Source organism: Coenobita brevimanus, chromosome 28 (genome assembly GCF_032717465.1).
Source record: "Coenobita brevimanus isolate Jiangsu-jjx chromosome 28, ASM3271746v2, whole genome shotgun sequence".
In the NCBI taxonomy this organism is placed as follows: domain Eukaryota; kingdom Metazoa; phylum Arthropoda; class Malacostraca; order Decapoda; family Coenobitidae; genus Coenobita; species Coenobita brevimanus.
In genome coordinates this window covers 7,765,024-7,909,202 of record NC_136981.1, presented here as the reverse complement: position 1 = coordinate 7,909,202, position 144,179 = coordinate 7,765,024, and the positions used below count along the sequence as shown (strand labels likewise).

Here is a 144,179-nt window from a genome sequence, read left to right as displayed (position 1 = left end):
TTTAGGTAGATACTTAGGTTAACTAAAATAAAAGCCTTAAAGGTCCTTAAATACAGCTTAAACTCAATCCTGGCTTTTAATGGAGGCCAATGCAAATCAACAAAGAATGGAGTGTTAGTGGTCCTTGGAGGAAAATAAAAAGATATCTAGCAGCCCTTTTCAATACTGACTGAAGCTTTTCCCACAAAGAATTACAATATCAATGTGAAACATAACAAGTTAGTCAAAAGACAGTGAGTATTAAAGAACTGTTTTACAGAATACAGATTCTGAGTAGCTATGAAGTATATTATTACTGTGTCAGTTTCACACAATTAAAAGACAGCTAAGAAATTATAATATGAAAAAAAGTAAGGAGTAATGGGTTAAATAATCTGGACCTACAGCAAACTACTAAAAGGGAAGTAAAGAAAAGCAGTATCACCTTTAACCCTTGAACCTTGGCTACTAAAACCCATCTTCCTCTGCCTAATGCCACTAGGAAATTATGAAGTCTAACCACATCAATGATATCAAGTAAGAAAAAAAAAGTACAAATTAGTGTACAGCTTCAGGGTAGTGACATGTACAATCTATCTATCTATAGCCCGACGCCCTAATCCCGCAAAGGGTGGCTGCAGACAAAACGCCTCCAAGTCGCTCTTTCACCCACCATCTGACTGCCCTCCCCCCAACTCACTCCCCCCTCCCTCATATCTCTCTCAATTCCATCCCTCCACCTCATCCTCAGTCTTCCCCTCTCTCTTTCCCTCCACTTCACCCACATACACCCTCTTGGTCAGTCTCTCATTCTCCATTCTCTCCACATGTCCAAACCACCTGAATGTACATGTATTTCTCCTAATTATCTCAACCACAGCCACATCACCCCACAACGTTCTTTCATTTCTTTATTCGTCAACCTGTCTCTCCACATGCTCCTCTCAAGTAACTGATTTCCACTGCCCTCACTCTTGATTTGTTCCCATCTAGCAAGGTCCATGCCTCACTTCCATACGTCGGGGTAGGGATCACAATACTATTGTGCAGTGACTTCTTAACTTCCATACTCACCTCCGTATTTCTCATCGCTGCTTTCAGTGAACCAACAACCTTCCTTTCCTTGCTGTACCCATTTAAGCACTTCATCCCCAAAAGTTCCATCCTTACTCATCACACTACGTCGGGGTAGGGATCACAATACTATCATGCAGTGACTTCTTAACTTCCATACTCACCTCCATATTTCTCATCACTGCTTTCAGTGAACCAACAGCCTTCCTTCCCTGCTGTACACTTTCAAGCACTTCATCCCCAAAAGTTCCATCCTTACTCATCACACTATCCAAGTACTTGAATGCACCCACATTCTCCATATCCTCACCATCCATGTACAAACAAGATAAAAAAACAAGGTGGATGGAAGGAGCTGAAGAACATAGGGGAAGAAGGCCGGGGAGATAGTAAGGAGTAGTTGGTTAGGTTTGAGGTACTTTTTGTCATAGCTAGCCATGATGCACTCTATGAATATGCATTAGTCTACAAGCAGACTGATTAATATATGTATAAACAAATTAATATGGAAAATAGACAGTCATATACTGAAACATATTTTACTAAACACCTATAATGAAACAGATACATAATGAAGAAAGGATGTAGATAGTCATATACCGCTAATAAAACAGACAATACCTACAGGCACAGATACAAATAGGAGACAGGAAGTACTGTACATACCTGTACACTGTAACAGTCATGTGCAACCAAAGAAATAAAAAATAATAAAGACACAGATACACCAGAAAGATACAAATAATGACAAATACACATCTACTAACATCCTAGACAAAAGGGCAAATATACAAACAAATATTTTAGCTACCTGTATAAGTTCATTTATACTATCCACACTGTCCTTGTCTTCTCGTTCAATGTCCTGCAGTAAATCATCAAAAGCAGTCTTGAAGAAGGGGAAAGCAGCATGGAGGAGAGAGAATGCCTTCTGTTCAACCTGAAGATGGGGCAGGAAGGATCCAAATATAAATCTGGCCACCTGGACCCCTTCAACCGCTGGAGGTGTGCCTTGCAGGAAGTTGTAATGTTGGTTAAGGAGTCTTTCACTAATGTTAAGTGTCCTAGTAACTGATGTTGATGAAGGGTCACTTGCAATGGTGGCACTGATAGAAGCGCTTCAGCCTGCAGTCCACTGGGTTCACATTTCAGATGAGCCTGGGGCTGCAGCTACTACTACTCTTAACAATTATTATTATATAGTCACAATACAATGGGATGTTTTTTTACCGGTGTAAGCCCAGAGGACCTGTACAGCTACTACACATCTTTTTCCAGAATATTTAAAGGACAACCTTAAAATGTTTCACCACCATCCAACAACAACTATTACTCCGTTTTCTTAATCGAGACAAAGATGCACTTGACAGGTTGATGATGACTGGCTGAATGCAACATGTCCGAATGTATCTGAGTTAGTAAGTTTCAGTTCACATTATCGGCAATTATTTGAAATGCAACAATGTTATTCGGACATGTTGCATTCAGCCAGTCATCACCAGCCTGTCAAGTGCATCTTTGCCTCGATTAAAAAAAAAATGAGTAGCCTATAGACATCTGAATGGAGTTTCACTTCTTTGAAGAGTATAACACAGCTATTTACAATGCACCAATCAAACCTTTAATATATATCTTCATCATTATCATCATCATCTTATTTCTCACTAATAAATACTGAGGACAGGAACCAGAAATAAAAATATGAAAGTAGTACCAAAATAATTTACAACTAACTCTGCATCCACTTAATGCTGCAAACCAACGCCACCTTGAACACTTCGCTCACACAATAAAGGTCATCCTTCAACAAAACCTCAAGAAAAGAAGTTTGGATAAAGTGACTGACTATCTTCTTATAACTCACTGTATTATGAAGCCACTTTGAAAAGTTACAAAAATATACCGGTACATATTTGCAATAACCGAACTGAAACTTTAAAAATTACTCACAGTGTCCTGGCCAGGATTCAATCTCAGGCCCTTGCGGTCAACAGGCACGCACATTACCACTGAGCCCAACGGAGGATCCCTGCTTTGTCTCTGGGCAATGCGGGCTTTTACAGACCCCATTATGTCACTCTTCTTCTCCCCTTGGATTATTTTGTACACACAAAATAACTATTCAACCATACATTTCTGTTACACACAAGAATATTTCACTGAAAGCGGTACTGTCCTGCACACATCCTAGACATTATGTAAAACTGTGTAGTGCGGTGAAACATTGTTTCATATTTAGTATTTGAATAACAGTCTGTGATCTCCCATCCATCGATCATCCCGGGTTCACACAAGAGAAAGCATTAGACTCAGAAGGGCTGGGAATAATTACATTAATCTCATGTATGCAAAATGGGAAACAGGACTGGAAAGCTGACAGGATGCTGAAGACAATACCTGAAACCCTGACTAACGAAGAGAGTGTATGTGAGTGAGGTGGAGAGGCAGAGAGGAAGGGGGAGGCCAAGGATGAGATGGAGGGATGGAGTGGAGAGGAATATGCGACAGAGGGTGTGTGAGCTGGGGGAAAGGCAGTGAAATGGTGGAGGACAGGGTGACGTTCGTTTTCGTTTTTGAAGGCTCCAACATGCTTGCATGCATCGGCCTTGGTCACCTAATGGCGGCTCTCTATGCTTCACAATCTATTGCAGCCTCCCTGTTCAGTCCCTTAACCTTGAGGTCACACTTAATGACCTCGTCCCACGTCTTTCTCGATCTACCCCTCACAACCCCACCCCCAATATTAACACCTCTCACCCTCTGCACCCAATTATCATCCCCCATCCTCTCCACATGCCCAAACCATCTCAATCTACCTCTCCTCATCACAATATCAATACACTCCAGTCCCATCCAACCTCTCAACTCTTCCTTGTAAACCCAGCCCCCCCCAGACCTTGTACACAAGGACGCACTGCACATCCACCTAATCATTGTCATTTCTGTACGTCTGAGCCTGCGAATATCCTCCTCCTTTACTGCCCAGGTCTCACTACCATACAGCATTACACTCCTAACACATGCTGCATACAAAGACCCCTTAGCATGTAGCGAGAGTCCTCTCAATGTCAGGAGAGGCAACACCTCCCTGAACTTCTTCCAACCACTTCTCACCCTAGCCACAGAGCTAGCTCCAGCCCCACCTCCAGCACACAACATGTCTCCCAAATAACAAAACTCTTCCACACACTCAAGAGACTCACCAGCAAGTTCAATCCTTTCAAGCCTGACAATCTCCACTTGCTCTCCCCAACATGCCGCACACATAAAATCAGCATTATCTTGCAGTCTACCTCTGATACCACTACATCTCTCGTGCACCTATTTATCACAAAAACCTACACAAGATGGAATTACTTCCTACGCCCTTGTGGCAAACTGCACATGGCCATGCTCCCTCGTCTTTAACAGTACCGCCACCAACCCTGGATATCATCACTTTTGTTTTATCTGAATTTACCTTTAAGCCCTTGTGCCCCATATCATCTCTCCACTTCCTAAATCTTTCCTCCGCCTCCTTTTCACTCTCTGCAATTAACACCAAATCATCAGCATACAACATCTCCCATGGGAGTCCATTTCTAAGTCACATGAAAGGCTTCAAGTACCATGATAAACAACATGGGACTCAAAACTGACCCCTGATGCACACCAACATTCACGGAAAACTTATCACTCAAATCTCCATTCACTCTTACCTGGGTGCGAGCACCCACAAACATAAACCACCCTAACCAGCCACTCCTCCAAGCCAAGCTTTCTCATTGCCCACTTCACCACCTCTCTAAGGACTCTGTCAAAGGCCTTTTCCAAATCAACAAAAACAAAAAACAGATCCTTTTTCTTCCCAATACCGGTATATTTTTCCTGAAGCTGTCGAACAACGTATGGCATCAGTGGTCCCCCTGCCTGGCATAAACCCAAACTGCATCTCATCAATAGTCACTCTTTCTCTAATCATAACTTCTAAAACTCTCTCCATTACCTTCATTATCTGATCTAAAAGCTTATACCTCTATAATTTCCTCTTTCCAGGGCATCACCCTTCCCTTCATACACATTTACAATTACACTCTTCAACCAATCATCTGGGACAACACACTCATATATACAATAATCATACATGTCAAGTGGGGTTGGTGGAGGATTAGTGCCCCTCCCTGTAAAACAATTAACTCTAAGCCCTTGACCACCCCGTTTGGGATACATGGCATCTGGCAATGGATGGATGGATGGATATTTATCAGGTCAGTGACTAACCTCACCCCTATATCTCCTGAGGCCTTCAACATTTCTGCAGTCAACCCAGAAATACCTGCTGCCTTCCCCACCAGCATCCTGCCTATTGCCTCACTCAAAGTAGCAGCGTCAACCAAAGGCCAAGGGCCAAACACTGGATCTGCTGGCTCCAAACCTTCCCTGTTCCAGACAAACTCCTCATTCAACAACCGGTTATATTGCTCTCTCCATGCATCTTTAATATCCCCATTGTTCACCACTACCCTTCATCATTCTTCACACACTGCTCACCTATTATACGCTGATTTTTTTTTTTTTTTTTTTTTTTTTTTAAATGTGTCCGACTCTGGGCATAGGCTTCACAGCCTGCTATCAAGGCCCAACAGTCCTCCTACAAACCATACACCACTACATGTCACCACTTCGGCACTAACACCCACCGTCCATATTGAATACATGCTAGGGCTGTCTCATACAGGACTGGTCTATTGGTACTAGCGGGGGTATTTTTACGACATGTCGGCGGTCTTCTGGTAGATCAGTAAAGCCTGATTTAATGAAATTCAAATCCTTAAACAGTTCCCTGCCCCAGCCGGGATTCGAACCTGGGTCCGTTAGGACTGCAGGCCACCTCTCTACCGATTGAGCCACCGCCTCCCTCTTCATCTGATTTGCCACCTTAAATATCATATTTTTCCTAACTCCATGATTTAAGTTATCAAGTAAAAGTCTCTGTGACTCAGACTTAGCCCTGTATACCTCTCTTCTAGCCCTACTCTTGGCAGCCAAGTATTCCTCCTTGTTACCACCCTTCTTCCATTTCCAGAAGAGCCTTCTTTTCTCCTAACTGCAGCTTCTACACCCTCATCCCACCACCAAGTTACTTTATGTCTTGGTAGGCCTCTTGTCCAACCACATATTACATCAGTAATTCTCAAGGGGTTGTTCTTGCGGGCTCTGTACTGTTCATTAATGCCTCTGTCTACAGCACCCTGTTCAGCCACCACTCTCCTCATCTCGCTATAGAAGGCATCCCTTACTACTTGGTTTTCCAGCTTCCATATTTTCCCTCCATGGAGGCAATTTGTTTGTGGCCACCCCTTACAGGACTGAGGCATCTGGCAATAGGTAGATAGAAGTCCCATGTACTGTTGGTAGTATTAAAGGATATAGTGACGAGTGCCAGTGTGTTGGGCAGCTTTTGTATCGTCTCCTCCTCCGTCCATTCCGCTGCATCACTCAACAGTCTTATTATACTTAGTTTCTCCTGCTGTGACTCCTGGGAAGCCATGGGGTTTTATCTGTAATACAGGATTAATTTCATCAATAGGATACTGGTACGTTTGTGTGCAGCTGCAGAATGTGGTGAATGTTGTTGGCGTATCCGGCACAGCCAGGATTCCGGGGGCTTGAATGATGAGTGAATGGAAGTGTGGCCTATTTGGATTGGGCAAGTTTGTGCTGTCTGGACAATGCTACTCCTCACCCTGACCTTGGGTGGGAAAGGAGGTCCGGATGATGATGATGAATGATGTTGATGAATACAGTATAGCACTTTAAAAAGGACACAGCAGGACAGTATTAATACTAAGCTTTGCCATGTTAAAGTTGATATATCACTACAGTACTGGTATCAGAAGAGAAAGGGGAAAGTTAACTAACACAGTTCTTGACTTCACTGAATATCAATAGAAATTAATCTTCACTGGCAAGCATCCTTCACAGATAATAAAGTAAGTACTGTAGAATGTGAAATACTCTGACTGACATACGGAAATCCCTAAATATTGCGACTGTTAACAATGGAAAAGTTTGCAATATCGTACATTTTATCATAGCTAAAATTAAATGAAAAAAATTAACTCAAAGTTAAGTGAACAAATAATGAGGTCCTACCACCAGCTATCCTAGACCATATGACACTAATTCAAAGCAAAGATACTGTATATGAATAGCAATGGAGCAGAAACAGTGGTCTTGGAGCAGAATTGGTCTTCAACTTGGACTGTCTTGGTGGAGAAGTGGCCTATCAATTATATGGCTTGTCAGTTATGTGACTTGGTAATAAAGTGGCTTGGCAGTGATGTGGCTTGGTGATGAAGTAGTTTGATTGGTTTGCTGGCTGAAAGGCTTGATCCAGGAAGGGTCAATGTCAATGAGAGGCCCTTACACTAATCATTCTGAATAAAGATCAAAGGAAACACAGAAATATCAAATGGAGAGGTAGGAGGAGAAGAGGGTAGTAATGAGCAAAAGGCTGGAGACAAAAAGGACCCTTTTAGCTGCCTCTTACCACAAGCAGGAATACTGGGATAGTGTTCTCCCCCCCCTCCTACCCAGGGGGATCACAAGGTTGATATCAGAACAATGATGCCTTTTGCATTTCATTCATGCAATCATTTAGCAATTTCTTAATCTTAAAAAAGAGCTCTAGCAGGCCAAGTGGCATGGCTCATAATGGAAAATGGCCCAACCATCCGGCCTGAGTCTGATGTCTTCCTCAAGTTGAAAATCTATGGACGGCATACATCAAACAAAAGATGTATCATACCGAAAGGATTCCCAGTAGCCGAAGAATTATACACTCTAATAATTATGGCGCATATCGATACAACACTTCACAGGTGCTAGGCTATCAAAAACAGAAATAAAATACAATCTTCCACCCTCCAATTTTGGCCCTCGTATTTTATGTTACTGACTTCTCTCTTTTATTACACTAGCCCGTGTGATTCCCAGTAAGTTGAGGCAATACTTACCTCCCGAATATGCTTTCGTATGAATAATATGATGAGCTCAATCAATAACAACAATGGCAAAACAATAACAAATCAAATCAGCCACCCCGATCCCGCCATAACTGATCGAGTTGACAACTTGACGTTTGGGGATTCGGCTGACTTGCGGATTTGTCGAGGTCTTGACTTGGGTTTTAAATTTACTGATCACAAAACAAATAAATTTTTTGGTTACCGATAATAATATAGCCTGCAACGGATAAATATGATCTTACTGCTTCTTCCGGAAGTCACAAACCATGCGTATTCATCACATCTGCTAACAAATAGTAAATCGTTAGTTCTGAGGGGTGCTTTTTTTTTTTTTTAGGTGAGAGGGGTCAGTTGCGTGAAATTCGAAGTGTTATAACCCGAAAACAAAAGTCAACAGTTCCTCAAACCGAAGGTAATCTGCTGCCGTAATCACCAAAATACCTTAAGGAAGATGGCTGCCACAGCCGGGATTCGATTTGCACCTCATCTTCGTGAGCTCCGGCTGCATTTGTGCCAAAAATCTGCAGCCAGCCAGGGTGTCAGGTATATAGGAATGACGTTTAAACAAATGTAGTGTAAACCAAGGGAACATAAATTGGGAAGGATGCAGTATGAAGGTGCCCATAGAGCAAGGAATTTTTCATTCCCCTCATGGTTTTCGTCATTTACTGAACTGTAAAACATTAATAAATTCAGACCCTGAGAATTTAATTAACTGTTAACATAGTTATTCAGTTAAAAGTTAGGATTAATTTAACAATCGCTTTTTTACAGGAAAATAGTTTGAGGTTGGGTTGATGTCCAATACATTCCCTGTACAGCATAATTTGTATTGGCATGAGTGTAATTATATTGGGTGCATTTGCTACAAATACAGTTCAGATACACTTGTAGTGATGGAGCAGATTGTGCAAGCATAAGCCTACAGCCACTGGATGTGGGAACTTCCATTTGCCAGCAGATACAGCTCGCATTATTAATACTCTACCCTATCAGGCACAGATCTTCCATATTTCCGGTTCAGATGGGTCATCCACAGGTCGATTTGGATAGGTTAGGCTAGAAATTTTTGGTCTAACATGCATCAGGGGTTTCCAACATTAGGTGCAGTGACAATCCTATATGGTTAAAGTCATAGGGGGTCTGTGGGGGGGGAGGGAAAGCCCCCAAGTACATTAGGTTGATGGGAGCATCAGGAAACAAGATGCCACAGGCATCCACACAGCTTCTTTAAATACTCAGAAATAAGTAAAATATGTTTGTTGTACATAAGTTTTGTCGTCCAAACGCGACGAGCAGTTGTGTTGCATGTTGTACTAAAGACTTTCCTTCAGAACATGAGAATGTAAAAAGACTGGTGGAACTGCCATGCCTGTGTGGTAAAGTTTTAACCTAAAATTTAGTCTTAATGAATTCCTTTGCTTGCAGATGCATATATACTGAAATTGGTGTTGAAAGTAGTGCAGTATTTGAGAATGCTTTAGTTTCACTTTTCAGAATGGTAGGATGCAGTGATCTTCCACTGCCAAGTCGTCCAGTCAGTGGAGAAAATCAGGCCGTGGAGGGGTTGGCATCTTGTAAACTATAGTTGTAAGTCTCTTGCCATAGCAGGGAGTGGCAACAGCAAAGGTTTGCAGTATCTTTGTACAGGTTGTTATACGGTCATATTAGTCACAAGGGCACCGCATCAAGCATTGTCTGGCCATGAAATGTTTGCATTATGACGTATTGTACTTTGGTCCACAGACACATGAGTGGGAAGAAGTGGTTTAAATAGGACTTTATTGTGCCCATATTCTCCAAACATCACCCAAGTCACCTTGATCCATGCTGACTGCCATCAAGCTATCACAGGGTACAACAATATGCCTGTTGCTTGACCTCCCCCCCCCCTTCATTTTATTCTAGTACAGTTAATCAACTTGGCAAATCCACTCATTTGATGTAGTGCTATCTGCAGTACATCTTTCTTCATGGCAATCACTTTTTTTCCCTCTTCCCCCTCTCTTCCTATTTCTCCCATCCTTCCTGTCACTATTTATTACTCTTCTTTCCACATCAGGTGGCTCTAGTGATTGACAAGCCAAATGGTTCCTGTCACTCATGAAACCATTTATAATGCTGGTTGGTAACCATATAGCCAAATAATGGGGTGACATGGAACCTGCTGTGGTGCCCGTTAACCTGGTGGAAACACAAATGTGGCATCCACCCATGAACCAAACCTCCACACTAATCCTTGCACCTCGCTGTGGTGAGGCACTGTCAGTCACATGGGAATATCAGTTTACTGGACAGGATGACCCTTCAGGGGTGATTGCTTGTCAAGACAGATTTGAGCAGTACAACAGTACATTATACAAGTGATTTGTCATTCCTTAAGTTTACAGCACCAAAAATATGGAAAACTTAATGATATTTTGGAACACATCCCTGGCATGTAACACGAACTGCCTGTTTTTGGTGGGCATTGCCAAGAGATACGGTATGCCAAGGGAATCCCTGACCTTCTTTTGGGAATCAGAAATTTTGGAAGATATGTGGACTACCAAATTTTAAACAACGGGAATACAATCCTTTCAGATGGACATCAGTGCTCTGACAAGTGGCACAGTACTTCTCTGCTTTCATACCTGATATTCTTGCACATTCCTGTGTTGCATCTTGTTATAAGCTTAGCCTTCCAGGTGTCCTTACTTTAACTTTTCTTCATGGTATTTGAACTGGTATACTTTCTTTGTATGGTAACTTTTTCCCTCCTGCAGAGACTTCATTGAGCAGCATTATGTGGAGCTGAAGAAGGCCAACCCCAAGTTCCCCATCCTTATCAGAGAGTGTTCTGGCATCAGCCCCAAGGTCTGGGCAAGATATGGTAAGTATTACAAGATTAATACAAGCTGGCAATGTTCCAGTGTTGTTGAATCATAGCAAGAGGACCAACACCTTACTTGCCGTGTTGGTCATATAAAATATACGTTGGTCACAGGAACTGGCTTTAGGAGTTAAGCTGATTCCACACTACTGTTTAAACTTTGGGTGTGTAGGATATCAGTATATATTCTAACCAAAATTGATAGTAGCTGATATAATAGTACTGTAATAATAATAATAATGTAACTATAAAGTGAGTGTGGGAAAGAGGGAAAGTTAACCTTGAAAATGTTAAAAGCAGAGAAATACATGAAATACAGTAACATGTAACTATACTGCCTTCCAGAGATGGGTCGAGAATCCAGTGCATCTCTAGAGGGCTTGTCAGCAAAACAAGTTGCAGATACCATCACTAAGTTGAATGTTGCTAAATGAAAAATAATTTATTAGTGTACATTTTTTTGTATGTATATATATGTATCTCTTAATATTAAAATGAGACTCCCATTACTGATGCGCTCTGAGTAACCCAGTTCTGTATGCTATATTGATACTGCCTGTGGAAGGGAAGTGAGAATGTCTGAGATTTGAAATATCAGTGAATGGATCTAGGGTTAGATAAATTGGTTATCACAACAATTATACCAGTACTACTGTACCTCAACACTAGATGCACTATGTTAGTTCATTGTATATTTCCACCTTGTATGAGTTCATCCTACATCCAAAACACAGTCAGATAGTTTCATTTATAAATGCTCCAACATATTTGCTTGCTTCAGCCTTGGTCATCTAAACACAGCTCTCCATGCTGCTAAATATCTAGCAGCCTCTGTTCAGTCCTTTATCCCTGAGGTAAAACTGTATGACCTCATCCCAGGTCTCTTGATCTGGCTTTCACAAACCCACCCTCAATATTTACTCCCACTGCAACCAATAACGATGAGGAAGGTCCATAAGGGTGTAATGATAGTCAGGGATGCATGGCCGTAATATTTTGTACATAACAGTTAACAGTAAATTGTTTCAGCAAGAGGCCTCCAACTATAACTTACAAAGTCTCATTGTATGATAACAGGGTATAACACAATATACAATATATCAGTATTACAATATGTTCCAAGTGCATGTTTACATATTGTAAAATCATGTTATAATAATCAATGTAATGATAAATGTACAATATGACTTATGGCAATCAGACATGATGAAACCTACCTTAACGATTATCGATATCACAATGAAGCATCAAGTGAAGGAATTGATCCAGGATTATACACACAATGCTAGTCTTTACTGGAATTTCCCAGGTCCCACATAAATACAGCCATAATAGTACCGTATAATCTTCGTTTATTACAACATGCAAATGTGTGAACTCTGCCAATATAGTCAAGAATCACAGTATTGAGATTTACGATTTCACTTACAGTATTTGTAAAATGTCATTCTCTTTTTACTTTAAAGTGGCCACAGTTTTTGTCCATTTGCAGGTTATTTCACACAGGTCAGTAACCAAGCTAATCCTGTGACTCTTATAATTTCTGTAGCACTTTCTCATGACTGGCACCAGATTCTAAAGTTAATCTACTGTTAAAACTCGGTGCTGAAGATGGAGATGATTTTAGGCCAAGTTAGAGTAAAAAGAGTTTGGCTACTCTAAAGTATATCCTATTTGTTCATAATCTTTGAAATGATTGAGTTTGGTTACAATCCTGGGTCTGGTGTAGGTGATGGTGGTGGTAGTGGCAATGGTAGTGGTAATGGTGGTGGTGGTGGTGTGACTGGGCTGGGGATGTAGGGATGACTTACAGTTTTTACCTTAACTTGGCCCAGAGTTTTGTCCCTTTGCTGCTTATTTCACACAGCTCAGTGGGGGGGGGGGAATCTAAGGCTTTACTTTTTCATGACTAGCATCATATTCTAGATTTAATTCATTGTTACAATCAGCAATGAAGATGGAGAGATAGCAATTTTAGGCCAAGTTAGTGTAAAAAGGGCACAGACTAAGAGCTCTAAACCTTCATACAATTTTACCTTCATTCACTATGCTTTCCTTTATCAGATACTAAATACACAGCAGACATGTTCTTCAGAGTCTAATGAACAAAATAAGCACTACAGACTCTCTGTACTCTACCTTGGCCCAGATTTTCATCCTTTTGCAGCTTGTTTCACACAGTTCAGTAATAGGAAAAGACAATAATGCAACTCCACATCCTTTCCATAGAACTTCTTTGTGACTAGGATCATGCTCTAGTGCTAATCTACTGTTAGAGGACTGATGATGAAGAGATGGCAATTTTAAGACAAGTTAGAGTAAAATGGTTAATAAAGTATATGCAGTAGAAGTCCACTTACCCATACAAGTGCTGTAAAACTATCTCTTAGGCTTTCAAGACAGCTGGATATTGGACCAACTAACACTGCCTTCAGTTCTTGTACATCTAATCTGGCCAACTGACACTGCCTTTGTTCATGGAAGTCTTCCCTATTAGATTCTGATTATAAACATCTCTACAGCCTGGAATAAATGAAACTGAACATACGATAAAACAAAAGCTAGGCCGAAATAAATGAAAACTGAACATGTAACAAAATCTAACCTGGAATAAACTACATTGAACACACAATAAAACAAAAACTAGCCTAGAATAAATGAAACTAAACATGTGACAAAAACTAGCATGAAATAAATGAAACAATGTATGATGCAAAATATTAGCCTGGAATAGATGGAACTGAACATATAAATACTAGCATGGGAAAAATGGAACTATATGATAAATACTAGCCTGAAAAAAAAAAAAAAAAAAGCCAGGAATAAATGAAACTGAACAGGTTACAATGTACTAGCATGGAAGATATGTAGTGCTGCCTACTTCTTCCTTAACCTTTATCATTACTTTTTTCTGTGCCCGTCCTTCTCTCCTTATTTCTCCCATCTTTTCTGTCACTTTTTATTACCCTTCTTTCCTTTTCAGGTGTCACATTGAGTGACAAGCTTAATGGTTTCCTGTATGCCAGGAAACCATTTACAACACTGGGTGATAACCATATAACCAACCCACGTGTTCCCTACGTGTCAACAAGTGGGTTGGCGGAGGGTTAGTGCCCCTTGCAGAATTGTGGCGTCTGGCTGCAGATATGCAGATAGATAGATATTTATACGAAAACTGGCCTGGAACAAATGAAACACACAAAAACTAGCCAGGAATAAATGAAACTGGATATAGTGATAAAAACTAACTTGGAACTAGAAAGCACTCAGAGTGCATACCACTGCCAATGCCATTAAAAAGGATCCGTATCCATGGAGATAGGAACCAATTCTATCTTGGCCCATGTCCCACCCTTACACAAAATTTCACTAAAGTTCACAGCGAACTTTTGGAGATATTGTGCAGGATACTCCAGATCTGGATCTGCCCCCAAATTTAATCACTCCTTCCTTGGCCCATGGCCCACCCTTCCACAAAATTTCATTGAAATACATTGAGAACTTTTGGTGATATTGTCTGGCCAAACAGACAGACAGGGAAACAGTGAATACATAACTTCCTCCAAATTCGCGGGTGGAAGTACAGTAATAAATGAAACCAATCACAATGATAAAACAGAAGCAAGTAAGAATTTCTGATGAGCTTTCCAGACAAGTAAAAATTTTGAAGAACATAGATAAGTAACAATTTCTGACAAGCTTTCTGGATGAGTAAAAAATTCTGATAAGCTTTGTGGGTAATTTTGGCATCTGGTTCACTGGCCTTCTACTGAATATATTTAAAAACCTCATGAGGGTCTGGAGGGTGCTGAATCAACATGGTGGAGGTGGAGTCTTGTACTGCATAATCTCTGGGAATGAATAAAAGCAACAGCTGCAAACACGGACATATAATCACGCCTTGGAACTTACCAAACAGCAGTCATACCTTCCCTGCTGAATTCCTCAGGAGTACACAAACTACTGGATTCTTGGGGACTACATTCCTAGCAAACAATCTCTTAAGGGTACATTCACAGAGGAATACATTTATAAAAGGGAAATGAGTCACTGAAATGAGGTAACAAGAGATAAAAAATGCATACACTATACATACAAACATATATATATATATATATATATATATATATATATATATATATATATACTGTTACTGATAATTAGTTCAGTTAGTAAATAATGAGTACAAATCCTGTAAATATATATATATACAGTATATCTTATACAGAATAACAAAGCTTACATGGTAGAACAAATAAATAAAATATTGAAAAAAGGAAAAACATGATACTGAGCACAGAACTCAAAAACATATCTACACTGTAGGTATACTGTACACATAAGCTGTATCAAGGCAAATTCAATAATACAGCTTGGCAGTGTCTCCATGAACCAATAACCTTAGTACTGCACAATCTACCAAAATATTATCTGTCCTCTTACCACACATATCATTCTGAAACATGGATGAAGCTTTGCAACCTGTAATGATGCAAATGTTGTCCTTGGTAATTATTAGGACTTGAACTTGCATGAAACGTCACATTTGCTATATTTTTTCCGAAGCACCAGATTAATAGATTCACATTTTGCAGAACTTGCTCACTTTCACAATCATATTATTCCAGGGGTGCAATACCTTTTTTTGGTTGACTATACCTGTCAAAGTACACATATTACACTTTCTGATTTGGGACAACCATTTTTCATTGCAGAAGATTTTGATTACAACTGTTGTCCTTAAATGTACTTTACACCTGTCTTTCCTGGAATCACCTAACAATTATCCAACACATCGAGGGCAGGTTTATCGCAGTATAGACAAATGGCGGTCATTTTTTTTTATACTAGACAGTGGTAACAGTCTTAGGTGCAGAGGATTAAGTGGCAATAGTTCTTCACAATAACTCAAACAAAACTCAAGTCACAGGATTAAGTGGCAATAATTACAGTAGTCTTCACTATGACACAAACAATGCTCCAATCACAATCACTGTAAATATCCTAAACTCCTTCAGTTCGATGATCTATATACAGTAATCCCTGTACTATCCAGACGCAAACTTTCCGGACTCCCCACTTACCGGACATTGTGGGCCTGGACCTTCGGAACCCCAAAATGGCCAAAAAAAAAAAAAAAAAAAAAAAAAATACCCCCCAAATCCAATTTTTTTCCCACCCGTAATTTGAAATTCCCACGCGGTGCCAAACAGCTGGGGGCAATTTAGTAATGAAGAGTTCGTTTGGTAGTGAATCAGCATGATCCATTACCAAACAGATTTTTCACATGTATGAAGATACAGAGAATGGAGACGGTGGACTGTCTGCTCTCTTTGATTAATCTGCTAGCATCCATAGTGCAAAAATAAACATGCTGCTGATTATAAGGAGAGTGATTATTTCCATTTGTACCATACATATAATTAGTGAAGAATAAATGCATCCTTTAAGAATTTGGTAATGAAAAGTTAAATTTGGTAATGAAAATTGAGGAGTTTGGTAATATGGCCAAGCTCAGATCTGGCAACCCTGTCCCCAGTTACTGCTGAACCTTTGTTCAGGGAAGACGTTCATCGCAATGGACGCCGCACGTGCTCATTTTTGTGAATAAATAGTGAATGAACTGCAATACCTCGCCACTAGACCACATGGGAATTTACAGTGTTGTGCAGTGTCAAGAAATTAGAATTTAGAGTGCAAAGGATTAAGTGTGGGGTGCAAAGTGGCGGCTGAAACTGACGTGGTGCAATTAAGAACAATGTGCAGTGTTAAACAATTATAACTCACAGTGCAAAGAATTAAGTGTAGTACAACACTGCATTACTGTATGTGCTTCAAGAGCATTTTTACAACTACCAGAGCCTTAGAGGAGGCGGCCACAGACGTGCTGTAAGTACCCTGTACACTGCTAAGTATTTTCCATACTCACTTCTAATTCCTCATTCTCTGGTTCCTTTTCATTTATTTCATGCTTTATGTCCAATATTGGTGTGAATAGGGTCTTAAATAGGTTTAAATAAGTGCTATGCATGTCCGGTAGGGAGTTATTTAGGTGGCTTTCAAAGTTAGACTGGGTTAGGGTCATAAGTACCAGTCCTGCAGGCAGAGGCCCACTTTCCGGACAGGACCACTTTCCAGACATGCCTTTGACCCTATTACATCAGATAGTGGAGGGATTACTGTATATATATATACAGTATATATACAGTATATCTATCTATCTATCTATAGCCCGATGCCCTAATCCCGCAAAGGGTGGCCGCAGACAAAACGCCTCCAAGTCGCTCTGTCACCCACCATTTGACTACCCTCCCCCCAACTCACCCCCCCCCTCCCTCATATACCTCTCAACTCCATCCCTCCACCTCATCCTCGGTCTACCTCTCCCTCTCCCTCCCTCCACCTCACCTACATACACCCTCTTAGTCAGTCTTTCATTCTCCATTCTCTTCACAAGTCCAAACCACCTCAGTGTATTTCTCCTAATCTTCTCAACCACATCCACATCCACCCCACAGCGTTCCTTCACTTCTTCATTCGTCAACCTGTCCCTCCACGTCACTCCACATGCTCCTCCAAGGATGAGATGGAGGGATGGGGTGGAGAGGTATATGAGAGAGGGGGGTGTGAGTTGGGAGCAGGGCAGTGAAATGGCGGGGGACAGGGCGACTTGGAGGCGATTTGTTTGTGGCCACCCCAAACGGGATTGAGGCGTCTGGCAATAGATAGATAGATAGATAGATATATATATTATATATATATATATATATATATATATATATATATACCGGGGTATATATCTATATCTATCTATATATCTATATCTATCTATCTATCTATCTATCTATATATATATATATATATTTTTTGTATATACGTGCTGCCATCTGTGATCGTCAGTTTAAAACAGACCTCTGCTAGTAAAGGTGTTGATGAAGTTTATATCTAACCTTTCCAGCTTCAAAAGTTGGTCAAATGCTGCACAAAAGTAGTCTAGAGACCGCAAAAATTAAAATACAAAATACACTACACCATGGGAGTGAAGGATTCAAGATACTGCAGAACCATGTACCTTCGTACATACAGTATATGACATGAAAATCCAAAATTAATAACAGCAGTTCAAATACACACTCCAAGAATGATCTATTAATTATTGCACTTAATGTTATACGTTTGTAATGACCTATTAATTATTCCAATTAATGTTATACGTTTGTAATGAGCTCATATTGTCAACAATTTAGTTAGATATACATTATTCTGAAAGCCTGAAAAAATGCAACATCATTAAATAATAGGTACAGTATTTAGCAAACACCTGTTACCAATGCCACCTCCTCCTACCTTTGTTACCTCTCAAGTAACAGTTACTTTCAATGCAAAGTCTATTCATGCTTTTTGTATTATTCCAAAATTACAATCTTGAAGTTCTACTGTTAGTATGTAGAGAAACATTGTCTGAGACTGTGTACATGACTGCATTTATAAAAGTGGAAGGTCCATGAACCTTTCAGTAATTCAGCAACAATTAACCTCCTGCAGTTGAAGTTTCTAAACCACTGGAAATAAACAGATGCTGTAAGTCAAACCAGTCAAGTCTAGTAAAGTACGCCTTTGGTAATTAGCGCTGTGCTAGGAATACAATCAATTCAGTGTACTTATAAATATTATATATATATATATATATATATATATATATATATATATATATAATACTGATCTGCCTATACTGCCGCTAAATATTTCCTCAATTTCTGAGCAAAGTGTGATGGCTGAAGTACATAATGGTGTCAGCAAGTAATGACGGTGTAAAATACAAATAGGGTTTTGTGAGACAATGGCTCAAGTTTGCATCTTGATTCACCAAGACAGAAACAGACACTACTACATGTACTGTACCTGTCCTCTGCTACTAGCAAAAGCACTGAGGGGTTAAGTATGTTAGTTATAAGTATTTACTGCAACAAGCATTAGTTAAGTTTCATAAGTGTGTAGCACTGTGAAATTTTAACAAAATGCATCATGCTTAGCAGGCTTATATAGCAAAATACTGTTCATGTCAATACAGCACTACACTTCAAGTACATCTGTAAAAAAAAAGAAAAAAAATTATTTTACTTTTTTTCCCGATCCCAGGCTTGCAGATGTGACGGCCATAATCAATTTTTCTCTTATCATATTCTAGGCATGTCTAACCAGACAATCTAATTCTCTTATCAATTATCAGCATACATTTGCAACTGGTTTCAATATTAGTTAAGTGTTAGTTAAAACTGGTTCTTGGCTTCCAGAGTTGTGTAAACTGACCCAAGTCTAATTAACTGTCTTATGATGTGCCTATATTAATTAAATAAAACCATGGATACTAGTACACTCAAATTAGCATTCTGAAATACAGTCGTTATCTGTCATTAATTATGGTTCACTGCAGGGTGAAAATATTCGTACTACTGTATGCGTAATGCAAACAGCATTACAGAATAGGAATCTTGCAATATTCAGTAGTAATGTAGAGTATTGTCTTCAAACTTGAGTTTGCTATTAGGTAAACTAGAGGACTAGTTAATGACAAGAAACCACACATATACCAGGCAAACTGACAATGGAATGCAGTGAAAGTACAGGGATGCTAGTTGATCACTGGTGATGACATGTAAAGATCTGCAGGTTTTAATGGAAAGTGTGTAAAAAAAGGAATCATCATCAAAAGTGCTCAAAGCTACACACACACACACAAAAAAAAAAATCATCAACTGTACTACACTGACTTCTATCTTTATACAACCATGGCAACTTCACAAAGTTAAGCTGGATACACAACACCACACTTCCTTTCTCCACATACACTGTAAGGGCTTTAATAAGTCAGAGTCAGTGCAGTTTAATCTTCCTGGTCAAACAAATCCTTGTAGCAGAACCAACGTGCTTGAAATTTCTTTTTTTTCCTGACTAGAATATTGATGTAGAAGCAACAGAGTATTTACAAGAGTTTTGATATATCAGAGTACTATTACAGTTCACTGATGATGGAAGTCACAAATCTAGCATATAAAAAATCGTACTATGTTAAATTAGCACTATATGAGTTTATATACAAGCATCAAGCTCAGTAATGGGGAGTATACTAACAGCTACTGAATATTAACTCCCCAGCCTTTTTCTTGTATCAAGTGCAATGCAGGTCAATTTGTTTTTCTTTTCTTTTTTCCTATATTGTATAGCTTTATAAATTTTACTTTTTTTTTCTATATTTAATTTGTTTTTCTTTCCTCTGTTCATTTTCTGTTAAAAAAATATAATAACCAGATCACAAAGCTCCTAATAAGAGGGCTTGCATACAGGTGGCCTGAGGGTTTTGTTCATGAAGGTACAGTATTATGAAAGTGGCAACATCATTAATATGGAAAAATGACCTAAAAATAATCTGAATATTAAGGCCATCTCACACAGAAGATGCTGGCAAACCACATATAAACAAAGTATTTCTATACTCATGATGTGTTACTTTATTTTTCTCTATTTGTTAACCATGTCCTGATAAAAAATTTAGAAAAATATTTAGTGCTGCATCCCTTACATGACAATGGCCATCAATACCTATTACGGAATTGGATACACCTATGTGGTACTGAAAGACGGGTCAGCATATGAAGCAGGTTAATGGACGCTGATCAAAATGCAAGAGGACACTGCAACTGACAGTAATACAGTATACAAATTTCTTCTCCAGTACTAGTTTTGATTAGTGTGGCAATACCATGGCCAAAATAAATCACATAACAAAATAAAAATGCAATAAGTAAAGTACCAAACATCAATATAATGTGTACAGTGGACTTCCAAAGAAATTACATTACATATACATGGCAATCTGTAGCAGTGTACAGGACAGTACTGTATTCCACTTATTGTTGACCTTAAAGGAGTGATTACACATATACAAGCTTGGTACCATTTATAACCGAATTCTGTATCACCTCTTTGAATAAGAATAGATCACATGGAGTTACGGTAAAGTATGAAAGAAATGTGTATAAAAATAAAAATAAAAATGTACAATATAACTCCTAGTAACTCTGTTCATGAAAGCCACTACTGCTCTTCCTTTTCCATACACATCTTTCATTCTTTATGGTCCACAGTCTGATATATATTGGTTATGGGAGCAGACCTGCAGATGCACAAATTCACAACTGATAATCCAATGCCTTTCTTGTAGAGTGTACCATTACACTGAGAGATTTAAACATCAACAATACATTTTTTTTTTTTTTTTTTTTCAGCCAATGTAGTGTGTATTGTGACTAAGAACAAGTGTAAAGACATTAGAGGACATTCCTTTCTGGGACAACCCCCTTACTGAAAGGCTTTGCTAGGAAAAAATAATGATATGTGCATCATGAAAGCTACACTCCTCAGAAGAGTAAACATAATGTTGGTATCTTTTTTACGTCTCCCTCTTACGTAATAAAATAAAAAATTCCTGTGGACCATAAACTATTATTTACAACTCGACTAGTCAGACAAAAGGGACAGTATAAGCTCCATGCCAGAATAACACACAAACTGGAAGCAACATTGCTGAGGGATGCACTCCAACCCTACATGCTGGTCATTAAATGTCATGGGGAACCAAGTATTAACATTAAATGCTCATTAACATATGTGATTAATATTGCAAAACATGTTAACAAATCTACATACAGGATATCAAATTATATACAATATAAAATCTTGTTAATATGCAAGTAACTCATAAATGTATACATATATATATATATATATATATATATATATATATATATTCTACAACTACATAATAAAATTACAAGATCTCAACTATACCTCTAAGTAAGAATATGATATGGAAAAATCAGCTGGGCCACAACATATATCCAGGTGCCTGATTACAGATAACTTTACTTGTGTGCAATACATGAAGAACCATTCAATATAAATGAGTAGAAGCATGTATAGTACTGAACAGTGTTAAGTTACTCTGAGTTTACCACCATCCACTACTGTACAGAACTGGCCACTTGCAAGGTTTTGGCTACCAAAGTTGAAGATAGCAACATCGTTAATTTTCACACTGACATAAACCGTGCTAAAAACAGACAAATATCACATCAAAATAACTTTGATATAATATGAAGTACTTCCGGAATAATGCTATGCTTTGACTCAGCCCTAAAAAAGGAAAGTACAATACTGAAGACTGTCCATATCAAAGTGCCTGAGAAACTGCTTACTATTTTCTTAACCCTTATGTGCTGGTTGAAGTGTACAGCCACAAGCGTCTTCCCGCCACCCTTTGAACTTTAACTTATCCTCACTCATCAACGGGGCCACCAGGAGATATGGGAATACTTTCATTAGAACAAGGTGGAGTTGGTGAGTCTTATGTATCTTTAATTTTTTCTCTCGCTGTTATAGTCTGGCAGATATTAGGATTTGAAGTAAGGGTATTTTTTCCAAAATCACAAAATCCCCCATAGGGAGGAGTGTGCGACATCGGAAAACCCCCAGCGTGTAGGGGTTAATTAATTGCAGCAAAACTGAAGCATCAAATTGTTCACTAAATACAGTATTCGACATTAGGTCAAGGCTATTTTCATATGATATTTTTCTGTTCCACATATGATCTGATACTGCAAAAATTATCAATGTCATATATTTTCAACTTCCCTGTACAGTACCTCAAAACTTGCAAGTGACCAATTGATGGCAGCATCTTTAATACCTACAAGATGGGCAAAAAGTTTGAGCAAATCTGAAGTACATTACTGAGACATGTTATATTTGCTTTATACCAGGTCTGTGCTGAAAATGGATGCCTTCATGTGATGGCACCCATATAACCAGACAGCGTAACTGTCTGGTTATACAAATGAACCTCAACTACTTCCCTGTCCCCCAAAAGGAGGATGGTGGACTACAGTAGAATGGCAACTCCAATCTACAGTCCACTGGGTACTGCAAACAAACCTGGAACTACTATAACCACCAGATCTGTAATGCTGAGTAGTTTACAGTACATCTGAAAATATGGTGGCACACAGGCAATAGAAAGTCTGCACAAACACAACTATATGACATCATACTACAGTATACTCTTAAGAAACATGAATATTGTATATCTGATAAACATAAAACTTTAGGTTAGTAAGCAATAATATTCACAACAATTTTATAATGATATGAAGTAAGATAAGGCTGAGGAATAAAGGTGGAGAGGTTGCAATCACAGAGACAATGGAAAGTAAAGGCACCATGATGAACTGTAAAACGGCAGAAATTAAGTGAATCCTCAAAACTGGCAGATGTTAGTTTGATCCCACTGTAGTCCATAAGTTATTATTATCAAATGGAAGCTAACATCCATACACCTGATTTTAAGTAGTCATCCACTTGGTACAACTGTAAGCACTGCAAGATTTCACAAGCATGAAAAGTAAACTGAGGCAAGGGGAAACAACAGGACGTGAGATACTTTGTTGTCAAGAAGATATGGCTGGGTAAGACATGATTAATATTATAACCCTTTCTGTGCCATGACATCTTTTTTTATGTTAATCCTTGCTAGTGTCTGACAATCTTTAGTTCAGAATTGGCCTCTTGTAATACAGGATGAGAAACAATCTTGCAATACGGGAGACACAAACCCTATTAACTATTTCTGAGTTATACCCGGTATACTTTTCTTTTTTTAAATTATATTCCAAATAGTGCCAGGAAAGGCCTTTTATAGGGAAGAGATTAAGTAATGGTATGGAGTAAAATATATGGCCTCAGCTGGGTAGGGTGTCATACATTCCTGCCAGTCTCAAGTGTTTTTCTCAGTTATGCAAAAATCCACATCCTTACCATTTTAACCCCTGGGCTGCACTGGCCCTAAACACTTTTGTATGTCCGTGGTGCGGGAGCACTGGTTTGAAAAGTCGTGTTTTCATTATGTGCTTTGATCCACTTATGCCTAACCAAACATGGTAACATTTTAGTCATGTTTTCATCATGTGCTTTGATCCACTTATGCCTAACCAAACATGGTAACATTTTAGTAACATAAAATTACACTCCACACTGATGACTCGTGACCCACTCATCAAACATAAGCATGCAGAAGGCAAGAAAAATGACTGAAAAGTTCACATTATTTCACGCGGCTCTTCCATAAAGTACGACAGTCTATTGATCATTTCAGGAATGCTATATGCAGCTGAAGGGTTAAGCTGGGTGATATACTTTTTGGCTTATCCTTACTGCTACCAGACAATGTTATTTATGGTTGAGGTTTTTCATACTGATGGACTTTATTAAGGCAATATCTACTTCCACTAGTCTGAAAAGATTATCCTAAGCTGAATTAATTTGTCAAAAGGTAGCATAAAGATTATTAAAAACACACTGTCCCTAAGTTAAATGAGTTAAAACTCAGTCAGACAATGGAGAAACACCAGGTTAATGCCAAACAACTTTCATCAGTAATGTAAACCCTTAACAAGCAAAGGGCGGGAAAGACAGGCTGATGGTACAGAAATGGAATGAAAATTAAAGACCAACATTTTCAACATGTAGATGAGATTTTTTTTTTTCTCCTGCATTTTTTCCCCATTCACTTTCAAAATACAGTAACCAGCGTGTCTTCCAACTTCCATAAAATTTCAGTATAAGCATCATAATAAGTTCCTAATAAGGATATGTAACTAAACAATAGGTATAGTGCAAATGAATAAAAACAAATGAACTCACTAAAATACTCTGGAATATCTTTTTTTTTTTTTTTTTTTTTTTTTAATGCGAGGAAGAAGGAACCAAAGGCCATGAGCCTGCAGTAACAGTTCCCTCCAAGAGAAAAACAAAATACAATAGAGAGCCAAATTCAAGATCCGAACATTTTGAGATGCCTGGACACACTGCGTTTGAAAGACTGGAGATCATAGGCAGCAGGAAATACAGACAGAGGGAGACAGTTCCAGAGCGGACCTGTTGCATAAATGAAAGACTGGGAGTAACGGTTAACTCTTGCATTAGAGAGTTGGACAGAAAAGGGATGAGAGTTTGCTGCCAGACGGGTGTAAGTTACTACTGTACTTTTCTGATGCCTATAGTCTAATATTTTTTCACACTGCAAAAGCTATACAACACTGTCAATGCTGGGACACTGAAGGTAAGCCACTTTTACATTTCAGTCCTGCCATCCCCCTAGTAATTTTATCAAGTCTGGAATACCTTTACGAACTGGAGGGGGTAGACAGACCCTTATTCAATCCCTTCAATACCCAAGACCTCTCCAAAGCTGAATAAAATCATCTGGAAGCAGCAGGAGTAAGCCAGAAAGAAGTCACACGGATTCAAAGCAATACAACCGATATTAAACATGACAGTGAAGGTGGGAAGCTGTTGTGCCCAAGCATAAAGCCAGTAATAGGAAATAGGAGCATAATCCATATGTCTTTGTTATCACTGGCTTGAGAGTTTTTGACACATGACACTTCGATTTCACACACAATGAATATATATGTGATTTCCATACAATCCAGCTCTGAAGTGTTTGTATAACCTGTTTTCAACAATGACCTGGTGTAACTGCAATAAACCTTCCTGAATATCATGCTTCATTTTTTCTGTACAGTTTATCATCTTCTCCATTAAACATCCTGAATTTCCTTTCCAGTATTATAATTTATTTTATCAATTATATTGTAATATAATGTGTGTATATTTTATCCTTATTCTGTTTTTACTCGTTGTATGGCTACAAGGACCTCTGCTGTTACTTTGTCATAATCTTTTTAACATTAGCAATCAATCAAAAGCCTCCAGTCTGATCTGGAATGACCATCTGAAGCTTAAACATACTAAAGATTGCTGAAATGCTAAGTTCAGATAACAAAGAATAATGATCACCGTGTGGGAAGGACTTCCAAGCAGATTTGCTTCACAGATTGTTCCTGTGTGTGGCAGAATGTCTTTATACTGTACTTCTTTTACCTTAACTTGGCACTGACTTTCTCTTTCTGCAGCTGATTTTATGCCACTGACTGGCAGAATTAGACAATACTATAGCTCTACAGCATTTCCATAGCTTTCTTTCAGACTAACATCAGATTCTACTGTCTTTTCAACTCAGCTACTAAGAAAGATGGCAATTTTAAGCCAAGTTAGAGTAAAGAGGGTACAAAGCCCTTCCACACAGGGCACTTCATGTATTGTATATATTACCTGAACTGACTATTTAGTGCTGTGGTGTGGCTGGAGAGTGCAGGTAATGATAGTGTAGCATTACTCTGTGCTTACTGGTACTACTACTGTACTCTTTGTCTGACTAGCTTACCTCTTCTTGTCTGACACTGCAAAATCTTTGAAATAAAAAGAAAACATGCTGAGTACAATTTGCTGTGATATACTGGTAAACACTGCAGCTGCTAAAACACCGATAAAAAGCTATATAATATTTAACTGAAAAGAGCTATACAATCTTTACCTATACACCAAAATGTTTCATTAAAAATTTGCTGGTTAACATCAAAAAGTCTTATTACTGATTTCTGCTCTTAAATAAGTTCATGGTTTCTATTACAGCAATATTTAAATGCTAAATTTATGGCCTTGATATCGTGTGTACATATAACTATACAGTAAAGTCTCGATTATACAACAATCCTTCAACCAGAAAATGCAATTAACCGAAGGTTCTGGTAATTAATTCTCAATTCAATTTACCAAAGAAATCCAAGGTCCAACTAATATTTCAAACTTGGTGGGCTCTTTTCTTGCCATCCATGATAGTTTATGATGCTTCTGCTAGGGCGAGCATCAGGCCGGCCGCCACATTTAGCCTAAATTGAGTTTGGGTCTGTCAGATAAGTATATGTGTGGTGAAAATGTTTTGGCCTATCAGATGGAGCCAGGATTTGAAGGGCGTAAATGATGAGTGAATGGAAACGTGGCCATTGAAATGGACAGACTTTGGCTGTCTGGACGTTGCTACTCCTCACCCTGCCCTTGGGTGGGAAAAGAGGTCCGGATGTTGATGATGATGATGTGTCTGGATATGTCCTGCTCAGTCTTGTGTATTTAACACTGATAAATATCACAATGGCTCCTCCCAAAGTGAACCAAAGTGGTGGAACAACAGGAAAAGAGTTGTACTTACTTTGAAGCAGAAAACAGAAATGTGTGTTTTCATGGTGAAGGTTGAGGGGTGTTTGGTGGGCTGGTGGTTGAGTGCCTGGATTACATCACTGGGTTGTCACTGGATTATACCATGGAATCTCCTCTGAACACCAGATATGTGTGATTGGTGGGTACAGTATTCTCTTGTATGAGATATATTATATGTATATTATGTGATGTTACATGTACAACTACTATGATGATGGGGGGTGCTCTTTCATAAGTGCAGGTACATACAGTACTGTATATTATTATATTCTTTTATAAGTAAAAACTCATTAATCAAAGTTTTTAAAGTCCCATGAACTTCGTATAATCGAGACTCTTCTGTACAATGCTTCTGATGCTACGTGGGAAAACAACACAAGCAACACAAACGGATGAGACTGTGAGTGATCCCTGTACGGTGCCTAAACTAATATTCAGTTAAGCTAATATTTTGTTCCCAGGCTGGCACACAGAGGAGAATCAACCATAAACAGTACTGACAGATGAGCATTTTGTGAAGTATGATACAAGTGATCCATCATACACCATCTTCTTCACCTCACAACAACACAGCACAAAAAGACTGATCACCACACACAATGTACAATATAATTACACATCCCAGCAGGCCACACTCAGCCTGACTGGGAAAAGAAGCTACAAATCACAATAACCACACTGAACCACAATCATTAAATAGAGTACAGTAATTACAGGACTTGGACATGTATGCTCATCAGATAAGGAAGGTTCTACAACCTCTTCCTTGGAGATTTCTTTTGCATGTGACATCGTATCATTCCACTGTTGTTAAAATCATTGCAACACTGATATCCTTTGCACAACATACAGGAGGCCACCTAGGGCCTCTTTGTAAGTGATTTATTTTGCGCACAACATCTTATTATTCCACCCTGTGTTCTTAAAATAATTTGAACATGATATCTTTTGCAAAATTACACACAGGTCAATACTGTGTATGATATCTTATTATTCCATTCATTGTTATTAAAATCATCCGAACACTGATATCCTCTGCATGAATAACATATAAGATTATATCATGCAGATGTTTACAGAAATCACATCACTGATTACCATTCCATTCACTGTTATTGAATACTTTCCCAAACTGATATTCCTAACATGAATAATATACAAATGGATACTGAGCAGATGTACACATATCTTTCAGCCTATTATTATCATCATCATCATCCAGACCTCCTTTCCCATCCCAAGATGGGGTGAGGTAGGGTCCAGACAGCTGGAAAAAAAAAAATGATAGAATGAGATGCTAGCATTACTATCCTTTGAATGAATTATATACAAAAGAATATGAAGAAATACAGTGGACTGCAAAAATAAATGACTATGGATGAGGTTCCTGGAGCTTTCCTAAATGATGAGCATACATTCCTTGGTCACCTTTGCAGCAGGTTAAGAGTAAGCAAAGCATGGAACCCACTGATACTCGATATTGTTCTATTTTGAGGCGCAGCAATGTGAGCCAGGGGTTGTATTCACGAAAATACTTACAATGCCATCCATGTCATACGTGTAATCTGTTTTCACAGGAAGGACAAGCAGGATATTCCCATGTCTCTTTTACTTCATGGAAAAACAAATATTAGCTACGACAAAAAAAAAAAAATCTTGTAATAAAGTTGGATACAAAAAAGATTACAGAATATTTTCCTGTCTCTCTACTGTAGTTCTTCCTTTAACAAAAAAAAAAAAAAAAAAAAAAAAAAAAAAAAAGTACCTCATTATTATACCGGAAAAAGAAAGGGATAACAGAATTTCTTCCTAGTTCTCTACTGCAGGTCTTCCAAAACAAAGCAAAGTTTTGACAGGGAAATGATCATAAATATGTTCAAGAATCTCATCCCATGAGTACAACACAATTGGAGTATTCAAAACTTCATACGAGATTAGGCTCACACTGCACTAACCCCTTCAGGTAGTTAGAGTGACATCTCCACACTCCTCAGAGTCCAGATTCACCATCACCCCAATAAACACTCTACTCTGTCTTTATTTCCACATAACTGCAGGAACTTCTTTTAAATAATTGCACATTACCCAAATCCCATAAAACTCCACCTAAATATAACACTATACATTCTGGTCTGACAATACATTATTGCTCTCCCTTTGAGGAAGAATGCATACCATAATCTCACCACAGTTCAAATCACTGTCATTCTACTTTTAAAACTTCACACTTACTCCTAATTTTCTTGACTTACAATGTCATCTATGTGAATAACATCACCATTCATTTAACCTGTATAATCAAGCATTATTCCCTCTATATGAAGAGCCACTCCAATCAAAACAATAACCCTCACCTTCAAGGTACACATTCCTCCTCCTCCAACACAAGCCACCTTACATAATAACACACTGTTTCTTGTACTCTGCCTCACTCTCCTCATCCATTTCCTTGGGGTATGGCACCTTTCCCTCTACACTAGGCAAGTATTTCTCCACGCTCAGGCCGTCTCGTTGGTAGAAGAGCATGTAGGCTGAATTGAGGTCAATCTGCGACTCACTCACTTCCTGCATGGGTTTGAAAGTGTGTCAGTCTTGCCAGTACTGCCAAATACAATGCAAACTCGAATTCAAAATGCTTGTTTCCAAAGGCTTCACAAAAAATGAAGTACAGTATATTGGAAAGTGGAATCATAATGATAACTATGAGAAAATTATGTAATAAACAGTCTAAAATCTTGAGAACAGTACATACAATGAAGTACCTTATATTAGTCATTTATCATCTGAACTTATACATGTTTAAAAAAAAAAAAAACTGTCTTCAAATAGGCATTGACTGGGTAAGGACATGTGATATCAACATCCCTCTACACCATGATCATTACTATTATATATATTTTTTTTAAGTGGTGGTTTTTGGAAATCTAATGTTTGGATCTGGGAGTTTGTAGTGCATTAAATGAAGCTAATGTATAGTTTCCGTATAGATGAGGTCATAGTGTATGACCTCAGGGATAAAGGACTGATCAGAGAGACTGCTAAAAACAGCAGTGTGGAGAGCAGCCATCAGGTGACCAAGGCCGACACATGCAAACATGATGGAAGATTTATAAACAAAACAATTAAATGACACTAATGTGTGGTTTCTGAAGTGCATTAAATGAAACTGATGAAGAAGGTTGGACATATACAAGACACTGTTACCTTGCAGCTGCTGTCATTGAAGCATATCCACTTGCCCTGAGGATTCTTGGCATAACACACGTAGTGGCCGCCCTCCATGATGCCCGTGTGGCACTGTAACGCACAAAACAATGAACCATACACACACACACACACACACTTTGGCAAAGCAAATTTTACAGGATTGAGAAACTTTTTTGAAAATGCGGATTGGAGAAAATTCAGAGAAACAAGAGAGATACAGAGGAAGTGGGATATCTTTCTAGACCTCTATAATTTGGGAGTGGAAAAATTTGTACCAAGAGTAAGAGGGAAAGAAAACAGGAAAAAGGAGTGGTTTAATAGAAGGTGTATGATAGCCAAAAAAGAGAGAGATAAGGCGTGGAACAATTGGAGAAAGAGAGGTAACGACAGAACAAAGGAAGAATATAAAAGAACAAGAAACGAATACACAAGAATACGTAGGGAAGAAGAAAGGAATTTTGAAAAGGTATAATTGACAAATGCAAGGATGAACCCAAACTGTTTTATAGATTTGTTAATGGCAAACTGAAACAAAAGGAAGGAATCACCAAGCTGAAAGTAGATGGAGAGGTCTTTAAGGATGCGGCAATGCAAGCAGAAATAATGAACAAACGTTTCCAGTCAGTTTTCACTAAAGAAAAGGAGCTTGTGGAAGGGGAGGGAGTGATTAGAAATGTTCCGGTGATGAAAGATATAAAAGTGGAGGTGCAGGAAGTGTATAAATTACTGGAAACTCAAGATGTAAGGAAAGCCCCAGGACCTGATGGAATTTCTAATTGGGTACTGAAGGAATGCAGAGAACAACTGGCGGATAAAATTCACAGCTTAATTGTATGCTCACTGGAAGAGGGGAAAGTGCCAAAAGAATGGAAGAGGACAAATGTGGTACCAATTTACAAGGGAGGAAACAGGGAAGAACCCCTGAATTATAGACCAGTGTCTCTAACCAGCATGGTCGCAAAATTGTGTGAGAGAATCCTGAAAGACAGATGGATAAAATATCTGGAAGAGATGAATATTTTGGCTGAATGTCAGTTTGGATTCAGAAGTGGAAGGTCATGTGTTTCAAACTTGTTGAGCTTTTACTCAAGAGCGATTGATGTGGTACAGGAGAGAGATGGTTGGGTGGATTGTGTGTACTTAGACTTAGAGAAGGCCTTTGACAAGGTACCTCATAAGAGACTAATGTGGAAACTAGAATATATAGGAGGACTAAAGGGGAAACTTCTGGAATGGATGAGAGACTTTTTGAGAGACAGACAAATGAGGACAGTAATAAAGGAAAAGATGTCTGGATGGAGGGAAGTAACAAGTGGAGTCCCTCAAGGCTCAGTGTTGGCGCCAGTAATGTTCCTGATTTACGTAAATGATATGGTAGATGGAGTGAACAGTTATGCGAGTCTGTTTGCTGATGATGTAAAGATCTTGAGGAAGATAGAGGTTGAGGAGGATTGTAAAATACTGCAGGAGGATTTGGATAGGATACACAATTGGAGCCGGACGTGGGAAATGAAATTTAATGTAAAGAAATGTAAAATATTGGAAATGGGTAAAAGTACCAGGAGACCATCAATGAATTATTTTTTGGGTAATGAATTAATCACAAAAAGGAGAGAAGAGAAAGATTTGGGAGTGCTGGTCCAAGATAGTTTGTCACCAGAAAAGCACATTAACAAGATAGTTGGAGAGACTTATAAGCTCTTGACTAACATAAGAGTAGCATTTCATTATATGGATGAGGAAATGATGAAAAAATTGATAGTGGCCATGATCCGCCCCAGGTTAGAATATGCAGCGGTAGTGTGGTCCCCACACAAAAAGAAAGATATAAACAAGATTGAGAGAATACAAAGAACAGCAACCAAGATGGTCCCCAGTCTGACAGACCTGTCATACAGAGAGAGGCTGGAAAAACTGGATTTGCCTTCGTTAGAGGAAAGGAGAAAGAGAGGAGACATGATTGCGGTGTTCAGGACCATGGTGGGAGTAGATAAAATTGACAAAGAAGATCTGTTTGTATGGGATAAGAGAGCAACAAGAGGACATGGAATGAAATTGAAAAAGTCAAGCTGCTTGAAGGATATCAAGAAATATAGCTTTCCTTACAGAAGTATAGACTTATGGAATAGCCTGGACAAAGAGATCGTCCAGTCTAAAAACTTAAACGAGTTTAAAGTTAAATTCGACTTATTGAGAAACAGCGACGGAAACCCACGAGCATAGTACATTCCGTGTATATCACAATTAGGTATATTCTTAAATATTTGAAACGACTTAGACAAAGAGGTGGTGCATGAGAAAAACAATCATGTGTGTAAAGGTAGACTTGATAAATGTGGATATGGAGACAGGACAACACGAGCATTGCTCAATTCCTGTATACTACAAATAGGTAAATACAAATAGGTAAATACACACACACACACACACACACACACACACACACACATATATATGTATGGGTGGTCTTTATATAACACCATTCTTAACACTGCTGGATAATTGCTGGGGGCATTATCAATGTCCGTCCAGCATCATTTATTCATTTCCTCCACCCACGGCCACACTCCTGCTCACACCAGCAGACTGAGCCATGCCCACAACACATAAGCACAATGAGTTTCTAGCAGACTGCTATGTATCGTCATCATCATCCATCATTAGTCAATCATCATCATCCATCATTAGTCAATCGTCATCATCATCCGTCATTAGTCAATCATCATCATCAATAACCTAACCAACTGATCATTATTTAACTGCTTTAACCTCATGAAGTACTTCTTACTCTTGGCACCTACAGATTATTAAATTCAGCTTAGGAGAGATTTTTCAAAAAGAATAAATTAGATTCTATCTCTCTATCTATTGCCAGACGCCTCAATCCCGCTCGGGGTGGCCACAAACAAATCGCCTCCACGTCGCCCTGTCCCTCGCCATTTCACTGCCCTGCTCCCAACTCACACACCCCTCTCTCACATACCTCTCCACCCCATCCCTCTATCTCATTAATTCAATAGCACTGTCTGGTAGCAGTAAGGCTAGTAGTAGTAGTAATAACAGTACACATAATAGTTGGGATCCCAGGTTCATTTGAGTATAAACTCAGTGGACTACAGTGTACTGTTCCTATGCACCGGTCTCCCATCCTCCTTTTAGGGGGATAGGGAGGGAGTTAGGGATACTTGTGTAAACAGCATGCTATACCACCAGTTCATATCAGTGCCACCACATGAAGGCACCTCTCCAGTACCAGCACTAAGCCTAAAACACATATTACACAACAGTATATTCTCATACTGAAGGGGTTAACAGGGCAACAGCTGACACAAAATAAGATATGACATCACAATGAAATGCTTAACACCTATGATACTAACAGAGATAAAAGTAAGTCACATGGCTACTGGGAACAACTGCAGGAAATAAGAAATAATAGTAAAATTGACCAATAACAATAATAATAAAATGATAATAGTAATAATAATAATCCATCCATCAATCCACCACCCAATCCTACGTTGCTCCATGAAGAGTGTAGATGACCCGGGCTAGGCAAGTTGGTCTTGACATTTAAGATGATAGTGACCAGCCTCACTCATCCCTGAGTGGCATTATGTGAGCAATAAACCCCAATCATCCCTTTGATATAAACCTACACAGGCTCAATCCGATTGGAGTGCCGTAATTACCCACTAAACCACCAGACCCCAAAATTTGGTTATATGGTTACCACCCAGCATAGTACTGTAAATGGCTTCCTGGTGTACAGGAAACCATTTGACTTGTCACTCAGTGTAGTCGTCCACAAGCAGAAGGAAGAGGAAAGAATGGAGGAGTGACAGACAGAAGAGGAAGTGTAAAGTCACCCGCAGGCAGAAAAATGAGGAAAGAATGAAGGAAAGAAAGACAAAAGAGGATGGAAGGAAAGAAGGATGGAAGGGAGGAAAGGGCAGACACCCAAGAGCAGCACTACATTGAGTGAGTGGATGGTGTGCGCCCCCACCTACCACATAATAATAATCTATCTATCTACTGCCAGATGCCTGAATCCTTTATACGGGGTGGCCACAAACAAATCGCCTCCACGTCACCCTGCCCCCTGCCATTTCACTGCCCCGCTCCCGATTCACACACCCCTCTCTCATATCCCTCTCCACTCCATCCCTCCATCTCATCCTTGGCCTTCCCCTCCCTCTCTCCCCCTCCACCTCACTCACATACACTCTCCTTGTCAGTCCCTCACTCTCCATCCTCTCCACATGGCCAAACCATCTCAGTGTGTTTCTCCAAATGCTTCCTATCACATCCACATCCACACCACAATGCTCCTTCACATCCTCATTTGTCAGCCTGTCTCTCCATGCAACTCCACAGGCTCCTCTCAAATAACTCATTTCCACTGTTCTACTTGCTAACAAGTGAAATGTGTGAGGAAGGTACTCACAGCAATGGCATAGAGGCTGTACTTGAGGTCAAGAGGATCATAACCTTCCTCAAGGCGGTGCTGGTGGAAGTCCTGGAGGGTGTCACCATACAGCACCGACCCGTTCCTCATTCGCCGACGCCCGCCACCCCCACCACCCTCACCCCACATCCCAGCGGAACCCTCACGTGGTGTACCAGAACTGGGACTGCTAATGGTAAATTATCATCATCATCATCATCAGAGCTCTATTTTCCACTAACAGTATCTCAGATAAAATGAATCACAGGTATCAATACTTCAGTGACAACACCTTCATAACTTACCAAGGACTGGTGCTTAACAAACTGCCGTTGATGGAGCCATTCATGGAGGGCTTTCCACTTTTGCATGGGAAGTCCTCATCAAAATTGCCCTTGATGTGTTCAATAATCTGCAACAAGGATCAAGTACCAATAACTTTAAGTTCGAGTCTCTTATATGAAAGGAACGATGTGTGATACTTTGTTACCATGATCAGGAATGCTATACAATAAATCATTACCCAATTCCAATATTATTAATCTGTATTTAACACATTCTTGGAGTTGCACTACAAAACTCCCCAGGCTACTATTAAGTTTCATGATCATCAAGTTACCTACATGGCAATTTTAACACTACCAAGTATAGGAAAAACATGGGAAACAAATACAGAACAAGGCATTTACAACACTGCAATCATTAACTGAATGCACTCAGCTTCCCCAGATTTCGTTTGTATTAGATATACCATGACACTTACCTTATTCTCCGGGACCATCTCAAGAAAGATATTATCTTTATCAGAGAGGCTGGCGACGTAAGTGGCTGGATCAACCCCCTGCAGCTCAGCGCGGTGCATGTATATGGTCTGGCGGGGCACTGAGGCAAGGTACTCGGTGGGGTCAAAGTCTCGCAGAGGAAACGTTACTATTTTCTGGCTCTTGGTCCACTTGTTGCCAACAAACTGGAACCGCTTCAGGTGCACAATCTGCAAAACAATGATACATTAACTTGCTCACTATGATGATGTCTTTTATGTTACTTCTTGCTAACACAGAAACAATTTTCGTTAAATTGTAGGAATAAACTCCTGCAGTAAAGTGATTAATGAAGGCTTTATCAAACAGCTTCAGAAGAAGAAAAAGGAAAAAAAAAATGAATTCAGGAGTGCAAGAAGATAATAAAAATACATCAAATAAAAACAGAATACAAAATACATCAAGGAAAAATAATTTTAAAATACAGGAAGCAATACAATATAACAATACATTAAGTACAGATTCTAAATGACATGAAGCAGAAACTGAATAAAAATCATCATCATCTGGACCTCCTTTCCCACCCTGATCATGTATTTCTCCTCACAACATTCATCCAGCCAGCTCGATCTCTTGTCAGTTCCCTAGCCTCACCGACTTCCAAACCTCTCTTCCTCAAACACTCATCCACCATATCTCTCCACCTTTCCCTTGGCCCACCTCGCCTTCTCCATCCTTCAGATTTGCTCAGGTATATCTTTTTCACCACTCTATTGTTATCCATTCTCTCCACATGACCATACCATTTCAGGACACTCTCTTCGATTCTGGTGTCCACCGACTTCCTCATTCCACACCCTTCACGAATCACACTATTTCATATCTTATCCACCCTCTGTACTCCATATACATTCCTCAACAGTCCCATCTCCACTGCTCTTACTCTTGACTTTTCATTTTCATGCCACACCATAGTCTCACACCCATGTGTCAGGGTTGGCACTAACACCCCCTCATGTAAGCCTCATGCAGCTGCAATACTCAAGCCTCTGTTTCTTATCAAGGCCTTCATTGCACCAGCTACTTTTCTTCCTTGTGTCACTCTCATTTCAACTTCTTTTGCACATTTTCCTCTCTTTTCTATCACTGTACCCAAGTATTTAAACTCTCTCACCAATTCCAGTCTCTCTCCATTCACTGTGACATCACACTGGAAGTCCCCTTCTCTCTCAATAACCATTACTTTACTCTTCTCCACATTAACTCTCAAGGCACGACGCTCACAGACATCAGCAAAACTCTCCACTAGTCTACCAAGTTCTTGTCGGGTGTTTGCAAGCAGTACTGCATCATCAGCATTGAACAAATTTGAGATACTGTATTCCATCCATCACCATTCATTACCAATGCCATCCCTCTCTCCACTACTCGTGTTTTTACTTCTCTCATCACCCCATCCACATATACATTGAACAACCATGGGGACATCACATAACCTTGTCGCATGCCCACACCAATCGTGAACCATTCACTTAGATGTCCATTAACCCTTACACATGCTTTGCTACCATCATAAAAACCCTTGACAGCACCTAGCAGCTTACCATCTACACCATACATGTGCAAAACTTTCCACAATCCCTTGCTGTCTACTTTGTCGTATGCTTTTTCCAGATCCATGAATGTCATAAACACATTATGGTCCTTCTCACAAGCCTTCTCTGCTATCTGTCTCACTGCAAATACTTGATCCACACATCCTCTGCCACTCCTAAAGCCACCCTGTTCATCACTCACAAGGACTTCTGACATCTCGCTTACTTTCTCCATAATAATTCTTCCATATACCTTCCCTACCACACTCAATAAACTTATGCCACGATAATTCTTGCACTCACTTCACTCACCTTTATTTTTGTACAGGGGTACAATCACAGCCTTTTTCCACTCCGCAGACACAGTTCCACTCATCCATGCCTTCTTACATATCTCCAAGAAGCACTTTATTCCACTCTCTCCACTACACTTAAGCATCTCTGCATACACATCATCAACCCCAGCTGCTTTCCCATTTTTCAGCCGCTTCACAGCACTCTTCACCTGTGCGAGTGTCACGTCTCCTGGCACTGCATTCCTTCTCTGCACATCCCCAAAACCAATCATGTTTACAGCCGCTCTGGTCTCTCTATTCTCATTCATCAGGCTTTCAAAATATTCTTTCCATCTGGTTCTTACTTCACTTCCATTGGTTAGTAACCTACCATCTGCATCCTTCACACTATCACATTTTTTTCCACTTTCATTTCTACATTTCCACACCTCTTTCCAGAATAACTTCCTATTTTCAGAGTAGTTCGCATACATTTTTCTTCCCAGATCATCACTGACCTCCTTCTTTTTCCTCTTCACTAGTCTCTTTATGTGCTTCTTGCTCTCAATATACTCAGTTCTTATTTCAACTGAACCCCTATCCTGTAACCACTTAGCCACTTCTTCCTCTTTTCCTCCACCGCTCTCTTAACCTCCTCATCCCAATATGCTGTACCCTTCTTGTTGATACTCTTGCCACACCACATACCACATTTACATTCCTAACTAAGCAATCCCTATATGCATTCCACAGTCTGTCCAGATCCATTTCATTCCAATTCAGTAATTCTAATTCGTCCTCTACTTTGGTCCTGTAATCATCAGCCACTTCTTTGATCCTCAGCTTCTCAACTTTCAGTCTTTCACCCTGACTGCTCTTCTCTCTCTTGATCCACCTCACTCCTCTCAGCTTGATCTTGCATTCCACAATCATATGATCTGACAGACCTCCACATCGTCCTCTCACAGCCCTCGTATCAGCAACCATTCCCATCATCGACCTCTCTACGAGCACGTAATCAATCAGGCTTCTTTCAACATGATCCCTGTTCCCTCTATACCATGTATATTTACGTGCATCTTTGTGTTTGAAATACAAATTACAAATGCACAACCTCCTCTCCTGACACATATCCTTTAGTCAATTCCCATTATCATTTTCTCCTGGTACTCCATAACAACCAATTATGCCATCCTCTGGACCGGTGTCTACTCTTCCATTCATATCCGCCATCACGATCACTTTATAGCTCCAGGGCATTTCTCCCACTACTTCACCCAGCTCATCCCAAAACATGTCTTTCTCTCTCTCACTCCTGTCCTCACACGGTGCATACGCTACAATCACTGCCACTTTCACCTTCTCAAACTTGAACTTGACATACATACACCTCGAGCTGAATAAAAATACATCAAACAAAAACAGAAGCAAAATATACATCAATGGACTGAAGGAGCCAATGAGGTGATATGTGATGTGGTGACTCTCAAAGAGGATAATCATTAAATTATTGTGTAATGGGAATAATCATCATTGTCATCATTATCACTACTAACATAACTCTATTTCCCAGTTAAATATAAGATGGCTAGGATCCAAAACTTGCCAAAGATACAAACAAAGGTTGGAAAACCATAATATACTGCCAGTCAGAATGGTAACACATCCTTCACCTGATCACTTCTGGAAATTTTAAATCTACTTCACAAGCAAATAAATAAATACTTTTTTGTTTCTGTTCTTGCTTAAATTAAAGTGATATTGTGGAAAATCCCCATATTTTTTTCCCCCCACTCCCACACAAACAAGTGAGAGATGTTGCTGCACTGACCAAAATGGGTGGGAGTCGCCAGATCTGGAGTTTCTTGGCAGCCTGCTGGACCTTCTTACACTTGTCACAGGAATACTCAAGTGTTTCCTCTGAGCAGAAAGCCTCCAAGCAGTCTGACAGCGCTATTGGTTCCACGTGTCTCCGCCGCATCTCATCTACGCTGCTGTGTTCCACAAATACCTGGGACACCAGGGAAGAAAATGATTAATGAATAATTACAAAATCAGAATAACTGTAATTGAATAACAAAGAGATTAAATTTATTTTAACTCACAATACATGTGAATGCAACTTTTCTAAACATGACGTTCTTATTCTGCATGCAATACTAATAACCCAAGCCAAGTTATGTCCATTTAGAAATTAATTATGCCAAGACTGATCCTTCTGCCTCTCCTTAAAACATTAGCTGTGCATTAATTGACTCATGCATTCACAGTCATACTCTACAGGTACATATAAACATATTCACTAGCATCATATTTTCTTCACTTAAAAAAAAAAAAAAAAAAAAAAAAACTCCTAAGAAAAAGAAAAATAATATCACACATCAGATTATTAGTAGCCATGGAGCTCTGCACCACATACTAAAAGCACTGTCTGCAATTTTTAAAAAGAAATAGTAAATGGGTAAAGTCTTTTATTTTAAAATCAAGCAAATGAAAGAGAACACAAATGCACATACAGTGAACACACATGGCATTAATGTTTGTAAAGGGAAGCACAAACAATGCACTTTAATATAATAAACAATGCAATATAATCTCTTGTATTAGTATAAACTAAAACAATATACAAGTGTAAACATATAATTAGGCAAAAGAAAAGTGTAATTGCCATATAACATGTACAAAAGAAACGAGTATGATCCACAATAAAGTGCTGGAAATGACATATATGACCCACCCTCTCTAGCGCTGTCTGGTATCTGAGGTGCAGTGCAGTGGGGTCCCAGTCAATGGCAAGGAAGGCAGCGGCAGGGCTAAAGATTTCCTGGTCACACGGCAGGTGGCAGCCCCGACAGAACTTATACCAGGGGCACCACGCACACTGCAGGCCCTCCCGCTCCACAGCACGCAGCACAAACGGGAACTCGTACCCTAGGGAGTCATCACTGAAACACAGGAAGACAACACCATCAAAATAGAACACAGTCATACATTTCTGTTTACTGTATATACTCTCTCTCAGCCATTCCTTTACTGTCCCAACAGTAGCATATGAGCCCAAGACTAAACTACTTAGTCCTGACAAATCTTTATCAATGGAAAACCTTAAAGCAAGAAGGCACATACCCATAACAAGCTAGTACTGATTCACAACATTCTATTATGTCCTCTTTTTTTAAGTGTGTATATCTGGAACACTGAATCAGCTTTTATTCATTTACTTTATCTCCCTTAGTTAAGAGGTTTGCCTACATGTCAGTATACTTACACATATTTCTCTCTACTGCCATAGGTCTAATCCAGGAGTTTATTCAGAGTGACTACAATAATAAAAAATGTGTGAAAGCCTATATCATCACTACTTCTTACTCCTGTATAACAATATAAACAAACATCTACGTAAATAAACTATGTCAGTCTCAACTGGACCCCCACATCATCAAAATGACATGAAAATGCTGAACATACACAAAACAAACCTTTAACAAAAACAATTAACTGCACCGATCACACATGTGAACCAGCTTCACCATGAAAAAACATGAGCATCCTCAAACAAGAATTACATGAATTGCGTCAGCATAACAGCCATCCCAACCTCACAATCACAGACTTTACCAACCTAAACACAGAGATGTACAATACTAATAACTTTCCTTCTTTAAAATGATCTCTTTTCTCAAGGCAAAATGATTGATGATTCAGCCTATAATAAAAGAACTGACCAGTCTTGGGCATGGTTGGGCATGGCAGACTCCGAGGGTGGGAGAGGCGACACCAACCGTGACACCTGCGTCCACACACCCTGGTACAGGTCCTGAATGGGGAAAGACACACCAACCAAGAAGTTACAAGGCCATAAACAAACAGATAATTGAGTAATAGATGGATAAGAACATAACACATACACAGAAAAAAGAGAAGGAGAGAACAAACCAGATAGATATAGTACCAGATGCAGTACAGTGATACACGGATACACACAATACAGTAATCCCGCATTTTTTGCGGATTTTTTGTCTACGGTTTTGCCCTCTCGCGGATTTTCTTAGCATTAATAAGTTCAACAAAAATATCCTTGAATATACAGAAAAAAAAAAAAATTGAAATTCCTGCAGCTTCCAATTGTAGCGCGGTAAACTCACGCCACCCTCTGCCCCTTTCCCGTGGCCCCTCTGCCAGTGTTACCATATCTAGCATAATTTTATTCTTTTAGCATAATTTTGATCAAATTTTCGAGTCTGGAATATATTTTAGCATATCAGAAGTTTTAGAATCATTCTAGCATAATTTAGAATGGAATGGAATATTTTTAGAATAATTTTATAAAAGCTACAAATCAGAGAGAGAGAGAGAGAGACGAATAAGGTAAGATGTTTGAATAGTTGGTTACTTTCAGTTTGGGCTTGGTTGCGTTGGATTAGGTTAGGTTAGGTTAGGTTGGATTAGGTTAGGTTAGGTTTTAGGTTAGGTTCGGTTAGGTTAGGATAAGTTTGAGCTTTGTACTTTACCCATGAAACCTTGGTTTTTCCGATGGATTTTGGTATGATTCATTCGATTTTCAGCTTCATTTCAGTCGGAAATGACCATTTTCTGTGTTTCCCCCCCTCCCTATAACCCCCGATTCCCCAAAGATGCTCAAAATCGAACGAATCACATCAAAATCCATCAGAAAAACGTAAGTTTCGTGGGAAAAAGCAGTATGGGTAGATACCGATATTTATCCTCTTACTGTATGTAGGTTCATTTTAATATTTTCATAGTAAACAATACATAATTAATATGTTGCACGAATATGTATAGAATTTTATCATTTAGCTTCAAGTTAGCATAATTCATTTTTTACTTGGAACAAATATGCTCAATCTAGCATAATTTTTTCATTGCCCTAGCATAATTTCGTTGTTTGGATATGGCAACACTGCTCTCTGTCCCGCATTCTTCAGTCCACGCCTGACTGCCTTAAGTGGCTGTTGTGGTTGTAACCACACTATGATATAAGCCTCTTGCCTCCCACTTGCTTTCCACATGGCCCCAGGACGTAAGGCAGCCTCACCAAAGGCTAATAATACAATTAGTAAGAACTCCAGAGTGACAAAACGATCAAGTTATGACCTTAGCAGAGAAAATTGTGTTACTGGACAAGCTAAGAAACGACCGTGCGAGTGTTTGCTATCACCAGTTAATGCATCTTTTTATTTTGTACTGTTTTGTTAATAAATGTGTAGATAATTGTGTATTACAGTACGGTGTTTACGTTTTTCCTTCATAATGGAGTATGTGCTTTCAATCTTGTAAGAAGGTATTTCGGGATGAGTATGGAGGTTTCGGGACAATTCGCAGTCACAACAAACACAAAACAATTCGCCTTCATTAATGAAGATAGCTATGGGTGACGCTAGAATATAATTCAAAGGTGACTACAACGAGGAAGAAACAAGTTAATTATTGACTAAAGGTGCAACTAATAAATAATATCCAGAACCTACGCTACTGAACATAGACTTTGCTGGATCCCCCTGAAATATAGTTATTAAAGTATTGATTAATTAATAATAAGTATATTGATGAAAGTATTGATCAGTATATTTATAGAATGGCGGGGAATCGTCCAGGGTGCGAATTGTTCTGAAGGGGAATCATCCATGTTTTGACGGGGAATTGTCTGACGGGGAATTGTCTCGCAGTCAGTATGGACATGGACTGTGTGATGGGCAGCATGGTGGACACAAGTGCAAGTTTTCAATTGTTAATAGAGTATTCGCGGAATTGACTTTTCGCGGGGGTTACAAGAACGTAACTACCGCGAAATATGCGGGATTACTGTATACATGTATAGACAAGAGAAAAAAACGGGTATAGAGACGTTAAAAAAATGCAAGCAAAATGGCATATACTTTTTAATTTCTTCATCATTATCTCATCATCCATTTCCTATTTTTCCACTCTTGAATGAGGCGAGGGGAAAAAAAAAAAAAAAAAATCTGTACAAGTGGGCAGACCACACTCTTACTCATCCACCATTCAAACAATAACAGTAAACTTAAATAAATAAAAATGCTGGCAACTGACCTGGTGTGTGGTGCCGGCACTGCATGGAACAACCAGCGGAAGACCAAATAAACTGGGTCGCGTCTTTTGTGAGGACAGGAAGTACACCTCTTGTCTCATCTATGGGGTGGGGGAAAAAAAAAAAAAACTTCAAAACTGCCAGTTCACATACAGTACCTACATACATTTTTAAAGTGTGCACATGCTTTAGTAATGACAGATCATACACAGTACAAATATAAATTTTAAAAGAATGACTATACTGTACTTCAAAACACTATCAGTCTACATAAAGTATATACATAAATTTTAAAAATATACGTATGTCTCATTATTGGCAGTTCATATACTGGATGCAACATATTTTAAAACTGCTTATGCTTCAGTATTAGCAGTTCAAATTACTCCATTTCAGTTGGTACTTTATTAACTAAATAAAGTGCAACAAAACAACTAGAATTCAGACCCCCCCCCCACACACACACACTTAATAATGGCAGTCAGACTTCAAATAAAATAAAAATCTCTATCATAGTTCTTCTACTGAAACTTGGCCTACATTTTCATCCTTTTGCAGCTTATATCCCATAGCTCAGTGCTAGAAAAAAGAAAGAAAGAAAGAAAAAAAAAAAGTACTTATGCCTCTCTCTCTCTCTCTCTTTTCTTTTCTTTTACCACACCTGTAACAACAAAACACCCACACCTCAAGTCATACCATTTTTCTGTGGAAGGCGATGATGAAGCCCTTCTGTGTGTTATGGAGGTCATTGTCGTGCTGTATGGAGGAGGAGAACGAGGCAGCAAGGGGCCCCTCAGAGGACGCCAGGCTGCTGCTGGTGCTGCTGATGCTGTGGTTGTCTTTATTGCTGCTGGTGCTGCTCAGGCTGTGACTCTCCTTGTTGTCACTGATGTTGGTTTCCTTACTAACAGCATTCTTTGAGTGGGTACTGAAGCTGTCTTCTGCTCCTTTGATACTGGCCGACTCCTTTTGCGCACACAAAATACATTAGCTATCTACTGATTGACAGGCCTGGGGGAGTTTGGACTGTGAATGAAGAGTTGAGAGGAAGGATGGGACTTGAAAGTATTAGTGCTGTGATGAGAAGAGGCAGAGTCAGATGGTATGAGCACCTGCAGAGGATGGAGAATGACAAATGGGTGTGAAGGGTGAGAGGTGTAAGGGTTGAGGGTTCGGCTACAAGAGACAGATTGAAAAAGACCTGGGACAAGGGGTGATCGCAGGGATAAAAGACTAAAAAAAGAGAGGCTGCAAGAGATCAAGCAGCATGCAAAGTTGTCATTGTGTAACCAAGGTGACCCATGCAAGCATGTTGGAGCCTTTATGAATGAAACACAATGACATAAATGTATTTGAAGAACTTTACAAACCGCCCCACTTAGAACAAGGGAGAGTTTAGCAATATAAGGCTAGTATACTTTAAACTTATAACCCAAAACACCAATATTTATTGTCCATCCCATGGCGTACAAATAATACCATTTTTTTCAACTCTGTCTAATGGGATGCCCACCATCAACTCACTTGATGTAGTGCTACCTTCAAGTGACTACACTGAATGACAAGCAAAACTGTTTATTTCTGCATAAGAAGCTATTTACTGTTCTGGGTGGTAACCAAATAACCAAACAGATACTTGGTGGTTTAGTGGGTTAAGGCATTTCTACAGTAAGTGGTCCATAAGAGTTTATAGCCACGGGATGGCTGTGGTTTACTGCTCAAAAATGCCAATCAGGGATGGACAACTCTTTGTTGCTATAGTTTTTTTATTTTCTTGTTGTGGCCTCAGGCTCATCTGGATCTGAATCCAATGGACAGCATAAAAGTGAACACTTTAGCCAGGTGCTCCCACAGACAATTATGTTTAAGTTAAAGAGCTGTCTGTGTCATCAGTGTGTGCTGCATTAAGTTAATCAGTGTGTTGGGGTGTGAAGTATAGCATTGCACTGAGGACACAGCTGACTCTTTATAACTAATATGTTTCTTGATACTGAAATAAAGGGTGGTGAACACAACACATCTCTGCTAGGTTCACTCAGGTTTCTCTGGGAAGGACAGTTTCTGTGAGACAAATGCCTGGAAGGGATTTGTGATGGATGCTGTTTGGACACAAGTTTAGGGATGGCTGTGTGTTCTTGAATGACACAGGAAAGCTGTCTTTTTTTTTTTTCTTTTTTTTTTTAACAGTAGGGAGTACTACAATAATGCTCAGTTGTATCAAATAATCATATTATGCTTTTAAATAACACTGTAACCACTTACACAGTACAGAAATGGAGGGCGAGTTAAGTGCATTGATGATTGTGGCATACCCTGCATACTTGGTATCTAAGTCTTGTATACATTGACAGGCAGTACCACGAGGCAACAAAAGGAATAAGTGAAAACAGTCTATTAACAGTTTATCTCATCAACAATAAATTACTTGAGATTAAGCTTGCCCTCACTGATGGCAACAAACATGGAGAAGCCAATAAAATAAATAAATAAAAAATAAAAAATCAATAAAACCAGCTTTATGAACAAAAGCAGGTTTTCCAAAGACCAAAAACAAAGGTAATTTACACTAAAAATAAAAGTACTCCCAAGCAAGGCCCACATGAATGTAAGAGGTGCACAATTCATCCATACTCATTTGTTATGAGATCCCTCCCACAGTTAACTTTGTTGTTCCATCCCTTACCACAGACACAGAAACACAAACAACTTCCCTACACTACAAAACTGCAAAAACCAACAACCTCCCAACACAACATCCTGGAAAAACAAACAACTTCCCAATGCTACAAAATAGCAAAAACAAACAACTTCCCAACACTACAAATTGGCTCAACAACATCCCACCTCCTCCAACCAACACTACCCTTAACATATACCAACCACAGCCATTCAAAACCACCATCCAAACAGCACCATACCAACATTCATGCCATACAAACTGTTTTTCTTCCCAGAGACAAATGCATCAAGCCACACTGCAGTGATCCCCTGGTTATCGTACATAATTGGTGCCACACCTAGTGCATGACGATGAAATTGCATCTCACTTGTACAACAAAATTTTCTCTTCTACAATAATTTAGACCCACTAAATACATATACACAGTTATAGTATGTATCAGAAACCCACACAGGCATGGTCAGGCCAACAGAAACTGATGGAAATGGGCACAAAAAGAAAGAAACATGTACCAAATAGAGACCTGAGATGGGCTTGATATAAGGGGTTCTGAGGCTAAAGGATGGAGAGTTTGTGGTTTCCACCACCTGGGGTAGGCTCCTCCAGTAATGCCTCACCTTTGCATTCCTCAAAGCCATCAGAAACCACAGATTTCGCATAAACACTGTTTGCAGAAACCAGCTCAGATACGCATTAAATGTTTTTTTTTAGCCCAAAACTGCATGATAAAGGCAGGAGTGCTGATTTTCAGCTAGTGGTGATAATAAAAACTGCTATAACCATGGGATAACTGTACAACACAGCCGTCAACCTACACAGCTTTCATACCACCACAAAATACAACTCGCAAACAATCCACTATGTCCTCACAGTAGTACAGCCTCTCATACCACAACATACTTACCTCATGCACCTCACTCTCACAACAGAGGTATACCATCAACACCTGTATAACCTCAACATAAGATCTCTGGGAGCGACCAGCTGAAGTGGCCGGTTTCTTGCAGTCCACTGGGTTCACATCAAGATGAGCCTGGGGCCACAACAATGACATCTTATATGGATTTACAGGTAAAGGATTCAGTTTATTAACAAAGCTCCAGTTTGTCTTTTTCTTTCTTTCTTTCTTTCTTTCTTTTTTATAAATGACTTTGTTCATATTTACATATGTCAGCCTTGTTTGCCTAATGGCAACATTTATACTGTAAGACCCCTGGCACCATTTCTGTTCAATCCCTTAACATCTGGGTCACTTGGCTGAACCTCAAACCAATAATCTTAGGTCTATCTCTTAGTGTTGTGTGGGGAAAGTGAGTTAACAGCTCACAGTGAGAGTAAGATGGTTTAATTACTCTGCCGTATGAGGTTGCTAACTATCCCTGGGAGGTTAGGAGGTGGCGTTAGAGGGAATTAATTACGACACAGGTAAGGTAAATTACAGGGAGTGGGATGTCTATTACTGGACACTCGAGTATCACTACAAATACTAAACTCAGTTATCTACAGTCCATGCTAAATGGATACCAATATCACTGACACTGGTCGGCATCCATGGCTGTTGCCAGCTACCATTAGGGGTTAATTCATAAAGGAAATATAGATAATCATCATCATCATCATCAAGACCTTTTTTCCACTAATGGAGTTTACTGGAAAAAAAAAAAAAATTGTATCATACCTGTTTCATTCAATTACTGACCTACAGCACAGCACATGAGGCCTCAAAAGTGAAGGCAGGCACATGACAATAGGACATAAATTCAATATCAACATTAAAATAAAGATGCTGGAAAAGAACCCCTGCATCCGGCTTTCGTCTGTGCAGGGGGAAAGTGAGGATAAGGTGCAAAGATGAATGGAGAGGTATATGAATGAGGGCAAGATGAGTTACAGGGAGGGCAACCAGATGGTGAACAACAGGATGATATGGTGGCAATCTATCTGCGGCCCCTCCTCTGAGATACAAAGACAATGGCATATGCAGATAAATATATAAACAGATGGATAGAGAGAGAGATACAGTATACAGATAGACAGAATGTTTGACAGCAAGATAAAGATAACAACAGAGTTATATAGACAGACACACAGACAGACTGACAAATAGGTAGGTAGGTACATAGGCATATAGCCAGACAGATAGACAGATAGATATAAGACAGATTATGCATAGACAGACTAGTTGACAGAAGTAGGAGCCTTCATTGATAAGTCCAGTGGCTCACACATGCTCAGAGGCACTAACTAACCTGATGTGAGGGCGGGTGACTAGACTGGAGACTGGAGTGGCTGAACTGGAGGGTGCTGGGTGAGGAGATGACGCTGTCTGTTGTTCCATTGCTGTGGGTTGGGCTTACGATGGCATCTGAAGGATAATATTACATTAGTGTTACAGTATTTCTTTTGCTGCAGTTGGCATATCTGCCTTGTATCTGTGGACACTGGATAAATAGTCTGTCACGGGCCCAAAGGCCCAAGATTCAAAGATGAACTCGGCAGCTAAGCACCTCATGGCATTTTCTCCCAATTCTACCTTATTTAACCAGGGGAAAAAAAAAAAAAATCTTGTGCTTGTGTGTGCCCTTAGGTGAATATGGAGTACACCTGGAATACGCAGTTGGCATCCAATACTGAAGTGGTTAAAAGTACTGGACGAAAGCAGCCTACCTTAAGGTCCCTAAACATCAAAGTGGTAATATGGATGTTGCTGTGAGAGAAGTAGTGTTACCTCTGAGACATGGTGAGCTGTGGTGAGTAGAGCGCTGAATGTGAGAGAAGGCTGAGCGATCCCGTGCACTGCGAGTGGCAGACCGCACCTCACTCTGGCTGCTGGGTGGAGGTGAAGATGGCAACTCGTACGCAAAGAGTGCCACACCTGAGCTAGCCCCTCGTACACGACCTTCATCACTCAGGACGTACTGCAAATGTTGCATAGCTTAAGTGTCAATATAAATTTATCCCATAAATTTCTAAAGGGCTTTTTTGCATTCACTGGCCAGAATTTGGCTTGGCTTAAGCATTTTAGTCTTTACCATCAGCAGGCACTGGAGAGGGGTGCTCTCCAGTGGTGGTATTTTTATAGTCGGGGAGATCTGCTGCCTGGTTATAAAAAATTCCTCAACTCCTTCCCTATTCTTAGCAGTCCATCAACAACTGGAGATAGCAATGCCTTTGCACAATGGTGTAGGTAGCTAGAATGAGCAACTATGTAAGACCAAAATGGATTACCTTAATCTGAGCATTGGCAAGTTCACTGAGCATAATTTGGTGTGGTGGGATGCTGGTGAGGACATGTAGGTGCTGTTTCACGTCATAGTATCGACTGTCACTGTTCAGCCGCAGTCCATACTTCACTGGTACGCTGCCATCAAGCCTCACCACTGCAAGTACAATATAATCGAAGCTGCATTGGTACAAAGGTGATCTAATGTCTCTGGCAACACACACAGCCCTCCCTCATAAATCTTTCCAGTCTATCTCATCCTTGGTCTCCCACTTCTCTTTTCCATCTTACCTATAACTTCAAGGTGCACAAAGCTCTCCATGGGTAGCTGGAGTGTGAGGTAGGTGAAGGGGTCAAAGCGGGCGCTCTCGTTGCCACACACTCGACACGTCACTTTACTCTTCAGCTGGCCATGGAACAGATCCACTATGATGGACTTGTTGCGCAGGATGTGATTCTCCCACGCCTGAAACAAGAAGAATTGACTAGTTTCTTAAGTGACTCTACATAGGTGGACTGCATAAAAGAGATGGATGGCTTAACAAGAACAGGAGAACAGATTTCCCTATGTGGCCCAATCTGAGTTTATCCACACTGACATGCCAAAAACATATCCCAACTCTCCCAACAACCATTAATCACTTCTTTTGCACCATTCCATTTTTTTTTTTTTTTTAATAACCACAGCCTTCCTCACTGGCAAAATGGAGATCAAGTCAAAGACTGGCAAGTACTTCCCTGCAGATCAACTTTCCTTTTGCCATCTGTATCTCCTCTTCTTCACTGAGAGTTGCAATAGGGACCACAACTGCCTGGAATCAAATTTTCCCCAACCAAAAATAACACCAGCTACTAATCTAACCCTGGCCATTCACCTCCTGCGCCACAAGCGTGTCTGGCCGTCCCTCCGAGTCCTTCAGTTCGACGTAGGGTTTGTTGTGGACACGGTTGAGGTCCTCATGTAGGCCATCTAAGAGGAATGCCAGCAACTCCTGTGAGTCATGTTGCTGGAACCCGGTGAAGTTACCGCTGTACTTCCCTATAGTCCACTAGAAGGGTGGGCCGGAAAAACAGGTTAACATAATCTTGTTTTTAGTGCAATAATACCAAAAGCTAAAAAGTAATTACCAATGAACAAATATTATACTCTTTTACCTTAGACTGACCCAGATTTTCATCATTTTGCAAATTATTTCATGTAACTGATGGAGGAAAAAAACAATGCTACAGCTTTACAGCCATGCCATAACATTTCTTCAAGACTAGCATCATATCCTAGTGTTAATCTATTGTTACAACTCAGCATGCATGATCAAGATGACAATTTTATTCCTACGCCCACTGCTACAGCTATGCCCCCCCCTCCCAATCTAATAACTTCACTACAAAAATGTAACTAATCAACTCAAAACAAAACTGCCATTGCCCCTACCCTGAGTTTGAGAGGTGCCACAGTGCGTGCCCCGCCTGCCCACAGCTCCTGCATGAGGCTGCCGTACTGTCGTGCCATGTGACCCTTGGAGCCACAAGGGTTGTCAAGGTTCAACTCATACAGATGCATGTTGCTGATGAAATACACAGTGAGGGGATGTGTGTTGGAGCAGCACTGCAGCGCCGCATTCAAGAAACAAGTATTACCCAGGTTGTTCAGGCCAGTTACACCCTTCTCCTTTACACCTGTTAGGGGTGAAATAAGGCTGCAAGACTGAACACTAACATTAATTAAAATTTCCTAAAAAAAAATGACAAACAAACAAATAAAGGACAAATTGTATGAAAAGAAAGAGGGTTCTTGTCAGTATCTTGCATTATGTAACAAGGCATGCTTGATATTTTCTTATATATAAAAAAAAAACAGCAATAGCGTAACCGTTCACATTATTACCAGAGGAAAAAGAGAGAGACAAAAAAGAAAACTGAGATCCAGCGATATGTTTTTGCAGCTATAAGACAATTTTACTTATCATCACCATCATCATCTGGACCTCTTTTCCCAACCTAAGGCGGGGTGAGGAGTAGTAGTGTCCAGACAGCCTAAGTTTGCCCAATTCAATGGGCCACACTTCCATTCACTCATCATTCAAGCCCACGGCATCCTGGCTCCAACTGATAAGCCAAGGCCTTTTGCACTGATATGGTTTAAGAAAGCTCTCCAAACATACTGTGGGTGGACTGGGTACGAAGAGCACGTGATGATGCGGCGGTGATCTGGCTCATCTCCTCTGGCCACGTGAGGTCCTTGTTCCGCACCTCTACCAACACTGAGGCAAGGTCACCCACACCAACCTCCTCAAGGCTGCTCTCGTCCTCCTCTAGCAAAACCATCCCACCAGGCTACAAGAAATAACATCATAGTGAGGAAATAACATGACGGTAAACATCAACTATACATTTATCATCATCACCCACTAAATTTTATCAGTGCTATCACGTGAAAGCATCTCTCTTAACTACACCTATCATAACTATTTCTACATTACTGTTCTGCCTGTATACTTGTTCATATGTTCACCTACTTCCTACAGCAACCCAAGTTGTACTCTTCAGGTGACTCATTTTCATATGTCTGCAGAAGTGATGAAATTGTCCACTTCTCACTTGCAATAAATCAAAGAAGCCAAGAGTAATAAGTTGGCAGTGAACCAGAAAGCAGATGGGAGTGCTCTCTCTACTTACTCCCCACCAATAATAAGTTAGGTTGGTCAGTTTGTTTTTACCCTACGGAATTGCGCCACTTGAATACTAAGTTGTGGCTGCATGAGAGTTCATTAGCCTACGTTATGAAATAGGAATGACTCTCCTTGGTAACTAGTTAAATTTCCTCAAATCTAACAATACTGGGAACTGGGCTAATAGCTGTTAGAAATTTATGTCTTGTTAAAACAATCATGACAAAAATCACCTCTGCAATCTAACACACCTGGCTATCAACTAAACTGAAAGAAATTAGGAATCTCTGTTAGATTCAAACATGCTAAAAATCAACCCTCCAATCTAACAACAGTTGGTCATCACCTGAGCAGAAAGGAGATAGAAACCTCTTGCCAGTTTGAACAAAAACTCTAAAAATCAACTTTTCAATCTACCCATACCTGGCCATCAACTGAGCTGGAAGTACTTAGGGATCTGTCAGGTTTAGAATAGTACAGTACTAAAGTGTGGTGGTACTGTCTCACCTCCTCCTTGATGTACCAAAGCCTCATATCCTCCACCCTCAGCCTAAGTTTGGTGGCCAGGTAGTCGTACACCTGACGAAGAGTGGCCAGGCGGCTGAAGGCAGCAAGGTACGCCAAGTAGCGTTTGGGTGAGGAGGTGGATGATGAGTTTGGCAGTGACGTCACATAGTACGGGGCTGAGTCTGTTTGGAGAAGCATAGAATAATACGAGTAATGTACACAAAATAATTACCACAGTTTTGTGAGCTTCAGTGAAACAAAATGAATAAAGTTTCGTGGGAGGAAGAGACTGATAACATGATTAAGGAGGGGATGGGATCCTGCCATTTATGGCTAACTCATTACAACGTGTTATCATGGATGGGGAAGGGGGGAGGAAGCAATCAGAAGAAATTAAACTAAATAAAATATAAACAAGGCAAGAATATGCAGAGGGTCGGCATAAATTACAGCAATCAAAGCAGTTGTGTTCAACATAAATACTGTGGCTATAGCTTACTAACTTAGCACACTAGGAAAAGAATAGGATGGCTCTGAAAACGTCAAATCTACCTATGGAAACAAATATGGCAGCAAAGCAAACTAATATATATACGTATATGTAGTTTATTAGCATGCCATTATATATTATCAAAGCTTGTCAATAAGACCCTATAGAACCGTCAATAACTTTGTGCAGGAGTAGAGACAGAGAGAAAAAAAATAAATAAAAGAGAGAGAGATGCTGTTATGAAAAGCGAGACATACCTTCTTGACCGGGTATTTTCTCAGAGTGGTTGTGTGTTACGGGTGTGGGAAGTGGCCACCGCCATTTTGGATACACAACAAAGCACGAGGTAGCATGCTGGAAGACACTGCCTGTAATGTGGGTGGGTGGCGTGTAGGCAATGGGCGGTAACCTGGTGTTGTGCTAAAGTCATGCACTGTTTGTGGATTGCTGCTGCTGCCACCTTGCCTACTGAACTACTTGTCTACTGCTTTTATGGACCCCAGATCTAAACAAAAGGAAGAGCACTGTTCTTTAAGGTGATGTGCAAATAACTAAAGGTATAAAGTGAACAAAACTGTGCTTAAGTCATGCATTGTCTGTGCATTGATGCTGCTGCCACCTCACCTACTGTAATACTTGTCTACTAATTTTAAGGAAACCAAGTTCTAAACAAAAGGATGAGTACTGTTCTTTAAGGCGATATGCATGAAGTTAAGAGAAGTACTGGTAGTGGTACAAACTGTGCTAGGGTGGTGGAAGCAGTTAAGGTGTCATGCAGTGTGTGTGTGTGTGTGTGTGTGTGTGTTTACCTATTTGTAGTATACAGGAATTGAGCAATGCTCGTGTTGTCCTGTCTCCATATCCACATTTATCTAGTCTACTTTTACACACATGAATGTTTTTCTCCTGCACCACCTCTTCATCTAAGTCGTTCCAAATCGTTCGTTCGTTTCGTTCGTTCGTTCGTTCGTTTTTAAAGGCTCCAACATGCTTGCATGTGTCGGCCTTGGTCACCTAATGGCGGCTCTCTATGCTGCACGATCCATTGCAGCCTCCCTGTTCAGTCCCTTAACCCTAAGGTCACACTTAATGACCTCGTCCCATGTCTTTCTCGGTCTACCCCTCATAACCCCACCCCCAATATTAACACTTCTCACCTTCCTCACCCAACTATCATCCCCCATCCTCTCCACATGTCCAAACCACCTCAATCTACCTCTCCTCATCACAACACCAATACACTCCAGTCCAATCCTACCTCTCAACTCTTCCATTGAAAACCCAGCCCCTCCAGGCCTTGGACGCAGGGACGCACTGCACATCCACCTAATCATTGTCATTTCTGTACGTCTGAGCCGGCGAATGTCTTCCTCCTTCACTGCCCAAATATCCATGTATTTACCTAATATACCTAATTGTGATATGCACGAAATGTGCTATGCTCGTGGGTTTCTGTCGCTGTTTCTCAGTAAGTAAAATTTAGCTTTAAACTCGTTTAAGTTTTTAGACTAGACGATCTCTTTGTCCAGGCTACTCCATAAGTCTATACTTCTATAAGGAAAGCTATATTTCTTGATATCCTTCAAGCAGCTTGACTTCTTCAATTTCATTCCGTGTCCTCTTGTTGCTCTCTTATCCCATACAAACAGATCTTCTCGGTCAATTTTATCTACTCCTATCGTGGTCCTGAACACTGCAATCATGTCATGATTGTATGTTGTCATCTTTCCCTTGTAGTATAGGCATATGAATATATTGTGTGTGTGTGTGTGTGTGTGTGTGTGTGTGTGTGTGTGTGTGTGTGTGTGTGTGTGTGTGTGTGTGTGTGTGTGTGTGTGTGTGTGTGTGTAGGTTACAGTATTCAACCCAATCACTATGCCAGCCCTCGGCTAAGGTGCACAAAATCAGAGTTAACCCCTTCAATACAATCACATCTGGTACTATGTGCTTTATTCCTGTCACCACTACAAACATATCAATGATGCCAAATACCCTCTTACGGACTGCCCCAACTACATGATGTTATTTAACTGCTCTTTAACTCTGGAGATACCTCTTGTGGGATGGGGTTAAAAGCCAACCTCAGATTAAAGGTTAAGGAGCATTACCACACAAAAGAATACATAAATGATAAAAATAATAATAATAAGGAAGTCTACTCCTTACTGAAGGGGTTATAGGGCATTATATATTACTATAAAAAAGTATACAAAGAAAATTTACAATGCTTTCAGTACAAGGTCACCCTTAGGCAGCCCTCACTTAAGACCTGGCTGTGTTCCAAAATTTATGAGTTTTTCTACAAACTGCTATTGTGTATTAGGGGATCTGGTAAATATAATATGCAGGTAACAAGAGAATTTTAGTAAACATTTGTCTGTATGCCTAATTCAGAGTCAATTTAACTGGTAAGTGATCATCATAAAATGTGACTTATAACATGGATTAGCTATAACCACCAGAGTAAAAAATATATAAATAAACACTGTATTGAAGGGGTTAAAGATCTTGGTAAGCCCCCCAAATAAAAGTAGACTACAGCAAAGAATGAATGTGCACTAAATTAACACAATAAAAAAAGGGAATTAAGTTACTCAGGGGAAAAAAAAAAAAAACACTATAATAAATGTGCTCAGAATACATGAAGACTATATGTAAAAATCATTACTCAAACTTACTGAAATACCACAAAATTAATAGATGGGATAAAGCTTAAATTTTCAGCCTGATGATGTCCTTTTCATTTTTTTTTTTTTTTAATAGCCACAATTGGCTTGCTTTCATCTGACATAAGACTCCTATCCTCTTTTCAGTTCAAATGATGGCCAGTAGTGGTCAGATTGGAGAATAAATCTGACTAGTCACTAAGGAGACTCACACAGGCTCATTGAATCTGATGCAGACAAATAAGTACATTACTCAGGTTGTGACAGTGACAATTATACAGGCTTAAGTGTGTTCTCTAGCTTATAACCCAACTACTGTATCCACCACAACCATGTGCAGCTCACAAACATTCTGTGCAGTTAGTGAAGTGTGCATGTGCTTGTGTATCCAAATCACGATCATTAACTAAGTCCATCACTCTTTCTTAAGGTCAAATTTTTTTTTTTTTTCTGTATGTTCATGTTATACTGAACTCAGCTGTTTTGTCATAGCTTGAGCAGAAATGGAGTAAGGAAGAGTACAGTCCAATACTACTGCACAGTATTTCATTGTTCTTGAGCAAAATAAGAAATCTCAAGTAGTTCAGTGCAGTCTTATCTTCCATATTTAAAATGGTATTTCTTTAAACTCACTTTTATCATATTCTATGGAACGCATTCCTGGTATTAAAAGATGGGTTAATGTGCACTGAGGTAACAACAAGCGCTGTTCAACCTGCTGGGCAAATTATTATACAACACCTAAAAGAAAGTACAGTATTTTAAAAAGTTTGACAGTAGAGGAGCAATAAATGAGACATCAATGTGAAAGACCAGAAACAGAATATTAAATTTAAGTGATGAAAACAGTCAATTAGTTAACAGAGGACTAACTGAATGATGTCTGAGTTCCACTGAATACAGTTATACAAATATTCTGACATGCAGCTATGTAGGCTGCCAATCTTTAAGTTTTCTTATATGACTCAGAATAGGAGTTAAAGATGTCCAGTGAAAATAAAACTTAAAAGATTTAAAGGAAAACAAAAACACTTAGAATAAATTAGTGGGATCTGAGGCAGGTTAATAAATTCCAGGATAATCTACCAAGTAATGTCTCAGGGAGTCCCGTGTCTTAATAATTACACAAACACCAATGAGCTAAAGAAATCTACAACACTGAGTTTCCATAGTGAGACTGAAGCTGAAAATTGAGATCTGGGTTACAAGGAAGTTCAAAGTATCAACATTCATAATTTTCATATTATTAGACCAAAATCACGTTTTAAAAAGATGAATATCGTGTGAATGCAACTTTGATATAATATCAAGTACTGGCCGTCCTTGTTATAATAGTGGGATGTGTTTGGGAAAACCCATCGTTGAGCCGAGGTATCATAAATCAGGGACGTTATTACATAAAAACTATAGGGATGTGTTGGAGAGCCTTGGGATCCCCCCCCCCGACCAAGTCCAAAACCCACCCCAATGAGTCCAAAAACAAGTTTCCAGTTCACCTAAACTCCCAAATAGCTTTAAAGCAAGCTAACCTAAGCCTGAAAGCAGTTTATAACTCACCTAAACCCAAAATTAATATCTGAAATATCATCAAAAATAAGTCTAGAAAAAAAATCAAATTTAGTAACTGTACCCCCAAAAAAGTTCACCCCACCTGTGACTAAAACACATTAATCTATGTCTAAAAACAATTTATAAATCAACCTAAACACAAAACTTAAATCTAATAAATCATCAAAATCAGTTAAAAAAGAAACCATGGGGAAAAAAAACATCAGATAACCACCAGGGACTGGCCATTGATAGGTAGTGAAGAGTGTTAATTTTTTTTACATCACCATGGTGGGATAACATATAGTGGCTGACCAGACAGCAGGGTATGCCTGTTCTTGCCAAACAATGTTATGCTTCATTTTAGCAGAAAATAAGGAAAATTATTAGCAATTTCTCAAACACTGTGAAAAGACAGACCATCTCCAATAATGTACTTTTCTTATTTATGGCTAAACTAAAACATAACATTGTTCAGCAAATACTTAATACTATTGCTGATAATTTCACATGAAATTTCTCCATTTTGAATGCAATTTTTGTACTAACACTACAAAAATTATCAAGGTTGATATTTTGTACTTCCTTGCAGACCGAAAATCACAGGTGGTCAATTGAAGGATATGAGGCAGGCTTAGGGGACAGTGTAACAAGGTGGAACACTATCAACAACAATAACATCAAAACATCATCATCATTATCATTTACGAGCAAAGGATGTTCAGTTAGAGTGTAAGGAATAGATACTGGTACACTAACAACCCTTCTCATCTACCTATCTAATAATGTTTAATATTGTTCAGATAGGTAGGGTAAATATTACACATATCTATCTAATAATGGTTAATATTACACAAGTGGATAAAAGTGGTTTATACTGTATCTATTCCTTAAAAGAGGGAAAATATATAAAATGAACTAAGTCTACAACGAACATGGATATTTTACAGAGTTTCAAACATGCAAAATGAAGTATCTACACAGATGCAAGGTATTGTCATGGAGCTTAAAGGTTAGTCTGTTGTATATTAGTGTTACAGGGAGCCATTTCCATGTACCACGTAATTTTGAGTGACCTGTTTCATGTGATATAGAATGTTAAATACCCGGATACCATGTGCCACAAAATGCTGAGTACATGTGTGCCACAAAATGCTGCGTAATCAGATTCCGTGTGCCATAAATTGCTGAGTAATTTGATTCTGTGTGCCACAAACTGCTGAGTACTGTAACTGGATTCTACATGCCACAAAATGCTGAGTAATCCGACTACTGGTCACTGGTTACTAAGCTTGAATTACCTTATCTTGGCCAAGATTTTTTTCAATTTATTTCATGTACTGGCAGTTCAGTGGATGAATAAGACAATACTAGAGGCCGGCATCCTTTCCATAGCACTTCTTTGTGGCTAGCACTGTATTCCACTGTTAGTATACTGTTACACCTCAGCACTGAGGATGGACAGATGGCAATTTTAGGCCAAGTTTAAGTAAAAAACATCACAGGACCGCATATAGCTCCTCATGCTTTGATATACCTTTGTTAGAGTTTACGAGTACAGTACCTATGAAAATTATTAGACTTCCTACACAAAGTTATTAGTAGTTTCAAGGGTTCTCAAAAGTCAGCATGCAAAATGAAAATTTTAGCTAGAGGGTTAAGGGAAGGGAGAGAGAAAGGAAATGTTTGAAAATAGATTGAGGGAGGAGAGACATAGGTGAATATTGATGAAGGTTGGGAGAAGGGAAATCAGTACATGCAGATGAAAGGAGAAGGGATGGAAATCAGTAAAAACACATGAAGGTTGAGAGGAACAAAATCAGTAAAAACAGACAAGGGGGGGGGAGGAAGGAAATTAGTCAAAACAGATGAGGGTAGAGAGAAATCAGTAACAACAGACAAAGAGGGGGAGGAAGGAAATGCAGAAAACAGATGAAGGGAGAGAGGAAGGAAATGAATGAAAACAGATGAAGGGAGAGATGAAGAAATTTGCAAAAACTGAAGGAAGAGAGGAAAGAAATTTGCAAAAACCGAAGGAAGGGAGGAAGGAAATCAGTGAAAACAGATGAGGGGAGGGAGGATGGATATCAGTAAAAACAGATGAAGGGAGAAAGGAAGGAAGGAAAGTGAAAATAGACAAAGGGAGAGAGGAGGAAAATGTGTAAATACAGCTGCTGCAGACAGGAAGGAAAGAGAATCTGTTTCACTACAAAATGCTATATGGTGCATTATTATCACTACACTACTGTACACCTTTATGCCACATACCAAAGGGGAAATTTGATTACCGACTTTGAAAATGCATTTGTCTTGAATAATATGAAATAAGATGTGATGATATATAGTATAACTGATTAATGTGATAATAGGTCAAACGATGACAATGAACGTCTGCCTTCTAATTTCCAGCTCAAAATCCAACATATTACTTTCAAAACACACTACAGAAGTTCAGTCAATCAAAATAAGCCCAACCCTTCACAGATTCATACTGGTAATATCTTTTAATCATCATTATCATCATCATCATCATTCTTGCAACTTCACCTTGAGTCTACCAGCTTCATATTCAGCTCAGAATGGGGTTGTAATTACTATTCCTACTACTACTATTGCAACTGCTACTACAACTTGTGTTTTTCCACTCTCATCCCTCATATTTTTACACTTTTTTCCACACTAATTACCACAGGCTTGCACCTCCATCCATTTCCTAGGATATCCCACTTTACCTTTCTCCACATTTATCTCTCTACTGTGACATCCAACTTTACATTCCCTATTTCCATCTACTTACCTACTTACCTACCTACCTACCCACCCAACTACCCACCTATTTAACTATCTACTCACTGAGCGCTGCAGCACCATATCCGCCAACAACCCCAACCCATGAGTTGTTGGGTGACCGCGTGGGCTGCTGCACGTGCCGGAAGAGTCGCAGGGTCAGCGGGTAAAGTTCCAACTCGACCTCCCCACTGCATCGCCCATGGATCACCTGATCAGGGGGATATGTTAAGCTAAATTGGTATGGAGGGATATATGAGAGAAGGGGTGTGTGATCTGCAGAAAGGGCAGCCTGGTGGCAAAGGAGACTTAAATGGAGGTGTTTTGTTTATGTCCACCCCTTGTGAGATTAAAGCATCTGGCTGTAAATGGATAGATAGATATGGATACACAGATAGAGATAAAAATATTGAAACTAGTGCGAATAACCCTTCATCCTAAGGACACAGTGTATATTCTATCTGTTCTTTCATTAACTGGTGCTGGAATGGGATACCTTCATGTGGTGGCATCAACATAGCTGGCCTGTTCCACTGTGTGGCTATAAATATGTCCCTCATTCCCCAACCTTCCCCCAGAAAAGGGAGGATGAGTGCAGGAAGAAAGTAGTTTCAGCCAGCAGTCCACCAAGTTCACAGCCAGATGACTCTGAGGTTAGAAATACTACCACTATTACTCCTTTCATTCACTACTCAGCACACACTTTATACTCATATTGTACACTACACTTATTCTTCTCCTTCTCTGGTAATTCCTCATCTCATTCATATCTTCCTTACCTAATCAGAGAATCAAATCAATTACCATTTTTAAAAATCTAATTCAACTATAGCTGTTTCATAAATTAGAAAGCACAGCTACCTCCTGGGGTTACTATATTATTATGACTTTGTCATACATGCTTGCTTATTTAATATCAATGTCATCATAATCATATCCTAACCCATTTCTCATTACTTACTGAGAGTGGGCGAGATCCGGAAAAAAGGAAAACAAAACACAAAACAGCAAAAAAGTATGAGAAAAAGGAGAGAAGGAAAAACTGAGAGATAACTTAAATAGTGTGAAAAATCCATGTAAGGGTAAAGTGGCCTGGGTGTGGCTGTCACAGCCCTCCCCTGTTAATAAGTTTCCTATGGGTAGCAAGGCATCAGAGAATAGGAGGATGAAACCACAAAGCAGCAGAATACATTAACAGAGCAACCAGTGAAATGGGTTATACATCCACTCATGCATCATTCATGATTTGAACAATAATATACAGAACATGGCCGTTAGCACCCTGAGGGATGCAAATGCACATGTGCATTTTTAACAAGTTGGGGAATAACTTTACACTGATGAACACAATGCTTATGTGCACTGCTGCAAAAACTGCACAAGTGATGGACCAACTTAAATGTCTGCATTTTAGGCTTCCAACCCTGCTTAATGCACTGACCAGCAAATAATTATGACAACTGAAAGTTCCATAAGTCAGGTACCCCTCAAGGTGTTGCTGAACAGGCAAGTAGCACCCATCTAGCAACAAACTCTCATCCCTTTTCTGTCCAACTCTCAAACGCAACAGTTAACCGTTACTCCCAGTCCTTCACTTACTGGAACTGTCTCCCTCTGTCTGTATTTCCTATGATCTCCAGTGTTTCAAACACAGTGTATCCAGGGATCTCGAAATGAATGGACCTTGAATTTTTTTTTTTTTTTTTTTTTTTTTTTTTTAAGAACAGTTTGCAGGCTCCTGGCCTTTGGTTCCTTTGTCCTTGCATTAAAAAACATTAATAATTTCTTTCATTCATTCATTCATTCATCATCCAATTCTTCGTTACCCCATGAGGAGCGTAGGAGCCCAGGGGCTAGGCAAGTTGGTCCTGACATTTAAGATGAATGTGACCAGCCTCACTCATCCCTGAGTGGCATTTCATGAGCAATAAATCCCAACCACCCCTTGGATATAAACCTACACAGGCTGAATCTGATTGAAGCGCTGTAATTATCCACTAAACCACCAGGTGCGAAAAAATTAATAAATAAATAAATAAAAATAATAATAATAATAATATTGCCTTGATAGTAACCAACCTGTCTGGGTAGTGCTGGTGTGCCACCATACCACTGCTGGAGTGCCTTCCATAGTGTGTCTGGCACCAAAACAAAGTCACGGCCTTGTACTAGTGGAACTGTTCGCTTGAGCCGCCCACCTTCGCCCGTCAGCAGTGTTACCTGGACAAATGCATTACACACATTATGGTGCAAGAGACAGATGCCTTCATGTGGCGGCATCAATATATCCATGTCACTCCAAAGTCTAGGTTTACATACGTCCCTCAACTCCCTCCATCCCCCAAAAGGAGAATAGTAGACCGCACAAGGAGGACAGCTCTGGTCTGCAGTCCACTGGCTTCATATTTCAGATGGGCCTGGGACTGCAACTACTATTACTACTACAGCTACTACACTCACATTTCACTTTTCACTTAGACCTGGATGCCCATTATCTAACAAAACTTTCTAACACCTCTTCCCTACCAGTGCATTTCTGCATCAGGCACACTAATAACACCTTGTCTGTCTGTTGTCTTATTAGTGTAGGTCAATATTACAAAAACAAAAAATAAAATACAAGATAGTGAAGTGTGTGCAAAATTAACCACTACAGATGAGGTGCCACAAAGTCCTCATGCTCGTGAACCTCGATGATTAAAGAATGACCCTCTACTTCGATCTTTTACATGAAATTTAATCATTGAGGTATTCACTTTTTTTTTTTTTTTTTAAATGCTAGATTTGCTGATACCCAAGCTTTCCTCCTAGTTACATTACTAATCAGCTATGATGGACTGAGAGCTCATTACCACTCATTTATAACTGTACATAATATTATGGATAGCTCCCATATTAATAAAGCAAAAACTCACTATACATATAAGAGAAGGCAAAGTGCTTGTGGAGGAAAGTGATAAGTATTGCAATACCTTGGAGGTGCTGGGCTCTACTAAGGGAGAGTTGTCGATGGCTGGAGGTCGTGATGGCACCAGGAGGGGGCCAGGACTGGTGGCTGCACGGCGTGTCAGCCTTGGTGAGTGACCAGGGCTTGAAACTGCACCAACTCTGTCATATAAAGAAACAAGTGAATGCCAACACATAAATATACAATAATCATACTTCAAGATCAGGGGTGGGGTGGGGGAGATCATCTTAGTCTTAAGTTCCACTAAAAATTGTTTCTACAACTATCCTCTTTTTCTTATACTTTGACCCTGATTTTCAACCTTTTGCAGCTTATTTTAAATAGATCAATGACAAAAATGACAATATTACAGCTCTGCATCCTTTCATGGGAAGCATCATACTCTAAGGCTATTCTTACAACTTGGTATTCACAGTGAAGAGATGGCAGCTTTAGGCCAAGTTAGTGTAATAAGAGCAAAACCATCAACTCATATCAATGCCACCACATGAAGGCAGCCCTCTCCAACAATAAAACAAAAAAATATTAAAACTATTCTCACCTGGAGGCATCAAAGTTATATACTGAAAGATTGGATGAGCTAAAGTTTTTCCTGGGGCTGGCGGAGGGTGGGAGGTGGTAGCGATGACGGGCAGAAGCAGGATCAATGCGGCCCGACGGGTCACTCTCAAGGCTGGTGAGTGACACTGAGTCCCCACTACTGGGTAGGTTGGAGATTCCTGTCATTTGCACACCACTGGAGAAAAAAATACAAAAAATGATGGTATTAATGGAGATTCTAATACTCCCTCTCTCACTCTCCCTGTCTGTCTGTCTGTCTGTCTCTCTCCCAAATCCTACAAATACAGTACAGTACAATTTCCTTTAGTGTACCTTGTTGAGTCTGAGGCGACAGTGCCCTCGGAGTGTGCTGACTTTTTCTGCAACTTGGTGCGCTTGAGTGAACCACACTGGGAGCTGGCCGGGGAGCTGCCGTGTGATGATGGACTCAGGGAACTGCTGTCTGATCCCGGTGACTATACACATCCAGCAGCAGCGGAAATACAAGTAATGTTACTTAGTGTGGTTCATGGTGGTACATATTCTTTAAACTTTTGGTCCAGGCATGTCTTTTTCACTTTATTACTGCCATATTCTGACAATTATATTCACCCTGGGGCAGACTTTTAGAATGGGAGAGGTAAGAAGTAGCATTACTACATCCCTTCTCCTACAAGAGGCCCTTCCCGGGCTAAATAAAATTGTCTGGCAGTGGCAGGAATAACTAAGGATGATCTCACCTGGATTTAAATTAAGCCAATGCTATGAACACCATTAAAACATAAGGGTAAAGAGAGACTCCCAGGCATATGCAGATCCTGACTTTCAGATACAGGTATTCAAAAATGAAAAATGGTGGCTGTACATTTACTTTTATCACTATAATGTTTTATGTGGGGGTGCTGACCATCCACTCACTCAATGCAATGCTGCTCTCAGGTGGCTGCCCTTTCCTCTCTTCCTTCCTCTTAAAGTCCTTTCTTTCCTCTTCCTTCTGTCTACAGGTCACTCTACATTGAGTAACAAGCCAAATGGTCTACTGTACACCAGGAAACCATTTACTACACTGGGTGGTAACCATATAACGAAACTATGGTGCCTGGTGGTTTAGTGAATAATTAAGGTGTTTCCCTTCCAACTGGACTGACCCGGTGTCAGTTTATATCCAAGGGGTGGTTGGGGTTTATTGCTCACATAATGCCACTCAGGGATGAGTGAGGCTGGTCACTCTCATCTTAAAGTCAGGACCAACTTGTCTAGCCCTGGGATCCTGCACTCATCAGGCAACACAGGATTAGATGATGGATGTGTGTATATATGTTTTATGTCATACTATTTCTGTAGTGCAGAGCAGTTTACTCTTATTACTACAGTTGGTTGTTTGCTTATTATATGTGTGTAAATTATCTATCCATCATCCAATCCTACATTGCCCCATGAGGAGCGTAGGAGCCTGGGGCTAGGCAGTTGGTCCCGACATTTAAGATGAGGGTGACCAGCCTCACTCATCCTGAGTGGCATTACATGAGCAATCAACCCCAACCACCCCTTGGATATAAACCTTTACCAGCTCAATCCGATTGGAACGCGAAAGAATGAAGGAAAGACAGAAGAGGGAGTGTAAAGTCACCCGTAGGCAGAAGGACCAGGAAAGAATGAAGGAAAGAAAGACAGAAGAGGATGGAAGGAAAGAAGGATGGAGGAGAGGAAAGCGCAGACACCCGACAGCAGCACTACATCGAGTGAGTGGATGGTGAGTGCCCCACCTATGACAAATAATTCCTTTTAATACTCAGTGTACAGTAATATGTGTGTGTTCGCAGATAATGTGTTGGTACTTAGGGTTAAATCTGATTCACACAAATTCTACCTTTCACAAACCCTTCAAGTAAGGAATCCTTCCATAACACAGAAGTGTCTGCATACTGTTCACACTATTGCAATTATCAAGTTAAGATACTATGGCAACAGCTTAAATCTTTGGCTGCCTATAACAACTAAACATACAGAGGACCCTGGAAATATAGTACAGTATTCATATCCCGTTTCATCAAATCAAAGATATATTATTCTATGTCCTGCTGGCTGTTTACAGTATACCAAATGGGAGGGGGGGGTGAACTGCAAGGTGTAGGGCCCCAGGGTTAGGTTACTACAGTCCAAGTGATTCAAAGGCAGCTGACTGGTCTACATTCCTGGATGAATTACAAAGCTGAAATACTTCTTCTTCCCTCTTAGGGATTCTAACCAATGTGTATATACAGCATGTGGCCATACTGAGTGGCATCCTCTGTGCACAGTAAAGATATACAGAGGCTCAGGATATTTAAGGGGAGAGTGGCTAATTGCTTGTTTGTGTTGCATTATGTGAACAATAAAACCCAACCACCCCTGAGATTTAATCCATTTAGACAGCCATAACCTATTCCACCAAATTATGTGGTGTATACCATACAAGTGACATATAATCAAACACATGGGCTCACCTGATGATTAACATATTCGAGCCACAATGTCCACCAGTCCAAGTTGATGATGTACCAGAACTGTCCAATGGTGAGGGAGCGCGCCTCGGCCCGCCGCAACCACCCCAGCACCACGTCACCCTCCTCACTCCGTGACCCAGGCTTCAGACCCAACACAATATGGCACACCTGCACCAATCACACGGAACGCAAGCAGTCACGTTCTGAATTATTTTTTGGGCTGAATTCTCGTGGGCTTTGGATGGATGGATGATGTAATGAAAGACATATAGACAGACAAATAAATACTGGTAATATCCAGATACATATATTGAGAACATAAGGACATACATAAATTACATTATGGCCACACTTTATGCCTACATTACATTAATTTATGATATGTAATCTAAAATAATGTAAAAAAAAAAAAAAACTGTTAGTGTACTAACAACTAACCAAATTTATACTGCCACTGAAACAGCTAATCCGCAAGTCTCTCCTAAAATCCAGTACCATCTATGGGGATATAATTGTAATTCAGAAAAATTTTTTGGAACACACTGCTTACTTAAAATGACTGTTGGTTGTGTTATCACATTCCAAAGAGTGCTGACACTTTCCTGCTGACTGTAGCAATGGAAGGTTTTGAAGAAAAAATTCTTATTATAAAACACAACATAATTGTATATGTAGGAATATTCTTTGATGTTCAGGAAGGCATGAAAATTTGGAATACAGGGCCCAATGCTGACAGGGAATTGCTGATGAACCTTTGCTTCTAATGCTACCTGACCTGAGGGTGCACCAACCTGGAATATAATATCAAGGAGGGCTGAGGCCAGAGGGTTGTGTAGGGTCCACATGAGGTACTCCTCCTGCGTGACATACCCAGTGGACTGGGGGTCATGGTGCACCAACAGCTCTCGCACCAGACCCTGCACCGCCTCGCCTGATACTCCCACGCATACATCATCTGTGGTAACATAATGGTAAAGGTAACAACCTGATTAAGTTATAGGTGACAATAACTGCCAGACCCATAACACCTTTGTATTGCTTTGCTTGATACTTCCCCAAATGCACACCGTCTGAAGTAACATAAAAGTAAAGGTAACAGCCTCACTGAGTTAAACCTGACAGCAATAGCCAGAACCCTTCCCATACCATACCACATCTTGCACTGATTTGCCTGATTCTCACACCCATACACATCTCATGTACGGTAGTAACATTATAATACTGGTACCAGACTAACGGATACAAACATGACAATAACAGCGAACCAGCTTTAATCTTCTTTGCTTTACAATTCAGAACCAAATACACTCACTGTCGTTATAAAAAAAACAGCAAAAATTCAAGTTCTCTTAAAGAATGAAGTATTGTTACAACAGAAGAATTACCAGAAATTCAAAGTACAGTACAGCAAATGCCAGTCTGAATGCAAATAAGGTAGGTGGGGGCACCTATCATCCACTCACTCAATGTAGTGCTGCCTTATGGTCTCTACAATGGGTGACAAGCCAAATGGTTTCCTGTTACCACGGAAACATTTATTATGCCAGTCATGTAACCAAATTATGATACCTGGTGGTCTAGTGGGAAATTAATCCCTTAAGTATTATGTATGATGATCGCTGTTTTCCGAGGTTGGTATACAAAGTTCTATAACCTATGATTGCAGCAAGGTTGCATAAAACCGGAGAGCTGTAACCCCACCTCTTTTATGATGTAAATGGTACATACCCAATGGAAACTAAGAGATCCAGTGGTGGGACACTTGATCTGGCCCCCTTCCTGGGTGTGGGGACTACCCTCCTGGCCATCTCTCCACCTCCCTTTGCCCCAGTGGTTCCTGCCTTCTGCGACCAAACCCACCCACAATACCCCCCAATCCCCCATACCCCCTCCAGACCATACTGGCTGTGTGTGTGGCAGACATATTCTTTCCCATTCCCCCCCCTCCTGATGCTCCCCCACACTCCCTCCACCTCCCTATACCCCCTTATTTCTCAAGGACGTCCCATTTTTGCTCATAGCGAGGAGTGACATTTATTTATGTTTGGCGGTTGATTGTGCAGTAACCATTAGACATATGAGAGCGAAATATACATTTTCTGGGGTATAAAATCAAGCTCTTCAAATCTATAAGACTAAAATTCACTTTGGTGTAATTTTTTTTTTTCTTTCTCTATACGCAAGGGGTAACAATTTTAATTCCTCCCATTCTTTGACAGTCCATATTGTGGTAATCATTAGTCACACGAGTGAAATAAACATTTGCAGGTGTGTAAATTCAAGCTCTTGAAATATGTCACAAAAATTTGTTACCTTAGTGAAAGTTGAAAAATCGAACCCTTTCTGTGGTTCCGGGGGTAGGTGGGCTAGGAGATTTGCATACTTAAGGGGTCAAGACGCTCCAATCGGATTGAGCCGGTGAAGGTTTATATCCAAGGGGTGGTTGGGGTTGATTGCTCATGTAATACCAATCATGGATGAGTGAGGCTGGTCACTCTCATCTTAAATGTCGGGACCAACTGCCTAGCCCCGGGCTCCTACACTCCTCATGGGGCAATGTAGGACTGGATGATGGATGGATGGATGGATGAATGAACACCATAACTATCCAGTATTACCTGTCAAATACAGTAATACACTTCCTGGTACTGAAATCAGTTAAACACAATGATACACTTTTTAGTATAATTACTGGTATGCTATTATCAGGATGTTTTCTTCAGCTTAAGAAACCCTCCAACGCCACCACCACCAGACATGAGGTACATGAAGGCAGTACTTAAGTGCTTCAGTCTAATATTACATGAGCTGAATAATATCATCTGGCAATAACAAAACAAAATAGTCATTACTCGAAGCACCCATCTGAAGTGGCTGGTTTCCTATAGTTCAACTGGTTCATGTCCAGATAAGCATGACACGACACTACCGGTAACAATAAAACCCAAGGCTACTCACCGCTGCCCTCTTCCTGCTCCTCCTCCCGCAGCAACAGCAAGGCCTGGACCATTGCTGTCAGCTCCTCTCTACTTAACCGCCCGTCTCTGTCCCGATCAAAAATCTTGAAACAAAACTTTTGCCGCTCGGTGAGGGGACCACGGCAGGCAGCGGAGATTCCACATGCCATCTCCTGCACCAAAAAGAAACATTCTACATTAACATGCTACCTTCCCTTCTACAAGTGAGGCAACCCCTAAACTGAATAAAGCTGTCTAGAGGTAGCTAGGTACTGGCAGCTACTTTGAGTACTGTGATGTTTGTATTCCTTAAAAGCTCAAAGTACTGTACTGTATTCCAAACAGTATTTTGTATTTTTAGTAAATTGTATTGATATTTCAATGTGGCACAGATGAAAAACAAACATGTGGTACAGAAACAGGAATACAGTATATTGGTACAATGGCATATTTTACCTTTTTGAAGTATATAGGTATATGGGTATATTTCATATATATATTAAGTCATAAAAGTACTGTGAGAAAAAATGCACACAGGTGAAAGACTCTCTGTATTAGGAAGCAAAAACAACAAATATATAATCTCTGTGCACTTGGCCTACTTATGAAAATCACCCACTATCTCTCAAGGACAATGATAAAAACATCACACATGATAAGATACATGGACGATGATGCACATGCGATTGTAAAATGCGGCAGAGCTACTTCCAAGATTACATTAGATCTTTCACAACACAATGGTCCAGATTTTCATCCTTTTGTAGCTTGCTTCACAAGACTCAATAACAAAGAAACACAATGCTAAGATTACATCCTTTTCATAACAATTCTTCATGACTATACCCCTTTCACACTAACTTGGCCCAGATTTTTTTCCCTTTTGCAGCTTATTTTATGTAGTCCAGTGGCAGGAAATGACAATTCTACAGCTCTACATCCCCTCCAGAGCATCACTTCACGACTACCATCATATTCTAACGTTAATCTAGTCACAACTCAGCATTGAAGATGGAAAGTTGGTAATTTTAGGCTAAGTTAGAGTAAAAAAAAGAGTATAGGATTACATTTACATTTAAATCTGTGGTTATAACTCATTATTCAGGATGGAGGGGTGGTAATTTTAGGCCAAATTAGGGTAAAAACATTAAACCTGTACCAAGAAAACTTACAAATGGAATAAACAACTCAATGAGCCAATATAATAATTTTACTCAAAGTTAGCCTAAAATTGCCACCTGCTCCTCTTGAATATATTCATTTTCCTCTTAATCTGATTTAAAATTGCTATCTCTCTATCTTGAATGTTAAACTGTACCAAGATTTTAATACCAGAATATGGTGCTAGTAACAAAGAAGCGGTATAAAAACGATGTAGCCTTGTCTTAGTCTTGTCTTTTTTGCCACTGAACTATGTGGGCTAGGGTACAAAAGGATGAAAATCAGGGCCATGTAAAGGTGACAGAACTATGCTATCTCTCCATCTATCTATAAACTTATCATTTCAAATTATGATCTACTTGTGATAAACAAAACACTCATCATCCTGACCCCTTTTTCCACAAATACACTCAACTGTATAGTAAGAAATAGTGAAATACATGGGTACTGTGGAATGGAAGAAAAAGGTATAGGCGTAGGATGTGGAATTACTGAGTGAATAATGAGGAATACACTGGGGAGGTATGGAGGTATGGGCATGTATATAAAAAGCATATACATAGGGTGCCAAAGAAAGGGTGTAAATGTGAAAATGTATACTGTAAAGGGCAGTGTTGGTAGAGGCAGACTTTATGTGGTGTGCAAGATGAGAATGGAACAGTTCACTGAAGAAAGAGTAGGAAATGGAAAAGGATTGTCTGAGAGAGTGAGAAAGGTGTGTGAGGATAAGGAAGCCTGGAGGTGTTTCTGTCCAGCCATCCCATGTCTGGGGGTTCCCAGGAGGGAGCAAGGCACTGGAGGTGATGCTGATGCTGCTGATGATGATGATGATGACACACTGTACTAAAATATGCAGACAAAATGAAGTCATCAACATCCTGACCCAATAACTGATATTCAAATGGGGTGGTAAAATCAGAGAACAGTTCAAATACCTGACTGGGAGGACAAATACAAAAAGAAAGAAGGCTTTAGGCACTATCATCCTCTTCATGCTGCCTGAGTTGCACAGTAAGATTTATGAGGAATCTCAAAACAAAAACAAATGGTAGTGGAGCTGCCATATCCCTACACCAATAAACTCTTTTAGTCACTTTATATAAAATGCCAGAAATATGCACGCTATAATCTTATTCCTCTGTCCTTGGAAGAAGTAGCAGTTACATGATAACCTAAAATCTACTCAAATGCTGATGATCTGACATCTACTGTAAGTTCTCATTACATGTTACCTTTATTTATCTATTTACTTTTATCAGTCTAAGCATACAGAAAATAAAATTACAAAAAATGAAAATAAAGCACCATTGTTACCCACAAAACAGACTTCCAAGTTCTAACCCATTTACAGTACAGGCTGTATGGAAATAGCTGAAGTATTTTGGGACACAAATCTACTTTAAAATGAGGTCTGCTTGCACAAAAAATGATGTCCACTTGGCACAAAACACCTGCATACAGATACTGACTACTGGAATAGGCCTGATGATTATTCCCCACACTGGTAAACCTGCTTTCATTAATATGTCATATATTTCTAACTTATGTAATTTTCCAGTTGGTATTGTCATTATATGCACAATCAGATGATAACTGATTAATCTTATGGAGAATTTGCATGCAACAGTGATCAGTTCAGATATCAATGTACACCTTCTCCATGATACTTTATTAAACTGACTGTACATTACATAAGCAGGACTGAGTAACACTGAACATCATACCTTGAAATCAATGTGGTTGTCCCGGTTTTCATCAAAGGCATTGAAGACGCCGCGAGCCAGGAGTGGGGGAAGAGGCGGGGATATCATGGGCACCAGAGTGTCCGGGTCCAGACGACCAGTTGGAGATGAGCCCTTGAGGTACCAATAACGTTTCTCCAGCTCCAGGATGTCCTTCTCCTCCACTATGGACATCAGACAGGAATAAAGTCAAGGTAATAATACATCATCATCATCACCATCATCATCCATACCTCTTTTCCCATCCTTTGATGAGGAGATAGGGTCCAGAGTGTGAAGGGGGGGGGGGAAATGATACAATGAGAAACTAACCAGGGTCTGTCCAGCTGAATGGGCAATACACTGAATCATTCACCATTCAAACCTTCAGAATTCTCACACAATCACGTATAGTGGAGCTAAAGAAAAGGATGATGTTTTTGGTATGGAAGTGGAGGGCAGATGAGATTACTGGCGAGATGAAAAGATATGGAAATATCACTGTATACGGTATGGAACAAACACTGAAAATTATAGTAACAAACTCCAGGTATACAAACAACTAAAGCAAAGACATGGCAATGCATGGTGGAGAAGCACTATCACATCGGTATTTGTCTGACTCACACCACATGGAAAATAAACATAAAACCGAAAAGCTATCTGAGCTATCTATCTATCTATTGTCAGACACCTTGATCTAATAATGGATGGCATTAAACAAATTGCTTCCACATCACCCTGTTCTCTGCCATTTAGCTGTCCTTCCTCCAACTCACAACCCCCTCTCTCACACCTCTCCACCCCATCCCTCAATCTTATCCATGGTCTCTCCCTCCTCCTCCTCTCCCCATTCATCTCATATATATACTCTCCACTCTTCTAGTCAGTCTCTCAATTTCTATCCTCTCCACATGACCAAACCATTTCAAAGTATTTCTTATATCAATTTCAATTACACCCACACCAATACCCTAACACTCCTTCACTGATGAATATTATGGTATTGATGGAGCAGAATGACTACAGTCTTACAGTGCGTGACTCCAGCCAGTGTCTGGTAGAAGGTGGGTGTCTCCAGATCATTAGAGAGTGAGACATGGCAGGGTTCAGCCAGCAGCCACCGTGTGACAGTGGTGGCATCAGCGTGCTCACTTAGCCACTCACGGAACTCCTCGTAATTTACACGCTCACTCTGAAAACACACATCTTTGTTTATTAAGCCTGGCAAACACCAAAACACCTCATTATTCAACCATCCATGTGCAAATACACAAATGTACTTAGTATCTGACCTTCAAAACTAACTCTGCATGAAATCATCAATTCTGTAATGAACTTTACAGTAAATGATGAATATCCTTCTTAACCATGAACATGAGGTTTTATTATAGTACTGGTGCTGTCATAAAAAAAATTTCTGATTTCACAGTAACTGCACATTACTGTAAACTGCACAAGTTTAAGGAAAGTTGAGTTAATTCACAAATTCTAGCTGTACTAGTTTAAATGTGGTAAAAAAATTACTTAATCCACATTCAGCTCCCAAAACTTTAAAGGACTCTACTGTACAAAGTAACAGCAATGTTAAGTCTGGTAATTCAATACAAATGATACACCATCTCACTTGGCCAAAGCATTTTTGTAGATCCTCTGGGTTGTATCCGCCCTCAGTGGCCTGGAGCTGCCGCAGCATCTCACTGCGGATGATGTGCGTCCCAGACTCATTGGCGTACACACCGAAGATAACTACCAGGGGAGAGGTACAGTGTAAAAATCAAAGTAAATAGTTAAAGATACAGTATAAAAATCAATGTAAGCAGTTATAGAGACAATAAAACAAAATCTATGTAGCCTAAACAGTTAAAGATGCAGTATAAAAATCAATGTAAACAGCTAAAGTATCAAAATCAATGATGCTGTATATAATCATCATTATTCAGACTCATTTCCAGTATTATAAAGGGTATTAAAACAACTCCACACAGCATTCAAGGAAGACAACAAGGTAAAAATATTAGCATTCATATTGAAGCTGCTATAGTGCTCTTATCTTAACTTGGCACAGATTTTCATCCTTTTGCAGCTTCATGTCCCTAAATGGCAGAAAAATGACAATGCTACAGCTCTACATCCTTTCCACAGTACTTCCTCATGCCTAGCATTATATTCTGGTGGTAATATATTGTTACAAATCAGTATTCAAAATGGGAAGAAAGCAATCTGAGGCCATGTTAGTGTAAAAAGGGTACAGTATTGTAAACAACTGTTGAAAGGCTAATTGGAAAGGAGCCACAGCCTGTTAGCTCAACTTGTTATAATGACCCTCTCTCTTTTGATAGCTGATTTTACTCAGCTTCAAAAAAGACCTCAATGTAAAGGTGCAAATTTTGCTCGTAATACAGAGTTACTCATTCCCCGTATGGATCAGGCAAGGAATATGAACACAACATTCTACAGTTTTTTAATAGCATTCCACTGGACATCAACATAACTCTGAACATGAATTAACTGCTTCCATATCACCCAGTCCTCTACTTCTGGGCAGCCCTCCTTCCATTCTACACCAATCTTGTTCATATACCATTCCAATCTATTCATCCACTTCCTTATAAGTCTCTGTCTCCACCTCCCTTCTTCAACCTCCCTCACATACATTCCTGGAATATCAAATGTATGTAAGAAAACTGCATTATATCCAACCACATTCTTTATTAACAATGACAGTTATACAATACTCACATCTGATTTTCTCATCCCTGTTGCCCCGTGTGAGGAGGACAAGACTACAAAGGAGGTCCTTGAATGTGATGCCCTTGCTTGTCCCTCCACATGCTAGAAATATCAGCTGCAAAAACACAGTGCAACACAGTATTACCATCATAACATCAACACCTGCAACACCACCACCACCAAAAATTCAAAATCTATCCTGACCTAATTAAACTGTCAGGTGATTGCAAAAAAAAAAAAAAAAAAAAAAAAAAAAAACCATCACAGTGCCAAATAAGTAACAGGAATATACTTAAAAAAGGGGGGATGTCTGGTGAGAGAAGGAGGCAGATTACAGAACCATTTTTCTTGTGGGTTATAGCAGGCTTTCTAACACCATATCCTTGGCAGTATAATGTGCAAATTACATACGTATCTTTTTTATCCCTTAAATATCCACACACTTCGCACAGTTAACAAAGAAAATACCAAAATATCTTAAGGTTATGCACAGATGCTTAACAGCCTCCCAGGCTGACAAGAATGAGTCCATAAGTAAACAGGAGGGACATGGTGGAGAGTACAGAGGGTGCAGTGTTGTGGAAGGAATGCTTGTTACTAAGTATGGGTATAAATGCTCTGAGGTCTTTCTGTTGGAACTGACAGTCAGTCTTGACTTTACACAATGGAAATCCCAGACATTTACATAAAACAGAGTACAGTACATATCTATTAATACATATACTGTATATATACTGTATAATATAAAAAGCGCAAATGCACAGTAGTAACAAACTGTGCTATCATTCCAAGGGATATTAGATAAGATTTCCCCAGATAGTTATCACATATGAAACTGATTACCAATAGTAAAAACCATATCAACAATATACTTTAACCTCCCATTTTCACACTCGATAGGGAGCTATACAAAGTTCTCTGACTTCCTTTGTGACAACGCTTTCAGCCAAATATTGAATTTTTAACTTTATTTACGCAACATACACATAATTCAACTCCAGACAATGCAGTTCAACTTATGACAGGCCTCATACTGAAGGGGTTAATGTGGATTATATTTCACCCTTGTAGTTCAGTCTCTACTAATCTGAATCAACTGAAGATGTCAAAGAATGAAATGAAAGCAAAAATGATGGCATGCCACTGGGATGAAGCTGTTAAATCAGAGAACAGAAACTCCAAAATACAGCCTCCTCACTTCAGTGTCCTGTAGGAGGTACTAGCTTGCTTACAGCATTAATATTGAGCAGTGGGGTTGCCACATCACTATGCTACTCCTCTCCCTTTAAGTTATTACGCACTAAAGACATGGAACAGCTGGGTAGTATTCATTTTTCCTTGTCCCCAGCAACTAATATATAATTTAATTTATCCTCCCATCATGTTCGTCATCACTGTACACATAGCTTAGTCACAAAATTGACACACATGGAATAACTGGGTAATATTCTTTCTCCCCTGTCCTTAGCAAGTACTGTACTGTATATTTTAATTGATCCTTCAACACTGTTCCTCGTCATCTCAGTACAGACAGCTCAGTGGCAGAATAAGGCAATGCTATGGCTCTACATCGTTTCCACAGCAATTCTCCATGACTAGCACCTTATTCTACTGTTACTCTCTCATTACAGTTCAGCATTCGAGATGGAAGGATGACAATTTTGGTCAAAAGTGGTTATGGTAAAGTATGATTTTTCAAACAGCACAAGATGCTAAGAGAAGTGGTTTTGAACTCAGTGGCCCTGTCTATTTATACACCTTCCTAGTCATCAAGACTACTTAACGAGACACACTTGTAAGATTAATTTTATGCAATAGTTTCCACTTAACATTATTACTATCAGAGGGACGCTGATGAGGAACCTGCGCAAGTTGTGTACCCTGAGTGAGGTGAAGCAGCAACAGCATCCACCCAGGTACTGAATCTCCTCATATTTCCCTGCACCTCACCACAGGAAAGGACCCTAGTTCAACCCTAGTGAGGCACTGGCTACTACATGGGGACACCAGTCCCTAACAAGGTGTATGAACTATACTGTACCCTAAAGACAGCCCCACGGAAACAGTTATCTACCTGTGGTTGACAGGTCTGCTCAACTAGACAGACTGGGGTTTAACAACAACCATCAGAGGTATCCAAGGGCTAAATATAAATAAAACTGTTTGGTGGTAAAACAAGAGAATGGGTGTCATCAAACTAAATGGATTGATGGAGACCATATGGTATCTAGTCCCCCTAAAATGACAGGACTCCCTGAAGTGGAATTTAATTATCATGTGTATAAAAAACAAATTTATAAAGATGTCACTGAAGCGAATGGCATCAAGGCTGGTGACTCAGTGGAAGCCAGTGATTTTACAGGACACATCCCACACATGATACTATACAGTATTGTACTTGGCAATGCTTGTAATTTGGTACAGCATTTGATATAGAGTATATGTACTATATTGTTTTACTGTTACAATCGAACATTTGAGTTCAGGAATATCATAAGGGCTCAGTATGTAACCACCAACAAATCTGTTCTAACGAGCAGCACACCTTACAGATGAATAACTGTAAACAAGTGGTGCCAGACACAACAAACCTCGCCCAACAGCAGTTATCTTATTTTCAACCATTTTCAAGTTATAGCCCTCTGAAATCTGGGATCATGCACCTGACCTTCAAGGTCATTCGAGGTCAAAGGTCATGGTGCCAAATGGAAGCCCATATGAATCTTCCTATCTCTTGATAATACAGTTGTAAATATGTCTATCTTCAACCAGGTTTGAGTTATAGCCCCCTGAATATCTGTGACCTTGAGCTTGACCTTTCAAGGTTACTTAAGGTCAAAGGTCATGGTACCAACCAAAAGTTCACACGTGACTTCCAATATGTTTATAATGGTAAATATCTCTCTGCAACCAGTTTCACATTATAGTCCCCTGAATATCCTTGACCTTGAGATTGACATTTCAAGGTCAAAGATCTTGGTGCCAAATGAAAGACCGTATGGGAGTTCCTGTATGCTGATAATGGTAAATATCTCTATCTTCAACTGGTTTCAAGTTATAGCTCTCTGAAAATCCGTGACAATGATTTTAACCTTTCAAGGACACTCGATAACCTCAAAAATTTAATCACATATCCTGAAAGCTTCATGTACTGTAATTTCATTCAGCCATTTTTCCATAACATTACACACAAAGAAACAAACAAACAATACCTCACTGGATTCTGTCCTGGGTAAGGTAAAAACTCACACAATCTATCAATCTACAGCCAGACACCTTAATACCAGAAGAGGTGACCACAAACGAATTGCCTCCATATCACCCTGTCCTCTGCCATCACAATGCCCTCTCTCTGACTCACACCACTCACTCATACACCTCTCACACAAACTGCCAATAAATCTAAGTTAACATGCAACAGCTATAACATTTTAGGGTACATGTATCTAAACATTAAAGAAAGACAGCAGAAGTAGGTTACATTCCCTCCTCCTCCCAGTAATGCATGCTCCTATGATGATGCTCAATTTATCTAAGATCCTATGACTTGGCATTCAGGGCATTACCGTGTGGCTATGATGGAACAACAGTTTAGCTCACATACTTTTTACAGTATCAGTGACATGCAGAAATCATGGTCCTTAGCCAATCCATGTTAACCCGTCACGTCCCGAGGTTTTCCGCACCTCCGACATCCCCCAGTCCCGAGGTATTTTAGAAATTTTTTTTTTGGCTAAAACCTTCGCTTTTGGTAAGAAACATCGAAAATTCATAGAGAAATCGCTCACCTGAGGTTTAAAGTGCCCAATCCAGGTAGGAGTTCCTCCTTACCTGAGTGGGTTTTCTAACATGCTGGCACCAAAGAAAACGAGTTCTATGGGAGGGTAACTATTTTATCCACTCATAAACGGTATTTATTTATTTACTTGGTACGAATGTATATGTAGTATGACAGTATATTGGTTTTCAAGCAGTAATAAAGGCATTATAAGCATTGTTTCACTCACTAACTAATCACCATACCTGACCTATTTTTGTCACACTACCTGATCATTATTTCTGGCTGTTTCTTCTTCTAATGCTATGTAAACATTGTCCTCCACATTGTCATCGATTGGGGAATCACTCTGGCCCTGAATAACTTTACTAGCCAGGTCACTGGTAACAGGTCCTTTGCCAAGACAATGGCGTGAGGGGGGGAGGGGGGAGGTTATGCAGTGTAAGGCATTGTCCCTGCTTGGTATCTTGTACAGGAATAGAGGAAGGTGTCCCGTGTATACATACGAAAAATCACGTGCGAAAATTGAAAATTGTGCAAATTAGCGACCTTGCAATTGCACGACGTACTGGTATGTCGCCGGGACTGGCAAATGCAAATCGTTGCAACGTACCCATACGTCGTCGGGACGGGGCGGGTTAAATGTCAGGGATATACAGCATTCCAAACTATCTAAATTACTCTTTTTTTTACAACTGGTTCCAGTGACTATCATGATGTATGTGCAATACTTATTATATGTCATGGATGTTTTGTATTCAAAACTAATGCAATTTTTTTCCTTACAAATAGTTTCATTATATGGATTCAACCTAGGGAAATTTTATATACGGCAATGGAATTCTAATAAACAATTTTTCTGCAATGTACTGTGAATGTCTATCTATCTATCTATTGCCAGATGCCTCAATCCTGTACGGGGTGGCCACAAACAAATTGCCTCCATGTCACCCTGTCCCCTGCCATTTCACTGCCCTGCTCCCAACTCACACCCCCCTCTCTCATATACCTCTCCACTCCATCCCTCCATCTCATCCTCGGCCTTCCCTTCCCTCTCTCCTCCTCCACCTCACTCACATACACTCTCCTCGTCAGTCTTTCACCTTCCACTCTCTCCACATGGCCAAACCACCTCAGTGTGTTCCTCCTAACACTTTCTATCACATCCACATGCACACCACAACGCTCCTTTATATCCTCATTTGTCAGCCTATCTCTCCATGTGACTCCACAGGCCCCTCGCAAAAAACTCATTTCCACTGCTCTCACTCTTGACTTGTGTCCTTCCAACAACGTCCAAGCTTCACTTCCATGTGTTAGAGTTGGTATCATAATACTGTCATGCAGCAACTTTTTTCACTTCCATACTCACTTCCTTGTTTCTTATCACTGCTTTCAAGGAACCAGCAACCTTTCTTCCTTGTTGCACCCTTTCAAGCACTTCACCCTCCAAACCTCCACCCTTACTCATCACACTCCCCAAGTACTTAAACACATTTTCCATTTCCTCACCATCCAACCACACTGTACATTCACTGACTTCACTTCTCTCAAAGACCATCACTTTACGCTTCCCTACATTCACCTTTAGGTTCCATTTCTTACAAACTCTCCCAAACTCATCCACCAAGCCTTGCAGCTCCCCTTTGTCTTCACTTAACAACACAGTATCATCTGCAAACAGTACAGGGAGTTTCCAAACACTACCCTTTCTCACTAGGGCCACTCCAACATCCACTGCCCTACCTTGTACCTCTTTTATTACCCCATCCATGTACAGATTGAACAACCATGGAGACATGACACATCCCTGTTTCAACCCAACCTTCAAAGAGAGAAATTCACTCAGTTCACCGTCCACACGCACTGCAGCCTTAGCACCCTCCTACATACTATTCACAGCATTCAACAACTTCCCATCCACCATATATTCTTAATACTTTCCACAATCCTTGTCTATCCACCCTGTCATATGCTTTCTCCAAATCCATGAAAGCTGCATACAACTTCTTTCCCTTCTCTAGAAACTTTTCCACAAAAGATCTAAGAATGAATATCTGATCTACATAACCTCTTCCCTTCCTAAAGCCTCCCTGTTCTTCTCCAACTAATTCCTCTGCAATTTCCCTAACTCTGTCAATAAGTATCCTACCATACACTTTTCCTATTACACTAACAAGACAAATGCCCCTATGACTACCACACATGAATGTAACATGGAAAAAAAAAAAAAAAGTTATTTACAACAAGGACTTTCTGTACTGTATATCATAATATAATCCTCTCAGACACTCTGCTCTCTAGATATCACTCTATGCACACTCCACTCTCACCCAGCAACACTCTATGCTCACACACAATGGCATCAGCAGTTTAATGTTTCAACTTTGAGGATGTCAAATCAACAAGATTTTGCTCACTTGACTGGTAATTTTTCAAATAATTAAATCCTCCACGATAACTTACTTTTCCCAAAACTCTTTTCATATGTGAATCAGTGCAGATAATTGTACTGCAGTCTTTCTTCATTCTTGATTACAATACTTTATTCTTAATATTCATGTTAACAGTATTAGTCCCATTCAAACTATCACATTTTTAAAGGCATTTGCTCATAAGGTTTTAGAATGTGGTGAAAATATGTGATGAATATATGTGATTGTTTGTGGTGGCAATGTGGTGATTATGCATGGTGACTGTATGCTTTGTTGCTACATGCTACAACAAAAATGAAACGGTAGGAAGGTATGTTGTGGCATTTAGTAGCTTATTAGAGAGTACAGCATTGCATGAGGAACTTAATTTGCATTCATGGGGTAAAAGTGTGGACTGTTGATTACAGGATTCCAAGCTGAGCCATGTAACACCGCTGCTAATACCAAAACAAAAACCCCAGCTAATACCAAAATACTCCCCTCCTAATACCAAAAACCCCAGCTAATACTAAAAACATCCCTGCTAATACCAAGACAAAAACCCCAGTTAATAGCAAAAAACACTGCTGCTACTACCAATATAAAAACACCCCTGCTACTACCAACACAAAAACACCGCTCATAATACCAACACAAAAACACCCCTCACAATACCAACACAAAAACACCCTTCATAATACCAACACAAAAATACCCCTCAAAATACCAACACAAAAACACTCCTCATAATACCAACACAAAAACACCCCTCATAATACCAACACAAAAACACCCCTCATAATACCAACACAAAAACACCCCTCATAATACCAACACAAAAACACCCCTCAAAATACCAACACAAAAACACTCCTCATAATACCAACACAAAAACACCCCTCATAATACCAACACAAAAACACCCCTCACAATACCAACACAAAAACACCCCTCACAATACCAACACAAAAACACCCCTCATAACACTAACACAAAAGCACCCTCTCATAACACCAACACAAAAGCACCCTCTCATAACACCAACACAAAAGCACCCCTCATAACACCAACACAAAAGCACCCCTCATAATACCAACACAAAAACACCCCTCATAACACCAACACAAAAGCACCCCCTCATAACACCAACACAAAAGCACCCCTCATAACACCAACACAAAAGCACCCCTCATAATACCAACACAAAAGCACCCCTCATAACACCAACACAAAAACACCCCTCATAATACCAACACAAAAGCACCCCTCATAATACCAACACAAAAGCACCCCTCATAACACCAACACAAAAACACCACTCATAACACCAACACAAAAACACCCCTCATAATACCAACACAAAAACACCCCTCACAATACCAACACAAAAACACCCCTCAAAATACCAACACAAAAACACCCCTCACAATACCAACACAAAAACACCCCTCACAATACCAACACAAAAACACCCCTCACAATACCAACACAAAAACACCCCTCACAATACCAACACAAAAACACCCCTCACAATACCAACACAAAAACACCCCTCATAATACCAACACAAAAGCACCCCTCATAACACCAACACAAAAACACCACTCATAACACCAACACAAAAACACCCCTCATAACACCAACACAAAAACACCACTCATAATACCAACACAAAAACACCCCTCACAATACCAACACAAAAACACCCCTCACAATACCAACACAAAAACACCCCTCACAATACCAACACAAAAACACCCCTCAAAATACCAACACAAAAACACCCCTCATAACACCAACACAAAAACACCCCTCATAATACCAACACAAAAGCACCCCTCATAACACCAACACAGGAGTCCAGAAGGAGACAGTCTAAGCTAACTCAACAACAGAGCCCACGTAGCAACAAAAGAGTATTTTGCACCACATCCTGATGCAAAGGAGGTGTGCTGAACCCCAAGGTATGGACTGGCTTGTTCAAACATAGAATGGAGGGAGGGGGATGAGTCAGTGCTGTCTGATAACCACATACCACACACATACAGTACATTTTTATTAAATTATATTTCTTTCCAATGCCAGAAGGAAGGAATCAAAGGCTAGATGTCCACAAAATTATTCCCAATAGGAAAAAAATATCCATCCATCCATCATCTAATCCTGTGTTGCCCCATAAGGAGTGTAGGAGCCCAGGGATAGGCAAGTAGGTCCTGACATTTAAGATGAGAGTGACCACCCTCACTCATCCCTGAGTAGCATTACGTGCGCAATACACCCCAACCACCCCTTGGATATAAATCTGCACCGGTTCAATCCGACTAGAGTGCCTTAACTACCCACTAAAGCACCAGGCACCATAGTTTGCTTATATGGTTACCATCCAGCATAGTAAATGGCTTCCTGGTGTATAGGAAACCATTTGGCTTGACACTCAGTGAAGAGTCACCCATAAACAAGAGAAGGAAATATATATAACAAATGAAATAAGAGCCACAATCAAGAGCTGTTCATTTCGAGACGTCTAGACACATTGCAATAAAAGGACTGGAGGTCGCAGGCAGAAGGAAATACAGACAGAGCAAGACAGTTCCAGAGCTGACAATACATGATTCAATTCTGTTTATAACACCAACATGACAGCCTGCTGCCAAGTGCTTATGATAAGTCAACTGTATTCTGAGGATTACTCAACTGATAAGAGTCAGCTAAACAGTTTACCAAGACAAGGAAAATATAAGATATTGGCATTTCTAAACATTCTCATGACCATACCATCTAGGCACATACTATCTTGTTTTAAGATCAACAGAATTTCTTATTCTGTGGCAATTCCATTTATGCAATTAGGGGTAGCATTATTAAAACCATTTTCATCAAGTGATTATAATGAATTGTGATCATGGAAAAACAACTGACTATAACCAAAATTATTCTAAATATAAATAAAATTGCCTAATATTTTACACTTTGTGTGTGTGTGTGTGTGTGTGTGTGTGTGTGTGTGTGTGTGTGTGTGTGTGTGTGTGTTAAAAAAAAAAAAAAAAAGTAATCAAACCTGTGCTTGCCTTACCTCGGCCAGCTGCTGTGGGACCCCTTCCCCCAACACCTCCCTGATGAACCCCTGCTTGGTGATGGCCCCATTGAGGGTGGCAGTTCGCTTGTATGCATCCTTCAACCGAGTGTACTCTGCATCACTCACTACAAAAGGATACCATACAGATCAAGAAGTAGAAATTACTAAGAAAATTAAACGTAAAAGAATGGAACTAGCTGAATCTCATATCACTACCTCCAAATTGCATGAAGCAGGGTCATCACTCTAACTGGGGTATTCCAACAGCTGCATCACCAGGCATCCTAAATAATTTTTAAACTAAATATGTAAATACATGTGCCATACATTCTAATACTGGGAAGAGTATACCTGCACCTTTAGATTTACACTTCTATCAAAGCATTTAAACATTTATTGTACCTCTCCTTTCTTCCTTCAAAGGGGTACCCTGTCTTGCACTCGCAGTTTTCTGCAGTACAGCATCATGGCAGAATCAATAAACACCATTACTGGAGGTAGGGCTGTATACATTCATTAGCTATGAGCAATCAGGAAAAAATATTGCTTTAACCTTTTCACAGCTTCAGTGGTCACTGTATAAAAAAAAAAAAAAAAAAAAAAAAAAAAAAAAAAAAGGGGGCATGAACATTAACTCTCAATCCAAAGACCTCCAGATAGTTTACCAATACGGTATTTCATATTAGGACATACCGGTACTTTTTGACACAAAGGGCTAAATACAGCCTCATCTGATGTATGGTAATAGTATTATACAGTAATATTATTATTCTTCCCTGTGTTCCAAATGGAGGATAGTGGATTTTTTTGAGAAGGGTAACGTTCTCCCTACGTGTCAAGTGGGGTTGGTGGAGGATTGGTGCCCCTCCCTGTAAAACAATTAACTCTAAGTCCTTGGCCACCCAGTTTGGGATACATGGCATCTGGCAATGAATGAAAATGATTAGCTTCTTCTGTACATAGAGGAAAAAGTCCCCATACTGGTGGAGTAACTACTGTAGGCTACATGAGTGTTTCCAAGAAAGGACAATATCTGACTCTCTGCTACACTAACCAGCAACTACAGGCAGCCAATTTTCTACGTGCAGTATGTATTTATACAATTCACATTTCTAGGAAAAGAAATGACTGTCAAGTAGAGCAATTCAGTTTGAATCACAATCAATCTTAATAAACATTCTTGTCATAGACACAATAAATAGATACTGCAAATATGAAAAAATAAGAAAATATCATTGGGATGGACTGAGATGGTATAAATGTCTGATATACTGGCTAAGCCACGTCACTTGTTTCCTAGAGAGTCAATGCTGTTAAAACTTGAAGTATCAATATTCCCAAAGAAAGCTCCCTCTGCTCCCATCCCCTGGAACAAGCCTTGCATTATTTGTCTATCGTCTTTTTACCTTAACTTTGACCAAATTTTCATTCTTCTGTACCTTATCTCACATGGCTTACCAGCCGAAAAAACAGTGCTATGGATATACATTCATTTCATGGCACTTTTTCACGACTAGCATAATTCTAGTATTAATCTTGCATTACAACTTGGCACTCAAGATAGAGAAATGGAAGTTTTAAGCCAAATTAGAATTAATACGGTATAACGTGCTACTTGCTACAACAGCTCTTAAAAGAATAATAATAAATAAATAAATAAATAAATACTTAAGAATGCTCTGTCTCATTATTTTGGCTGTTGGAAGGACACAAGTCAAGAGTGAGAGCCGTGGAAATGAGTTGTTTAAGAGGAGCCTGTGGAGTCACATGGAGAGACGGGCTGACGAATGAGGATATAAAGGAGCGTTGTGGTGTTGATGTGGATGTGATAGGAAGCGTTATGAGGAACACACTGAGGTGGTTTGGCCATGTGGAGAGGATGGAGGGTGAAAGACTGACGAAGAGAGTGTATGTGAGTGAGGTGGAGGGGGAAAGAGGGAGGGGGAGGCCGAGGATGAGATGGAGAGATGGGGTGGAGAGGTATATGAGAGAGGGGGGTGTGAGTTGGGAGCAGGGGAGTGAAATGGCGGGGGACAGGTCGACTTGGAGGCGATTTGTTTGTGGCCACCCCAAACGGGATTGAGGCGTCTGGCAATAGATAGATAGATAGATTATTATAACATGAACTTTTTATCTTATTTTGACTCAATCAAGGATTTTTAATTTCAGATCTGAGAAACCAGATGCTGCAGCAGAGTTAAATGATTAGTGATAAGGATAAGAACAAGAAGCCCAATACAATAGCACAGTTACACCATCAATAAGAATCTAATAAGGAAATTGGTTATTACAGAGCTATGCAGTACAGAAAATAACCAAGATTGACTGGCACCCAGTGCATTCACTCATTTTATACATACATACATACAGTATATAACGTACATACATGCAGTGCCGTATATAGTACTGTGCATGAACACAATGAACTTTCTTAGCTACAGGCCAGACATTATATGAAGAGCTATGGTCTTAAAAATGACCGGCATGACTGTGTTAGTGAGAGACTGACGGAGAAACTGCAAAACAAGTGAGATGCAGAACTCCTAAACGGACAAATACGGTATGATTCTGACATACCACTATCCACTATTTGAATTGTATAGCAGCTTCTAGTGTGCAGGGTTATGTTTGTTAAAAGTGGAAAGGTACAACTATAAAAAAGATGATCATATACCAGTACAGTATACAGGTAGTGGGGGGGGGGGGCCACAAGATAGCTATGGGTGGTCTTAATAACTGCCTAACTGGTACTTTAATGTTATTTCATTATTAAGCAGCTAATGAATGAACATTTACTTGCTACTTAAAGCTGTTCAGATATATAGCATTCTGACGTAATAAGTACGAAGTTTTGTGCTTTTAACTCAATTATAAACCAAAGCCATGTCTCAAAGTAGCAATACCAGTATGCCCCTACATACCATAAATTTAAGAAAGATACGATTGTACTAAAGTTCTTTCAATTTAGCTTGGCCTAGATTTTCATTCTTTTGCAACTTACTTCATGTACCGGTATGCTAGCTCAGTGGCAGAAAAAGACAATGCTGTGTCTTTACATCCTTTCCATATCATTAAATTGCAACTAGCATCATATTCTTGCGCAGGAGTTCTTAAAAGGGGCTATCCATATCCACTGGGAGAACTGGGACCCTAATCTGGGGGTATGGGACTTGTTCTTTGACTCAGCCACTCCTTACAGGATTATGGCATCTGGCTATAGATTTTTTTTTTTTTTTTTAGTTAAATTATAACAAGCATATTTTAGTTAGCTGGGTTTTCTTCTCTTTTTATGATAAAACTCATTATCTGTGATTAGTACAGTTACTGTTTTATAATCTGAAACAGGTGAGTCTAGCTGACCTGTACAATAATTGAGGCATCTAGAGCCACAGGGGCATCCCTGCCAATATACAGTACTGGTTTTGAGTTAGGTAGGGGAGACAATAGGCTTAACCCTCTTCTCAGTGATAGCACTGGTTGCCATACAAGATTTGGCATTCTGGACAGGGTAGAAGGGCTCAAAGTCACATGGTTTTGTCCATGCTGCCGGGCGAGCAAATCAGAGCAGGCAGGCATCTAAGCCACACAGCCCAAACCAATCAGCATTCTCGCTCTCTGCCACTCCCCCAGGGCAGCCAATCAGCAAGCGTGTGGCTCGCCCGGCGTGCCGGTGAGGCTTCCCTCCCGTGTTCACTCAGGTGTATAATTATTACGTATTGGATTTTTACCCCATTTATCGTGGATTATTTGTGACAAGATGAGCTGTTGTTATTGGGGTTGAAGGGAGGGTGACAAGATGAGTTCATCACATAGTTACAGTGAGGAGGTGGTGCCTATAACCTCTCGTAAGCATCAGAAGTTTGTGGAGAAGTGGAAAAAGGTAGAAAGGAAGAGGAAAAGAGAGTGGTGAGGGGAGACAGTGGGAGGGGGCGTGGCACCGAGGAGGCAGAGTTGGATGTCGATCTCCTAGATGACAACCCCACCATTTAACCCCCCACTGCCCTTTCTCAATTTACTAAAGCACTACACTACTTTTTTTTTTTTTTTTTAGTGTTATTATTTCAATCTACTATGGTAGAGGAAAAATAACAACGGCATTGATTTCAGTTTTAGCTGTCAAAAATGTGAAATTACAGTAATAATTATTCGTTTATTAAGTGAACTGGAATCTTCAGTTAATAAAGTTTTGTACATTAATACATTCATTGGTATTTTTTGCTATGTTTTTAAATCTCTACAATATGTTATTATGCCCACTTATAAATTGGGGGTTTGGTTTACTGCATATTTTGTGGTTATGGTTATTAGTTTTTTTTTTTTTTTTTTTTTGCTTTACATGTAGAGCATAGGCGCTGATGATCATTTTGATGTATAAAAGGTTTGTTTATTGCCTTCTGGTTATGACGTTGCCAAAAACACAACTTTAAAGTGTCATAACTCAAAAGCACATTTTGGCGCCGATGCCCCTTTGGTTCTAGATGCCTCAATTGTGGTTACCTTGTATATTTGTCATCTGCTATTTTTCCACTGCCAAACAAACTTCACTTTTCTTTTTTTTCTATGGCATTTTCTTCTCCAGTTCAAAATCAGAATGATAATTAATACTGGTACTGTATGTTGGAAGACTGAAAATCTAGAAATCTGAGCTAACTTCTTCAAAAACTAGGATCAAAGTTTCAAATGAGACTGTGGGCATAACTGCTGTATACCAGGGTTAAGATCAAAGAATACCCTGGTCAGGACTGAAAGATGAGGCTTTCTCTGACAGGTTAGATCCCATTAGATTTTGTTAATGTAATACTCATAAACCCTACTAACAATATCTACTGTAGGTCCAATTTATGCCAAGGTTCAGTCAAAAGAAAGGAATAATGAAGAACTAGCACCAGGCCATAAACTGGCTATATGACACTATAGCTGGCTTTGAAGTGGTTTTGGCAATGAAGTGGCTTGGTGATGAAATGGTTTGTGTTAAAGCACTGGGACAAAGGGTCACTGTCAATGGGAGGTCCTTTAACATTCCACATCATAAAACCAATGGTCTAACCTGATATGTGTGGAGGGGACAATAAAGGCTGAAAGAAGCAGGAAAATGTCAAGAGGTGGGACAGAAGAGAAGAAGAGCATAGTAAGGAGACAAAGACTGGAAACAAAAAGGCCCTTTTAGTCGCTTCTTACGACAAGATGGGATACTGGGGAAGTATTCTTTCCCTTCCTCCCCAAGAGGTGGGTTTGGGCAGGGACAGCTTTCTTGGACTGGTTAGGTCCAAAAATCTTGTAACTTAATGCTAAGTTTTGACAAAATTTGTTGCTCTGACTCCTCCATCTCTACCTAATCACTCATTTCTTAGACTGCCACATTGAAAACCCCTCATTTCCCCCTTACTGAGGAAGGTGTCATATAGGGTGGTATGGGTGGGGTCATATGGAACTGTATGAGGTCCTACAGGGTGGTATGGTTGGGGCCAAATAGGGTGGTATGGGTGTGGTCATACTGGATGGTATAGGTGGGTCATATTGGATAGTATGAATGGTGTCATAGGATGGCAGGGGTGGGGTCATTTTGAGTGGCAGGGGTGGGGTCATTTTGAGTGGCAGGGGTGGGGTCATATAGAGTGGTAGGGGTGGGGTCATACAGAGTGGTAGGGGTGGGGTCATATAGAGTGGTAGGGGTGGGGTCATGTAGAGTGGTAGGGGTGGGGTCATGCAGAGTGGTAAGGGTGGGGTCATGTAGAGTGGTAGGGGTGGGGTCATGTAGAGTGGTAGGGGTGGGTTCATACAGAGTGGTAGGGGTGGGGTCATGTAGAGTGGTAGGGGTGGGGTCATATAGGGTGGTAGGGGTGGAGTCACATAGAGTGGTAGGGGTGGGGTCATACAGAGTGGTAGGGGTGGGGTCATACAGAGTGGTAGGGGTGGGGTCATGTAGAGTGGTAGGGGTGGAGTCATACAGAGTGGTGGGGTGGGGTTATATAGAGTGGTAGGGGTGGGGTCATATAGAGTGGTAGGTGTGGGGTCATGTAGAGTGGTAGGGGGTGGGGTTAGAGTGGTAGGGGTGGGGTCATATAGGGTGGTAGGGGTGGGGTCATATAGGGTGGTAGGGGTGGGGTCATATAGGGTGGTAGGGGTGGGGTCATATAGAGTGGTAGGGGTGGGGTCATGTAGGGTGGTTGGGGGAGGTTATATAGGGTGGTAGGGGTGGGGTCATATAGGGTGGTACAGGTGGGGTCATGTACGGTGGTAAGGGTGGGGTTATACAGGGTGGTAGGGGTGGGGTTATACAGGGTGGTAGGGGTGGGGTTATATAGGGTGGTAGGGGTGGGGTCATATAGAGTGGTAGGGGTGGGGTTATATAGGGTGGTAGGGGTGGGGTCATATAGAGTGGTAGGGGTGGGGTTATATAGGGTGGTAGGGGTGGGGTCATATAGAGTGGTAGGGGTGGGGTCATGTAGAGTGGTAGGGGGTGGGGTTATATAGAGTGGTAGGAGTGGGGTTATACAGAGTGATAGGGGTGGGGTCATATACTTTAGGGTGGTGGGGGTGGGGTCCTATACTCTAGGGTGGTAGGGGTGGGGTCATATAGGGTGGTAGGGGTGGGGTTATACAGGGTGGAAGGGGTGGGGTCATATAGAATGGTAGGGGTGGAAGTCACACATGAAGGCATGAGTGAACTTCGTGAAGTCATACAAAATATATATATATATATATATAAATATATATATATATATAAATATATATATATATATATATATATATATATATATATATATATATATATATATATATATATATGCAGCACAAACAGATGCCAAAATCCATTGAATTAAACATGAAACCACTTGGGAAAATTAATTAGAACATTACAGAGAGTGAGACTGTACTTATAAAAACATACCCAGAATCACAGGTTGAAAACAAGAAACTCCAATACAAAAAACAAGCCACAGGATACAATTTCTCAGTTTCAAATGACACAGCTAGTATGTAATAGTATGACAAAGCCACCAAATATCAGATACCTTCACATAACACTCAAATTTTCACTATAAATCAGCATTACTAGGCTGTTCCTAAGATGAATATATGGAAAACAGGCATATATATTTGGAATTTGTCCACAAAACCAAAACAACCAGGCCTGATAAGAATATATGCCTGTGTGAACTCTCCATTCCTTACGGGTGAACTAAAGGTGATCAAAGTCATGGAATTTCAGATAATATGTCTCACATTCCTCTGGGTGCAAATCTAACCTTGAATTTACTGGCACTAAAAATCAACCCAATAATACACCCAACATGCAATGTAATTGACCCAAGTTAGTCTCAGAACGCCATAAACACATAAATACCTCAGATGAAATGACAAGGGGAGAAAGAGTGGCACAGACGAGTGCCAAATGAGATTAAATACCCACTTCCTACTGAGCCTACCAATATCCCCCTCCTATCTCCTCACCTCTTTTTATTGCTTCTTCGTAGGAGAGGGAAATGGGTTTGCTCTCCTTTCCACCCATGTCGACATTGCAGTGGCGTTAAGTATTAGCCAGCAGCAGGAGGACCAAGTTTGACATCAGAGTTGCGCAGTTCGTCTGATAACTTTCCCTGTTTACGTGAGACTGATCCTCCCTTCTGCACTCACTATTCACTCCTTCACTTACTCGCTCATATTATGGATCTTTGGACCTTTGGGAGGGAACAATTAATAGGTTAGGTATATATCTTTCAAGAATATTTTGTTATTCATTGTTTCATCAATTGTTTCTATCATATTCGAAAGTCGGCCAACCTTCTTTTTTGCACAATCAATATTTTCTGAGCTATAATACCTTCCCTTTATACACCTATTAAATGAACTGTCATCATATACTGCCAAGATGCCGATGTAGACTGGCAAAATGTGACTTCCTGTAGCAATTACAATCGTAGTGTCAAAAAGGTACGATTCCTGAAAACCGTGAGGTGCCCCGTTGGGTGAGGCTCTCGTACGAACATCCTGACTAGCTTCAATGTTTTGATACACTCTGCAGAACAAACGCGGTTAATATTCCATTGTAACGATGCCCATGACCCTAATTAAATATCATAATACTCTCATTGGTTACATTTCTGCTGTAAACGCCAATATATGCATAATACAACCTGCTGTTCTAGGCGGTTCATGCGTCAATGAACAACACCGTCGTCTGCTAGGCTAACATTTTGAAAGGGGCTCATTTGTAATATTGTCCGTACTCTGCAAATCACAAAAAAGTATGAAGCTAACTGTATATAGTTACTGATGAAATATTGTCGCACTATCACATATAATTTTAAAATGTCTCAGAACCTTTCTAAAAACATGTTATAATTGACTAAATGTACAGCGCTATTTTTCTGTAAAAAGTACAATATCCTGCACTATCATGCTCTATCTTTTTAACTGCATCTACCTGGTATCCAACTTAGATAAAACATGAGTTCTTTTTGTGGTACCTTGAAGAAGAGTACAGAAGAATTGTGTGAACGATGGCAAGAGTAGATTATCTGAGAATGCTGTACTACTGCAGGCTGAAATGAAAGTGAATCAAGGCAGATTCCATGAATAAAGTAATTTGTCCATATAGGCATACAGTTCCAAACAAATGACATTACGGCGAAGCACTGCACGTGCATCGGAAGTAGGCAAGTCGGTACAAAAAGGATGCCATAGCGTAAAATTAGTATATCTTCAAACTGATGCTGTTAATGTAGACATAAAAGTGTGGTTTCATACATTCTTTTGAACTTGCTACTATTAATAACAGGTCTGGCAATCATCAAGAAATTTACGCTAATTTTATACCATAAGTGTGGCACTTTCTTGGTCCTAGCGATCAGACAGGTGGGAGCAGGTGGCATCACTAGGAACCTTCATCCCAGCCGCCACCTCTTCTATTTTGCATGACATTCCCTAGCATGGCACACTGACCTTTCCTTCACTGACCGGCTTCCTTATTCCCACCTCTTCCTTCCTGTATTCCCTTAGTGTATATGTTGTGGCCTACTTTTTATTTTTTTTAATAGTAATTCTTTGTTACTAACACAGGTTTCCATATTTTTAAAGAGCGTTTAGGAAAGTTCAGTTATTCCCTACTGTTTTAAAAGAATACATAAGATATTTGTGAACTACCGGCCGTGGCAACCCAGGTCGCCACCACACCTCCAGGAGGAAACTACGGAGGGGTAGACAGTGCGCGCGACATGTCCAGTCAATACAGACTTAAGTTCACCCGGGCCGCGCGTCCCTATTCCCCGGAGTGCGCTCAACGAGACCACCCCTGTCCGAGTGCACTACCTTTCGGGCGAGCTAGCTCTCGCCAGGATCGGGGTGGAGCTGACCCTACAGCTCCAGGCAGCACCCCAGCGACGGCCCAAAGCTGACAAAATCAAGAGACAGCCCATAGCTGCTACGACCAAAGGGCCACGGCCTATAGCCGGGCCCCCAATTAGGAGACGGCCCATAGCCGCTCCGTCAGGCGCTGCCTATGCCCCCTGCAGAACCAGCTGTAAAGAACCAAACTGAAACTTAACAAATTAATCACTGGTCTGACTGGGATTTCAACTCGGACCCTCACGCTTAATATGAGCACATGTTACCACTGAGCCAAAGAGAGGATCCCCACTTTGCTTCTAAGCAACCTGGGCTTTATACACGCCATTACATCCCTCTTTTCTGCCCTTGGTGATTAATTTGGTGAGTTTCGAACACACAAGGTAGCGTAAGCATCAGAGGCCACCATGGAAAGGCTGCGGACCACACTGAAACAGCCCATCCCCGGGATGTAAGGGCAGGGATGCTGTCAGCTAACCAAGGACCAACATCAAATTCCCAACCAAGCCCCACCTCACATCCCACACCGCTGCCAACCAATGTAAAGGACCGAACTGAAACTTAACAAATTAATCACTGGTCTGACTGGGATTTGAACTCGGGCCCTCACGCTTAATACGTGCACATGGTACCACTGAGCCAAAGAGAGGACCCCCACTTTGCTTCTAAGCAACGCGGGCTTTTATACACCCCATTACACAGTGACGGCCCATAGCCACGCCGGGGAGAGGCAGGTACGCCTCCTCTCCTTCTGCAGTTGCCTCAGAGGGCATGACACAGGCGATGGCCAATAGCCACGCCCATATGCGGGAGATGGCCCATAGCCACTCCTCGTCTGCAAGTCGCTTTCCATACAGGACTTCAGCAACAGCCCATAGTCGCGCTTCGTCTGTGTTCCTGTCAGGGAGTCAGGCCCCAGTGGCAGCCCAAAGCCTCACCGACAGCACAGGGACGGCCCATAGCCGCTCTCTGTATGTTGCCTATGGGAACCCTGTGATGGCCCATAGCCGCACTGAGGAGGGACACCAAAGCCCCTCGCCCCCTGTGACTCCATGACACGAGGGTGATCTGCAGTCAGCCTTGCCTACTAGCAGGAGCGCAGGCCGTCCCTCTGTTCACCCAGACCGAGGCAACCTCCAGGAGGAGGACTTCTGTCCCAAGGACTGGTGGAGAGGCCCGGTGTTATCTCGGGGGCTCTTCTCCATTCAGTCAGCCCCCAAGGAGGACCTCCACCTGACGGGTTCCGGCTGGGAGCGACGCCACAGGAAGGAGACTGCAGTCAATGGGCCTCTGAGGGCGCCCCCAGGATCCCGGAGTGAGACCTCGCCCCTCCCCGATGAAGGCAGCACCCTTCCTCCATCAGGCGCCTGAGGCAGTGCTTCCAGGATCTGCTTGGCCCAAGCCCCAAAGGCCAGACCCCAGTCCCCAGCCTCGACAGTCAGGGGTCCTTTACCACACCCAGCCCAAACCCTCGATGAGAGAACGCCCCTGCGAGTGGTCCCATGGTCGCGGGACGAAGGGACTCCTGAAGGGACTCTACCTACCCCAGGCCGTCCCCTTCAGCCCCTGTCACACACAAGCAATCATCCACAAGCTCAGATGCTTAGGAGTCACAGGAATGATCCTGCTGTGGTTCTGCGACTTCCTTTAGGGCCACACCTGTCAGTTGTAGTCGGCCCTTGAGTCGCATATTTGTTGACACGGGCTTTCCCCTTTGCCGGATCAGTGACCTTCCCTAACAGTGACAGTGACATATGACTCTTACAGACTGACTATAGGAGGCCAGCTGTTCAGTATAAGTGAAAAGTGGGATTCCGTGACGTAAGGAAAAACACCTGAAACAGAGCATATCTATTCTACTGTATGTAAGACGAGAAGCAAACACTCGGTTTCACTATTATAACTCTGTGTCCGTGTCCATCCACCTTAACAGAAAACTGACATGACTCGTATAACTATCGTGAAACTGGAACCAGAGTCATTGTCATAGCAAATTCCCCTGAACTAGTAAAACATATATTTTGCCTCCCTACTGGAAAATAGCCTCTCGTGCAAGAACTGTAAACGTTGTGTATTGCCCCCCCCAGACCCAGACTCCTGTTAGTATCCTGTGTGATACTCCAAACCCACCTACCAGCCTAGTATTTTTCCCATTCGTGTGTTACTGCTAAAGATATACAGGAAATAGCGTAAAAAGAAAACAGTGAACCGAAACGTACGACAAACCGAAAAGTCAATCATTCAAAATTCAAACCCTCAAATGTAAACAGAAAATTAGCGTATTCCCTCGCGACGCTGGCGAACGGTGGGGTGGTTGTCGCTTTGCTCCGAAATAATTGAGTACAATTATTTATTTATGTTCTTCCACATTCTATAAAGATTTATGTAAAGACGACTGTGGAACACGTAATGAGTCACATCAAATGGCTTGGATGTGAAGGATATAAAACTTGGGTTCACATCCAGTTTCAGGTGAACAAAGAACAATTCAACATGCAACAGTACTCACCTGGTTGGCTACCCTACTACAATTAACAGTATGGCTCGGTAGGAATCTGCATTACAAGAAGTAGGGCAGCCCATACCTGCTGGCACGCCAGCCTCGTTTCCTATATACATCATCATCAGAATAGACTAGTGATTAGAGGCTGAGTTTTGTGCCATATGCACGGTAGTTGCACTACTTGAAGGACTTCGAATTAAGAGTCGTAGTTATTCTATATAGTCGAACAGGATGTGACCTAGTTGTGAGTGGAGGGACTTTTTAAATGATGCAACTGAGTCAGCACTAACAGCATCATCTGAAAGAGAGTTCCAGAGGTCTATACATCTGATGCTGAAAAACCTGCGTCTACACTCAACTGAAGTGCGGGGCTTGGCCACCTTGAATCTATGGCCCCTGGTGTGAGTTAATGAAGGAAGAGAAAAGAGCTCAGGCGGTGCAATTGGGGACTGGCGATGGAAGATTTTCCAGCATTTAATGAGGTCAGCTCTGATCAGTCTCCCTTTTACAGAATACAGGCCCAGGTTTTTCAGACGGTCAGCATAGCTGAGTTCAGACAGGCCATTGATTTGCTTAGTCCATCTGCGCTGTACAGACTCCAGGAGCCTCTGATCTCCGTGGTAGCCTGTGTTCCATACAGTGGAGCCAAACTCCATGATGGGTCTGATGTGGGATTTGTATAAAGTCAACATAAAATCTCGGTCTCGACAGAGGGTGGACCTAAGTAAATTATTTGACAGGCCTGCTGCCTTTTTTACCGTATTTCTTATGTGCGAATGAAATTTTAGTGAACTGTCAACCAAGATACCTAGGTCTTTGTGTGTAGTTTCTACGGAGAGCCTGGTGTTGTTCATGTGATAGTACTGAAGTGCGCCAATAGAATTCCAGTCTACTGGACCTCTCTGACATCGCAGAACAGTACACTTGTCAAGATTAAAACGTAAACCCCAGGACTCAGCGACATTGTAGACCATATCAATGCCCTTCTGGCATGTACTTATGTCTGCAGCTAATGTGGAACAAGTGTTTTGGCGCAACTTAAGGTAAATCTTCATGTCATCAGCAAAGAATTTACATTTGGAGCGTATGTATGCGGGTAGAAAGTTTATATATACCAGAAATAGCAAGGGGCCTAGAACCGATCCCTGGGGAACTCCACTGAGAACATTCCTTGAGGAACTGGCGCAGCCAGACACAGACACTTGCATGGTGCGGCCAGACAGGAAGTCAGAGATCCAAGTTAGCAAGGAACCACTGACCCCAAGTACCTTAGAGATGTATTTTTCTTGTGGTGATTAAAGGTCAACCATAGGTCTGTGGGGCAAACCCGTGGAGAAGTACAAAGTTAGGCATACTTTAAGATGTTGGGGGGGGCACGGTGGCTCAATGGTAGAGCATCAAGCTCGAGCAAGCCTCGCCCGGGACTGCCATGTCAGGGACCCGGGAGTGGTAGCGCGCTCCTTACGCGCTCCTGTAAGCTAGCGGGGCTACATGATCCAATACGGGGTCTAGCTCGGGGGAATTCCATTTCTCCCATTTTCAAGATGTGGGACCACCTGTTAAATATTTAGAAAAAATTGCCACCGGATTAATTCAGACACTGTAAATGGGTGTACAGTAAAGTGCATCTTTGAGTAGGAAGAAAATCCTTCATTTAGGCAAGTGCATCCCCAATAGTACATTATGATAGAATCACGGTTATACATGCTGAAACCAACGTTATGGTTTTGATTAAATTAGATAACGGTAAGTTTGGCGATGTGACTATAACTGACAGGTGTGGCCCTAAAGGAAGTCGCAGAACCACAGCAGGATCACTCCTGTGACTCCTAAGCATCTGAGCTTGTTGATGATTGCTTTGTGGGGGATGAAATCCAAGGCACTGTCTCTGAAGTCAGCAAGCAGAAACTATCATGATAGGTGGTATGGATGTGGTGTAACTGTAGCTGGATGTCAACTGTTCCCTTCCTTGGGTGAAGTCCACTGTGGGCCTCGGGCAGAAGGCCCTTAGATTCTAGCCACCAAGTAAGCTTAGCAGACTACTGTACTCATTCCAGTAGGTTGCTGATACATACATGAGGCAGATCAGTGTGTAGGAGGATGGTTGGCTGGAGTCCCATTCTGGTGTAAGGAAGATAAGAGTGGATGCTTTCCTGTCTGAGAGAAAGACCTGTCTTCCAGCTTTTATTTAAAAGGCATAGAAAGTCACAAACTGACCTATTCAGTCTTTGCAAGAAGCTGGAAAAAAAGAAAATAGTAAAACATATTCGGACAATGTTGCCCTTCTAGCTACTGTACTGTAAATTATGTGAATGAAATTAAATGGACTTAGAAAAACTACAAAGAACTGAAAACAGTATTTACAGTATAGACAGTTATTAGGAGCCCCCAAATTTGCCACTTATTCTACACTCAGAGGAGGCGTGGGAGCCTCCCAATTAAAATGAAGACTAATAGAAGGAAGATTTACAGCACATCAAAAGCATAGTAAATGGTGAAAATTATTGAAAAACTGTCTTAGAGATAATAAGAAGACAAAATATGAGTAGCCTAGGGCAAAAGTGACAAATAAATATGTGGAGACAAGAGACATTAGTAATAGGGAGATAGAAAGGTTTGAAAAAGGAATAATGAAAGAGAAAACAAAAATCTTGGACATGAGATGTAAGACAAACTTGAAGATTTACAAAGAGTGGAAGAAATAGACTGAAAAAAAATTAGTACCTGACAGCCATCCACTGTCTGTCCTCTTATGTAGAGCAAGAACAAATTCTTTTACAAAATAATAAAAAAATAGATTCAAAATATAAACATTGTGGAACAGAAGTAGTACTGCACTGCACAGGATATAACAGCGAAAGTAAAATTTACAAAATTACAAGCATTTAGCTGTGGAGAATAGGAACAAAATTATTTGAAATGTTGTTTCTTGCTAAAAGCAGAAAATTGTGGAAAATAAGATAAATGGAGCTAAACAATAAATCAAGAGACTTACCCGAGATAAATATTTATCGTGTTGACAGTTCAGATCATTTCCTACAGGTTGGTGAGGGCTTGTAACCTTGTATTATCAGTGCATTAGTAATTGATGCTGAGGCTTGGAATACCCAACCCACTGCTACTGGTGAGGCTGCGAGCTCCCTTACTGCTGTGAGTTGTAAGGATTTCAGAGTATTTTACAGTAAATAAGACAGTTGGCTATTCCAGCAGTACAGTACCTCAGTTTTTGGCAGATTTGTAGTTTCAAACAGTTAGTTTTATCTACTTATTTATTTATACTTACAAGCAAATGCTGTACAATGGACAGATTTTTGTTTTTTCTATGCATTCTTTTCATCAGCACCATAGCAACAAGTCACCTTAATGTCATTTCCCTCAAAAATTAATATTGGTGGGGGTCTTCCCCAGCTAGTAAGGCCAGATGAGGTTGGTTGGTCTGATTTGGTTAGAGTACATGTGAGTACTGCTTTATAATGGTGGTTTAGTAACGAAATCCAGAGATGAATAAACTGGCATTATTAAATCATTACAGTAATCAAACCTCACCAGGCCAAACCATACCAAATGTTTCAATGCCTAGGCTAACCAGACTAACTGGGGGGCTTTGACCATCACTTATTATTACATTCTGCACAAACTAGTTACTGCTGATGAAAATAATTCATAAAGACACAAAGCTCCATCTACTTTATTTGCCTGTACCAGTAAGCAAAAGATTACCAGGAAGAGGAGGAGTGGTGACTGAGAATGTGAGGCAGAGTGGGACAGTACTGTATATTGGAGACGGGAAGGGGAAGAGTAGGAGGTGACTAAGAAGAGGCACCATATATGAGAATAGTATCATGGATGCTGTTCTGTCAGTTATAACAAGATTAACACTAGAATGTGGTGTTAATTATGAAAAAGTGCAATAGGAAGGATGTAGGGCCGTACCATCTTCATATTGATCTGCTGAATGCAGGAAATAAGCTGCCAAGTTAAAGTGGATAAAGTTAATACTCATCTTTTACTTTTTCAGAACCCAGCTTGATAAGTTTAACACAATGGGAACTGACTGTCTAATAAGGAAGAGTGAGGAGTCAGAGGGAAACAGTAGTGGAGAAGTTGGACGGAGAGGACAGCTGATTATCGAGGAAGGGAAGAGCAACAAGAATGGAAGTGATGGGCAGAGAGGAGCACTGATTGTTGTGGAGGGCTGTGACAGAACAGGCAAGACAACACAGGCCAAGAAGCTGGTGGATTATCTGTCAGAGAGTGGAAGACAGGCTGTTCTCATGCGCTTTCCTGGTGAGTCACACACATCACACAAACACGTGCCTTTGTATAAGAAGAGCAACTTGAAGTGGAGAGAAGAGTAATAAAAAGTGACAGGGTGGACGGGAGAATCGGGAAGAGAGGAGGGAAGTCAAAATGAATGATAAAGGTTAAGGATGTAGGCAGCACTACATCAAGTAGGTGGATGATGGTTGCCACCACCTACCACCATTCAAGTACAGTAAATCTGTTGTAAGATACTGTATGTATATTATCACATGTAATGAGACCGTATAATAATGATGACCATTATCTGATGGCAATGACTAGTACTGTGATGTTGGTGGTGATGATTATAATGGTACTGTATCTCTATAATGATGATGAATACTCTTCTACTGTATGATGGTGATGATGATGACTACTGTCTTACAATGATGATGATGACCATTGCAGAGCGCAGCACCCACATCGGTGGCATCATCAACAGCTATTTGAGCAAGGACTGTAACCTTGATGACAGAGCCATCCACCTCCTCTTCTCTGCCAATAGGTTTGGGTCCTACACATTTACAATCTATTTCCCCTCATAACTAATATTCTCCTACACAATTACACCTGATTCCCCCTCGTGACTGATTCTCCAATAAATTTACGAGAAAATCCTTCCCATATCTCAGATTCTCCAACATATTTATAACCCATTCCCCGACTTAACTCAGATTCTTCTACACATTTATGATCCATTCCCCCTCATAGTACAGATTAGGTTTATCCAACTAGTCTGAGGTTTCTACTAAGCTGAATAAAGTCTTTGAAGGTAATGAGAACTATGGTACATCTTCGGAAGCACCACAATGGTAGTGATAAGATTATGATGATAATATTTGTGATGATGATACTAATAAAGTTTATAATGATAGTGATATGGTTTATGATGATGGTGCTAGTAATATTATATATATATATTTCCTTTCTTTCTCCAGATGGGAACAATTGCCCCTGATACAATCACACCTCCAGGCAGGCATCACTGTTGTCATTGACCGCTATGCTTTCTCTGGGGTCGCCTTCTCAGCTGCCAAACCAGTTAGTTTTACAGACATCCTTTATGTCATAACTCTTTCAATCCAGTGACGTTTTTTTCCACTCTTCTTGGAACTTACCCATCATTCAACACAGTATTGACCCAGACAGAGCCTAGGGACTTTGGGCTCGGCAATGCAGTCCAGACAGTTACCGTGAGAGGGACCTTACTCTATAGGTTATAGGAGAGACCTATTGAACAACCTCCATTATCTCCTGCACTTCAGGGGTGCTTTCGCCAAGTGCATTTAAATTGTCACCTGTACCTCTACCACATTCTTCCCTGAACACCAACAAACCGAACTAAGTTTATTACCACTGCTCGTCATCATTTAACATTTTTTTTTTCTCCCCTACTTGTCTCTTCACATGTTTAATACTCTCACTTTATTCCCTTCTTAGTTTAAGCCCCATTCTTGCATCCTATCTAACTACTTCTTTATTTTTTCTTTCTTCAGGATATGAGTTTAGAGTGGTGTAAAGGGAGTGACTCTGGGCTGCCGCGACCTGATCTTGTGTTGTTCCTGGACCTGACTCCTGCACAGGCTGAGGAGCGAGGTGGTTACGGCACTGAACGCTATGAGACCAAACAGTTCCAGGCCAGGGTCAGGGAAAACTACCATAGACTTGTGGATGATTACTGGAAGGTGTGCATGCTTTTTTATTATTAACATTATTGTTGTTATTCCACTCACGTGATGTAGTGCTGCTCTTAGATGGCTGCATTTTCCTCTCTCTTCCTTCTGTCTGCGGGTGACTTTACACTGAGTGACAGGCCAAATGGTTTCCTGTACACCAGGAAACCATTTACTGTAATGGGTGGTTACCATATAACCAATCTATGGTGCCTGGTGGTTTAATAGGTAATTAAGGCACTCTAGCCAGATTGAGCCGTGTCGGTTTATATCCAAGGGGCAGTTGGGGTTTATTGCTCACATAATGCCACTCACGTATGAGTGAGGCTGGTCACTGCATTAAATGTCAGGATGAACTTGCCCAGCTCAGGGCCCCTATGCTCCTCATGGGGCAACACAGGATTAGATGATGATTATTATTGTTACTGTTGTTTATTTTTATTTATTTATTTTTTCAGTGGCAATTAGGGTCTGGTGGGTCAGAGTGCATAATATCAAATGATGGGTTGCACATTAGGTGATATTACTGATCTGGGAGTTATTAATATGCACCTGAGAGGTAATAATAAAGCTACCGTAAATGAGAATTAACAAACTGCACTAGACTGGAGGTTGCTTATTTTCTTGCAGTTTATTGCACAAGTGAGATCAAAAGACAATATTATGGCTCTTCATCTTTTCCATTGCACTTCTTTGTAACTAGCATCATATGCCCAGCATTCTGGAAGAAGAGATGGCAAATTTAGGTCAAATTAAAGTGAAGAAGAGTAGAGTCTCGGTGATATTGATTATCAACCTCTCCCACAGGTTATAGATGCCAACAGAAGCATAGATGAGCTACATGAGACGTTGCGTGCCATGGTGGTCAAGACTGTTGACAGTGTGGAGGGCAAGTTGGGTACACTGTGGTAGCAGCCCTCATGCAACATAACTACTTCAGTTGTATTCCTAACAGAATGAAAGTGTACTCTAACATATGGTTGGGAAACAAAAAATTAAAAGTCAATAGTAAGAGCACTGTAGATGAGACTTGAGGAATATCTGGAGTGGATAGGATAATGAATAATGTGATACATGAAAGATGTGGAATAGGACACCAGTGTTGAATTGAGTGTGCTTTTATGGCAAGGTCATGTTGATAGAATGGTTTACCTGAGTTTGAAGGTGCAAGGAGGCATGGTATGCCAAGTAGGTGGATATGAGTGTGTGAGAGAGGTACGGAAGCTTTCAGGATAAAGAACTGACAAAATATTGAGCTGGTTGGATGAATTTTGTGTGAAGGAGTGTATGACCAGGGTTTGGCACCCATTTTTAACCTGAGTCATCAAATTGACTCTGTCAGATATGATAAATATTACAGGTTTGGCACCCATTTTTAACCTGAGTCATCAAACTGGCTCTGTTGGATATGATAGATATAACAGGCATTAGTACCATAAGTCACCAGAAGTTGATTGGATTATTGCTGTTTATATAAATAAGTGAGGTTATGATTAACAAGGTTAGTTTGAGGTTTGTGTCAGACAATTATTAGATGATTGTGTAAACAGGGATTATTTCAAGGAGGTTGAGATATGAATACTGCCATGTGTTACAGAAAGTATCTTATCTTTTCTCACCCAACTCTGGTGCCTCATCTTAGGTTCACAGGAGGGAAGTGGGTGTCATTAAGGAAAGAGGGGAACTCACTGAGAACCAATGTGGACAGCCTTTAAAGCTGTAAATAAAGAGTATCCAGGTGAATCTGGTTTATTGCTATCCTTTTATTAAAATTAGGATATATTTGGCTTATTAAAAAAAAAAAAAAAATGTATAGGAACACTGATCAGATCACGTGAAGTTTGTACTGGTTATCACCAAAGGAACCCCAATCACATATCAGTCACACTGGCACTTGGGTACAGTTTTTGTGTGTGTGTGTGTTCGACTCTGGGCATAGGCTTCACAGCCTGCTTTCAAGGCCCTGTAGTCCTCCTACATACCATACACCTCTACATGTCACCATTTCGGCGCTAACACCCACCATCCATATTGAATACATGCTAAGGCTGTCTCATACAGGACTGGTATATTGGTATTAGCAGGGGTATTTTTACGACATGTTGGCGGGTCTTCTGGTAGATCAGTAAAGTCTGATTTTAGGAAGTTCAAATCCTTAAACTGTTCCCTGCCCCAGCTGGGATTTGAACCTGGGTCCGGTAGGACTGCAGGCCACCTCTCTACCAATCAAGCCACTAATGTATCACACTTGCCTATAAGTTACTGTACTCTGTTACGAATGGAACCCATTTCCTGTGGCGATTTGTTTGTGGCCACCCCCTGTGGGATTAAGGCATCTGGCTGTAGACAGACAGGTTCACCAGAATTACCAAGGAAGAAAGACAATAAAATTGAATGAATAATGGATTTAAGAGGTAAATATGGAAAAGCATAATTGGAATATGGTACATACAGTATTCTGACAAATATAAATAAAAATAGTGCAATGTTATTCACTTCCTTTCCATGCATCCATTACCTACTCCCAGTGAGGAGCACAGGGGGCTAGGGGGCTCAGCTAGACTACTTAAATCTTGGTACAGCATTTAAGGCAAACATATCCAGTTAGTCTTCCTTGAGCAGCATTATGTCAGCAGCAGAGTATCTTCTTGAGCATCATTATGTCAGCAGCAGATTATCTTCTTGAGCAGCATTATGTCAGCAGCAGAGTATCTTCTTGAGCAGCATTATGTCAGCAGCAGAGTATCTTCTTGAGCATCATTATGTCAGCAGCAGAGTATCTTTTTGAGCAGCATGATGTCAGCAAAGGAGTATCTTTTTGAGCAGCATTATGTCAGCAACAGAGTATCTTCTTGAGCATCATTATGTCAGCAGCAGAGTATCTTCTTGAGCATCATTATGTCAGCAGCAGAGTATCTTCTTGAGCATCATTATGTCAGCAGCAGAGTATCTTCTTGAGCATCATTATGTCAGCAGCAGAGTATCTTTTTGAGCAGCATGATGTCAGCAAAGGAGTATCTTTTTGAGCAGCATTATGTCAGCAGCAGAGTATCTTCTTGAGCAGCATTGTCAGCAGCAGAGTATCTTTTTGAGCAGCATTATGTCAGCAAAGGAGTATCTTTTTAAGCAGCATTATGTCAGCAACAGAGTATCTTCTTGAGCAGCATTATGTCAGCAGCAGAGTAATTTCTTAAGCAGTATTATGTGAACAGTAAACCTCACTCAGCCCCTCATAATAAGACCCCGGTGAACTACCGGCTACACATGGTTAAGCACCTTAACCTACTAGACCACCATGTGTTTTTAAGAACACAGGTACAATATTCTAAAACTTAAATCCTCAATCACTAACAACACAACTATACTGTATCTTAACACTGAACTCTTGTACCACTAGGAACCATATATAACCTAAGACTTTACTCCTTTATCAATAAAAAACATGTTTTCGACAGAAATAATATGCATCCTAAAACAACTGCAGAAAAAAAAATCTGACCCTCTTCTCAACATAAAGATGGGTTGAGGGGGGAAAAAAAAATGAAGGTGGGAGAAATATGGGCCCATACTCCCATAGGGTAAGAAAGCTGCCTAGCACTTCTTCTTTGGCAATTTATTTTTGTTTCTTGCTGATTAATGTCATACTGTACATTATTTATGCAGAGAATGGCAATGTTAGGAGGACGTATGTATCACAGAATAGGACAGCAAGGTGTAATAAGCAAAATAAATCACTTAGGAATATGGTCTTTGGGAGCTTCCTTAACTGATGAGAATATGGGCCGAGGGCTGGGAGAGGGAGGGAGGGATATGGGCTGAGGGTTGGGAGAGGGAGGGATGGGTATAGGCTGAGCGTTGGGAGAGGGAGGGCCATAGGAGAGAAAAGGTGAAGTAAAGCCCCTCACCCCAACATTACCTTTTTATATGAAATCTTGGCCACTACTATATGATTCTCTTCAGCTTAATGAAGAGGCACATTAGTAAAGGCCAAAGAAAGATGAATATATCCCCTTAAGATCGTATGGTTTCTTCTGAGCTAAATACTTTTTTCTTAAGTTGCACAAATATAACAGTCATCTGGCTGAGAGGTTTACAGAGGAGGAGAGGAGAGAAAACAGAGAAAGAAGGGGAGGAATAAATAAGGGAAGGCCAGATAACAGGAGGGTAAGAAAGAGGGATAAACAGGGAATAGGGAAAACAGGAGTGTAGGGAGGTATAAATGGGCTGAAGGAAAGAGGAAATTGGAGGGTAAGGAGAAATAACAGGAAAAGGAAAGAACCAGGAAAACAGAGGAGAAAACAGACTGACTGGGTAGGGAGGAAAGATAAATATGGAGGGGAGGAGAGAAGAAATAAAACATAATGAGGTAGAGAAGAGACAAAATTAGAGAGGGAGGGAAAAAAAGATAAGACAGGAGAAGGTGGAGGGAAAAGGAGGAAAGATAACCAGTGAAGGAAGGAGAAATAATAAACAGATAGAAGTGAGGATGAAGAGATGAATTGGGAAAGAGCAAAGGAGGAGGAGGAGAAAAGAAATAGGGAGAGACAGGAGATGAGCAAGGAAATGCACACTGGCCTAGGTTTCATAACAGTAAAGCCAATCCATATTATCTCATATCTAATAACACACACAGGCAAACCTCCACTACCCACAATACTAAAACAAAAACTTAATGCTTACTTTCTGGTTATGTAAAAAATATATATATACATATATGTACACATTGTACATACATATATATATATATATATATATATATATATATATATATATATATATATATATATATATATATATATATATATATATATATATATATATATATACTGTATATATATATATATATATATATATATATATATATATATATATATCAATAGGGATAATAAATATGCCTAATAACAAGGCTTAATCCTTTTATAATACTGGCATCTTTCTTTGGTTTTAAGGAATCAGTATGGATTTGGATAATAAATATTCCTAACGACAAATATCACTCATTTTTTTAAAAATCTGGATTTTTTCCATGGTAACTTCAAATGGTTTTACTCAGCTTTGGAAACACCCTGTATGGAAGGTATTACGAGTAGAAGCCTCAGCTTTTAAACCCTTCACCGCGAGATGTAACTGTGTCGAGTAATCCGTTCATGGAGAAACAGACAAACATGTAAGGAAGCAAAGAAGCGTTGTGATGTTGATGTGGATTTGACTAAAGGTGTTAAGCAAAATACTATGAGATGGTCTGGCCTTGTGGAGAGGATGGAGAATGAGAGACTGACCAGATAATTGTATGTGAGTGAGGTGGAAGGGGAGAGGAGGAAAGGGAGATCAAGAATGAGATGGAGGGATGGAGTGGAGAGATATATGAGAAGGGAGGAGTGTGAGTTTGAGAGAGGGCAGCCAAATGGTAGAAGATAGGGTAACATAGAGGTGATCTGTTTGTGACCACCACTAATGGGATAAATGCATCTAGCAATGGAGAGACAGAATAGCTACATATGGATGATGTCTTTCACTGTACCACTCTTGCTACTTCCAAACAATCTTATTCAGAGTAGGGATATCTCTCATAGTGAAGAGGTAAAGGAGGACTATATCAAACCTCCCAAGTCTGATATCCCCTAGGATGAATACAATTGTCTGGTGGTGGCAAGAAACAGAATAACTAAAAGCAATTATGTTGGTGATGAAATTAACCCTTAACTCCTACAGGGTCCTTCCTAAGGAAAATAAAATCACTTGGGAAACCACACACACACACACACACACACACACACATGACACTGAAAGAATGCAACAGCAAAGCTATACCATATCAAACTTCTTCCTTTGTCAAACATCTTCCTGGATATCAAACTCTGTCCACAAAAATACAATCCTTATACAGTACGGTACATATATAAAATAAACCAGGCGTATTTCAAGATATCACCACTTTTTCCATACAACTAATCCTGTAAACTGAGGGGAAATAATACTACTTTTACTCTAACTTGGCCAAACACTGCCCTCTCTCCATCTTAAATAATGTTGTAAATAGACAGTAACACTAATACTGTATACATATATGCTGCTAGTCACAAAGAAGTGCTATGGAAAGTACGTAGCGCTGTAGTACTGTTTTTTTCTTTCCACTTTTCACTCCAACTTGGTCCAGGTTTTCGTCCCCAGGCAACTTATTAAACGTGGAAGAAAAAGATAATATTACCATACTCTACACTCTCTTCATAGCACTTCTTCATGATTAGCACAACACAGTTTCTTTAGTCTATGGCAACAACTCAACGCTGAAGATGGGGAGAGGATAATTTTAGGACAAATTGAGAGCAAAATGGGTCAGGTAATGGAACTTCAACTGGCTTTTTTGTGTGTGTGTGTGTTACTGTGGACTTCAGGGCAAAACAGAACATTACAAACTAAATACGTTTATGTGAAGTTGCAGATCATGATGAAAGCTTTTTGGCATATCCAATACAGACAGGATTATGGGGGCTTGAATGAGTGAATAAAAGCATAGCTCATTGGACTGGGCAAATTTAGGCTGTCTGGACATTGCTACTCCTCATCCTGCCCTAGGGTGGGAAAGGAGGTCCAGATGATGATGATGAAAATACAAAGTGAAATAGATGATGGGTGTACTAGCCTGTCTTATGTGATATTTGGCATTTTTTTCCCTACAGCTTCTGGATTACCTGCAAGGGCCTTAATCAGCAGTTTTCCATAAAAATAAACTTGGATTTAATAAGAAAAATGAAAGAGAGAGAGAGATGGGTGGGAGGGCCTTGACTGATTTCCCAGTGTTGCCTGAGAGTTGGTATACGAATTCCTACAAACATCATTGAATTGAAAGGGTAAAAAACTGCATGGATGGCCGGCTTGTCTGGGTACTGCCTCTGAGCTCACCAGAGATAATCCTCGTCACTGTACTGCCTTTCTCTACATTCTTTTTTGGCTCTTACTTCCACAATATTTACAGAATGTTCATCATCATCATCAGGCCTCCTCCCCACACGAAGGTAGGGTTCAGAACCAGCAAAAAAAAAAAAAGAGAGAGATACAGAATGAAACATAATTATACAGAAATGCTGCCTGTTAAGATTCCATTGCCACCTATACAACAAATTTGCCCCCTAAATTAGTTATATACAGTACTAGATGGTTGGGTAAAAAGTTTTGATTTTTTTTTTAAGATATACTGTATACCCAATGAAGAAAAAAAGGACTCAGTGTAATGTATTCTATATTATACTCAGCATTCAGTTTACATATTCCTAACACATATGAAAAGGACTTAGAGCTATTAAATGTGATACTGTATATCTATTTTATGTGGCACTCTGCATTCTGTTCACAAATCCCAAACAAACAACAAAACGAATTATATCACGTGGAACTCTCTATTCAGCGCATGCCTCAGTCCCCTCACTAAATCAAACACTCTTTTTGCCTTTCCCCGTGTCACCATGCTGCAGGGGCTGCCACGGATTGACGGGTATTTCAATCTTTCAGGCACACTCACTTCCCTGTCTATGTCTGCTACTAGATTCATGATTCTCTGATTTCCTTGTAACCCTAGTGCATTGGTCACTGCCCATAATTTGTGACCAAAGAACTTAAGTGTTACACTGCTGTTATATTTAAGCAGACAGGCCTTCAGGTACTTTTCAGCAGCCTGTCAAAAGCAAGTGTTCCTGGTTAATACTATTATTGCTTTCATTTAAAGTATCTGTACAGCAAAAATGATACTTCAAATGAAACACATTTAAATAAAACCTGCTTTTCATTCATTCATGAAGGATTGAATAATCATCACCATCATCATCCGGACCTCCTTTCCCACCCTAGGGCAGGGTGAGGAGTAGCAACATTCAGACAGCCCAAGTTTGCCCAATCAAATGGGCTACGTTACCATTCACTCACCTTTCAAACCCCTGGAATTCTGGCTCTACCTGATATGCCAAAAAATTTTCACCACATTCTGTAGCTTCACATAAATGCATCCACCAGAGTCAAACCAAATGCTGTGTCACATTAAAAAGGGGTGCCAAATCCCTGACTGAGCACTTCTCACAACATTCATCCAGCCAGCTCAATCTCTTGTCAGTCCCATTGCCTCTCTTCCTTACACACTCATCCACCATATCCCTCCACATTCTCCTCGGCCTACCTTGCCTCCTCTCTCCTTTAAATACGCTCAGATATACCCTTTTCACCACTGTTGTTATCCACTCTTTCCACATGACCATACCATCTCAGTACACTCTCTTCGATTCTGGTGTCCACTGACTTCCTCACTTCACATCTTTCAAGAACTACATTATTTCGTATCCTATCCACTCTCTGTACTCCACATACATTCCTCAACAGTCCCATCTCCACTGCTCTTACTCTTGACTTTTCATTTTCATGCCACACATAGTCTCACATCCATATGTTAAAGTTGGCACTAATACTCCTTCATGTAAGCCTTGCACAGCTGCAACACTCAATCCTCTTTTTCTTAACAAGGCCTTAATAGCACCAGCTACCTTCCTTCCTTGTGTCACTCTACTTTCCACTTCTTTTGCACATTTTCCTCTCTTTTTTATCACTGTACCCAGGTATTTGAACTCTCCTACCAATTCTAGTCTCTCTCTAATAATAATAATTAATGATCCCCCCACAAGCAAATTAATATTGTTATGAAACATCCTTCACTGAATTAACCATACGTGACAACTGCTGCCGTCTGTGCTCAGGGGTCTTTGTATGCAGTATGTGTTAGGGATATAATGCTGTATGGTGACTGAAAGTTGGAATACAAATGTGGGATATTGTGTGAGTGTATGCGCCAATGCAAGATCGTCCAAGCAGAGTGTGAGAGGAGTTCTGGACAAATGTGGAAGTGTGCATGGAAGTGTTTGGAAGGAATGAGAGAGTGTTTTTGATCGGTGATATGAATGGTAAAGAAGGGAATGTGAAGGTGGATGGAACAGTTGGCGAGTGGGGTGTGCCTGCTGAGATAGATGAGAATGGCAGTGCGTTAGAGGACATTTGTGCCGGGAGGGGGTTGGTGTTAGCCAATACCATCTTCAGGCACAAAATGATCCACAGGTATACATGGCGAGTGATGAGAAGGGTGGGTGGTGAACTGAATGAAAGGAAGGCCATGACTGATTATGTGTGTGTGGATGAAAGGATGCGAAGATGTGTAATGGATGCAAGAGCTTATAGAGGTTGGGGGAGTGGACTTTCTGACCACTACTTGGTGGTGGCCAGACTCAAGATCCAAGTAAGATGGAGAAATAGAAGAAGGGAAGGACGGGAGGAGGGAGTAGTTGCAAGGAGAGTGGAAAGGTTACAAGAGGATGAGAAAAAGGCAGAACATGAGAGAAGTGGAGGAACGATTGGGTAAATATGAATTGGAGCAGATGGGGGACGTGGAAGGTGTGTGCAGGATACTCACAGAAGAAATATGTGCAGCATGTGAGGTGGTGTGTGGGGTGAGAAGACGGAGGAGGGTGCAAGGAATAGCGTCATGGAATGAAGAGGTGAGACAGGCTGTGGCACAAAAGAAGAAAGCGTACAGTGAACGGATGAGAAATAGGGGCGTGGAAGAAGCTGAGAGGCGGAAGAGAGAGTTATATGTAGAAAGGAAGAGAGAGGTGAAAAGATTAGTAAGAGAGAAAAAAGAGAGTGAATGAGGAACTTGGAAGGAATTTGAGTGTAAAGTGGAGAGACTGTAAGAAAATGTTCTGGAAGGAGGTGAAGAGAATAAAACAGGGTGGCAGTGAAGTTAGCAGGGGAGTGAAAGTTAAAAATGGTAAATTACGAGTGGAGAAGGGAGGAAAAGTGAGCAGATGGAGAGAACACTTTAAGGAATTCTTGAACATAGAGGATGGAAGTAGTACAAGTATAAGTGGCTGGGGAATGGCTGGGAGAAGGAGGGAGGTGAGAAGATAGGAAGAAATCAGTAGGATAGAAGTTGTGGAAGTAATGAAGAAAGTCAAATTGGGGAAAGCCCCAGGAATTGATGGAGTGTGTGGTGAAATGCTGAAGCATGGGGGAGAGATAGTAGTAGAATGGATGTGGAAGATGTGCAGATTGGCCTGGGAGGAAGGTAGAGTCCCGGAGGATTGGAAGTCAGGTATAATTATTCCCTTGTACAAAGGAAAAGGGGAAAAAGAAGTGTGTGGTAATCACAGGGGCATTTGTCTTCTTAGTGTTATAGGAAAAGTGTATGGTAGGATACTTATTGACAGAGTTAGGGAAAGAACAGAGGAATTAGTTGGAGAAGAGCAGGGAGGCTTTAGGAAGGGAAGAGGCTGTGTAGATCAAATATTCATTCTTAGATCTTTAGTGGAAAAGTTTCTAGAGAAGGGAAAGAAGTTGTATGCGGCTTTCATGGATTTGGAGAAAGCATATGACAGGGTGGATAGACTAGGATTGTGGAAAGTATTAAGAATATATGGAGTAGATGGGAAGTTGTTGAATGCTGTGATGAGTATGTATGATTGTGCTAAGGCTGCAGTACGTGTGGGTGGTGAACTGAGTGAATTTTTCTCTTTGAAGGTTGGGTTGAAACAGGGATGTGTCATGTCTCCATGGTTGTTCAATCTGTACATGGATGGGGTAATAAAAGAGGTACAAGGTAGGGCAGTGGATGTTGGAATGGCCCTAGTGAGTGAGGGTAGTGTTTGGAAACTCCCTGTACTGTTGTTTGCATATGATACTGTGTTGTTGAGTGAAGACGAAGGGGAGCTGCAAGGCTTGGTGGATGAGTTTGGGAGTGTGTAGGAAACGGAATCTCAAGGTGAATGTAGGGAAGAGTAAAGTGATGGTCTTTGAGAGAGGTGACGTCAGTGAATCAACAGTGAGGTTGGATGGTGAGGAAATGGAAAATGTGAGTACGTTTAAGTACTTGGGTAGTGTGATGAGTAAGGATGGAGGTTTGGAGGGTGAAATGCTTGAAAGGGTACAACAAGGAAGAAAGGTTGCTGGTTCCTTGAAAGCAGTGATAAGAAACAAGGAAGTGAGCATGGAAGTAAAAAAGTTACTACATGACAGTACTGTATTGTGATACCAACTCTAACGTATGGAAGTGAAGCTTGGACGTTGTTGGAAGGACACACGTCAAGAGTGAGAGCAGTGGTAATAAGTTATTTAAAAGGAGCCTGTGGAGTCACATGGAGAGAGAGACTGACAAATGAGGATATAAAGGAGCATTGTGGTGTGGATGTGGATGTGATAGGAAGTGTTAAGAGGAACACACTGAGGTGGTTTGGCCATGTGGAGAGGATGGAAGGTGAGAGACTGATGAGGAGCATGTATGTGATTGAGGTGGAAGGGGGGTGAGGGAGGGGGAGGCCGAGGATGAGATGGAGGGATGGAGTGGAGAGGTATATGAGAGAGGGGGGTGTGAGTTGGGAGCAGGGCAACATGGAGGCGATCTGTTTGTGGCCACCCCATACGAGATTAAGGCGTCTGGCAATAGATAGATAGATAGATGGAGGTGAGACTTGGGCAGTAAAGAATATTCATAAGCTCAAATGTGCAAAAATGTTAACTGATGCATGTGTAGCGTGTCCTTGAAATGACGGGCCGGGGGGCAGGAGAGCAGTTAGGATGGTAATTGAAGAGTTGAGAGTAAGGATGGGACCTGAATGTATTTGTGCTGTGATGAGGAGGGGTTGACTGAGGTGGTTTGGATATGTGAAGAGGATGTGTGTGATCTCAGGGACATGAGACTGAACCGAGAGGCTGCCAGAGACTGAGCAGCGTGGTGATTAGCCATTAGGTGACCAAGACTGATGCACACAAGGATGTTGGAGTCTTCATAAATGAATGAATGATCGAACTACTGTAGTGAGGAAATCTCTTCATCAGCACAAAGTTCATCAAGCAGATGATGCTTCCATTAGTTTACTCATGTTACTGTACCTCCAGATGGTTTACTGAACTTGGGAAGATTTTCAATTAGTGATGGAGTTAATCAAAGCTACGTCTAATTCCTACACTCCAAAAAGCCTCTCCCATGGCAATAAGTAAATACCTGCAATTAAAATACCTCTGACAGCAAGAATTTACTAAAAAAAAAGGCATACTTATAAGGCAGGGTTTAAATTTATATATACTGTACTAAAGCAAGTCTGCATTAATAGTAAGACAGGATTAAACAGAACTAACCTGATGCAACATGTACAGTATCCAACATGTACGCAAATGCTGGAGATAACACTCATTAGCAACCTGAAGATCGTGGTCCGCATGTCCCCACCATACTCTTGCTTCTCTGCTGTCTGAACTGGGTGTAGGGAATGGTGGGCACCGGTAACACCACACAGACTTGGCAACTGGTTCGGAATCCTCGGAGGCACTCTTCTCCGACTGAAGATTCTCAATAACTCCAAAGTACAGGGGTGAGGGTGGTGAGAAGGCAGCACTGGCAATAGCATCAACACGCGGCACTTCTTTCTTGTCAACTTGGTGCTGGTTGGAGGTGGTGTCAATGCCCTTCAATTGGTCCAACAGAGACTGAAGGAGGCTGACCATCTGTAAGCATAAGGATCCCAAGCGTGGGCTCCTGAGAGGGTGCCAGTAGAGTGCCACTCGACGCAACATGTGGCACCGTTCCTTAATGTCCTTCACTGCCCAGATCTCCCTCACCAAGCCCTTAAGTTTCTCACTGGCCTTGGCTGTACGTACTCCTTGGCCTACCCTCTTAGCTTCACATTCACCTTGGTCCTCCCCTGCTCCGATGTTAGCAGTGGCTTCACGTCTTCTCTGGCCTTCCCCCTTATCTTCACATACACCATGGTCTTCCTCCTCAGCCTCTCTCAGGTATGCCTCCACACCTCCTACCTCTCTGGTGAACCTGTACAGCCGGTGAGCCTTGACAATGGTTTTAAGCTCACTAGCATCTTGAGACACCTCGTACTCATCCATCACTCCAGACGGGGACATCTTCTTGGCTACTGTCTGCACCTTGACAAATACATACACATTATCGTCTGCATCATTCTCATTGGTGATCTCATGGAGGTACTTCTTATAGCACAGCATCTCCCCCTCCTGGTAGTGTTGGTATCTGTGGTCCAGGTGGTGTAGGAGGCCATTGTTGACATACCACCCGAAGAAGGTGTTAGACGCCTCCCACTCTGGGCCCGAGATGCCAATGCTTGCCAGGAGGTTGTTGACGTCCTTTGGCTCCATGCTGATTCTGGGGACAAGAGAAACATTAACCTAATGAGCCTGGCAGTGTCTCTTTCACTCAATTTTGCTTCAGGGATATCTTTCTCATTCTAATATTGCTTTAAGAATGTCTTTTTTCACTCTAATTTTGCTTCAGGAATATCTTCTTCACTCTAATATTGCTACTTCCTTACAATATTATTCACTCTGAGACATACTTTACAATCTGGTGGGGGTTAATTACAGTCTTAAAAACCCCTTTCAGTGTGAGGCCTTTCTTAAGCTAACTAAAATTGCCAGGAATCATAAGAAATAAACTAAAATGGACATATTAATCATTACATCACCTTTTGTAATGACACCACGCAAGGTGGTAATCAGGTATGCTGAAAATCACCACTGGGGTTACTGAAAAACTCCAGCCAAAAGTGTTAAAACTATTCATCAATCTACTGCCAGATGCCATAATCCTATGTGGGGTGAGCACGTAAATATCACCATTGCCCTGTCCTCTTTCGTTTTGCTGGCCTCCCTTTTAGCACACATGGGGGTGAATCCCCTGAGCTAAAACCAATGAACCACACTGCTCTGCAGGATACGGTAAGATCCTTGGAGAATGCAACATCTCTCATCGGAAATGCGCTACCATGATGCAGGCTCGAACTGCCAACCCTACGGTTGTGAAGCTCAAGCACCACACCACTGAGCTATTCTAGCCCCAACCCCCCAGCTCACACAGAAATTGGCTTTAAAGCATACAGAAATGCATAATAATATTGTACATGAAATACCTACCGTGGCAAGCGAGCACCACAGGGAAATGGCAACACCCTTCCCCGGAGGAGACCACGGAGGGGATCTGAGGGCGCATGTGTTGCCAAGGCAGTATGGACCTATGTCCCCGACTACCTTGTGCCCTTATTCCCAGAAACGGACCCAGCGGGAACATCGCAGTCTGAGTACATTACCCTCCAACCGGACCAGCCCTCGACAGGTTCAGGGTGGGGCTGAATACTCAGTCCCTGGCAGCATCCCAGTGATGGCCTTTAGCCACACAAATAACATGATGGCCTGTAGCCGCATGACACGAGTGACAGCCTCTAGCCGCACAAATATCGAGACGGCCTTAAGCCGCTCAACTGCTGCAATCCCCCCATCTCCTGTAGCAACCAGTGACAGCCTCAAGCCGCACTCGAGGAGAGACAGTAATGCCCCTTCTCCTTCCGCTGCTGCCTCCGGGAGTAAGACACCGGTAACAGCCTCTAGCTGCACCTGCAGGCAGGTAACGGCCTCCAGCCGCACCTCGACTGCACGTCACTCCCCATGCAGAACACCGGTGACGGCCTCTAGCTGCATCTCGCTCACAGTCCTGCCTGGAAGTTGGGCCCCAGTGACGGCCTCCAGCAGCACCGACAGCCGCCCTCCTCCTGTTGCCATGGGACTTCAGCGATAGCCTATAGCTGCACCAGGGAGAGACAAGCCAACCAAAGTCTCTCATCTCCTGAAACTTGCCCTGCGGAGAACGACCCTTGCTTAGCTCACCCTTCCTGTAGCCAAGTGGGATGCTCCTCCATTTCTCCCCAGAGAGGCAGCCCCCAGGAGGAGTCTTCCTGTCTGGAAGAGGTGTGGTGAGGCCCTGTGCTGTCCCCGGGAGTGTGTGCAGTGCAGCCGACGCCCGTGGGAGACGACCACAGCCCAACCCTGATGGCAGCCCGACGGGAGGGAGACCACAGACGCTGGACTCCCTGAGACACCCCTGTAACCCCGGGGTGCGACCTCCCCAGCCCTAGACGACGGCGACCTCCTCCCCAGGGTGGGTGCAGACAAGCGCGCCTACTCGCTCTGTTTGGCCCAACCTCCGAGGACCAGACCACCCAGCAAGGCCCCACGAGCAGAGGGCCTCTCACCACGACCAGCAGCAGCCCCCAGAAGACGACATCACCCTTGAGGGTCATCCCGTGGCCCTTACAAGAAGGGATACCAGACGGGACCCCTTCAACACCTGGGGGCCACCTAACTCCTGCACCCCAGTTGGAGCCCTCCAGTATGCCCAGTGTAACAGTGACTGACTAGTGTATAGTGTGATATTAGTACTCATGTTGTATACCGTGCCTAACTAGTGGTCTGGTGACTGAGTTGTACACTGTGTGTCTTTCATATTCATATTGCGTACTGCGTCCGACTAATGCCCCTACCATCAGTGCCCCTACCACCGCATAGTATATGGCGTGATACCTGTATTCATACTGTGTACTCGAGACCAAATAACATACTCTGTGAGACTTACATCCACCTTGTGGACAGTGTCCGTCTAGTGTTCTTGCGACTGGATAAAATCCTGCGTGATACTGACACAACACAGTCCAGTCAGAGCCTTCTAGTCTGCCTAGGGCATTTGATACTGAATAGTGCATTGTGTGTAACTTACATTCATATTGTATACTGCGAGTTGTAATTAAGATTATACACGTGTAAGGTTGTTGTCCAGTTTTTGAGTCCTTCTCGTTGTGTTCTAGTTCCGATCTCAAAAGAGAACCCCGGCTCTACAGCTGGCGTTTCTAGGGCGAGATGTCGACCTAAAAACTCCTAGCATAAATAAGAATCTCATTAACTTTGTGTACCAGTACACCGTCAAAATGTGATAGCAACACTATGTACATGCACAGTAGCGAAGCTACTCTGCTGATTTGGGGTGTCAAAAATGCATGTCATTATGGTGAAAAATAATTTTTGCGACAAAATTTTCAACATGTTACTACGAGCTCTCCAGGATTGCTTTCAAATCTATCGAGTGCATATCCAAAGCTCCCAAGATTCAAATGCGCACGGATGGAAAAACAAAAATAACATCAATATCTCTTGAAAAACATCATGAAAATGCACTAATGGTCAGCTACATGTTCTTCACTACTTACCAGTTCACACTATTATAAGATCTCCTGTATATCTGACCTAGAAAACTTGAGAAGAACTTTAACCTCTTGCTTGCTTACTGGCCGACTATGGAACTCGCAGTCATACACCTCAAATCCTCAACGGCTTACCGAATGTCTGACACAGCCTCCTAACAGACGATTGATTATAACTTGCCTCATAGTATTCCTTTAAGCTAGTAATGTTTTAACAGATACTGTAATACAATATAGGAATATTTTCTTTATTTCCCAAACTTAGTTCATTGATGCACGCTTCATTATAAGGTTTAAAATTATTTGAAAAAAGACGACAAGAGGGTGCTGCATACGCCAGTGAAGTTTAATAAATTACAATACTACCCAATCTCTGGGTACCAAGTCCGCACCTATTAAAGGCTAGTAATAGTTTAAATTAAAACTTACAAAACGTACTGTACATACATGAGTCTTCCTTTCATACCAATGCCTTTGCCAGGGCTTACCCTGCAATATGTGATTAAATTCATCGTTATACCGTACAAACGAACAAAATCGAACGAGAAAAAGCAAGTTACGTAGTCCTTGTGAGGAGGGGGTGTTAGGAAAATGAATTTATGCAACGGCAGAACTTCAGCCGGGCCATAATAAATGCCGCTAAGCCTAGCCATTTTTTTCCCCCTAGGAACACTAGAGGGTCTCTAAGGAACACTAAATGTTGCACAGTGATAGCTTTCTGTAATGCTGTGTTTTTAAGGCGACTTCTCGTCGTAAAAACACGAGCACTGGAACGGGGTCCTTTTACTAGACCGGATGTAATGCATTAACAAAGGAACAGGGCATAAAAAGAGACAGTACGCCGTATCACATCTATTGCTTAAGTTCTACTCATTACAGTGTACATACAACAATATTTGGCACATAATAGAACAGAGATACAATATTACACTCGTTTACATAGCCTGATCCAATATATATTAATACGTGGCACAGGGCAGTCGTGGATATGCTTTACTGTTACTTAGATGGAATATCACTTCACTGTGGTTGTCAGTTTGGATTAATTATCGTGTCACTGGTGGATAATAATAAATGGGGGAGTCTCACTTTGGTTCACTGTGATCGGGAGTCGGTGGCGGAGATATTACTATAATAGAGGTAGGGTGCGGATGGCGACATTCGACACTGTCACCAAGTTGCGGGGGAACACTTCACTTGCCTTTCGGCTCACTCACGCACCTACCTCTAGTTCCACAGAAAACTCCCCGTTTCCTTCCTGTAGAGGGAGGCTGAACTGTTTAACACTTTGCACACGAATTTCTATGATACCACTGTTTAATATATCTTTTATTAGACACTGCCACTGTGCATTGGATCACTGTCACTGTATTCGGGGTCACTGTCACTGTCACTGTTTTACCCTTGTTTCTTGGGTTGTTAAGTCACTGGTACTTACTGTCAGGGAGGCTCCCTTGTTTGGGGCCTCGACCTGAGGGGCGGCTCCTTCCTAGGGCCGCGCTGGTGGGATGCAGGGAGGCCCTGTGGTCTGGGGGCCTCGACCTGATTGGGGGCCCTCGGGGCTAGGGCCGAACAGCCGGAGGATTCGGGCCTGCTTCCTCTGCTTCCGGGGAGTGAGGGAGCCTGGGTCTCCATCGTCGTGGACTGCGGTGGAAGGCCTGGGTGTCCTGGGACTGCGGGTGCTCAGGGGGAGAGGCGCCGTCAGGGCTGGGCTGCGGCAGCGTCTCCTGTAGGGCTCCGACAGGGCTAAGGAACTCCCGGGTGTGGGCGGTAAGTCCGCTATTGGGCCTTGCCACCACTCTAACGCCTCCTCTTGGCCAAGAAGCCTGGATGGCGACGAAGGGCTCCCCGAAGGGAAAGAGGCTAAAGGGAGACTCACGCTCTTCGTGGTTCCCTGAGTGTGTTCATAGGGCTGAGTTGGGGCTCTACTTCCCCTAGTGTGGACTTTGGCTGGAGCTGTGAACTTGCCCGGCGTGTGAGGGACACCTATAGGGTGATCGAGGTCGCCCTTTCGCCGAGGCAAGAGGCCATCGACGTGGTGTTCCTCCCGCAGTAGGAGACAAACCAGAGTGAGGGGCTCAAGAGCCGCACTCTCTCCAATACGGACAGATCCTACCGTCAGGGAATTCTCCACCCTGGTACGTGCCCCAGCCGAAGCTGAGTGTCTGCCCGTACGGGAAACGACTAACGGAGAAACGGGATCACCCGTCTGCTCCGGCAAGAGGCCGGCCCCGAGTCGCCGCTTCCGTAATTGGGTAGTGCTACACGTACGGTAGCAGGGTCTCTCTACCCTGGACCGTATTTCTGGCCGTAGCCAAAGTACAACTGAAGAGGGATGCACACAGGCAACTCTCTCCTCAGCGTGTTAAGGCCGGAGCCTGGGGTCACCTTCCCCTTTACACACTCTGTCAGGCCGTAGCCTGTGTCTATTTCTCTTTCTCTCTTATGGCCGTAGCCTTGGGCCTCTTCCTGCCCTTGGGCCTCTTCCTGCCCTAGAGGGTGTAACAAGACCGTCAAGACGGTGTTACCTGGGACTGACCTCTTTTCAGTCCCACCCCTGGTCTGACGGTCACTACCCCGCCTGCACAGTAGTTCAGTTTGCCTGAACGCCTGGGGTTGGGGCACTTGCGGGGAATAGGGGCTCAGGGTCGGGATGCCCCGATGACCCTCTTGCCCAAGGTCACTAACCTCACCGTTGTGTCCTCCTGGGATGGTGGTGGGGTGGCGGCTCGGCGGTGGTGTGGGGGGTGGTGAGGTGGGAGGTCCTGTGGCGGGCACGGCGGGCATTTTACCACCCTCCGCGTCGTTGAAGTCACGGCCCCGTGACTGGAGGTGGTAGGTGGTGGAGGTGGCTGTCTGGTAGGCCGGGGTAAGGTGTTGGGTGAAGCTGACCCAGTGCGTGGTGAATTGGTTGGGCTCCTAGTGGGGGCAGAGCGTGAAGTGGAGGGAGGACGGCTGGTTGGTCCGGCGTAGGAGGCGTAGCAGGTGGTCGGTGCCTCTGATTCTGGTTGGTGGGTGGTTGTGAGGTTGCCATCGGACCCTTGTCACCTTCATCTCGGGGAATGGTGCCTGGTGGGGAGATGAAATTTGAATGCTGGAGAGTGATGGGAGGTTGGTGCTTTTATTTGGGCTAATGTGGTGGGAGGAGCGTTGTCCTTTGGGGAATTGGGAGTTGGGAAAGTTCTAACGTGCTTGGTGGAGGGGTAGGGTTATGGGGGAGGTGTTGGGGGTGGGTGGGGATGGTGGATTTTGGGGTAGGTGTGTGCTGGGTGGAGGTGTTGGGGTGTATCTTGTGGGTGGGCGTGAGAGTCGTCCCGATCTGATGGTGGTCGTGGTTATGGTGGGTGTGGTGGTGAGGCTGGTTGAGTGCGTGGTGGCGGTGAGGGTGTACGGTGGTGAGGTGGGGGGATGGTTGGTGGTGCGGTGTGACGTGTATAATGGGAGTGGTCATGGGGGAGGGCGGTGGTGGGTGTGGGGTTGGCGTGATTCTCGGGGGAGGTGGGCGGCTGTGGTGGCGAGGGCGGCCTGGGTGGGGTGGATTGAGGGGTGGTGGGTGGATGGGTGTTCGGTGGGTGAGCGTCTGGTTGAGAAGTAGGGGTGGTGGTATGTGGTTGCGGTGATGGTGTTTTGGGGGGAGGGCTGGTAGGCGGAGAGTTTGAGGAGGGGGGTGAGAAGGAGTAGTAGTAGGAGTCTGGGGGGTGAAGTTGAGGAAGGTCAGGGTGGCCAGGTGTGCGGGCTGGGGTGGAGGTAGGCTTAGTGCGGGGGAAGGCGGTGTCGGGTGGGTTGAAGGGGCGCACGTGGCGGTTTCTGTATGTGCGGTGTTACCCCTGTTGATCCACAGTGACTTGATATGGATTAGGCACTCGCACAATTTTGTAAGGTCCATTGAATCGGGGGGAGGTCTTCGGTGGGGTAGGGAGGTTTGCAACCACCACAGATTGGCCAGGTGTGTATGGGTTGGAGTGGATTGTGTCAGGTGCTAGATCTTGCTTTGAGTGTAGGTGGTGGAGGCTGCGTTTGAGGTGGTGGAGAGGGTCGGTGTTGGAGGGTGGAGTGGGCGGTTGTAGGTGGTGGCGGAGGGGTAGGAGTAGGGGTGGTTCCCCGAACACTCTCTCGTGCGGGGTTATTCCATCTTCTCTTGGGCACGTATTTAACCCCCATTGTATGATCTTTACATGTGCAGGCCAGTCTTCATTTCCCGTTTGCATAATGCGCGTGCGGACTTGGTTCATCAGGGAGCGATGTCTTCTTTCGCATACGCTGTTGCCTTGGGGCCAGTAGGGAGATGAGTGGGAGATGTTGTATCCAAATATGTTGGCTAGTTCTTCCCAGATTTTCCCCGTAAATTCTGGGGCATTATCCGAATGGATGGCCTGTGGAATCCCAAAATAAGGGAAAACATGTCGGGTGAGGGCATCAGCGACTGACGGTGCGGTGTGGTCCTTGGCGGGGCAGGCGATGATGAACTTAGAGTACACATCCAAGAAGGTAATTATGTACTTGTAGCCTGCTTTTGGTGTAAGGGGGCCGACGACGTCTAGGGAGAGTAGTTGCCACGGTTTTTGTGCTGTGACTTTTCCTGTAGGGCCTGGTGTTCGGGTGATGTCTTTGCCAAGAGCGCATGCTCGGCATGATTGTATGATCTTCTTTGCGATGGTGGATGGGTTAGGGGTCCAGTACATATCGTTAAAGATCTGTAGCAGCTTCTTAGTTCCTAGGTGGATGCTGTTGTGGGCATGGAGGTGGAGCATGGTGTCGTGGGCCGTGGCTGGGCTGAGGACAATGTGTCCGTTCGGGTCAAAGAGATGTTCGCCATGTGAGTGGAGTTTGTTGAATGTGGTCTGTGGAATCCAAGTTGGGCGTTGTTTGTTAATCCACATTTTAACCAGGTCGGGTTCTTCTTTGATGGCGTTGATTGGGAGACAGGATAGGGCGTGGGCGTTGGTGTGTAGCTTGCCTGGTCGGTATGCGATTTCGAAGTCATATTCTTCGAGGGTTTCTCGCCAGCGTATCAGTTGGGCATTGTATTTGACTGTCGTAGCCACTGTAGGGATTGGTGATCGGTAATGACTACTACGTGGGTGCCCGAGATGTAGGACTTGAAATATTCTAGGGACCAGATGATCCCTAGGCACTCACACTTTGTGGCCGCGTAGTTCCGCTCTGCCGTGTTAAGGGTGCGACTGGCACAGGCGATGATGTGTTCTCTCCCATTTTGTACCTGCGCAAGGACAGCTCCTATGGCGATGAGGGACACATCGGTATACAGGCGGAATGGGAGATTGTAGTCTGGGAACGCGACTACTGGCGCGGTGGTTAATTTTGATTTGAGGGTGGTAAAGGCTGTTTGTCTTGTCTCGGTCCATAGAAAAGGCTCACCTTTTTTTGTTAGTTCGTGAAGGGGTTTTGCAATGTCAGCAAATCCTTTGACGAATCGCCTGTAATACGATGTTAACCCCAGGAAGGCTCTGACTTCGTGCACGTCGCGGGGGAGTGGAATGTCTGCGATGGCTCGAAGCTTATCTGGGTCTGGTGAGATGCCCTCGGCATTAATTAGATGTCCCAAAAAAGAAACTGATCTCTCTGCTAATACACATTTCGTAGGTTTCAGTTTAAGTCCTGCTTGGCGTATGCGGTGAAACACTTGCTTGAGCCGGTGAAGGTGGTCGGTCCATGTGCGACTGAAAACAATGACGTCGTCGAGGTATGCTAAGCAAGTCTCCCAAGTTAAACCGCTAAGGACGGACTCCATTAAACGGGAGAATGTGGCAGGGGCGTTGCAGAGTCCGAAAGGGAGGACATTGAACTCGTAATGTTTGCCATTGGATGTGGAGAAGGCGGTTTTGTGTTTGTCGTCGGGATGCACAGGGACTTGCCAGTACCCCGACTGCAGGTCTAAGGTGGAGAACCATGTCGAGCCATGTAAGGAGTTCAGTGAGTCGTCGATGCGTGGCAGGGGAGTGGCGTCTTTGATTGTGACATCATTTACTCGGCGGTAGTCAACGCAGAAACGCATTGTCCCATTTTTTTTTCTTACGAGTACCACCGGAGAGGACCATGGGCTAGTAGAGTTGGAGATTACGCCGGCATCTAGCATGTCCTGGACCTGCCGGTCTTCTTCCTCTCGTTGCTTAGGATTTTTCCGTCGTGATGGTTGGCGAATTGGAGGTCCTGTCGTGTGTATCTCATGGCTGAGATAGGTGGTATGGCCAAGGTCGGTCGGGCCTGAGGAGAATAGATCTTGAAAATCCAGGAGGAGTTGTCAGAGGCTGTTGGTTTGGGCTGGGGATAGGTGTGATGGTAGGGTGGGGAGAGTGGGTGGGTCTGGGGGCGGCGTTTGGCATGGTTCGGCTTCTTCAGTGTCGCCGATAATGAGTCCTCTTGGTAAGGTCAGTGGTGTGGTAGCGAGGTTGGCGACACGGATTTCTTGGGCATGTGGGGGGAGGAAGGTAGGGCTTACTAGACAGGAAGAGAGTGGTCCGGTGGGGATGGATGGTGAGAAGAGAACGGAGGTATGGGAAGGTTTGTTAAGTTTTACCCAAGCTTCGTGGTGTGGTGGAATGGTGATAGAGGAGGCGACAGTGGCTGGAAAAGATGGGGAGGAATGCAGATGATGAGTGGTGGGTGGTGGTGATGGGAGTCTAGTGGTGTGAGGGGCTGGGTTGGGTTTAGGTGTGTCTGTGGTATGGGACAGGTGAGTGTCTGATGGTAATGTGTGGGGGTGGGTGTTCTTGGTGTGCCTTCGATGTTTTTTTTTTTTTTTTTTCTTCCTTATTCTTGACTGCTGGTTGGTTGTGGTGGGCTGGATTGAAGTGGAGGCGGCGTTGATGGCAGTCAATGGTGGCATGTAATTTCTGGAGGAGGTCCAGCCCTAAATATCCATCGTATTGACTGCATGTTGAGTCGAATATGATGAATGGGTGGCTAGTGGATATTTGTTGATGGGTGTGGGTCTGAAGGGCCCGAGTTTCCCCACGGATAGGCAGGGGGCCGTCCCCTGCGTCGACGAGGTTGGCTGAGGTGGGGAAGAGGGGGCCGAATGCACCCATGTGGCGGGAGTGGAAGTGGGAGTAGAGGCACGATCTGGCTGCTCCCGTATCCACTAGTAGACGTGCCTTGACCCCGTTTAGCCAGATCTTGTCGTAAACAGGGGGTCTGTAGTTGTGTGAGGTGGCCCCCGCCACCGTGGGGAGGTGCGGGGGCGGGCCTAAAAATCCATCTGTTGTGGAGTGGTGTCTTCTTGGTCGTCGTCGTCTGTTCCCGAGAGGGCGTGCGTCGGTGTGTCGTCTTCCTGGGCGGTGGCGTCTAAGGAGGAGACTTTCTTGCGCCCTTGTTGAAAGCTTCTGCGCCTGCTAGCTTTGAGCTGTTCCCTAATGTCGTGTAGAGGGCAGGTGCGGCTGCAAGCCGTGAATTCCCAGGGGTTAATGGTGATGAGGTTTCCTTGTTCCCTCGGGTTTGAGCGCTTCTTTTGGGGGTAAGCTCTAGGGACTGTGGGGGGCGGCTCAGCAGCTGGCTGATGAGGAGGCAGTTTAGGTTTGGAAGGGGGTTGTTGCCTTGTAGGAAAACGTGTCACCGCGTGGAGTGGCTGTGGTGTGGGGTGGGCGGCGAGCAGACGTCGGACGAGTTGTAGGTCATTTTCCATGTCCCCTGACGGGTCGTAGATTGAGAAATGCTCCCTGACTATGCTGGGAAGGATTCTCAATAGTGCACTGAATGTATGGATATCCCGGGCATTTGGTGGTGCCTCAGGATAGGCGGCGCTGACGAGGCACCTAGCCCGGGTGAAAGTGTCATCCAGGTTTCCGTCGTAGGTGAGGGCGTCGAGTTGAGAAAGAGCGACAACTCGGCCTATTGATGGCGTGAAAGCCTGTCTCACTATTTGTGAGAATTGGTCCCATGACAGTTCTGGGACGATTTTTGGTGCGACACTAGTGATTATTTTACCCAAGTTAGGTAGAGTGACAGCGATCTTTTCTCTGTCTGAGTCGAACCCTATGTCCAGGAGGGGTTTGACCATGTCCAAATATACGTCTATGTCGCACTGGTCCGGGTTGAACCTCGGCAATTGGATGTGCTGTTTAGCTGCCATTGTAGTCCCCTTTCGTGTTCCTCCGTGCGTTACTCGGATCTAGAACCACCGCTTGCCACCAGTGTAATGCTGTGTTTTTAAGGCGACTTCTCGTCGTAAAAACACGAGCACTGGAACGGGGTCCTTTTACTAGACCGGATGTAATGCACTAACAAAGGAACAGGGCATAAAAAGAGACAGTATGCCGTATCACATCTATTGCTTAAGTTCTACTCATTACAGTGTACATACAACAATATTTGGCACATAAAAGAACAGAGATACAATATTACACTCGTTTACATAGCCTGATCCAATATATATTAATACGTGGCACAGGGCAGTCGTGGATATGCTTTACTGTTACTTAGATGGAATATCACTTCACTGTGGTTGTCAGTTTGGATTAATTATCGTGTCACTGGTGGATAATAATAAATGGGGGAGTCTCACTTTGGTTCACTGTGATCGGGAGTCGGTGGCGGAGATATTACTATAATAGAGGTAGGGTGCGGATGGCGACATTCGACACTGTCACCAAGTCGCGGGGGAACACTTCACTTGCCTTTCGGCTCACTCACGCACCTACCTCTAGTTCCACAGAAAACTCCCCGTTTCCTTCCTGTAGAGGGGGGCTGAACTGTTTAACACTTTGCACACGAATTTCTATGATACCACTGTTTAATATATCTTTTATTAGACACTGCCACTGTGCATTGGATCACTGTCACTGTATTCGGGGTCACTGTCACTGTCACTGTTTTACCCTTGTTTCTTGGGTTGTTAAGTCACTGGTACTTACTGTCAGGGAGGCTCCCTTGTTTGGGGCCTCGACCTGAGGGGCGGCTCCTTCCTAGGGCCGCGCTGGTGGGGTGCAGGGAGGCTCTGTGGTCTGGGGGCCTCGACCTGATCGGGGGCCCTCGGGGCTAGGGCCGAACAGCCGGAGGATTCGGGCCTGCTTCCTCTGCTTCCGGGGAGTGAGGGAGCCTGGGTCTCCGTCGTCGTGGACTGCGGTGGAAGGCCTGGGCGTCCTGGGACTGCGGGTGCTCAGGGGGAGAGGCGCCGTCAGGGCTGGGCTGCGGCAGCGTCTCCTGTAGGGCTCCGACAGGGCTAAGGAACTCCCGGGTGTGGGCGGTAAGTCCGCTATTGGGCCTTGCCACCACTCTAACGCCTCCTCTTGGCCAAGAAGCCTGGATGGCGACGAAGGGCTCCCCGAAGGGAAAGAGGCTAAAGGGAGACTCACGCTCTTTGTGGTTCCCTGAGTGTGTTCATAGGGCTGAGTTGGGGCTCTACTTCCCCTAGTGTGGACTTTGGCTGGAGCTGTGAACTTGCCCGGCGTGTGAGGGACACCTATAGGGTGATCGAGGTCGCCCTTTCGCCGAGGCAAGAGGCCATCGACGTGGTGTTCCTCCCACAGTAGGAGACAAACCAGAGTGAGGGGCTCAAGAGCCGCACTCTCTCCAATACGGACAGATCCTACCGTCAGGGAATTCTCCACCCTGGTACGTGCCCCAGCCGAAGCTGAGTGTCTGCCCGTACGGGAAACGACTAACGGAGAAACGGGATCACCCGTCTGCTCCGGCGAGAGGCCGGCCCCGAGTCGCCGCTTCCGTAATTGGGTAGCGCTACACGTACGGTAGCAGGGTCTCTCTACCCTGGACCGTATTCTGGCCGTAGCCAAAGTACAACTGAAGAGGGATGCACACAGGCAACTCTCTCTCCTCAGCGTGTTAAGGCCGGAGCCTGGGGTCACCTTCCCCTTTACACACTCTGTCAGGCCGTAGCCTGTGTCTATTTCTCTTTCTCTCTTATGGCCGTAGCCTTGGGCCTCTTCCTGCCCTTGGGCCTCTTCCTGCCCTAGAGGGTGTAACAAGACCGTCAAGACGGTGTTACCTGTGACTGACCTCTTTTCAGTCCCACCCCTGGTCTGACGATCACTACCCCGCCTGCACAGTAGTTCAGTTTGCCTGAACGCCTGGGGTTGGGGCACTTGCGGGGAATAGGGGCTCAGGGTCGGGATGCCCCGATGACCCTCTTGCCCGAGGTCACTAACCTCACCGGTGTGTCCTCCTGGGGTGGTGGTGGGGTGGCGGCTCGGCGGTGGTGTGGGGGGTGGTGAGGTGGGAGGTCCTGTGGCGGGCACGGCGGGCATTTTACCTTCCACTCGAGGTATATATTAGGCAGGGTGACGGAGCGGGATGAGACGAAATGGGATGTGGGATAATGACGAAACGGTGACGTAACGGTGACGTACGAGGGTGACGAAATGGGGTGTGGTGACGAAACAGTGACGTAATGTAATATGGCAACAAAGGGATGTGATGATGAGGCGGTGACCTAATGGTATATGGTGACAACACAGTGACGTAACGGGATGATGATGTAACGGGTATACAGACGAAATGGGACACGGTGACGAAACCGTGCATGGTGACGAAATGGGACATGGTGACGAAACTGTGACGTAACGTAACATGGTGACAACAGGATGTAATGCTGTGTTTTTAAGGCGACTTCTCGTCTTAAAAACACGAGCACTGGAACGGGGTCCTTTTACTAGACCGGATGTAATGCACTAACAAAGAAACAGGGCATAAAAAGAGACAGTATACCGTATCACATCTATTGCTTACGTTCTACTCATTACAATGTACATACAACGATATTTAGTACATAGGAGAACAGAGATACAATATTACACTCGTTTACATAGACTGATCCAATATATATTAACACGTGGCACAGGGCAGTCGTGGATATTCTTTACTGTTACTTGAATGGAATATTACCTCACTGTGACTGTTAGTTTGAATTAATTATTATGTTACTTGTAGATAATAATAAATGGTGGAGTTTCACTTTGGATCACTGCGATTGGGAGTCTGTGTCGGAGATATTACTATAATAGAGGTAGGGTGCGGATGGCGACACTCGACACTGTCACCAAGTCGCGGGATTCCCCAGGTCCTGTTCTCCCCACTTACTCTTTTTTAATCAGCCCATACAACACTGACCGGGCTAATGTATGGCCCGGCCTGCACTATATGTGCAGGGAATCTTTCAACGAAACACTTGCCTTTCGGCTCACTCGCGCACCTGCCTCTAGTTCCACAGAAAACTCCCTGGTTCCTTGATGCAGGGGGGGGACTGAGTTATTTAACACTTTACACTTCGTACCCTGGTTACACGAATTTCTGTTATGCCACTGTTTAATATATCTCTTATAAAACACTGTCACTGTACTTTGGATCACTGTCACTGAATTCTGGGTCACTGTCACTGTCTTACCCTTGTTTCCTGAGTTATTAAATCACTGGTACTTACTGTCAGGGAGGCTCCCTTGTCTGGGGCCTCGACCTGAGGGGCGGCTCCTTCCTAGGGCCGCGCTGGTGGGGTGCAGGGAGGCCCTGTGGTCTGGGGGCCTCGACCTGATTGGGGGCCCTCGGGGCTAGGGCCGAACAGCCGGAGGATTCGGGCCTGCTTCCTCTGCTTCCGGGGAGTGAGGGAGCCTGGGTCTCCATCGTCGTGGACTGCGGTGGAAGGCGCCTGGGCGTCCTGGGACTGCGGGTGCTCAGGGGAAGAGGCGCCGTCAGGGCTGGGCTGCGGCAGCGTCTCCTGTAGGGCTCCGACAGGGCTAAAGAACTCCCGGGTGTGGGCGGTAAGTCCGTTATCGGGCCTTGCCACCACTCTAGTGCCTCCTCCTGGCCTAGAAGCCTGGATGGCGACGAAGGGCTCCCCGAAGGGAAAGAGGCTAAAGGGGGACTCACGCTCTTCGTGGTTCCCTGAGTGTGTTCATAGGGCTGAGTCGGGGCTCTACTTCCCCTATTGTGCACTTTGGCTGAAGCGGTGAACTTGCCCGGTGTGCGGGGGACACCTATAGGGTGATCGAGGTCGCCCTTTCGCCGTGGCAAGGTACCGCCGACGTGGTGTTCCTCCCGCAGTAGGAGACAAGCCGGAGTGAGGGGCTCAGGAGCCGCACTCTCTCCAATACGGACAGATCCTACCGTCAGGGAATTCTCCACCCTGGTACGTGCCCCAGCCGAAACTGGGTGTCTGCCCGTACGGAAAGCGACTAACGGATGAACAGGTTCACCCGTCCGTTGCGGCAAGAGGCCGGTCCCGGGACGCCGCTTCCGTAATTGGGTAGCGCTACACGTACGGTAGCAGGGTCTCTCTACCCTGGACCGTATTCTGGCCGTAGCCAAAGAACAACTGGAGAGGGATGCACACAGGCAACTCTCTCTCCTCAGCGTGTTAAGGCCGGAGCCTGGGGTCACCTTCCCCTTTACACACTCTGTCAGGCCGTAGCCTGTGTCTATCTCTCTTTCTCTCTTTTGGCCGTAGCCTTGGGCCTCTTCCTGCCCTTGGGCCTCTTCCTGCCCTAGAGGGTGTAACAAGACCGTCAATACGGTGTTACCTGGGACTGACCTCTTTTCAGTCCCACCCCTGGTCTGTCGGTCACTACCCCGCCCGCACAGTAGTTCAGTTTGCCTGAACGCCTGGGGTTGGGCACTTTAACGTAACATGGTGACAACAGGATATGGTAATAATACAGCGATGTAACGGGATATGGTGACAAAATGGTAGCGTTGCGGGATATGATGATGTAATGGGATATGGAGACGAAATGAGACACGGTGACGAAACGGTATATGGTGACGAAATGGGGCACAGTGACGAAACGGTGACGTAACATATTAGGGTGATAACGGGATACGGTGATTAGATGGTGACGTAACTGGATATGGTGACAAAATAGTGACGTAACGCGATACGGTGATGTACCAAGATATTGAGACGAAACGTGATATAGTGACGAACCGGTATACGGTGACGAAATGGGACATGGTGACGAAACGGTGACATAACGTGATACGGTGACAACAGGATATGGTGACGGGACGGTGACGTAATGGGATATGGTGACAATACAGTGACGTAAAGGGATAGGGTAATGTAATAAGATGTGATGACGAAACATGACACTGTGACGAAACTGTATATCGTACCGAAACGGGATATGGTGACGAAACTGAAATGGGTTACCGTAGGGATCTGACAAAAAAAAAAAAAAAAAAAAAGGAAAAGAAATCCCCGCTAACCAATGGCTTTTAAATTCTTTCCTGTGTACGAGTTTTCTCTTGATGAATAAAATCGTATGAAAACCGAGAATATTATATGACGAATTAAACACACACACACACACACAGTGAGATTTGCGGAATGACGATTAAAGTTATTCTGTATGTATAATGAATTCTCAGATATAAAGAAGTGGGATGTCGGGCATACCTTACTTGTATAACGCTCCATCAGTCACTTGGTACAACTTTACCGTAGTTGACCAAGTGCCCGCGGTGTAATAAGGTGCAGTTCAGTCACAATTTAATAACCACCGCCCTGAGCTGAGGGTAAGTGGGCTGTGAAATACCTCGTTGTGCCCTATTACAGCCAATTAGCGATCTGCAAGACAGGATATAATATGTGGAATTGCTAATATTAATTCACTTTGGATTTTCTTTATTCTTGTTGCATCCACTGTTAGGTTTTCCTTGCCCTAGTTAAGTGTGATATGTTTGGAATAAAAATAATAATAATAATACCTGTAATCTAGCAATCTATGTACAGTATCACTACACGCCATACTCCTATTAGAGGTGGCCACAAACAAATTTCTTCCATGTCTCCCTGTCCCCTACCTTTTACTGCCAGCCCCCTATCTTACACCCCCCCCCTCTCTCAAAACTCATTCTATCTATCTATCTATTGCCAGACGCCATAATCCCTCATGGGGTGGCCATTTGACTCTGAGTTATTTGTTTTACAGGGAGGGGCACTAACCCTCCACCAACCCACTTGACACGTAGGGAGCACGTATGGTTTGGTTATATGGTTACCACCCAGCGTTGTAAATGGTTTCTTGGCTTACAGGAAACCATTTGGCTTGTCACTCAATGTAAAGCCACCTGTAACGGAAAGAAAACTCATTCACTCCAAGGTTATCATTCTATTTTCATTCAGGCTTACATCATATTATAGGTTAAATATTGATCTTTGAGGAAATTTGGTTCTTGCACTGGGAATCATCATCATCATCATCATCATTCATGGTTTTGTCCCTATTTGCCACATAGCATAGGTCATATGGGTTGACATGGTAGCACCACTTCACCTTGCTGTGGTCTGTGCCAAGTGTCTGTAGTCTTTTTACTCTAATGATCCAGATTTTCAGCCTTTCACAGCCATTTCTCATACTTCAGAGATAGAAAACAAAGTGCTATGACTCTGTATCATTTCCATAACTTTTCTTCATGACTAGCATCATATTCGTATTAATCTGTTATGATGAAGAGATGGCAATTTTAGGCCAAACAAGAGTAGAAAGAGTATCGTATCATAACACCAGCATCTCTGAAATTGGCACACTATCTCACTCAACATATTCCTCATTCTGGCTCTCTGTGAGTGGCTGATATCTCAACAGTTTTCGGCCTCCCTTCCCCTTCCGGCGCGGTGCGAAGGATTCTCTCGCGGCTCAAAATATTTTAACGGTACGGTTTGGGTGACGAACAACCCGTTCGGACGACGGGGATGTTTAACAATACAGCCCTTTACATCTTCCTTCACAGTTCCTCTGCTTCATCCTTTCAGCATGTCTAAATTATCACAGTCCATCTTCTCCATCTTTCCACACACTTCATAATGGTTTCCACTTCCAGCCAGATGAAGCTGTGACAAGAATAACAACTGAACAACAATTTTTTACCCATGCAACAGCAGAACAAATTTCACTTACTAATAACAAATGTTATGTACTGACTTGATCTTCAGGAGGTGAGGTCGTGATGGAGTTTATAGTGGGTGCGGCAGCAGCTTGTGGGGCAGGACTGTTCTCCAACCCCATGGATGTAGTGAAGACACGCATGCAGCTACAGGGTGAGCTGAGGGCGCGGGGACAGTACACCGTTGTTTACAAGAATGTGGTCCAGGCTGCCATTGCTGTGGCTAAGGTCAGTCTTACATTAATACTGTGAGAGTCTCAGGCATCCTTGACCCTTTCCCTGGGAGGAGTTAATAGAATCTGGACATAACAAGAACAAAAGTAAAGGACATCATCTTGAAGGCATTAATGAAGGTACATGTGTAGTTTGTGTCTTTCACCATGGAGTCTCACATCCCCAGTGGCTATAGCAAAAATAAAATGCAAAGAATTTCTTGATAACCAGAAGTTTAGTGAAGATAAATTAAAATCTTTCATTACTGGAAGTGTCCCAGTGACTAACAAAAGAAGGAAATAATTTTTGTTGTTTTGGAAATCAGTTGGGAATAAGCCACTAACTTCAGTGGGTGAGGAAGTACATACACCATCAAATGAGGTAGCATAGAATACACAGTAATATCATGGTAGCAGTCTTCCATCCATCACTGATATACTGTAGTGACTCTTGTACTCCTGTAAAATATTTGCTAGCCAGTGTTGCAAATGCATGAATTGTGTCACCAGCACTTACAGAAGAGACAAGGCACGCTGGGATGGAGGTTGGTGTTCCAGCGCTGTTTGATTAAGACTATGGTATGGTTTTAAGCTGACTGGCATCATCATCACACTGCACTGAAATCTGCATGTCAAAAGGTTGGCATTATATCAGGGTCTAGAATAATTTTGCTCTGAGTCATAGTATCAAGGATAATCTGTATTTATTTAATTTTCTGGTTTTAATCTATGGACAGTAAGTTGCACTCACAGTATTACAGAAGAGTTCAAGTTATATTCATACAGTGATTAGCAAACCAGCTATTGAGCATTTGCAGTTCATTGCTCTGAGTACATGATGAGGATTCAAAGCCTGCAAAATGGTGATGGCAGTAAAACAGGTCTCACTGGCCCTAGGCAAAAAGGAAAACCATATTCTTTTCTAAACCTTTTTGCAATGCAAGCTTTCTCTGTTACATCCCCAACCGATGAAAGCTTGCATGAGTAAAGGGCAATTAAGCAGACACAATCTCTGTGACTGAACAGGCAGATCACAGTGGTTTGCAGATCTTAGTGGCGAAGTGGGTGGGGTTGTGGTTACAAAATGGGTCAAAACTTTGATGATGAAATGGGAGGGTCTAAATGTTGGTGACAGTTGGTATGGTGATAAAATGAGCAGTATACAACACAATAATATGATTTTTAGTTCTGTACTTGGCAGTCTATCTATCTATCTATCTATTGCCAGACGCCTCAATCCCGTTTGGGGTGGCCACAAACAAATCGCCTCCAAGTCGCCCTGTCCCACGCCATTTCACTGCCCTGCTCCCAACTCACACCCCCCTCTCTCATATACCTCTCCACCCCATCCCTCCATCTCATCCTCGGCCTCCCCTTCCCTCTTCCCCCCTCCACCTCACTCACATACACTCTCTTCATCAGTCTTTCACCCTCCATCCTCTCCACATGGCCAAACCACCTCAGTGTTTTCCTCATAATGCTTCTTATCACATCCACATCCACACCACAATGCTCCTTTATATCCTCATTCGTCAGCCTGTCTCTCCATGTGGCTCCACAGGCTCCTCTTAAATAACTCATTTCCACTGCTCTCACTCTTGACTTGTGTCCTTCCAACAATGTCCAAGCTTCACTTCTGTACGTTAGAGTTGGTATCACAATACTGTCATGTAGTAACTTTTTCACTTCCATGCTCACTTCCCTGTTTCTTATCACTGCTTTCAAAGAACCAGCAACCTTTCTTCCCTGCTGTACCCTTTCAAGCACTTCACCCTCCAAACCTCCATCCTTACTCATCACACTACCCAAGTACTTAAACGTACTCACATTTTCCAATTCCTCACCATCCAACCTCGCTGTACATTCACTAACTTCACCTCTCTCAAAGACCATCACTTTACTCTTCCCTACATTAACCTTTAGGTTCCGTTTCTTACACACTCTCTCAAACTCATCCACCAAGCCTTGCAGCTCCCCTTCGTCTTCACTCAACAACACAGTATCATCTGCAAACAGCAGTACAGGGAGTTTCCAAACACTATCCTCTCTCACCAGGGCCACTCCAACATCCACTACCCTACCTTGTACCTCTTTTTTTACCCCATCCATGTACAGATTGAACAATCATGGAGACATGACACATCCCTGTTTCAAACCAACTTTCAAAGAGAAAAATTCACTTAGTTCACCATCCACACACACTGCAGCCTTCGCACCATCGTACATACTCTTCACAGCATTCAACAACTTCCCATCTACTCCATATATTCTTAACACTTTCCACAATCCTTGTCTATCTACCCTGTCATACGCTTTCTCCAAATGCATGAAAGCCTCATACAACTTCTTTCCCTTCTCTAGAAACTTTTCCACTAAAGATCTAAGAATGAATATCTGATCTACACAACCTCTTCCCTTCCTAAAGCCTCCCTGTTCTTCTCCAACTAATTTCTCTGTTCTTTCTCTAACTCTGTCTATAAGTATCCTACCATACACTTTTCCTGTTATACTAAGAAGACAAATGCCCCTATGATTACCACACACTTCTTTTTCCTCTTTTCCTTTGTACAAGGGAATAATTATACCTGACTTCCAATCCTCTGGGACTCTACCTTCCTCCCAGGCCAATCTGCACATCTTCCACATCCATTCTACTACTATCTCTCCCCCATGCTTCAGCATTTCACCACACACTCCATCAATTCCTGGGGCTTTCCCTGATTTAACTTTCTTCATTGCTTCCACAACTTCTATCCTACTGATTTCTTCCTGTCTTCTCACCTCCCCCCTTCTCCCAGCCATTCCCCAGCCACTTATACTCGCATTACTTCCATCCTCTACGTTCAACAATTCCTTAAAGTGTTCTCTCAATCTGCTCACTTTTTCTCCCTTCTCCACTAGTAATCTACCATTTTTATCTTTCACTCCCCTGCTAACTTCACTTCCACCCTGTCTTACTCTTTTCACTTCTCTCCAGAACATTTTCTTACAGTCCCTCCACTTTACACTCAAATTCCTTCCAAATTCCTCATCCACTCTCTTCTTAAATTCCTCATCCACTCTCTTCTTACTCTCTCTTACTAATCTTTTCACCTCTCTCTTTCTTTCCACATATAACTCTCTCTTCCGCCTCTCAACTTCTTCCACGCCCCTATTTCTCATCCATTCATTGTATGCTTTCTTCTTTTGCGCCACAGCCTGTTTCACCTCTTCAGTCCACCACGCTGTTCCTTGCACCCCCCTCCGTCTTCTCTTCCTTCCACACACCACATCACATGCTGCACATATTTCTTCTGTACATATCTTACACACACCTTCCACGTCTCCCATCTGCTCCAATTCATATTTGCCCAAACGTTCCTCCACTTCTCTCTTATACTCTGCCTTTTTCTCATCCTCTTGTAACCTTTCCACTCTCCTTGCAACTACTCCTTCCTCTCGTCTTTCCCTTCTTCTATTCCTCCATCTTACTTGCATTCTAATTCTGGCCACCACCAAGTAGTGGTCAGAAAGTCCACTCCCCCAACCTCTATACACTCTTGCATCCTTTACACATCTTCGCATCCTTTCATCCACACACACATAATCAGTCATTGCCTTCCTTTCATTCAGTTCACCACCCACCCTTCTCATCACTCGCCATGTATACCTGTGGATCATTTTATGCCTGAAGAGGGTATTGGCTATCACCAACCCCCTCCCAGCACAAATGTCCACTAACGCACTCCCATTCTCATCTGGTATGCACAGAAAATGTAGATTCAGTGGATTAAAAATACAGACATTAGTTATGTGTGTGACCATGGATGTGTGCACAGGCAGATGGTTTGCTGGGGCTACAGAAGGGGCTGGTGGCAGCGCTGTGGTACCAGGTCGTCATGAACGGCATCAGGTTTGGGCTGTACCGGAGGGTGCTGGACTCGGGTATCATCTCACGCAGGGATGGCAGTGTCTCCCCCCTTGGCTGTGTGGTCGCTGGGGCTGGTGTCGGTGTTGTTGGTGGATTTGTAGGCAGTCCATTCTTCCTGGTAAGTTACCTATAACTTATCATAATTGCACAGTAAGAGAAATTGGGTAGAAGAATGTATGTGAGAGGGAGAGAAGGAAGAGGAAGAGGAGGATACAGTGGAGAGATCTATGAGAGAAGGGTGTGAGTTTGAGGGAGAGCAACCAAATGAATGAAATCCAGGCAACATGGTGGTATTAAGGCATCTGGGTGTATATATATATATATATATATATATACATGTGAACAAAATCTCCATTGATCACGTAGTGTGGATAATTGCAACTACAGTACCAGTATATTCTTTTCACCTTAACCTGGTCCAGATTTTTTCTTTTTGTTGTGCATTTCAGGTACAGTATGTCAGTGTAGAAAAAAAAAAGACAATATTACTGCAGCTTTACATGCTTGGTATAGCACTTCCTTCATGACTTTGCTCTCTTTAGTTTAAGTTGACCCAAATTGTTGTCCTTTTGCAGCCTATTTCACGTGGCTCAGTGGTGGAAAAATACAGTACTACGGCCCCACATCCTTCTCACAGTACTTCATAATAGGCATCATATTCTAGTGCTGATGCTTTGTTATTACTCAACATTCATGATGGAGAGAGAGAGTTTTAGGTTGTTAGTGTAAAAAGATTATAGCATCATATTTTAGTGTTAATCTCATATTACAAGTCAGTGAGATGGAGAGAAGGCAGTTTTAGGCCAAGTTATAGTAAAAGGGGTATAGTGTATGTAACCAAGCCTTTGTTCACAGGTTAAAACACATCTGCAGTCCCAGGCAGCTGAGTCCATTGCAGTCGGTCACCAGCATCAACACCAAGGTTAGTTCCCTTCCCTTCCACATGCACATCTATGTATCTCTGTCTCACCAAGTGTATTTGTTAGTGTCCCATCAAACAGGCATCACATATCCTCTCATTCTGTCTGTCTGTCTATTGCCAGATGCCTTAACCTCATAAGGGATGACCCCAAATAATTCACCTCCATATCTCCCTGTCCTCCTCCATTTGGCTACCCTCCCTCTAATTTACATCCCTCTCTCTCAAGACTGTATTTCTTCACACCATCCCTCCATCTCATCAACATATTCACATGTTTAAAATTAAACTGTATACATTTAGAAATCAGTATATATATTTAGAGATCAATAAATATTTTGTCTAATCAAAGACTAGAAATATGGGTGAGACAGAAGAGGGCTTGCTGAAGTATGTGTATGTAAGTTTCCCAGTCAGTATATGCTCTACTGAATCAGTACTGAACACAGTACAACAAGTGTGCGAACTTCAGATTTAATTGATGCTCTATTGACATGGGGAAACCTCTGTTGCTGCCAGAGTCAGGTCTTCTGTTGAGATAAATCGAAGTTTATTGGTAAACATCAATATGGATGTTATTGCTGTATCCTGATCTGTCTGGCCAAGAAGACCCATCGACCACATCCAAGTAGCTGCCATCAGGCGGCAGACAGCACCTTGGCAGGGTCGGGACAGGGTCCTTGCACATGGTGAGATGCAGGAAAAATGGAGGAGGCATAGCCCCGAAGAGGATGATTTGTGTATTGGAGTTATGTACAAGTAGTAGTCACAGCCTGGACTTTAACTTCGGTAAATGTGGGTCAGTTCCCCACTTGGGAGTGTTGTGCAATACCATCTACCTGCCTTGACCCCATGTAACTCCTATGGTAGTACCTCCTGGGATGATGATAACCACCCACCTGCTACTTTTTTGGTAGGCCAATGAGTGCTACACCTTGCCCAAGGGTGACCTGGTACTGTGTAGGCAGGGGGGTCCATCTTCACTGAGCCAGATGCATGTTCCAGCTGCATACCCACCCTTAATATGGTAAATTACCCAAATGTACCAACCTGAGTGGAAGGGTGAAGGAACTCATTGCTTACCTTAAATTGGCATAGATTTTTGTCCTTTTGCTTATTTTTTTTTTTTTTAAGACATGGAAGAAGGAACCAAAGGCCAGGGGCCTACAAACCATTCCCTTCAAGAGAAAACAAAAACAGTACAACAGAGAGCTAAATTCAAGATCCATTAATTTCAAGGTGCCTGGGCATGCTGCATTTGAAAGACTGGAGATCATAGGCAGTAGGAAATACAGACAGATGGAGACAGTTCCAGAATTGACCAGTTTCATACATGAAGGTCTCAGAGTAATGCTTAACTTTTGCATTAGAGAGTTGGATAGAAAAGGGATGAGAGTTTGTTGCTAGATGGGTGCTACGCGCCCATCGTAGTGGTGGATGGATGGAGGCAGACAGTTCAGAGGAGCAGTGACTATTGAAGTAGCGACAGAAGAAAGATAAAGATGTAACAGTGCAGTGAAGAGACAGAGGTTGAAGGGAGCCAGCATGGAGAGGAGAGTTAATGAAACGAAAAGCTTTTGGCTCATTCGTGTTGAGAAGAGCTCTATGTGGGGAGCCTCCCCACACATGAGAGTTGTACAGTACTCAGCACAGGGGCAAACAAAACCTGTGTATACAGTCAACAGCTGTGCAGGGGTAAAGGTCATTAACTCCTCAAAACCGATGCTGCACGATCGTGCTTTTGTGTAATTTCACATGCTAGCCTATCCCGCACGATTGATAAAGACACAAAAAACTGGGGGAGGGTAACTCCACCCCTTTGGTGATGTATATGGGACCAGACCAATGAGAGCTAGAGTGTCTGGGGTGGTATGGCGTGATTGGCCCCCTAAGGTGGAGGAGAAGGGACCCCCCCCCACCGTCACTTGACCTCCCTTGGCCCCACTGCGTCATCTCCACACTGTTCCCTCCCAACCAACCATACCCCAACATAGCCCCTACAGCAGTGTGTGTGCATAGCAACCCTTCTCTCCTCTCCCTCCTTCCCTATCCCTCCATCCTCCTCCCCCCTCCAGCCGTACTCACTCCACCTCCACTTTTTGCCTAGCTTGCTTTGTTGCTATGGGCATATGCCACACTGACATTTCATGCCTAGTGAACACTTCACATTGACATTAGTTATGTATATATAATTATTTACTGTAAATAATGCATTTTCTGTACATTTTCTGTGTTCGCCATTGGGAGATTGGTAACTTTTTGCATCTTTGATGGGCGATTGTGCGATAACTATTTGGTCAATCTGGCTGGAACATACATTTTCAGGTGTGTAAATTCAGTCTCTTGAAATGTGGAAGAAAAATTTTTGCCTTGATGGAAGTCAAAAAATCAACTCTGTTTTGCAGCTGGAGGGACAGACCTGCCGAGTGAATTGTGTACTTTAGGGGTTATTCTCTTGCTGTGGTTTGGTGTTTACGATGGAGAAAAGGCAGACCAGGCCAAAGTGAAGATAGTATTTTCATGACTGTACACTTGACCAAATCCGCTAGGGTTTGTGTCTGCACTGGTGAGGATCGGGCGAGATGGAGGCTTACGAGGGTTGTGGCGAGGATCTTCCACGTCTATACCCCGCGTGGGCATTGGGTCAGCATCGCAGCTCTTTACTTACTCCAAGAGCAAGGATTGGCTCTACCAGTATGGGGTGTGTATAGTCAGTTTATTTTCATCTGATGGAACTGGGCTGCTCCCACAAGTGTAATACTAAAGTGTGGTTGCATGAAATTCCATGAGCTTTAGTTATAAGGTATGCATAAATCTCCATGGTTATTAGTCACAGTAACCCTCCACTCTGTCTAGACTTGGCCAGCAAATGGGCTGAAAGGGGTTAGGGATCTTTACCAGGTTATAGTAAATGTGCTATAATCTGTATAGTGTTTGTCGTGCTTGAGGAGAATGCCATTATGTGGTGACACTGATATAACTACAGTTCTCTTATATTAACATGGCCCAGATATTTGTCCTCTTGCAGCATATTTTATATAACTTGGTAGTAGAATAAGGGAATGCCATGGCTCTAAATTATTTCCATAGCACTTCCTTGTGACTGTCGTTTTAGTGTTAATCTGTTTTTATAACCCAACGTTCATGATGGAGATATTGCAGTTTCAGACCAAGTTAGAGTAAAAACTAAAGGAGCACTGTGGTGTTGATGTGGATGTGATTGAAGGTGTTAAGACAAATACTGTATGAGTACTGTACTTTGAAATGATATGGCATTGTGGGGAGGATGAGGAATGGAAAACTGATTAGACAAGTGTATGTGACGGAGAGGGAGAAGGGGAGGGGAAGATCAAGGATGAGATGGAGGGATGGAGTAGAGATATAGTAGAGAGGGAGGTAAAAATTAAAAGGAGGGCATTCAAATTGCAGAGGACAGGACAACGTGGAGACATTTTGTTCGTGGCCACCCCTTACAGGATTAAAATGTCTGGCAGTATATAGATAAAGCTCAGTATTGAAGATGGATAGAGAGCAATGTTTAGGCTAGGTTAGAGTAAAAATTGTATAGTTTGTGTTTAACCTACCACCCTGACCCACAGATGTTCCCACATGACAGCTGGCAGAGTACCTTGTGTGCGGCCATGACCAGCGGCTTGGTTATCGCCACCTGTATGAGCCCCTTTGATGTTATTGCCACCAGGATATACAACCAGGGTGAGCACTTGGCACAGATTGGGTAAAGTTGATCATTTTTGGCTGTTCTGTTTACCAGAGATTGGGAAAGGTGTTTCATTTTTAGCTTTTCTTGTTCACTTTTCAAATTGAGTCAAAAGTTAAGGTTAAATTACACACCATTACAAGACTCTCGTTATGGCAAGAATCTTATTACAAACACACTGCAAATAGTTGGTGTGAAGTGTGTAAGTGAGAATGTTTATGCCTATGAGGTGGAGTTAGGATTCCAGGGCCTTGAATAGTGAGTGAATGAGTGTAGCCCATTCAGTTGGACAGAGTTTGATTAGTTGGTCATATTGTCTCCTTTTTCTGGCATTCTGAACCCTACCTCACTCCATTCTGTGGTGGGAAAAGAGGTCTGGATGATGAATACGACAATGATGGTCTACCAACTCCCATTCACGTTACTGTTATAAGTGTTAGTTACTAGTATTATTAGTGTTAGTTATTGGTGTTATTAGTGGTAGTGATAAGTTATTAGTCTTAGTTATTGGTGTTATTAGTGGTAGTGATAAGTTATTAGTCTTAGTTATTGGTGTTATTAGTGGTAGTGATAAGTTATTAGTCTTAGTTATTGGTGTTATTAATGGTAGTGATAAGTTATTAGTCTTAGTTATTGGTGTTATTAGTGTTAGTTATTAGTGTTGTCCCTGATTTACGTCCTAACAGCAAACATACATTAACAGGCACTGACAGCCGAGGGAGAGGGCACCTGTACACAGGTATATTGGACTGTGTGCTGAAGGTGGGGCGTAGTGAAGGCCTCCGAGGCTTCTACAAGGGCTGGTCTGCCATCTACTTCAGGATCGGCCCTCACAGCTTCCTTAACCTCATCTTCTGGGACTACTTCACCAGCCTTCATCTTACTGTGAGTGGTATCTGTTGTTTCTTGGACCCTACCTCACCCCTTCCTTAGGTGGGAAAAAAAGGTCACAGTGAGATGAGGGTGGTGACGATGGTGACAATGATGATGATGATGATGATGATGATAGATAATGACAGGGATGATGATAACGATGATGATGATAGATAATGACAGGGATGATGATAATGATGATGATAGATAATGACAGGGATGATGATAACGATGATGATGATAGATAATGACAGGGATGATGATGACAATGATGACAACAATGGTGACAATGACAATGATGATGATGATGACAACAATGAGTGACAACAACAGTGATGATGATGACAAGGATTAAATATTCACCTTGTTACCCTACTTCTTCCTTGTCTTTCAGTACTTAGGGAAGAAACAAGTGGAGGATGAGACACAGAAGTCCAAGGGATAACACTAGACCCTCCAGGACCCCCATATCGACAGATCAGGCCCGGGGGGGTGGGCCTGTACTCCCATCAGTTATGGAGACCACTCAGCACCTCTCCCTTATCAGCAGTTTTCTGTATATGGCGTGTTAAAATTCTGATTATGTAAGCTGTGTTGGTGCTACTGAAAGTTTGATATAATATTACTGGTCTTGTTAGTAGTCATATACAGTATACTGGGAACTACAGTACCTATCTCTCTATACCCAGACACCTTAATGCCACAAAAGGGATGACCACAAGCAAATTGCCTCCACGTTGCCCCGTCCCCTCCCATTTCACTGCCCTCCCCCCAGTTTACACCCCACTCACTCGTTATACCTCTTTATTCCATTCCTTCATTTCATCCTCAGTCTTCCCCTTCCCCCTCCACCTCACTTATATACTGTCAGCTACACTGATGTAATGATTCCCATTTCCTTTTTGAAGTATTAGTTAATTGGATTAAGTTGCTGATGACAATATTGTACAGAGTTTATGGCAGCAGGTTCCTTCAGTTTAACTTGCTCAAGTTACAGAAAGTGGAGTATTTATATTGTCATTGTATTTACACATTTTTTCAGATGAAGGTTTTTGGCAGCGGTAAGTAATTTTTTATCCTATATTTTTAGTACATGCTCTACAATGAACTCTTATTTTTCATGGATAATGTGTTGAATTTGTTTTCCACATATTGGAAAACCACGTATCTTACTTTACCCATTGTTCAGGTAGGAATACTGATCAGAGTGTTGATGGTGTTGCTGCTGCTGCTGATGATTCAGTCAGTATCATAAAAGACATTGTATTTTAGACAGTGTGTCACAAATATCTCAGGTTTACCATAGCTTCCCTACACAAACCATCAGGAATATGTTTTGCCCCCACCCCCCTTTCCCTGTACAAGAATATGATGCATGAGGACACCAGTACCTACTAGATATAATAGAAGTTACATTTAAGGAATATTGTAGTAACCAATAAGCTGCTACATATGGTACTTTGAGTTAGCAATAAGAGATGGTGAAGCAGTGTATCCCAGGTTGAGGAGTCAAGACTGGATATTGTAGCTTCTGCAACCCATCAAGGATCAAGGCTAGTTCCCACCTCAGCACCCTCATATGCACCAAATATGATAAGTGCAGTGATATTCAACCTTGGTGCTGTACACACTGGCCAGTATATACTATAGTAGTGTCTGTGAACTATTACAAGTCTCAGTTTTCTTCAGTTTCTTTGTCTTCTTTTTACATTAAACTGTAATGTGTTTTGGCAGCTTGACGTGCGAACTATGTTAGTCAGCTAGGGAAACCCTGCCTAGATATGAGATAAAATTTATTGTGCATCTCTCCGCAGCCATAATGTCTGTAATTTTTATAGTACAGTATTTTATCTTAGTTTGATTACAGTACTGTACTAAACATAAAACAATGGAAAGGTAATGAAATTAACTTACAGGTATTTTGAAAC

General features: G+C 42.1%; 5 protein-coding genes across 6 annotated transcripts in view; 3 read left to right on the top strand and 2 right to left on the bottom strand.

Moving 5' to 3' along the window:
* The window catches only part of LOC145394666 (FIGNL1-interacting regulator of recombination and mitosis-like), an 18,352-nt gene extending 11,769 nt beyond the window's left edge, over nt 1-6,583 (bottom strand). Inside the window, exons 1-2 of the mRNA XM_080268439.1 lie at nt 6,464-6,583; nt 1,865-2,077 (exon numbers count right to left, since the gene is read on the bottom strand). Of these exons, the coding sequence (XP_080124565.1) occupies nt 1,865-2,077; nt 6,464-6,583 (333 nt within the window). The remainder of the gene's footprint in view (nt 1-1,864; nt 2,078-6,463) is intronic.
* Nucleotides 6,584-8,499: 1,916 nt separating this feature from the next.
* ND-B8 (NADH dehydrogenase (ubiquinone) B8 subunit) lies at nt 8,500-11,460 on the top strand. Its single transcript, XM_080268498.1, has 3 exons — nt 8,500-8,606; nt 10,829-10,935; nt 11,281-11,460. The coding sequence occupies exons 1-3, from the start codon at nt 8,515-8,517 to the stop codon at nt 11,367-11,369; spliced, it is 288 nt and encodes a 95-aa protein (XP_080124624.1). The 5' UTR covers nt 8,500-8,514; the 3' UTR covers nt 11,370-11,460.
* An 18,039-nt stretch (nt 11,461-29,499) lies between these two features.
* On the bottom strand, nt 29,500-91,377 carry Usp32 (Ubiquitin specific protease 32). Its single transcript, XM_080268581.1, has 34 exons — nt 91,320-91,377; nt 83,862-83,989; nt 74,606-74,711; nt 73,491-73,612; nt 72,899-73,058; nt 71,867-72,048; nt 68,983-69,154; nt 67,290-67,292; nt 66,816-66,979; nt 66,025-66,192; nt 63,872-64,014; nt 63,540-63,734; nt 63,003-63,138; nt 62,110-62,250; nt 60,097-60,241; nt 52,540-52,721; nt 51,526-51,697; nt 50,796-51,040; nt 50,239-50,412; nt 49,655-49,829; nt 49,369-49,520; nt 48,869-49,058; nt 48,390-48,505; nt 47,844-47,860; nt 44,157-44,310; nt 43,463-43,561; nt 41,116-41,207; nt 40,128-40,335; nt 39,222-39,401; nt 35,523-35,750; nt 35,065-35,171; nt 34,760-34,946; nt 30,310-30,402; nt 29,500-29,670 (listed from the first exon to the last, which is right to left on the bottom strand). The coding sequence occupies exons 1-34, from the start codon at nt 91,375-91,377 to the stop codon at nt 29,500-29,502; spliced, it is 4,965 nt and encodes a 1,654-aa protein (XP_080124707.1).
* A 4,096-nt stretch (nt 91,378-95,473) lies between these two features.
* On the top strand, nt 95,474-103,400 carry LOC145394716 (thymidylate kinase-like). Of its 2 annotated transcripts, none has more exons than XM_080268497.1 (6): nt 95,474-95,517; nt 99,734-100,002; nt 100,426-100,522; nt 100,956-101,058; nt 101,514-101,702; nt 102,498-103,400. In XM_080268497.1, exons 2-6 carry the CDS (start codon nt 99,759-99,761, stop codon nt 102,600-102,602), a joined length of 738 nt encoding a protein of 245 aa, XP_080124623.1. In that variant the 5' UTR covers nt 95,474-95,517; nt 99,734-99,758; the 3' UTR covers nt 102,603-103,400. The 2 variants fall into 2 exon arrangements, with proteins under 2 accessions (XP_080124623.1, XP_080124622.1); XM_080268496.1 differs by lacking the exon at nt 95,474-95,517 and adding an exon at nt 98,783-98,865.
* Nucleotides 103,401-131,224: 27,824 nt separating this feature from the next.
* LOC145394665 (solute carrier family 25 member 35-like) lies at nt 131,225-143,523 on the top strand. The gene is made up of 9 exons (XM_080268438.1): nt 131,225-131,248; nt 132,672-132,847; nt 136,650-136,859; nt 137,597-137,663; nt 140,210-140,361; nt 141,260-141,374; nt 142,082-142,263; nt 143,294-143,312; nt 143,441-143,523. Exons 2-9 carry the CDS (start codon nt 132,683-132,685, stop codon nt 143,521-143,523), a joined length of 993 nt encoding a protein of 330 aa, XP_080124564.1. The 5' UTR covers nt 131,225-131,248; nt 132,672-132,682.
* The last annotated feature ends 656 nt before the right edge of the window (nt 143,524-144,179 follow it).

Bases quoted from the DNA above. Each gene is read 5' to 3' on its own strand.
- ND-B8 (XM_080268498.1), top strand. From the start codon at position 8,515: ATGGCTGCCACAGCCGGGATTCGATTTGCACCTCATCTTCGTGAGCTC. The intron at 8,607-10,828 runs GTATATAGGAAT...TCCCTCCTGCAG, and splicing joins GCAGCCAGCCAGGGTGTCAG to AGACTTCATTGAGCAGCATT. The intron at 10,936-11,280 runs GTAAGTATTACA...ACTGCCTTCCAG, and splicing joins CAAGGTCTGGGCAAGATATG to AGATGGGTCGAGAATCCAGT.
- Usp32 (XM_080268581.1), bottom strand. From the start codon at position 91,377: ATGGGTGGAAAGGAGAGCAAACCCATTTCCCTCTCCTACGAAGAAGCA. The intron at 83,990-91,319 runs GTGAGGAGATAG...ATCCTTTTGTAG, and splicing joins CGAAGAAGCAATAAAAAGAG to TGAGTGATGCAGAGTACACT. The intron at 39,402-40,127 runs GTGGGTCATATA...CTGGTGTCCCAG, and splicing joins ACCAGACAGCGCTAGAGAGG to GTATTTGTGGAACACAGCAG.
- LOC145394716 (XM_080268496.1), top strand. From the start codon at position 98,804: ATGCTGAGGCTTGGAATACCCAACCCACTGCTACTGGTGAGGCTGCGA. The intron at 100,523-100,955 runs GTTTGGGTCCTA...TTCTTTCTCCAG, and splicing joins CTCCTCTTCTCTGCCAATAG to ATGGGAACAATTGCCCCTGA. The intron at 101,703-102,497 runs GTGTGCATGCTT...CCTCTCCCACAG, and splicing joins TTGTGGATGATTACTGGAAG to GTTATAGATGCCAACAGAAG.
- LOC145394665 (XM_080268438.1), top strand. From the start codon at position 132,683: ATGGAGTTTATAGTGGGTGCGGCAGCAGCTTGTGGGGCAGGACTGTTC. The intron at 140,362-141,259 runs GTGTGTATAGTC...CCTGACCCACAG, and splicing joins ATTGGCTCTACCAGTATGGG to ATGTTCCCACATGACAGCTG. The intron at 141,375-142,081 runs GTGAGCACTTGG...ATACATTAACAG, and splicing joins CACCAGGATATACAACCAGG to GCACTGACAGCCGAGGGAGA.